This window comes from Phasianus colchicus, chromosome 8, assembly GCF_987193195.1.
Source record: "Phasianus colchicus chromosome 8, bPhaCol1.hap1.1, whole genome shotgun sequence".
Taxonomy (NCBI): Eukaryota; Metazoa; Chordata; class Aves; order Galliformes; family Phasianidae; genus Phasianus; species Phasianus colchicus.
In genome coordinates, this window is record NC_143443.1 from 828,098 (window position 1) to 938,774 (window position 110,677).

The window sequence follows — 110,677 nt, forward strand, 5'->3', positions numbered from 1 at the left end:
ATGTATTGGAACAGAGCAGTGCTCCCAAGCAACACCAGAGCAAAAAAGAGAAAAAAAAAAACAATACACAGGCGGAAGACCTAGGACCAGAAGCACTTTCATGCTCATCTCTCCCAAGCACCGTTACAGTTCCAGAATAGCTCGTGCCTTCTGACCGCATAAATTTGTGATTGCAGTAGGAAGAGAAGGATCATGACGTTAAACAGCTTGCATGACAGACAGAACTTGGACCCTTCCAACTAACTTTGGCAAGGAACCTGTTTATACTGAGCCTGATGGCCCCGGGGGAGCTGAAGTGGCAAAAACACAAAGCGCCTTCAGAAAGGGTAATTTTGGCTTCCCAAGCTCTGCTGGTAGATGAAAGGCATTCCTCCTTCACCCGAAATGCTTAGCTCCCTTGTCACGCTGCGTAAGGCTGAAGCGATCTGGTTGATAGCAGTTCTGTTTCTTCCTCAGGCCGATGCTCGTGAGAGGTCTCGTTGCCATTGCTGGTGAAGACTTGCAGAAGAATCAGGCCATGCGCAGGCGCTGTACATATTCTCCCCTTCCCGAAGCTCATGGCCCCCGCTTGGTAGGACTTTGCGCGTGGAGCACTGCAGAAGGGAGCACACAAGCGTCTTGCACTGACGGGCTCAGCCTGACCCTGAGCAAGAGCGGTGCCGGCAGGCTACGGAGGAGCTCAGAGCACAGGCAAGCGTCTGCACAGGAGACTCAGATGCCCGGCTGAGAGTGGAGGGTGATGTTCAGCCCAGCCCCCCCTGATCTGGAGAGAAACTTCATTGCACGTATGCAGGGAGGGAGACAGCGAGAGTGCAGCTGGAGTGGGTCAGGCCGCTCCATGGTGAGTCTCTGCTCCCTCCCCTCCGGCCGTGATGACGCACACGCTTTCCTGACCTGCAAAGGCTTCCAGCTGTTTCCCTTATTCGGGCAAGGTCAGAGTGTTTTCTGTGGGCAGGGCACGGGCTGTGCCTTACCAAACTGGATTTACTCATTGAACGCCTGAGGAGAGGCTGGAGCGCCAGAAGGCCCTGCTGAATGAGGGAGGCTGCTGAGTCATGCCTGGAAGTGGGCCGCCACCAAGTGGGACTGCTTCAGCATTCCCTTGCCAGACCACATCGGCCTTTGGCCCTTTCCCTAGTCGCTTGTTTTTCCGGCCGTGCACCCAGAGAACCTGGCTTCCTCTCTCTTGGCAATGGTCAGAGAAGCGCAGGTAGTGCCTTTGAATTGCAAGGTGGCTCTAGCAGGCCACTTGTGACTGACCAGGAGGTGCTGAGCCACTGTAAGGAGCTTCTGCTCCACCTTGCTCTGAGTCATCCGTCCACACGCTGGCATCAGGGATACTGAGGGAAAAGAACTGAGACATGCTAAGGGCTCTAGGCACAACCTCACGTCCTCGTTCCTGCAGAAATGCAGCTTTTTGCACAGTGTTGTCACAGCCATTGGCATCTTGCCCGACCACTTGGCAGTGCCTTGAAATGCTGTCATGCTCCTCTTGGTGAAAGAGCAGTCAAAGGAGTTCGGCAGCAACGGGCCCTGATGCCCGTCCTCCCATCTCACGCAGAATGTTTAGGAAGGAAGGTGGTTTGAGAGTAGTTGGCTTCTGTTCCCATGGTGGGTTGCTCTCCTTCCAAGCTAGTCTTCCCCTTGTATCAGTATCAAACGCTTTGCTGAAGTGCGGCTGAACAACCTCCACAGCCTTTTCCTCGCCCACCGTGCTGGCCTTCTAGGAGAACTGGAAGGAGCTCAGGTTAGTGAAGCAGGAGCTGCCGTGCGTGGAAAGGGGTGCTGAGTGGGTGTGATCATTGGGTTGTCCTCGACGTGCCGTGTGATGGCACTCGAGACAATGTGCTCCACGACCTTCCCTTGTAGCAAAGTCAGACGGAGAAGCCTGGACTTAATTCATCAGTGAGTGATAGGATCATAGAATCATTTGAGTTGGAAGGGACCTTGAAAGGTCATCTAGTCCAAGTCCACTGCAATCAACAGGGACATCCAAAGCTCGATGGGGTGCTCAGAGCCCCGTCCAGCCTGACCTTTATCTGACATTCTTTTACCGTCAGTAGTACATTTGTTCTCTCTCCTTCTCTTTGTTGGGTAGAGTCTTCCACCTGCTTCTTTGTGCCAGTTGGGTGGCCGATCACAGTGTCCTGTCACAATTTTGGCCACGTTGGCCTTTTGCCTGACTCCTGCGCTGCGACGCTTGGCCCCTTTCATCACGACAACTAAGTTGCATCCAGTCAAGCCCTTCTGTAACACAGAGGGCTCCCTTGCCTCCTCTCCTTCCCTGCCTGTGTCTGCACTCGGGTCATGAAAGCCATCCCATCACGTCTCGCGGAGGCCTACGATCTCGTAGTCCTGAGCGTGGGCTAAAAATTTCCATTCCCCCCTGCTTATTTCTTCTGAGCCGTGCATTTGTAGCGAGGCATTTAAGTTGGTCCCTTAATGAAATGGAGCTGTGTCGCAGCCGAGCGATAGTTGCGGACGTCCATCTCAACACCAAAAGCCACTGCTTTAAAGTGAGGGTGGCCAAAGAATGGGAAGGATGGCCGCGAGAAGTTGTGGAGTTGTCATCCTTTGAGATACTGAAACCTGACTGGACTACGTCCCCACCGACCAGCTCAAGTTGATCTTGCTTCAGCAGGTGCCTTGGACTGACAAGTCTCAAGAGGTCCCTTCAAGCCTCCACAGTTCTGCGACTCTGTGTTACTTCTGTTACTCTTTCTGCTCCGCTTGGTTGATTTTTCTCCTGCACAACACACACACACACACACAGGAACACAAAACAAAACAAAACAAACGGAGCAATCCAGAGGCCGTGGAGCAGGGAGCAGAAGCACTTTCATGCTCATCTCTCCCAGGCACCGTTCCACCGATCCTGTTCCAGCCACGCTCTTGCCTTCTCAACCGTAGGCTTGCGATTGTCCTGGGAAGAGCTGGATGTTACTCGGCTTGGATGCGAAAGAGAATTTGGTCCTTTCCAACTAGCTTTGTCAAGCTCAGGCGTTTCTTCCTTGGTCCAATTCTCCTCTTTGTGAAGGAGACGCTAAACAGACTCAGTGTCTTTCTCCCTCCCAGAATGGAGTGCGGGAGATAGCCTGTTTCACGCCTCCCGGCTTTCCGTGTGTGTCACGGGACAGCTGGCTTGGGCCCTTGTGGGGAAGGAGTTGGAAAGCTGACTGTCTTGTGCATGGGTGATATTCCTTGAGTTGACTTTCTGGCTTGCTAGAGAAACGTTTCCTACCCAAGTAGCCTGAGCCAGCATCGGTTCTTACTAACCCAGGAGGTTCTGATGTCCCTGCAGCAGTTAAAGCAGCCCAGGAACATTTCACAGAAAATGCGCTCTCCCCTCACACTTTGCTGCGTGGCTCCTGAGTGACGCCAGTGAGCGCTGATTGTCCTTCCCAGACAGCTCTCCGCATGAAATGATCTTGTGTCCCGTGCGAGGAGTGGAAGACAGTGCACTATCAAAGCCCAGAACTACAGAGTCCCCCAGAGTGTTGCCAGAGGACAAAGTGTGTTGCATACTGGGCTGTCGGGGGTTGGGGAAGGAGGAAGAATGAGAGGAGACTCGTTTCCAAAGCGGATGCTCAATGTCTTTAATGAGAAAAGGAGAGGAACGTGCAACAGCTGAGAGCTTCAGCAATGCCCTTTGGACATTCTGTAAAGCTCAGTGCTAGCAGAAGACCACGGATAGTAAGCAGGGGAAAGAGGGCGGGCGATGAGGAGGAGAAGTTGGTGGGAACTCGGCTCCTCTGCAGACCGTGGCCGTGCCCTCAGGGCCGGCTCCGGGGCTGCCTTCAAGGCCCGCGGTGCTCATGCACAGGCAGGTGATCCACAGGCTTTAGCAGAAGAGATTGCCACGTCCCAGAGTGCCACAGAGCCCACGGCCCAGCCCTGACCATCCAAAGCCCCCCAGGCCAAGGGGGCCCCCAGCACCGATGGGCACGCTGCCAGCGCTGAGAGAGCTCCCCACGGCAGCGGACGCTGTGGATCCCACGGCTGTGCTCTGAGGGAAGGAGCTGAGGATTGGGCCCGGCAGCGTCACCACGACTGGTGGGGGCTGGATCGCAACGCTGGAGTCGGCACAACGAAGAACACACGGCTCGTTGCAGCTGTTGGCAAGCGGGGCTGGGCCGCAGGCGGCTGTCTGGCACGGGCTGTAGCACGACATGTCTGGCGGAGGAGGAGGTGACTCTGCAAGATGGAGGCGAGAGAGAGCTGAGGGCTCGAGCTGTCTCTCAGCGCGCTCGGGTGTCACGAGCCAAGAGTCAAAGGCCCTGCCGCGGCTGCTGAGGGGCTGTCTGTGAGTATTTGGGTAGGCTTGGGGTGGGTATTTGTGGGTAATTTAGGGATGATGCCAGAGAGGGAAGCTCCTCCTGTCCAAGTGAAGCTCCTGTCCAGCCGGTCTTCTCCCTCCCCCAGCATGCCCAGTGCAGGCCCTCTCCAAGCCGCGCTTGCTCCGTGACCAAGGGTCCGTGTCCAGAGCGCAAGGACGTTTCCCTCACAACCCACAACCATCGTTCTAGTCAGCCTTGAAGGCTGGCCTGGAATGTTCAGCTGTGAGATGAGATGAGATGAGATGAGATGAGATGAGATGAGATGAGATGAGATGAGATGAGATGAGATGAGATGAGATGAGATGAGATGAGATGAGATGAGATGAGGCTCCTCATCTCAGCACATCCTGAGGTAGGTATGATGAAGAGGATGCCAACTCTTTCAGGGGGGGATGAGTTTAGCCTTGCTGCTATTGCCTCAGTCGGGGAAAGAAAGATGTTCTAGGGTACAACAGAAAAGCATCACTCTCAGCATCCATCTGTGCAGGTCCTGCTCGTGAGCCCTTCTTCCCTGCTGGTGGTTACTTATTCTTCCAGAGGCAAGAGCTCAACTTGTTCCCTCAACGGCTTTTCCCTCTAAAAAGAGCTCTCCTTCTCCTCCGACAGCTCTGCCCTTCTGCCCCCCTCACTCCCCCTGCTTCTTTCCGAAGGAGACAAGTGCAAGCAAAGCGCAGCAAAGCTACTGAAGACAGAAGCCACGTCGTACTAAGACGTCTCCGGTGGGACGAGCTCTCGTGAGGGAATTCCAAGCCGTGCTACTAATGCAAAAGGTGCATCGCTGCCTCAAGGATGGTGGAAGAAGAGGCCAAGGCACCGGTTAGAAATTTCTGGCCGCACAGCCAGGGCCGCGAATGGCTTTCAAAGGAACCCTCCAATGCCCCGTTTCAGGTGAAAAAGCCACGCTGCCCCGTTCCCCTCCCCGAATACCGACACGCATGGTTGACAGTCCCAGACCGCTTGCGGAGGACAAGGCAGGAAAAATGCACGCAGCCCCCTCCTCGGGAGGCGTTCTGACCAGTGAGCAGACGGAAGGCAAAGCAAACGCAGACTTACTGGCTTCACAGAGGAGAGCAAGGCCCAAGCAGGGAATAGAGTAGCTGGGAAACGAGGCACCTATTTATACTGAGCCCGATGGCCCCGGGGGAGCTGAAGTGGCAAAAACACAAAGCGCCTTCAGAAAGGGTAATTTTGGCTTCCCAAGCTCTGCTGGTAGATGAAAGGCATTCCTCCTTCACCCGAAATGCTTAGCTCCCTTGTCACGCTGCGTAAGGCTGAAGCGATCTGGTTGATAGCACTTCTGTTTCTTCCTCAGGCCGATGCTCGTGAGAGGTCTCGTTGCCATTGCTGGTGAAGACTTGCAGAAGAATCAGGCCGTGCGCAGGCGCTGTACATATTCTCCCCTTCCCGAAGCTCATGGCCCCCGCTTGGTAGGACTTTGCGCGTGGAGCACTGCAGAAGGGAGCACACAAGTGTCTTGCACTGACGGGCTCAGCCTGACCCTGAGCAAGAGCGGTGCCGGCAGGCTACGGAGGAGCTCAGAGCACAGGCAAGCGTCTGCACAGGAGACTCAGATGCCCGGCTGAGAGTGGAGGGTGATGTTCAGCCCAGCCCCCCCGTGATCTGGAGAGAAACTTCATTGCACGTATGCAGGGAGGGAGACAGCGAGAGTGCAGCTGGAGTGGGTCAGGCCGCTCCATGGCGAGTCTCTGCTCCCTCCCCTCCGGCCGTGATGACGCACACGCTTTCCTGACCTGCAAAGGCTTCCAGCTGTTTCCCTTATTCGGGCAAGGTCAGAGTGTTTTCTGTGGGCAGGGCACGGGCTGTGCCTTACCAAACTGGATTTACTCATTGAACGCCTGAGGAGAGGCTGGAGCGCCAGAAGGCCCTGCTGAATGAGGGAGGCTGCTGAGTCATGCCTGGAAGTGGGCCGCCACCAAGTGGGACTGCTTCAGCATTCCCTTGCCAGACCACATCGGCCTTTGGCCCTTTCCCTAGTCGCTTGTTTTTCCGGCCGTGCACCCAGAGAACCTGGCTTCCTCTCTCTTGGCAATGGTCAGAGAAGCGCAGGTAGTGCCTTTGAATTGCAAGGTGGCTCTAGCAGGCCACTTGTGACTGACCAGGAGGTGCTGAGCCACTGTAAGGAGCTTCTGCTCCACCTCGCTCTGAGTCATCCGTCCACACGCTGGCATCAGGGATACTGAGGGAAAAGAACTGAGACATGCTAAGGGCTCTAGGCACAACCTCACGTCCTCGTTCCTGCAGAAATGCAGCTTTTTGCACAGTGTTGTCACAGCCATTGGCATCTTGCCCGACCACTTGGCAGTGCCTTGAAATGCTGTCATGCTCCTCTTGGTGAAAGAGCAGTCAGAGGAGTTCGGCAGCAACGGGCCCTGATGCCCGTCCTCCCATCTCACGCAGAATGTTTAGGAAGGAAGGTGGTTTGAGAGTAGTTGGCTTCTGTTCCCATGGTGGGTTGCTCTCCTTCCAAGCTAGTCTTCCCCTTGTATCAGTGTCAAACGCTTTGCTGAAGTGCGGCTAAACAACCTCCACAGCCTTTTCCTCGCCCACCGTGCTGGCCTTCTAGGAGAACTGGAAGGAGCTCAGGTTAGTGAAGCAGGAGCTGCCGTGCGTGGAAAGGGGTGCTGAGTGGGTGTGATCATTGGGTTGTCCTCGACGTGCCGTGTGATGGCACTCGAGACAATGTGCTCCACGACCTTCCCTTGTAGCAAAGTCAGACGGAGAAGCCTGGACTTAATTCATCAGTGAGTGATAGGATCATAGAATCATTTGAGTTGGAAGGGACCTTGAAAGGTCATCTAGTCCAAGTCCACTGCAATCAACAGGGACATCCAAAGCTCGATGGGGTGCTCAGAGCCCCGTCCAGCCTGACCTTTATCTGACATTCTTTTACCGTCAGTAGTACATTTGTTCTCTCTCCTTCTCTTTGTTGGGTAGAGTCTTCCACCTGCTTCTTTGTGCCAGTTGGGTGGCCGATCACAGTGTCCTGTCACAATTTTGGCCACGTTGGCCTTTTGCCTGACTCCTGCGCTGCGACGCTTGGCCCCTTTCATCACGACAACTAAGTTGCATCCAGTCAAGCCCTTCTGTAACACAGAGGGCTCCCTTGCCTCCTCTCCTTCCCTGCCTGTGTCTGCACTCGGGTCATGAAAGCCATCCCATCACGTCTCGCGGAGGCCTACGATCTCGTAGTCCTGAGCGTGGGCTAAAAATTTCCATTCCCCCCTGCTTATTTCTTCTGAGCCGTGCATTTGTAGCGAGGCATTTAAGTTGGTCCCTTAATGAAATGGAGCTGTGTCGCAGCCGAGCGATAGTTGCGGACGTCCATCTCAACACCAAAAGCCACTGCTTTAAAGTGAGGGTGGCCAAAGAATGGGAAGGATGGCCGCGAGAAGTTGTGGAGTTGTCATCCTTTGAGATACTGAAACCTGACTGGACTACGTCCCCACCGACCAGCTCAAGTTGATCTTGCTTCAGCAGGTGCCTTGGACTGACAAGTCTCAAGAGGTCCCTTCAAGCCTCCACAGTTCTGCGACTCTGTGTTACTTCTGTTACTCTTTCTGCTCCGCTTGGTTGATTTTTCTCCTGCACAACACACACACACACACACAGGAACACAAAACAAAACAAAACAAACGGAGCAATCCAGAGGCCGTGGAGCAGGGAGCAGAAGCACTTTCATGCTCATCTCTCCCAGGCACCGTTCCACCGATCCTGTTCCAGCCACGCTCTTGCCTTCTCAACCGTAGGCTTGCGATTGTCCTGGGAAGAGCTGGATGTTACTCGGCTTGGATGCAAAAGAGAATTTGGTCCTTTCCAACTAGCTTTGTCAAGCTCAGGCGTTTCTTCCTTGGTCCAATTCTCCTCTTTGTGAAGGAGACGCTAAACAGACTCAGTGTCTTTCTCCCTCCCAGAATGGAGTGCGGGAGATAGCCTGTTTCACGCCTCCCGGCTTTCCGTGTGTGTCACGGGACAGCTGGCTTGGGCCCTTGTGGGGAAGGAGTTGGAAAGCTGACTGTCTTGTGCATGGGTGATATTCCTTGAGTTGACTTTCTGGCTTGCTAGAGAAACGTTTCCTACCCAAGTAGCCTGAGCCAGCATCGGTTCTTACTAACCCAGGAGGTTCTGATGTCCCTGCAGCAGTTAAAGCAGCCCAGGAACATTTCACAGAAAATGCGCTCTCCCCTCACACTTTGCTGCGTGGCTCCTGAGTGACGCCAGTGAGCGCTGATTGTCCTTCCCAGACAGCTCTCCGCATGAAATGATCTTGTGTCCCGTGCGAGGAGTGGAAGACAGTGCACTATCAAAGCCCAGAACTACAGAGTCCCCCAGAGTGTTGCCAGAGGACAAAGTGTGTTGCATACTGGGCTGTCGGGGGTTGGGGAAGGAGGAAGAATGAGAGGAGACTCGTTTCCAAAGCGGATGCTCAATGTCTTTAATGAGAAAAGGAGAGGAACGTGCAACAGCTGAGAGCTTCAGCAATGCCCTTTGGACATTCTGTAAAGCTCAGTGCTAGCAGAAGACCACGGATAGTAAGCAGGGGAAAGAGGGCGGGCGATGAGGAGGAGAAGTTGGTGGGAACTCGGCTCCTCTGCAGACCGTGGCCGTGCACTCAGGGCCGGCTCCGGGGCTGCCTTCAAGGCCCGCGGTGCTCATGCACAGGCAGGTGATCCACAGGCTTTAGCAGAAGAGATTGCCACGTCCCAGAGTGCCACAGAGCCCACGGCCCAGCCCTGACCATCCAAAGCCCCCCAGGCCCAGGGAGCCCCCAGCACCGATGGGCACGCTGCCAGCGCTGAGAGAGCTCCCCACGGCAGCGGACGCTGTGGATCCCACGGCTGTGCTCTGAGGGAAGGAGCTGAGGATTGGGCCCGGCAGCGTCACCACGACTGGTGGGGGCTGGATCGCAACGCTGGAGTCGGCACAACGAAGAACACACGGCTCGTTGCAGCTGTTGGCAAGCGGGGCTGGGCCGCAGGCGGCTGTCTGGCACGGGCTGTAGCACGACATGTCTGGCGGAGGAGGAGGAGGTGACTCTGCAAGATGGAGGCGAGAGAGAGCTGAGGGCTCGAGCTGTCTCTCAGCGCGCTCGGGTGTCACGAGCCAAGAGTCAAAGGCCCTGCCGCGGCTGCTGAGGGGCTGTCTGTGAGTATTTGGGTAGGCTTGGGGTGGGTATTTGTGGGTAATTTAGGGATGATGCCAGAGAGGGAAGCTCCTCCTGTCCAAGTGAAGCTCCTGTCCAGCCGGTCTTCTCCCTCCCCCAGCATGCCCAGTGCAGGCCCTCTCCAAGCCGCGCTTGCTCCGTGACCAAGGGTCCGTGTCCAGAGCGCAAGGACGTTTCCCTCACAACCCACAACCATCGTTCTAGTCAGCCTTGAAGGCTGGCCTGGAATGTTCAGCTGTGAGATGAGATGAGATGAGGCTCCTCATCCCAGCACATCCTGAGGTAGGTATGATGAAGAGGATGCCGACTCTTTCAGGGGGGGATGAGTTTAGCCTTGCTGCTATTGCCTCAGTCGGGGAAAGAAAGATGTTCTAGGGTACAACAGAAAAGCATCACTCTCAGCATCCATCTGTGCAGGTCCTGCTCGTGAGCCCTTCTTCCCTGCTGGTGGTTACTTATTCTTCCAGAGGCAAGAGCTCAACTTGTTCCCTCAACGGCTTTTCCCTCTAAAAAGAGCTCTCCTTCTCCTCCGACAGCTCTGCCCTTCTGCCCCCCTCACTCCCCCTGCTTCTTTCCGAAGGAGACAAGTGCAAGCAAAGCGCAGCAAGGCTACTGAAGACAGAAGCCACGTCGTACTAAGACGTCTCCGGTGGGACGAGCTCTCGTGAGGGAATTCCAAGCCGTGCTACTAATGCAAAAGGTGCATCGCTGCCTCAAGGATGGTGGAAGAAGAGGCCAAGGCACCGGTTAGAAATTTGTGGCCGCACAGCCAGGGCCGCAAATGGCTTTCAAAGGAACCCTCCAATGCCCCGTTTCAGGTGAAAAAGCCACGCTGCCCCGTTCCCCTCCCCGAATACCGACACGCATGGTTGACAGTCCCAGACCGCTTGCGGAGGACAAGGCAGGAAAAATGCACGCAGCCCCCTCCTCGGGAGGCGTTCTGACCAGTGAGCAGACGGAAGGCAAAGCAAACGCAGACTTACTGGCTTCACAGAGGAGAGCAAGGCCCAAGCAGGGAATAGAGTAGCTAGGAAACGAGGCACCTATTTATACTGAGCCCGATGGCCCCGGGGGAGCTGAAGTGGCAAAAACACAAAGCGCCTTCAGAAAGGGTAATTTTGGCTTCCCAAGCTCTGCTGGTAGATGAAAGGCATTCCTCCTTCACCCGAAATGCTTAGCTCCCTTGTCACGCTGCGTAAGGCTGAAGCGATCTGGTTGATAGCACTTCTGTTTCTTCCTCAGGCCGATGCTCGTGAGAGGTCTCGTTGCCATTGCTGGTGAAGACTTGCAGAAGAATCAGGCCGTGCGCAGGCGCTGTACATATTCTCCCCTTCCCGAAGCTCATGGCCCCCGCTTGGTAGGACTTTGCGCGTGGAGCACTGCAGAAGGGAGCACACAAGCGTCTTGCACTGACGGGCTCAGCCTGACCCTGAGCAAGAGCGGTGCCGGCAGGCTACGGAGGAGCTCAGAGCACAGGCAAGCGTCTGCACAGGAGACTCAGATGCCCGGCTGAGAGTGGAGGGTGTTGTTCAGCCCAGCCCCCCCGTGATCTGGAGAGAAACTTCATTGCACGTATGCAGGGAGGGAGACAGCGAGAGTGCAGCTGGAGTGGGTCAGGCCGCTCCATGGCGAGTCTCTGCTCCCTCCCCTCCGGCCGTGATGACGCACACGCTTTCCTGACCTGCAAAGGCTTCCAGCTGTTTCCCTTATTCGGGCAAGGTCAGAGTGTTTTCTGTGGGCAGGGCACGGGCTGTGCCTTACCAAACTGGATTTACTCATTGAACGCCTGAGGAGAGGCTGGAGCGCCAGAAGGCCCTGCTGAATGAGGGAGGCTGCTGAGTCATGCCTGGAAGTGGGCCGCCACCAAGTGGGACTGCTTCAGCATTCCCTTGCCAGACCACATCGGCCTTTGGCCCTTTCCCTAGTCGCTTGTTTTTCCGGCCGTGCACCCAGAGAACCTGGCTTCCTCTCTCTTGGCAATGGTCAGAGAAGCGCAGGTAGTGCCTTTGAATTGCAAGGTGGCTCTAGCAGGCCACTTGTGACTGACCAGGAGGTGCTGAGCCACTGTAAGGAGCTTCTGCTCCACCTCGCTCTGAGTCATCCGTCCACACGCTGGCATCAGGGATACTGAGGGAAAAGAACTGAGACATGCTAAGGGCTCTAGGCACAACCTCACGTCCTCGTTCCTGCAGAAATGCAGCTTTTTGCACAGTGTTGTCACAGCCATTGGCATCTTGCCCGACCACTTGGCAGTGCCTTGAAATGCTGTCATGCTCCTCTTGGTGAAAGAGCAGTCAGAGGAGTTCGGCAGCAACGGGCCCTGATGCCCGTCCTCCCATCTCACGCAGAATGTTTAGGAAGGAAGGTGGTTTGAGAGTAGTTGGCTTCTGTTCCCATGGTGGGTTGCTCTCCTTCCAAGCTAGTCTTCCCCTTGTATCAGTGTCAAACGCTTTGCTGAAGTGCGGCTAAACAACCTCCACAGCCTTTTCCTCGCCCACCGTGCTGGCCTTCTAGGAGAACTGGAAGGAGCTCAGGTTAGTGAAGCAGGAGCTGCCGTGCGTGGAAAGGGGTGCTGAGTGGGTGTGATCATTGGGTTGTCCTCGACGTGCCGTGTGATGGCACTCGAGACAATGTGCTCCACGACCTTCCCTTGTAGCAAAGTCAGACGGAGAAGCCTGGACTTAATTCATCAGTGAGTGATAGGATCATAGAATCATTTGAGTTGGAAGGGACCTTGAAAGGTCATCTAGTCCAAGTCCACTGCAATCAACAGGGACATCCAAAGCTCGATGGGGTGCTCAGAGCCCCGTCCAGCCTGACCTTTATCTGACATTCTTTTACCGTCAGTAGTACATTTATTCTCTCTCCTTCTCTTTGTTGGGTAGAGTCTTCCACCTGCTTCTTTGTGCCAGTTGGGTGGCCGATCACAGTGTCCTGTCACAATTTTGGCCACGTTGGCCTTTTGCCTGACTCCTGCGCTGCGACGCTTGGCCCCTTTCATCACGACAACTAAGTTGCATCCAGTCAAGCCCTTCTGTAACACAGAGGGCTCCCTTGCCTCCTCTCCTTCCCTGCCTGTGTCTGCACTCGGGTCATGAAAGCCATCCCATCACGTCTCGCGGAGGCCTACGATCTCGTAGTCCTGAGCGTGGGCTAAAAATTTCCATTCCCCCCTGCTTATTTCTTCTGAGCCGTGCATTTGTAGCGAGGCATTTAAGTTGGTCCCTTAATGAAATGGAGCTGTGTCGCAGCCGAGCGATAGTTGCGGACGTCCATCTCAACACCAAAAGCCACTGCTTTAAAGTGAGGGTGGCCAAAGAATGGGAAGGATGGCCGCGAGAAGTTGTGGAGTTGTCATCCTTTGAGATACTGAAACCTGACTGGACTACGTCCCCACCGACCAGCTCAAGTTGATCTTGCTTCAGCAGGTGCCTTGGACTGACAAGTCTCAAGAGGTCCCTTCAAGCCTCCACAGTTCTGCGACTCTGTGTTACTTCTGTTACTCTTTCTGCTCCGCTTGGTTGATTTTTCTCCTGCACAACACACACACACACACACAGGAACACAAAACAAAACAAAACAAACGGAGCAATCCAGAGGCCGTGGAGCAGGGAGCAGAAGCACTTTCATGCTCATCTCTCCCAGGCACCGTTCCACCGATCCTGTTCCAGCCACGCTCTTGCCTTCTCAACCGTAGGCTTGCGATTGTCCTGGGAAGAGCTGGATGTTACTCGGCTTGGATGCGAAAGAGAATTTGGTCCTTTCCAACTAGCTTTGTCAAGCTCAGGCGTTTCTTCCTTGGTCCAATTCTCCTCTTTGTGAAGGAGACGCTAAACAGACTCAGTGTCTTTCTCCCTCCCAGAATGGAGTGCGGGAGATAGCCTGTTTCACGCCTCCCGGCTTTCCGTGTGTGTCACGGGACAGCTGGCTTGGGCCCTTGTGGGGAAGGAGTTGGAAAGCTGACTGTCTTGTGCATGGGTGATATTCCTTGAGTTGACTTTCTGGCTTGCTAGAGAAACGTTTCCTACCCAAGTAGCCTGAGCCAGCATCGGTTCTTACTAACCCAGGAGGTTCTGATGTCCCTGCAGCAGTTAAAGCAGCCCAGGAACATTTCACAGAAAATGCGCTCTCCCCTCACACTTTGCTGCGTGGCTCCTGAGTGACGCCAGTGAGCGCTGATTGTCCTTCCCAGACAGCTCTCCGCATGAAATGATCTTGTGTCCCGTGCGAGGAGTGGAAGACAGTGCACTATCAAAGCCCAGAACTACAGAGTCCCCCAGAGTGTTGCCAGAGGACAAAGTGTGTTGCATACTGGGCTGTCGGGGGTTGGGGAAGGAGGAAGAATGAGAGGAGACTCGTTTCCAAAGCGGATGCTCAATGTCTTTAATGAGAAAAGGAGAGGAACGTGCAACAGCTGAGAGCTTCAGCAATGCCCTTTGGACATTCTGTAAAGCTCAGTGCTAGCAGAAGACCACGGATAGTAAGCAGGGGAAAGAGGGCGGGCGATGAGGAGGAGAAGTTGGTGGGAACTCGGCTCCTCTGCAGACCGTGGCCGTGCCCTCAGGGCCGGCTCCGGGGCTGCCTTCAAGGCCCGCGGTGCTCATGCACAGGCAGGTGATCCACAGGCTTTAGCAGAAGAGATTGCCACGTCCCAGAGTGCCACAGAGCCCACGGCCCAGCCCTGACCATCCAAAGCCCCCCAGGCCCAGGGAGCCCCCAGCACCGATGGGCACGCTGCCAGCGCTGAGAGAGCTCCCCACGGCAGCGGACGCTGTGGATCCCACGGCTGTGCTCTGAGGGAAGGAGCTGAGGATTGGGCCCGGCAGCGTCACCACGACTGGTGGGGGCTGGATCGCAACGCTGGAGTCGGCACAACGAAGAACACACGGTTCGTTGCAGCTGTTGGCAAGCGGGGCAGGGCCGCAGGCGGCTGTCTGGCACGGGCTGTAGCACGACATGTCTGGCGGAGGAGGAGGAGGTGACTCTGCAAGATGGAGGCGAGAGAGAGCTGAGGGCTCGAGCTGTCTCTCAGCGCGTTCGGGTGTCACGAGCCAAGAGTCAAAGGCCCTGCCGCGGCTGCTGAGGGGCTGTCTGTGAGTATTTGGGTAGGCTTGGGGTGGGTATTTGTGGGTAATTTAGGGATGATGCCAGAGAGGGAAGCTCCTCCTGTCCAAGTGAAGCTCCTGTCCAGCCGGTCTTCTCCCTCCCCCAGCATGCCCAGTGCAGGCCCTCTCCAAGCCGCGCTTGCTCCGTGACCAAGGGTCCGTGTCCAGAGCGCAAGGACGTTTCCCTCACAACCCACAACCATCGTTCTAGTCAGCCTTGAAGGCTGGCCTGGAATGTTCAGCTGTGAGATGAGATGAGATGAGGCTCCTCATCCCAGCACATCCTGAGGTAGGTATGATGAAGAGGATGCCGACTCTTTCAGGGGGGGATGAGTTTAGCCTTGCTGCTATTGCCTCAGTCGGGGAAAGAAAGATGTTCTAGGGTACAACAGAAAAGCATCACTCTCAGCATCCATCTGTGCAGGTCCTGCTTGTGAGCCCTTCTTCCCTGCTGGTGGTTACTTATTCTTCCAGAGGCAAGAGCTCAACTTGTTCCCTCAACGGCTTTTCCCTCTAAAAAGAGCTCTCCTTCTCCTCCGACAGCTCTGCCCTTCTGCCCCCCTCACTCCCCCTGCTTCTTTCCGAAGGAGACAAGTGCAAGCAAAGCGCAGCAAGGCTACTGAAGACAGAAGCCACGTCGTACTAAGACGTCTCCGGTGGGACGAGCTCTCGTGAGGGAATTCCAAGCCGTGCTACTAATGCAAAAGGTGCATCGCTGCCTCAAGGATGGTGGAAGAAGAGGCCAAGGCACCGGTTAGAAATTTGTGGCCGCACAGCCAGGGCCGCAAATGGCTTTCAAAGGAACCCTCCAATGCCCCGTTTCAGGTGAAAAAGCCACGCTGCCCCGTTCCCCTCCCCGAATACCGACACGCATGGTTGACAGTCCCAGACCGCTTGCGGAGGACAAGGCAGGAAAAATGCACGCAGCCCCCTCCTCGGGAGGCGTTCTGACCAGTGAGCAGACGGAAGGCAAAGCAAACGCAGACTTACTGGCTTCACAGAGGAGAGCAAGGCCCAAGCAGGGAATAGAGTAGCTGGGAAACGAGGCACCTATTTATACTGAGCCCGATGGCCCCGGGGGAGCTGAAGTGGCAAAAACACAAAGCGCCTTCAGAAAGGGTAATTTTGGCTTCCCAAGCTCTGCTGGTAGATGAAAGGCATTCCTCCTTCACCCGAAATGCTTAGCTCCCTTGTCACGCTGCGTAAGGCTGAAGCGATCTGGTTGATAGCACTTCTGTTTCTTCCTCAGGCCGATGCTCGTGAGAGGTCTCGTTGCCATTGCTGGTGAAGACTTGCAGAAGAATCAGGCCGTGCGCAGGCGCTGTACATATTCTCCCCTTCCCGAAGCTCATGGCCCCCGCTTGGTAGGACTTTGCGCGTGGAGCACTGCAGAAGGGAGCACACAAGCGTCTTGCACTGACGGGCTCAGCCTGACCCTGAGCAAGAGCGGTGCCGGCAGGCTACGGAGGAGCTCAGAGCACAGGCAAGCGTCTGCACAGGAGACTCAGATGCCCGGCTGAGAGTGGAGGGTGTTGTTCAGCCCAGCCCCCCCGTGATCTGGAGAGAAACTTCATTGCACGTATGCAGGGAGGGAGACAGCGAGAGTGCAGCTGGAGTGGGTCAGGCCGCTCCATGGCGAGTCTCTGCTCCCTCCCCTCCGGCCGTGATGACGCACACGCTTTCCTGACCTGCAAAGGCTTCCAGCTGTTTCCCTTATTCGGGCAAGGTCAGAGTGTTTTCTGTGGGCAGGGCACGGGCTGTGCCTTACCAAACTGGATTTACTCATTGAACGCCTGAGGAGAGGCTGGAGCGCCAGAAGGCCCTGCTGAATGAGGGAGGCTGCTGAGTCATGCCTGGAAGTGGGCCGCCACCAAGTGGGACTGCTTCAGCATTCCCTTGCCAGACCACATCGGCCTTTGGCCCTTTCCCTAGTCGCTTGTTTTTCCGGCCGTGCACCCAGAGAACCTGGCTTCCTCTCTCTTGGCAATGGTCAGAGAAGCGCAGGTAGTGCCTTTGAATTGCAAGGTGGCTCTAGCAGGCCACTTGTGACTGACCAGGAGGTGCTGAGCCACTGTAAGGAGCTTCTGCTCCACCTCGCTCTGAGTCATCCGTCCACACGCTGGCATCAGGGATACTGAGGGAAAAGAACTGAGACATGCTAAGGGCTCTAGGCACAACCTCACGTCCTCGTTCCTGCAGAAATGCAGCTTTTTGCACAGTGTTGTCACAGCCATTGGCATCTTGCCCGACCACTTGGCAGTGCCTTGAAATGCTGTCATGCTCCTCTTGGTGAAAGAGCAGTCAGAGGAGTTCGGCAGCAACGGGCCCTGATGCCCGTCCTCCCATCTCACGCAGAATGTTTAGGAAGGAAGGTGGTTTGAGAGTAGTTGGCTTCTGTTCCCATGGTGGGTTGCTCTCCTTCCAAGCTAGTCTTCCCCTTGTATCAGTGTCAAACGCTTTGCTGAAGTGCGGCTAAACAACCTCCACAGCCTTTTCCTCGCCCACCGTGCTGGCCTTCTAGGAGAACTGGAAGGAGCTCAGGTTAGTGAAGCAGGAGCTGCCGTGCGTGGAAAGGGGTGCTGAGTGGGTGTGATCATTGGGTTGTCCTCGACGTGCCGTGTGATGGCACTTGAGACAATGTGCTCCACGACCTTCCCTTGTAGCAAAGTCAGACGGAGAAGCCTGGACTTAATTCATCAGTGAGTGATAGGATCATAGAATCATTTGAGTTGGAAGGGACCTTGAAAGGTCATCTAGTCCAAGTCCACTGCAATCAACAGGGACATCCAAAGCTCGATGGGGTGCTCAGAGCCCCGTCCAGCCTGACCTTTATCTGACATTCTTTTACCGTCAGTAGTACATTTATTCTCTCTCCTTCTCTTTGTTGGGTAGAGTCTTCCACCTGCTTCTTTGTGCCAGTTGGGTGGCCGATCACAGTGTCCTGTCACAATTTTGGCCACGTTGGCCTTTTGCCTGACTCCTGCGCTGCGACGCTTGGCCCCTTTCATCACGACAACTAAGTTGCATCCAGTCAAGCCCTTCTGTAACACAGAGGGCTCCCTTGCCTCCTCTCCTTCCCTGCCTGTGTCTGCACTCGGGTCATGAAAGCCATCCCATCACGTCTCGCGGAGGCCTACGATCTCGTAGTCCTGAGCGTGGGCTAAAAATTTCCATTCCCCCCTGCTTATTTCTTCTGACCCGTGCATTTGTAGCGAGGCATTTAAGTTGGTCCCTTAATGAAATGGAGCTGTGTCGCAGCCGAGCGATAGTTGCGGACGTCCATCTCAACACCAAAAGCCACTGCTTTAAAGTGAGGGTGGCCAAAGAATGGGAAGGATGGCCGCGAGAAGTTGTGGAGTTGTCATCCTTTGAGATACTGAAACCTGACTGGACTACGTCCCCACCGACCAGCTCAAGTTGATCTTGCTTCAGCAGGTGCCTTGGACTGACAAGTCTCAAGAGGTCCCTTCAAGCCTCCACAGTTCTGCGACTCTGTGTTACTTCTGTTACTCTTTCTGCTCCGCTTGGTTGATTTTTCTCCTGCACAACACACACACACACACACAGGAACACAAAACAAAACAAAACAAACGGAGCAATCCAGAGGCCGTGGAGCAGGGAGCAGAAGCACTTTCATGCTCATCTCTCCCAGGCACCGTTCCACCGATCCTGTTCCAGCCACGCTCTTGCCTTCTCAACCGTAGGCTTGCGATTGTCCTGGGAAGAGCTGGATGTTACTCGGCTTGGATGCGAAAGAGAATTTGGTCCTTTCCAACTAGCTTTGTCAAGCTCAGGCGTTTCTTCCTTGGTCCAATTCTCCTCTTTGTGAAGGAGACGCTAAACAGACTCAGTGTCTTTCTCCCTCCCAGAATGGAGTGCGGGAGATAGCCTGTTTCACGCCTCCCGGCTTTCCGTGTGTGTCACGGGACAGCTGGCTTGGGCCCTTGTGGGGAAGGAGTTGGAAAGCTGACTGTCTTGTGCATGGGTGATATTCCTTGAGTTGACTTTCTGGCTTGCTAGAGAAACGTTTCCTACCCAAGTAGCCTGAGCCAGCATCGGTTCTTACTAACCCAGGAGGTTCTGATGTCCCTGCAGCAGTTAAAGCAGCCCAGGAACATTTCACAGAAAATGCGCTCTCCCCTCACACTTTGCTGCGTGGCTCCTGAGTGACGCCAGTGAGCGCTGATTGTCCTTCCCAGACAGCTCTCCGCATGAAATGATCTTGTGTCCCGTGCGAGGAGTGGAAGACAGTGCACTATCAAAGCCCAGAACTACAGAGTCCCCCAGAGTGTTGCCAGAGGACAAAGTGTGTTGCATACTGGGCTGTCGGGGGTTGGGGAAGGAGGAAGAATGAGAGGAGACTCGTTTCCAAAGCGGATGCTCAATGTCTTTAATGAGAAAAGGAGAGGAACGTGCAACAGCTGAGAGCTTCAGCAATGCCCTTTGGACATTCTGTAAAGCTCAGTGCTAGCAGAAGACCACGGATAGTAAGCAGGGGAAAGAGGGCGGGCGATGAGGAGGAGAAGTTGGTGGGAACTCGGCTCCTCTGCAGACCGTGGCCGTGCCCTCAGGGCCGGCTCCGGGGCTGCCTTCAAGGCCCGCGGTGCTCATGCACAGGCAGGTGATCCACAGGCTTTAGCAGAAGAGATTGCCACGTCCCAGAGTGCCACAGAGCCCACGGCCCAGCCCTGACCATCCAAAGCCCCCCAGGCCCAGGGAGCCCCCAGCACCGATGGGCACGCTGCCAGCGCTGAGAGAGCTCCCCACGGCAGCGGACGCTGTGGATCCCACGGCTGTGCTCTGAGGGAAGGAGCTGAGGATTGGGCCCGGCAGCGTCACCACGACTGGTGGGGGCTGGATCGCAACGCTGGAGTCGGCACAACGAAGAACACACGGTTCGTTGCAGCTGTTGGCAAGCGGGGCTGGGCCGCAGGCGGCTGTCTGGCACGGGCTGTAGCACGACATGTCTGGCGGAGGAGGAGGAGGTGACTCTGCAAGATGGAGGCGAGAGAGAGCTGAGGGCTCGAGCTGTCTCTCAGCGCGTTCGGGTGTCACGAGCCAAGAGTCAAAGGCCCTGCCGCGGCTGCTGAGGGGCTGTCTGTGAGTATTTGGGTAGGCTTGGGGTGGGTATTTGTGGGTAATTTAGGGATGATGCCAGAGAGGGAAGCTCCTCCTGTCCAAGTGAAGCTCCTGTCCAGCCGGTCTTCTCCCTCCCCCAGCATGCCCAGTGCAGGCCCTCTCCAAGCCGCGCTTGCTCCGTGACCAAGGGTCCGTGTCCAGAGCGCAAGGACGTTTCCCTCACAACCCACAACCATCGTTCTAGTCAGCCTTGAAGGCTGGCCTGGAATGTTCAGCTGTGAGATGAGATGAGATGAGGCTCCTCATCCCAGCACATCCTGAGGTAGGTATGATGAAGAGGATGCCGACTCTTTCAGGGGGGGATGAGTTTAGCCTTGCTGCTATTGCCTCAGTCGGGGAAAGAAAGATGTTCTAGGGTACAACAGAAAAGCATCACTCTCAGCATCCATCTGTGCAGGTCCTGCTTGTGAGCCCTTCTTCCCTGCTGGTGGTTACTTATTCTTCCAGAGGCAAGAGCTCAACTTGTTCCCTCAACGGCTTTTCCCTCTAAAAAGAGCTCTCCTTCTCCTCCGACAGCTCTGCCCTTCTGCCCCCCTCACTCCCCCTGCTTCTTTCCGAAGGAGACAAGTGCAAGCAAAGCGCAGCAAGGCTACTGAAGACAGAAGCCACGTCGTACTAAGACGTCTCCGGTGGGACGAGCTCTCGTGAGGGAATTCCAAGCCGTGCTACTAATGCAAAAGGTGCATCGCTGCCTCAAGGATGGTGGAAGAAGAGGCCAAGGCACCGGTTAGAAATTTCTGGCCGCACAGCCAGGGCCGCAAATGGCTTTCAAAGGAACCCTCCAATGCCCCGTTTCAGGTGAAAAAGCCACGCTGCCCCGTTCCCCTCCCCGAATACCGACACGCATGGTTGACAGTCCCAGACCGCTTGCGGAGGACAAGGCAGGAAAAATGCACGCAGCCCCCTCCTCGGGAGGCGTTCTGACCAGTGAGCAGACGGAAGGCAAAGCAAACGCAGACTTACTGGCTTCACAGAGGAGAGCAAGGCCCAAGCAGGGAATAGAGTAGCTGGGAAACGAGGCACCTATTTATACTGAGGCCGATGGCCCCGGGGGAGCTGAAGTGGCAAAAACACAAAGCGCCTTCAGAAAGGGTAATTTTGGCTTCCCAAGCTCTGCTGGTAGATGAAAGGCATTCCTCCTTCACCCGAAATGCTTAGCTCCCTTGTCACGCTGCGTAAGGCTGAAGCGATCTGGTTGATAGCACTTCTGTTTCTTCCTCAGGCCGATGCTCGTGAGAGGTCTCGTTGCCATTGCTGGTGAAGACTTGCAGAAGAATCAGGCCGTGCGCAGGCGCTGTACATATTCTCCCCTTCCCGAAGCTCATGGCCCCCGCTTGGTAGGACTTTGCGCGTGGAGCACTGCAGAAGGGAGCACACAAGCGTCTTGCACTGACGGGCTCAGCCTGACCCTGAGCAAGAGCGGTGCCGGCAGGCTACGGAGGAGCTCAGAGCACAGGCAAGCGTCTGCACAGGAGACTCAGATGCCCGGCTGAGAGTGGAGGGTGATGTTCAGCCCAGCCCCCCCGTGATCTGGAGAGAAACTTCATTGCGCGTATGCAGGGAGGGAGACAGCGAGAGTGCAGCTGGAGTGGGTCAGGCCGCTCCATGGCGAGTCTCTGCTCCCTCCCCTCCGGCCGTGATGACGCACACGCTTTCCTGACCTGCAAAGGCTTCCAGCTGTTTCCCTTATTCGGGCAAGGTCAGAGTGTTTTCTGTGGGCAGGGCACGGGCTGTGCCTTACCAAACTGGATTTACTCATTGAACGCCTGAGGAGAGGCTGGAGCGCCAGAAGGCCCTGCTGAATGAGGGAGGCTGCTGAGTCATGCCTGGAAGTGGGCCGCCACCAAGTGGGACTGCTTCAGCATTCCCTTGCCAGACCACATCGGCCTTTGGCCCTTTCCCTAGTCGCTTGTTTTTCCGGCCGTGCACCCAGAGAACCTGGCTTCCTCTCTCTTGGCAATGGTCAGAGAAGCGCAGGTAGTGCCTTTGAATTGCAAGGTGGCTCTAGCAGGCCACTTGTGACTGACCAGGAGGTGCTGAGCCACTGTAAGGAGCTTCTGCTCCACCTCGCTCTGAGTCATCCGTCCACACGCTGGCATCAGGGATACTGAGGGAAAAGAACTGAGACATGCTAAGGGCTCTAGGCACAACCTCACGTCCTCGTTCCTGCAGAAATGCAGCTTTTTGCACAGTGTTGTCACAGCCATTGGCATCTTGCCCGACCACTTGGCAGTGCCTTGAAATGCTGTCATGCTCCTCTTGGTGAAAGAGCAGTCAGAGGAGTTCGGCAGCAACGGGCCCTGATGCCCGTCCTCCCATCTCACGCAGAATGTTTAGGAAGGAAGGTGGTTTGAGAGTAGTTGGCTTCTGTTCCCATGGTGGGTTGCTCTCCTTCCAAGCTAGTCTTCCCCTTGTATCAGTGTCAAACGCTTTGCTGAAGTGCGGCTAAACAACCTCCACAGCCTTTTCCTCGCCCACCGTGCTGGCCTTCTAGGAGAACTGGAAGGAGCTCAGGTTAGTGAAGCAGGAGCTGCCGTGCGTGGAAAGGGGTGCTGAGTGGGTGTGATCATTGGGTTGTCCTCGACGTGCCGTGTGATGGCACTCGAGACAATGTGCTCCACGACCTTCCCTTGTAGCAAAGTCAGACGGAGAAGCCTGGACTTAATTCATCAGTGAGTGATAGGATCATAGAATCATTTGAGTTGGAAGGGACCTTGAAAGGTCATCTAGTCCAAGTCCACTGCAATCAACAGGGACATCCAAAGCTCGATGGGGTGCTCAGAGCCCCGTCCAGCCTGACCTTTATCTGACATTCTTTTACCGTCAGTAGTACATTTGTTCTCTCTCCTTCTCTTTGTTGGGTAGACTCTTCCACCTGCTTCTTTGTGCCAGTTGGGTGGCCGATCACAGTGTCCTGTCACAATTTTGGCCACGTTGGCCTTTTGCCTGACTCCTGCGCTGCGACGCTTGGCCCCTTTCATCACGACAACTAAGTTGCATCCAGTCAAGCCCTTCTGTAACACAGAGGGCTCCCTTGCCTCCTCTCCTTCCCTGCCTGTGTCTGCACTCGGGTCATGAAAGACATCCCATCACATCTCGCGGAGGCCTACGATCTCGTAGTCCTGAGCGTGGGCTAAAAATTTCCATTCCCCCCTGCTTATTTCTTCTGAGCCGTGCATTTGTAGCGAGGCATTTAAGTTGGTCCCTTAATGAAATGGAGCTGTGTCGCAGCCGAGCGATAGTTGCGGACGTCCATCTCAACACCAAAAGCCACTGCTTTAAAGTGAGGGTGGCCAAAGAATGGGAAGGATGGCCGCGAGAAGTTGTGGAGTTGTCATCCTTTGAGATACTGAAACCTGACTGGACTACGTCCCCACCGACCAGCTCAAGTTGATCTTGCTTCAGCAGGTGCCTTGGACTGACAAGTCTCAAGAGGTCCCTTCAAGCCTCCACAGTTCTGCGACTCTGTGTTACTTCTGTTACTCTTTCTGCTCCGCTTGGTTGATTTTTCTCCTGCACAACACACACACACACACACAGGAACACAAAACAAAACAAAACAAACGGAGCAATCCAGAGGCCGTGGAGCAGGGAGCAGAAGCACTTTCATGCTCATCTCTCCCAGGCACCGTTCCACCGATCCTGTTCCAGCCACGCTCTTGCCTTCTCAACCGTAGGCTTGCGATTGTCCTGGGAAGAGCTGGATGTTACTCGGCTTGGATGCGAAAGAGAATTTGGTCCTTTCCAACTAGCTTTGTCAAGCTCAGGCGTTTCTTCCTTGGTCCAATTCTCCTCTTTGTGAAGGAGACGCTAAACAGACTCAGTGTCTTTCTCCCTCCCAGAATGGAGTGCGGGAGATAGCCTGTTTCACGCCTCCCGGCTTTCCGTGTGTGTCACGGGACAGCTGGCTTGGGCCCTTGTGGGGAAGGAGTTGGAAAGCTGACTGTCTTGTGCATGGGTGATATTCCTTGAGTTGACTTTCTGGCTTGCTAGAGAAACGTTTCCTACCCAAGTAGCCTGAGCCAGCATCGGTTCTTACTAACCCAGGAGGTTCTGATGTCCCTGCAGCAGTTAAAGCAGCCCAGGAACATTTCACAGAAAATGCGCTCTCCCCTCACACTTTGCTGCGTGGCTCCTGAGTGACGCCAGTGAGCGCTGATTGTCCTTCCCAGACAGCTCTCCGCATGAAATGATCTTGTGTCCCGTGCGAGGAGTGGAAGACAGTGCACTATCAAAGCCCAGAACTACAGAGTCCCCCAGAGTGTTGCCAGAGGACAAAGTGTGTTGCATACTGGGCTGTCGGGGGTTGGGGAAGGAGGAAGAATGAGAGGAGACTCGTTTCCAAAGCGGATGCTCAATGTCTTTAATGAGAAAAGGAGAGGAACGTGCAACAGCTGAGAGCTTCAGCAATGCCCTTTGGACATTCTGTAAAGCTCAGTGCTAGCAGAAGACCACGGATAGTAAGCAGGGGAAAGAGGGCGGGCGATGAGGAGGAGAAGTTGGTGGGAACTCGGCTCCTCTGCAGACCGTGGCCGTGCCCTCAGGGCCGGCTCCGGGGCTGCCTTCAAGGCCCGCGGTGCTCATGCACAGGCAGGTGATCCACAGGCTTTAGCAGAAGAGATTGCCACGTCCCAGAGTGCCACAGAGCCCACGGCCCAGCCCTGACCATCCAAAGCCCCCCAGGCCCAGGGAGCCCCCAGCACCGATGGGCACGCTGCCAGCGCTGAGAGAGCTCCCCACGGCAGCGGACGCTGTGGATCCCACGGCTGTGCTCTGAGGGAAGGAGCTGAGGATTGGGCCCGGCAGCGTCACCACGACTGGTGGGGGCTGGATCGCAACGCTGGAGTCGGCACAACGAAGAACACACGGCTCGTTGCAGCTGTTGGCAAGCGGGGCTGGGCCGCAGGCGGCTGTCTGGCACGGGCTGTAGCACGACATGTCTGGCGGAGGAGGAGGAGGTGACTCTGCAAGATGGAGGCGAGAGAGAGCTGAGGGCTCGAGCTGTCTCTCAGCGCGCTCGGGTGTCACGAGCCAAGAGTCAAAGGCCCTGCCGCGGCTGCTGAGGGGCTGTCTGTGAGTATTTGGGTAGGCTTGGGGTGGGTATTTGTGGGTAATTTAGGGATGATGCCAGAGAGGGAAGCTCCTCCTGTCCAAGTGAAGCTCCTGTCCAGCCGGTCTTCTCCCTCCCCCAGCATGCCCAGTGCAGGCCCTCTCCAAGCCGCGCTTGCTCCGTGACCAAGGGTCCGTGTCCAGAGCGCAAGGACGTTTCCCTCACAACCCACAACCATCGTTCTAGTCAGCCTTGAAGGCTGGCCTGGAATGTTCAGCTGTGAGATGAGATGAGATGAGGCTCCTCATCCCAGCACATCCTGAGGTAGGTATGATGAAGAGGATGCCGACTCTTTCAGGGGGGGATGAGTTTAGCCTTGCTGCTATTGCCTCAGTCGGGGAAAGAAAGATGTTCTAGGGTACAACAGAAAAGCATCACTCTCAGCATCCATCTGTGCAGGTCCTGCTCGTGAGCCCTTCTTCCCTGCTGGTGGTTACTTATTCTTCCAGAGGCAAGAGCTCAACTTGTTCCCTCAACGGCTTTTCCCTCTAAAAAGAGCTCTCCTTCTCCTCCGACAGCTCTGCCCTTCTGCCCCCCTCACTCCCCCTGCTTCTTTCCGAAGGAGACAAGTGCAAGCAAAGCGCAGCAAGGCTACTGAAGACAGAAGCCACGTCGTACTAAGACGTCTCCGGTGGGACGAGCTCTCGTGAGGGAATTCCAAGCCGTGCTACTAATGCAAAAGGTGCATCGCTGCCTCAAGGATGGTGGAAGAAGAGGCCAAGGCACCGGTTAGAAATTTGTGGCCGCACAGCCAGGGCCGCAAATGGCTTTCAAAGGAACCCTCCAATGCCCCGTTTCAGGTGAAAAAGCCACGCTGCCCCGTTCCCCTCCCCGAATACCGACACGCATGGTTGACAGTCCCAGACCGCTTGCGGAGGACAAGGCAGGAAAAATGCACGCAGCCCCCTCCTCGGGAGGCGTTCTGACCAGTGAGCAGACGGAAGGCAAAGCAAACGCAGACTTACTGGCTTCACAGAGGAGAGCAAGGCCCAAGCAGGGAATAGAGTAGCTGGGAAACGAGGCACCTATTTATACTGAGCCCGATGGCCCCGGGGGAGCTGAAGTGGCAAAAACACAAAGCGCCTTCAGAAAGGGTAATTTTGGCTTCCCAAGCTCTGCTGGTAGATGAAAGGCATTCCTCCTTCACCCGAAATGCTTAGCTCCCTTGTCACGCTGCGTAAGGCTGAAGCGATCTGGTTGATAGCACTTCTGTTTCTTCCTCAGGCCGATGCTCGTGAGAGGTCTCGTTGCCATTGCTGGTGAAGACTTGCAGAAGAATCAGGCCGTGCGCAGGCGCTGTACATATTCTCCCCTTCCCGAAGCTCATGGCCCCCGCTTGGTAGGACTTTGCGCGTGGAGCACTGCAGAAGGGAGCACACAAGCGTCTTGCACTGACGGGCTCAGCCTGACCCTGAGCAAGAGCGGTGCCGGCAGGCTACGGAGGAGCTCAGAGCACAGGCAAGCGTCTGCACAGGAGACTCAGATGCCCGGCTGAGAGTGGAGGGTGATGTTCAGCCCAGCCCCCCCGTGATCTGGAGAGAAACTTCATTGCGCGTATGCAGGGAGGGAGACAGCGAGAGTGCAGCTGGAGTGGGTCAGGCCGCTCCATGGCGAGTCTCTGCTCCCTCCCCTCCGGCCGTGATGACGCACACGCTTTCCTGACCTGCAAAGGCTTCCAGCTGTTTCCCTTATTCGGGCAAGGTCAGAGTGTTTTCTGTGGGCAGGGCACGGGCTGTGCCTTACCAAACTGGATTTACTCATTGAACGCCTGAGGAGAGGCTGGAGCGCCAGAAGGCCCTGCTGAATGAGGGAGGCTGCTGAGTCATGCCTGGAAGTGGGCCGCCACCAAGTGGGACTGCTTCAGCATTCCCTTGCCAGACCACATCGGCCTTTGGCCCTTTCCCTAGTCGCTTGTTTTTCCGGCCGTGCACCCAGAGAACCTGGCTTCCTCTCTCTTGGCAATGGTCAGAGAAGCGCAGGTAGTGCCTTTGAATTGCAAGGTGGCTCTAGCAGGCCACTTGTGACTGACCAGGAGGTGCTGAGCCACTGTAAGGAGCTTCTGCTCCACCTCGCTCTGAGTCATCCGTCCACACGCTGGCATCAGGGATACTGAGGGAAAAGAACTGAGACATGCTAAGGGCTCTAGGCACAACCTCACGTCCTCGTTCCTGCAGAAATGCAGCTTTTTGCACAGTGTTGTCACAGCCATTGGCATCTTGCCCGACCACTTGGCAGTGCCTTGAAATGCTGTCATGCTCCTCTTGGTGAAAGAGCAGTCAGAGGAGTTCGGCAGCAACGGGCCCTGATGCCCGTCCTCCCATCTCACGCAGAATGTTTAGGAAGGAAGGTGGTTTGAGAGTAGTTGGCTTCTGTTCCCATGGTGGGTTGCTCTCCTTCCAAGCTAGTCTTCCCCTTGTATCAGTGTCAAACGCTTTGCTGAAGTGCGGCTAAACAACCTCCACAGCCTTTTCCTCGCCCACCGTGCTGGCCTTCTAGGAGAACTGGAAGGAGCTCAGGTTAGTGAAGCAGGAGCTGCCGTGCGTGGAAAGGGGTGCTGAGTGGGTGTGATCATTGGGTTGTCCTCGACGTGCCGTGTGATGGCACTCGAGACAATGTGCTCCACGACCTTCCCTTGTAGCAAAGTCAGACGGAGAAGCCTGGACTTAATTCATCAGTGAGTGATAGGATCATAGAATCATTTGAGTTGGAAGGGACCTTGAAAGGTCATCTAGTCCAAGTCCACTGCAATCAACAGGGACATCCAAAGCTCGATGGGGTGCTCAGAGCCCCGTCCAGCCTGACCTTTATCTGACATTCTTTTACCGTCAGTAGTACATTTGTTCTCTCTCCTTCTCTTTGTTGGGTAGACTCTTCCACCTGCTTCTTTGTGCCAGTTGGGTGGCCGATCACAGTGTCCTGTCACAATTTTGGCCACATTGGCCTTTTGCCTGACTCCTGCGCTGCGACGCTTGGCCCCTTTCATCACGACAACTAAGTTGCATCCAGTCAAGCCCTTCTGTAACACAGAGGGCTCCCTTGCCTCCTCTCCTTCCCTGCCTGTGTCTGCACTCGGGTCATGAAAGCCATCCCATCACGTCTCGCGGAGGCCTACGATCTCGTAGTCCTGAGCGTGGGCTAAAAATTTCCATTCCCCCCTGCTTATTTCTTCTGAGCCGTGCATTTGTAGCGAGGCATTTAAGTTGGTCCCTTAATGAAATGGAGCTGTGTCGCAGCCGAGCGATAGTTGCGGACGTCCATCTCAACACCAAAAGCCACTGCTTTAAAGTGAGGGTGGCCAAAGAATGGGAAGGATGGCCGCGAGAAGTTGTGGAGTTGTCATCCTTTGAGATACTGAAACCTGACTGGACTACGTCCCCACCGACCAGCTCAAGTTGATCTTGCTTCAGCAGGTGCCTTGGACTGACAAGTCTCAAGAGGTCCCTTCAAGCCTCCACAGTTCTGCGACTCTGTGTTACTTCTGTTACTCTTTCTGCTCCGCTTGGTTGATTTTTCTCCTGCACAACACACACACACACACACAGGAACACAAAACAAAACAAAACAAACGGAGCAATCCAGAGGCCGTGGAGCAGGGAGCAGAAGCACTTTCATGCTCATCTCTCCCAGGCACCGTTCCACCGATCCTGTTCCAGCCACGCTCTTGCCTTCTCAACCGTAGGCTTGCGATTGTCCTGGGAAGAGCTGGATGTTACTCGGCTTGGATGCGAAAGAGAATTTGGTCCTTTCCAACTAGCTTTGTCAAGCTCAGGCGTTTCTTCCTTGGTCCAATTCTCCTCTTTGTGAAGGAGACGCTAAACAGACTCAGTGTCTTTCTCCCTCCCAGAATGGAGTGCGGGAGATAGCCTGTTTCACGCCTCCCGGCTTTCCGTGTGTGTCACGGGACAGCTGGCTTGGGCCCTTGTGGGGAAGGAGTTGGAAAGCTGACTGTCTTGTGCATGGGTGATATTCCTTGAGTTGACTTTCTGGCTTGCTAGAGAAACGTTTCCTACCCAAGTAGCCTGAGCCAGCATCGGTTCTTACTAACCCAGGAGGTTCTGATGTCCCTGCAGCAGTTAAAGCAGCCCAGGAACATTTCACAGAAAATGCGCTCTCCCCTCACACTTTGCTGCGTGGCTCCTGAGTGACGCCAGTGAGCGCTGATTGTCCTTCCCAGACAGCTCTCCGCATGAAATGATCTTGTGTCCCGTGCGAGGAGTGGAAGACAGTGCACTATCAAAGCCCAGAACTACAGAGTCCCCCAGAGTGTTGCCAGAGGACAAAGTGTGTTGCATACTGGGCTGTCGGGGGTTGGGGAAGGAGGAAGAATGAGAGGAGACTCGTTTCCAAAGCGGATGCTCAATGTCTTTAATGAGAAAAGGAGAGGAACGTGCAACAGCTGAGAGCTTCAGCAATGCCCTTTGGACATTCTGTAAAGCTCAGTGCTAGCAGAAGACCACGGATAGTAAGCAGGGGAAAGAGGGCGGGCGATGAGGAGGAGAAGTTGGTGGGAACTCGGCTCCTCTGCAGACCGTGGCCGTGCCCTCAGGGCCGGCTCCGGGGCTGCCTTCAAGGCCCGCGGTGCTCATGCACAGGCAGGTGATCCACAGGCTTTAGCAGAAGAGATTGCCACGTCCCAGAGTGCCACAGAGCCCACGGCCCAGCCCTGACCATCCAAAGCCCCCCAGGCCCAGGGAGCCCCCAGCACCGATGGGCACGCTGCCAGCGCTGAGAGAGCTCCCCACGGCAGCGGACGCTGTGGATCCCACGGCTGTGCTCTGAGGGAAGGAGCTGAGGATTGGGCCCGGCAGCGTCACCACGACTGGTGGGGGCTGGATCGCAACGCTGGAGTCGGCACAACGAAGAACACACGGCTCGTTGCAGCTGTTGGCAAGCGGGGCTGGGCCGCAGGCGGCTGTCTGGCACGGGCTGTAGCACGACATGTCTGGCGGAGGAGGAGGAGGTGACTCTGCAAGATGGAGGCGAGAGAGAGCTGAGGGCTCGAGCTGTCTCTCAGCGCGCTCGGGTGTCACGAGCCAAGAGTCAAAGGCCCTGCCGCGGCTGCTGAGGGGCTGTCTGTGAGTATTTGGGTAGGCTTGGGGTGGGTATTTGTGGGTAATTTAGGGATGATGCCAGAGAGGGAAGCTCCTCCTGTCCAAGTGAAGCTCCTGTCCAGCCGGTCTTCTCCCTCCCCCAGCATGCCCAGTGCAGGCCCTCTCCAAGCCGCGCTTGCTCCGTGACCAAGGGTCCGTGTCCAGAGCGCAAGGACGTTTCCCTCACAACCCACAACCATCGTTCTAGTCAGCCTTGAAGGCTGGCCTGGAATGTTCAGCTGTGAGATGAGATGAGATGAGGCTCCTCATCCCAGCACATCCTGAGGTAGGTATGATGAAGAGGATGCCGACTCTTTCAGGGGGGGATGAGTTTAGCCTTGCTGCTATTGCCTCAGTCGGGGAAAGAAAGATGTTCTAGGGTACAACAGAAAAGCATCACTCTCAGCATCCATCTGTGCAGGTCCTGCTCGTGAGCCCTTCTTCCCTGCTGGTGGTTACTTATTCTTCCAGAGGCAAGAGCTCAACTTGTTCCCTCAACGGCTTTTCCCTCTAAAAAGAGCTCTCCTTCTCCTCCGACAGCTCTGCCCTTCTGCCCCCCTCACTCCCCCTGCTTCTTTCCGAAGGAGACAAGTGCAAGCAAAGCGCAGCAAGGCTACTGAAGACAGAAGCCACGTCGTACTAAGACGTCTCCGGTGGGACGAGCTCTCGTGAGGGAATTCCAAGCCGTGCTACTAATGCAAAAGGTGCATCGCTGCCTCAAGGATGGTGGAAGAAGAGGCCAAGGCACCGGTTAGAAATTTGTGGCCGCACAGCCAGGGCCGCAAATGGCTTTCAAAGGAACCCTCCAATGCCCCGTTTCAGGTGAAAAAGCCACGCTGCCCCGTTCCCCTCCCCGAATACCGACACGCATGGTTGACAGTCCCAGACCGCTTGCGGAGGACAAGGCAGGAAAAATGCACGCAGCCCCCTCCTCGGGAGGCGTTCTGACCAGTGAGCAGACGGAAGGCAAAGCAAACGCAGACTTACTGGCTTCACAGAGGAGAGCAAGGCCCAAGCAGGGAATAGAGTAGCTGGGAAACGAGGCACCTATTTATACTGAGCCCGATGGCCCCGGGGGAGCTGAAGTGGCAAAAACACAAAGCGCCTTCAGAAAGGGTAATTTTGGCTTCCCAAGCTCTGCTGGTAGATGAAAGGCATTCCTCCTTCACCCGAAATGCTTAGCTCCCTTGTCACGCTGCGTAAGGCTGAAGCGATCTGGTTGATAGCACTTCTGTTTCTTCCTCAGGCCGATGCTCGTGAGAGGTCTCGTTGCCATTGCTGGTGAAGACTTGCAGAAGAATCAGGCCGTGCGCAGGCGCTGTACATATTCTCCCCTTCCCGAAGCTCATGGCCCCCGCTTGGTAGGACTTTGCGCGTGGAGCACTGCAGAAGGGAGCACACAAGCGTCTTGCACTGACGGGCTCAGCCTGACCCTGAGCAAGAGCGGTGCCGGCAGGCTACGGAGGAGCTCAGAGCACAGGCAAGCGTCTGCACAGGAGACTCAGATGCCCGGCTGAGAGTGGAGGGTGATGTTCAGCCCAGCCCCCCCGTGATCTGGAGAGAAACTTCATTGCGCGTATGCAGGGAGGGAGACAGCGAGAGTGCAGCTGGAGTGGGTCAGGCCGCTCCATGGCGAGTCTCTGCTCCCTCCCCTCCGGCCGTGATGACGCACACGCTTTCCTGACCTGCAAAGGCTTCCAGCTGTTTCCCTTATTCGGGCAAGGTCAGAGTGTTTTCTGTGGGCAGGGCACGGGCTGTGCCTTACCAAACTGGATTTACTCATTGAACGCCTGAGGAGAGGCTGGAGCGCCAGAAGGCCCTGCTGAATGAGGGAGGCTGCTGAGTCATGCCTGGAAGTGGGCCGCCACCAAGTGGGACTGCTTCAGCATTCCCTTGCCAGACCACATCGGCCTTTGGCCCTTTCCCTAGTCGCTTGTTTTTCCGGCCGTGCACCCAGAGAACCTGGCTTCCTCTCTCTTGGCAATGGTCAGAGAAGCGCAGGTAGTGCCTTTGAATTGCAAGGTGGCTCTAGCAGGCCACTTGTGACTGACCAGGAGGTGCTGAGCCACTGTAAGGAGCTTCTGCTCCACCTCGCTCTGAGTCATCCGTCCACACGCTGGCATCAGGGATACTGAGGGAAAAGAACTGAGACATGCTAAGGGCTCTAGGCACAACCTCACGTCCTCGTTCCTGCAGAAATGCAGCTTTTTGCACAGTGTTGTCACAGCCATTGGCATCTTGCCCGACCACTTGGCAGTGCCTTGAAATGCTGTCATGCTCCTCTTGGTGAAAGAGCAGTCAGAGGAGTTCGGCAGCAACGGGCCCTGATGCCCGTCCTCCCATCTCACGCAGAATGTTTAGGAAGGAAGGTGGTTTGAGAGTAGTTGGCTTCTGTTCCCATGGTGGGTTGCTCTCCTTCCAAGCTAGTCTTCCCCTTGTATCAGTGTCAAACGCTTTGCTGAAGTGCGGCTAAACAACCTCCACAGCCTTTTCCTCGCCCACCGTGCTGGCCTTCTAGGAGAACTGGAAGGAGCTCAGGTTAGTGAAGCAGGAGCTGCCGTGCGTGGAAAGGGGTGCTGAGTGGGTGTGATCATTGGGTTGTCCTCGACGTGCCGTGTGATGGCACTCGAGACAATGTGCTCCACGACCTTCCCTTGTAGCAAAGTCAGACGGAGAAGCCTGGACTTAATTCATCAGTGAGTGATAGGATCATAGAATCATTTGAGTTGGAAGGGACCTTGAAAGGTCATCTAGTCCAAGTCCACTGCAATCAACAGGGACATCCAAAGCTCGATGGGGTGCTCAGAGCCCCGTCCAGCCTGACCTTTATCTGACATTCTTTTACCGTCAGTAGTACATTTGTTCTCTCTCCTTCTCTTTGTTGGGTAGACTCTTCCACCTGCTTCTTTGTGCCAGTTGGGTGGCCGATCACAGTGTCCTGTCACAATTTTGGCCACATTGGCCTTTTGCCTGACTCCTGCGCTGCGACGCTTGGCCCCTTTCATCACGACAACTAAGTTGCATCCAGTCAAGCCCTTCTGTAACACAGAGGGCTCCCTTGCCTCCTCTCCTTCCCTGCCTGTGTCTGCACTCGGGTCATGAAAGACATCCCATCACATCTCGCGGAGGCCTACGATCTCGTAGTCCTGAGCGTGGGCTAAAAATTTCCATTCCCCCCTGCTTATTTCTTCTGAGCCGTGCATTTGTAGCGAGGCATTTAAGTTGGTCCCTTAATGAAATGGAGCTGTGTCGCAGCCGAGCGATAGTTGCGGACGTCCATCTCAACACCAAAAGCCACTGCTTTAAAGTGAGGGTGGCCAAAGAATGGGAAGGATGGCCGCGAGAAGTTGTGGAGTTGTCATCCTTTGAGATACTGAAACCTGACTGGACTACGTCCCCACCGACCAGCTCAAGTTGATCTTGCTTCAGCAGGTGCCTTGGACTGACAAGTCTCAAGAGGTCCCTTCAAGCCTCCACAGTTCTGCGACTCTGTGTTACTTCTGTTACTCTTTCTGCTCCGCTTGGTTGATTTTTCTCCTGCACAACACACACACACACACACAGGAACACAAAACAAAACAAAACAAACGGAGCAATCCAGAGGCCGTGGAGCAGGGAGCAGAAGCACTTTCATGCTCATCTCTCCCAGGCACCGTTCCACCGATCCTGTTCCAGCCACGCTCTTGCCTTCTCAACCGTAGGCTTGCGATTGTCCTGGGAAGAGCTGGATGTTACTCGGCTTGGATGCGAAAGAGAATTTGGTCCTTTCCAACTAGCTTTGTCAAGCTCAGGCGTTTCTTCCTTGGTCCAATTCTCCTCTTTGTGAAGGAGACGCTAAACAGACTCAGTGTCTTTCTCCCTCCCAGAATGGAGTGCGGGAGATAGCCTGTTTCACGCCTCCCGGCTTTCCGTGTGTGTCACGGGACAGCTGGCTTGGGCCCTTGTGGGGAAGGAGTTGGAAAGCTGACTGTCTTGTGCATGGGTGATATTCCTTGAGTTGACTTTCTGGCTTGCTAGAGAAACGTTTCCTACCCAAGTAGCCTGAGCCAGCATCGGTTCTTACTAACCCAGGAGGTTCTGATGTCCCTGCAGCAGTTAAAGCAGCCCAGGAACATTTCACAGAAAATGCGCTCTCCCCTCACACTTTGCTGCGTGGCTCCTGAGTGACGCCAGTGAGCGCTGATTGTCCTTCCCAGACAGCTCTCCGCATGAAATGATCTTGTGTCCCGTGCGAGGAGTGGAAGACAGTGCACTATCAAAGCCCAGAACTACAGAGTCCCCCAGAGTGTTGCCAGAGGACAAAGTGTGTTGCATACTGGGCTGTCGGGGGTTGGGGAAGGAGGAAGAATGAGAGGAGACTCGTTTCCAAAGCGGATGCTCAATGTCTTTAATGAGAAAAGGAGAGGAACGTGCAACAGCTGAGAGCTTCAGCAATGCCCTTTGGACATTCTGTAAAGCTCAGTGCTAGCAGAAGACCACGGATAGTAAGCAGGGGAAAGAGGGCGGGCGATGAGGAGGAGAAGTTGGTGGGAACTCGGCTCCTCTGCAGACCGTGGCCGTGCCCTCAGGGCCGGCTCCGGGGCTGCCTTCAAGGCCCGCGGTGCTCATGCACAGGCAGGTGATCCACAGGCTTTAGCAGAAGAGATTGCCACGTCCCAGAGTGCCACAGAGCCCACGGCCCAGCCCTGACCATCCAAAGCCCCCCAGGCCCAGGGAGCCCCCAGCACCGATGGGCACGCTGCCAGCGCTGAGAGAGCTCCCCACGGCAGCGGACGCTGTGGATCCCACGGCTGTGCTCTGAGGGAAGGAGCTGAGGATTGGGCCCGGCAGCGTCACCACGACTGGTGGGGGCTGGATCGCAACGCTGGAGTCGGCACAACGAAGAACACACGGCTCGTTGCAGCTGTTGGCAAGCGGGGCTGGGCCGCAGGCGGCTGTCTGGCACGGGCTGTAGCACGACATGTCTGGCGGAGGAGGAGGAGGTGACTCTGCAAGATGGAGGCGAGAGAGAGCTGAGGGCTCGAGCTGTCTCTCAGCGCGCTCGGGTGTCACGAGCCAAGAGTCAAAGGCCCTGCCGCGGCTGCTGAGGGGCTGTCTGTGAGTATTTGGGTAGGCTTGGGGTGGGTATTTGTGGGTAATTTAGGGATGATGCCAGAGAGGGAAGCTCCTCCTGTCCAAGTGAAGCTCCTGTCCAGCCGGTCTTCTCCCTCCCCCAGCATGCCCAGTGCAGGCCCTCTCCAAGCCGCGCTTGCTCCGTGACCAAGGGTCCGTGTCCAGAGCGCAAGGACGTTTCCCTCACAACCCACAACCATCGTTCTAGTCAGCCTTGAAGGCTGGCCTGGAATGTTCAGCTGTGAGATGAGATGAGATGAGGCTCCTCATCCCAGCACATCCTGAGGTAGGTATGATGAAGAGGATGCCGACTCTTTCAGGGGGGGATGAGTTTAGCCTTGCTGCTATTGCCTCAGTCGGGGAAAGAAAGATGTTCTAGGGTACAACAGAAAAGCATCACTCTCAGCATCCATCTGTGCAGGTCCTGCTCGTGAGCCCTTCTTCCCTGCTGGTGGTTACTTATTCTTCCAGAGGCAAGAGCTCAACTTGTTCCCTCAACGGCTTTTCCCTCTAAAAAGAGCTCTCCTTCTCCTCCGACAGCTCTGCCCTTCTGCCCCCCTCACTCCCCCTGCTTCTTTCCGAAGGAGACAAGTGCAAGCAAAGCGCAGCAAGGCTACTGAAGACAGAAGCCACGTCGTACTAAGACGTCTCCGGTGGGACGAGCTCTCGTGAGGGAATTCCAAGCCGTGCTACTAATGCAAAAGGTGCATCGCTGCCTCAAGGATGGTGGAAGAAGAGGCCAAGGCACCGGTTAGAAATTTCTGGCCGCACAGCCAGGGCCGCAAATGGCTTTCAAAGGAACCCTCCAATGCCCCGTTTCAGGTGAAAAAGCCACGCTGCCCCGTTCCCCTCCCCGAATACCGACACGCATGGTTGACAGTCCCAGACCGCTTGCGGAGGACAAGGCAGGAAAAATGCACGCAGCCCCCTCCTCGGGAGGCGTTCTGACCAGTGAGCAGACGGAAGGCAAAGCAAACGCAGACTTACTGGCTTCACAGAGGAGAGCAAGGCCCAAGCAGGGAATAGAGTAGCTGGGAAACGAGGCACCTATTTATACTGAGCCCGATGGCCCCGGGGGAGCTGAAGTGGCAAAAACACAAAGCGCCTTCAGAAAGGGTAATTTTGGCTTCCCAAGCTCTGCTGGTAGATGAAAGGCATTCCTCCTTCACCCGAAATGCTTAGCTCCCTTGTCACGCTGCGTAAGGCTGAAGCGATCTGGTTGATAGCACTTCTGTTTCTTCCTCAGGCCGATGCTCGTGAGAGGTCTCGTTGCCATTGCTGGTGAAGACTTGCAGAAGAATCAGGCCGTGCGCAGGCGCTGTACATATTCTCCCCTTCCCGAAGCTCATGGCCCCCGCTTGGTAGGACTTTGCGCGTGGAGCACTGCAGAAGGGAGCACACAAGCGTCTTGCACTGACGGGCTCAGCCTGACCCTGAGCAAGAGCGGTGCCGGCAGGCTACGGAGGAGCTCAGAGCACAGGCAAGCGTCTGCACAGGAGACTCAGATGCCCGGCTGAGAGTGGAGGGTGATGTTCAGCCCAGCCCCCCCGTGATCTGGAGAGAAACTTCATTGCGCGTATGCAGGGAGGGAGACAGCGAGAGTGCAGCTGGAGTGGGTCAGGCCGCTCCATGGCGAGTCTCTGCTCCCTCCCCTCCGGCCGTGATGACGCACACGCTTTCCTGACCTGCAAAGGCTTCCAGCTGTTTCCCTTATTCGGGCAAGGTCAGAGTGTTTTCTGTGGGCAGGGCACGGGCTGTGCCTTACCAAACTGGATTTACTCATTGAACGCCTGAGGAGAGGCTGGAGCACCAGAAGGCCCTGCTGAATGAGGGAGGCTGCTGAGTCATGCCTGGAAGTGGGCCGCCACCAAGTGGGACTGCTTCAGCATTCCCTTGCCAGACCACATCGGCCTTTGGCCCTTTCCCTAGTCGCTTGTTTTTCCGGCCGTGCACCCAGAGAACCTGGCTTCCTCTCTCTTGGCAATGGTCAGAGAAGCGCAGGTAGTGCCTTTGAATTGCAAGGTGGCTCTAGCAGGCCACTTGTGACTGACCAGGAGGTGCTGAGCCACTGTAAGGAGCTTCTGCTCCACCTCGCTCTGAGTCATCCGTCCACACGCTGGCATCAGGGATACTGAGGGAAAAGAACTGAGACATGCTAAGGGCTCTAGGCACAACCTCACGTCCTCGTTCCTGCAGAAATGCAGCTTTTTGCACAGTGTTGTCACAGCCATTGGCATCTTGCCCGACCACTTGGCAGTGCCTTGAAATGCTGTCATGCTCCTCTTGGTGAAAGAGCAGTCAGAGGAGTTCGGCAGCAACGGGCCCTGATGCCCGTCCTCCCATCTCACGCAGAATGTTTAGGAAGGAAGGTGGTTTGAGAGTAGTTGGCTTCTGTTCCCATGGTGGGTTGCTCTCCTTCCAAGCTAGTCTTCCCCTTGTATCAGTGTCAAACGCTTTGCTGAAGTGCGGCTAAACAACCTCCACAGCCTTTTCCTCGCCCACCGTGCTGGCCTTCTAGGAGAACTGGAAGGAGCTCAGGTTAGTGAAGCAGGAGCTGCCGTGCGTGGAAAGGGGTGCTGAGTGGGTGTGATCATTGGGTTGTCCTCGACGTGCCGTGTGATGGCACTCGAGACAATGTGCTCCACGACCTTCCCTTGTAGCAAAGTCAGACGGAGAAGCCTGGACTTAATTCATCAGTGAGTGATAGGATCATAGAATCATTTGAGTTGGAAGGGACCTTGAAAGGTCATCTAGTCCAAGTCCACTGCAATCAACAGGGACATCCAAAGCTCGATGGGGTGCTCAGAGCCCCGTCCAGCCTGACCTTTATCTGACATTCTTTTACCGTCAGTAGTACATTTGTTCTCTCTCCTTCTCTTTGTTGGGTAGACTCTTCCACCTGCTTCTTTGTGCCAGTTGGGTGGCCGATCACAGTGTCCTGTCACAATTTTGGCCACGTTGGCCTTTTGCCTGACTCCTGCGCTGCGACGCTTGGCCCCTTTCATCACGACAACTAAGTTGCATCCAGTCAAGCCCTTCTGTAACACAGAGGGCTCCCTTGCCTCCTCTCCTTCCCTGCCTGTGTCTGCACTCGGGTCATGAAAGACATCCCATCACGTCTCGCGGAGGCCTACGATCTCGTAGTCCTGAGCGTGGGCTAAAAATTTCCATTCCCCCCTGCTTATTTCTTCTGACCCGTGCATTTGTAGCGAGGCATTTAAGTTGGTCCCTTAATGAAATGGAGCTGTGTCGCAGCCGAGCGATAGTTGCGGACGTCCATCTCAACACCAAAAGCCACTGCTTTAAAGTGAGGGTGGCCAAAGAATGGGAAGGATGGCCGCGAGAAGTTGTGGAGTTGTCATCCTTTGAGATACTGAAACCTGACTGGACTACGTCCCCACCGACCAGCTCAAGTTGATCTTGCTTCAGCAGGTGCCTTGGACTGACAAGTCTCAAGAGGTCCCTTCAAGCCTCCACAGTTCTGCGACTCTGTGTTACTTCTGTTACTCTTTCTGCTCCGCTTGGTTGATTTTTCTCCTGCACAACACACACACACACACACAGGAACACAAAACAAAACAAAACAAACGGAGCAATCCAGAGGCCGTGGAGCAGGGAGCAGAAGCACTTTCATGCTCATCTCTCCCAGGCACCGTTCCACCGATCCTGTTCCAGCCACGCTCTTGCCTTCTCAACCGTAGGCTTGCGATTGTCCTGGGAAGAGCTGGATGTTACTCGGCTTGGATGCGAAAGAGAATTTGGTCCTTTCCAACTAGCTTTGTCAAGCTCAGGCGTTTCTTCCTTGGTCCAATTCTCCTCTTTGTGAAGGAGACGCTAAACAGACTCAGTGTCTTTCTCCCTCCCAGAATGGAGTGCGGGAGATAGCCTGTTTCACGCCTCCCGGCTTTCCGTGTGTGTCACGGGACAGCTGGCTTGGGCCCTTGTGGGGAAGGAGTTGGAAAGCTGACTGTCTTGTGCATGGGTGATATTCCTTGAGTTGACTTTCTGGCTTGCTAGAGAAACGTTTCCTACCCAAGTAGCCTGAGCCAGCATCGGTTCTTACTAACCCAGGAGGTTCTGATGTCCCTGCAGCAGTTAAAGCAGCCCAGGAACATTTCACAGAAAATGCGCTCTCCCCTCACACTTTGCTGCGTGGCTCCTGAGTGACGCCAGTGAGCGCTGATTGTCCTTCCCAGACAGCTCTCCGCATGAAATGATCTTGTGTCCCGTGCGAGGAGTGGAAGACAGTGCACTATCAAAGCCCAGAACTACAGAGTCCCCCAGAGTGTTGCCAGAGGACAAAGTGTGTTGCATACTGGGCTGTCGGGGGTTGGGGAAGGAGGAAGAATGAGAGGAGACTCGTTTCCAAAGCGGATGCTCAATGTCTTTAATGAGAAAAGGAGAGGAACGTGCAACAGCTGAGAGCTTCAGCAATGCCCTTTGGACATTCTGTAAAGCTCAGTGCTAGCAGAAGACCACGGATAGTAAGCAGGGGAAAGAGGGCGGGCGATGAGGAGGAGAAGTTGGTGGGAACTCGACTCCTCTGCAGACCGTGGCCTTGCCCTCAGGGCCGGCTCCGGGGCTGCCTTCAAGGCCCGCGGTGCTCATGCACAGGCAGGTGATCCACAGGCTTTAGCAGAAGAGATTGCCACGTCCCAGAGTGCCACAGAGCCCACGGCCCAGCCCTGACCATCCAAAGCCCCCCAGGCCCAGGGAGCCCCCAGCACCGATGGGCACGCTGCCAGCGCTGAGAGAGCTCCCCACGGCAGCGGACGCTGTGGATCCCACGGCTGTGCTCTGAGGGAAGGAGCTGAGGATTGGGCCCGGCAGCGTCACCACGACTGGTGGGGGCTGGATCGCAACGCTGGAGTCGGCACAACGAAGAACACACGGCTCGTTGCAGCTGTTGGCAAGCGGGGCTGGGCCGCAGGCGGCTGTCTGGCACGGGCTGTAGCACGACATGTCTGGCGGAGGAGGAGGTGACTCTGCAAGATGGAGGCGAGAGAGAGCTGAGGGCTCGAGCTGTCTCTCAGCGCGCTCGGGTGTCACGAGCCAAGAGTCAAAGGCCCTGCCGCGGCTGCTGAGGGGCTGTCTGTGAGTATTTGGGTAGGCTTGGGGTGGGTATTTGTGGGTAATTTAGGGATGATGCCAGAGAGGGAAGCTCCTCCTGTCCAAGTGAAGCTCCTGTCCAGCCGGTCTTCTCCCTCCCCCAGCATGCCCAGTGCAGGCCCTCTCCAAGCCGCGCTTGCTCCGTGACCAAGGGTCCGTGTCCAGAGCGCAAGGACGTTTCCCTCACAACCCACAACCATCGTTCTAGTCAGCCTTGAAGGCTGGCCTGGAATGTTCAGCTGTGAGATGAGATGAGATGAGGCTCCTCATCCCAGCACATCCTGAGGTAGGTATGATGAAGAGGATGCCGACTCTTTCAGGGGGGGATGAGTTTAGCCTTGCTGCTATTGCCTCAGTCGGGGAAAGAAAGATGTTCTAGGGTACAACAGAAAAGCATCACTCTCAGCATCCATCTGTGCAGGTCCTGCTCGTGAGCCCTTCTTCCCTGCTGGTGGTTACTTATTCTTCCAGAGGCAAGAGCTCAACTTGTTCCCTCAACGGCTTTTCCCTCTAAAAAGAGCTCTCCTTCTCCTCCGACAGCTCTGCCCTTCTGCCCCCCTCACTCCCCCTGCTTCTTTCCGAAGGAGACAAGTGCAAGCAAAGCGCAGCAAGGCTACTGAAGACAGAAGCCACGTCGTACTAAGACGTCTCCGGTGGGACGAGCTCTCGTGAGGGAATTCCAAGCCGTGCTACTAATGCAAAAGGTGCATCGCTGCCTCAAGGATGGTGGAAGAAGAGGCCAAGGCACCGGTTAGAAATTTGTGGCCGCACAGCCAGGGCCGCAAATGGCTTTCAAAGGAACCCTCCAATGCCCCGTTTCAGGTGAAAAAGCCACGCTGCCCCGTTCCCCTCCCCGAATACCGACACGCATGGTTGACAGTCCCAGACCGCTTGCGGAGGACAAGGCAGGAAAAATGCACGCAGCCCCCTCCTCGGGAGGCGTTCTGACCAGTGAGCAGACGGAAGGCAAAGCAAACGCAGACTTACTGGCTTCACAGAGGAGAGCAAGGCCCAAGCAGGGAATAGAGTAGCTGGGAAACGAGGCACCTATTTATACTGAGGCCGATGGCCCCGGGGGAGCTGAAGTGGCAAAAACACAAAGCGCCTTCAGAAAGGGTAATTTTGGCTTCCCAAGCTCTGCTGGTAGATGAAAGGCATTCCTCCTTCACCCGAAATGCTTAGCTCCCTTGTCACGCTGCGTAAGGCTGAAGCGATCTGGTTGATAGCACTTCTGTTTCTTCCTCAGGCCGATGCTCGTGAGAGGTCTCGTTGCCATTGCTGGTGAAGACTTGCAGAAGAATCAGGCCATGCGCAGGCGCTGTACATATTCTCCCCTTCCCGAAGCTCATGGCCCCCGCTTGGTAGGACTTTGCGCGTGGAGCACTGCAGAAGGGAGCACACAAGCGTCTTGCACTGACGGGCTCAGCCTGACCCTGAGCAAGAGCGGTGCCGGCAGGCTACGGAGGAGCTCAGAGCACAGGCAAGCGTCTGCACAGGAGACTCAGATGCCCGGCTGAGAGTGGAGGGTGATGTTCAGCCCAGCCTCCCCGTGATCTGGAGAGAAACTTCATTGCGCGTATGCAGGGAGGGAGACAGCGAGAGTGCAGCTGGAGTGGGTCAGGCCGCTCCATGGCGAGTCTCTGCTCCCTCCCCTCCGGCCGTGATGACGCACACGCTTTCCTGACCTGCAAAGGCTTCCAGCTGTTTCCCTTATTCGGGCAAGGTCAGAGTGTTTTCTGTGGGCAGGGCACAGGCTGTGCCTTACCAAACTGGATTTACTCATTGAACGCCTGAGGAGAGGCTGGAGCGCCAGAAGGCCCTGCTGAATGAGGGAGGCTGCTGAGTCATGCCTGGAAGTGGGCCGCCACCAAGTGGGACTGCTTCAGCATTCCCTTGCCAGACCACATCGGCCTTTGGCCCTTTCCCTAGTCGCTTGTTTTTCCGGCCGTGCACCCAGAGAACCTGGCTTCCTCTCTCTTGGCAATGGTCAGAGAAGCGCAGGTAGTGCCTTTGAATTGCAAGGTGGCTCTAGCAGGCCACTTGTGACTGACCAGGAGGTGCTGAGCCACTGTAAGGAGCTTCTGCTCCACCTCGCTCTGAGTCATCCGTCCACACGCTGGCATCAGGGATACTGAGGGAAAAGAACTGAGACATGCTAAGGGCTCTAGGCACAACCTCACGTCCTCGTTCCTGCAGAAATGCAGCTTTTTGCACAGTGTTGTCACAGCCATTGGCATCTTGCCCGACCACTTGGCAGTGCCTTGAAATGCTGTCATGCTCCTCTTGGTGAAAGAGCAGTCAGAGGAGTTCGGCAGCAACGGGCCCTGATGCCCGTCCTCCCATCTCACGCAGAATGTTTAGGAAGGAAGGTGGTTTGAGAGTAGTTGGCTTCTGTTCCCATGGTGGGTTGCTCTCCTTCCAAGCTAGTCTTCCCCTTGTATCAGTGTCAAACGCTTTGCTGAAGTGCGGCTAAACAACCTCCACAGCCTTTTCCTCGCCCACCGTGCTGGCCTTCTAGGAGAACTGGAAGGAGCTCAGGTTAGTGAAGCAGGAGCTGCCGTGCGTGGAAAGGGGTGCTGAGTGGGTGTGATCATTGGGTTGTCCTCCACGTGCCGTGTGATGGCACTCGAGACAATGTGCTCCACGACCTTCCCTTGTAGCAAAGTCAGACGGAGAAGCCTGGACTTAATTCATCAGTGAGTGATAGGATCATAGAATCATTTGAGTTGGAAGGGACCTTGAAAGGTCATCTAGTCCAAGTCCACTGCAATCAACAGGGACATCCAAAGCTCGATGGGGTGCTCAGAGCCCCGTCCAGCCTGACCTTTATCTGACATTCTTTTACCGTCAGTAGTACATTTGTTCTCTCTCCTTCTCTTTGTTGGGTAGACTCTTCCACCTGCTTCTTTGTGCCAGTTGGGTGGCCAATCACAGTGTCCTGTCACAATTTTGGCCACGTTGGCCTTTTGCCTGACTCCTGCGCTGCGACGCTTGGCCCCTTTCATCACGACAACTAAGTTGCATCCAGTCAAGCCCTTCTGTAACACAGAGGGCTCCCTTGCCTCCTCTCCTTCCCTGCCTGTGTCTGCACTCGGGTCATGAAAGACATCCCATCACGTCTCGCGGAGGCCTACGATCTCGTAGTCCTGAGCGTGGGCTAAAAATTTCCATTCCCCCCTGCTTATTTCTTCTGAGCCGTGCATTTGTAGCGAGGCATTTAAGTTGGTCCCTTAATGAAATGGAGCTGTGTCGCAGCCGAGCGATAGTTGCGGACGTCCATCTCAACACCAAAAGCCACTGCTTTAAAGTGAGGGTGGCCAAAGAATGGGAAGGATGGCCGCGAGAAGTTGTGGAGTTGTCATCCTTTGAGATACTGAAACCTGACTGGACTACGTCCCCACCGACCAGCTCAAGTTGATCTTGCTTCAGCAGGTGCCTTGGACTAACAAGTCTCAAGAGGTCCCTTCAAGCCTCCACAGTTCTGCGACTCTGTGTTACTTCTGTTACTCTTTCTGCTCCGCTTGGTTGATTTTTCTCCTGCACAACACACACACACACACACAGGAACACAAAACAAAACAAAACAAACGGAGCAATCCAGAGGCCGTGGAGCAGGGAGCAGAAGCACTTTCATGCTCATCTCTCCCAGGCACCGTTCCACCGATCCTGTTCCAGCCACGCTCTTGCCTTCTCAACCGTAGGCTTGCGATTGTCCTGGGAAGAGCTGGATGTTACTCGGCTTGGATGCGAAAGAGAATTTGGTCCTTTCCAACTAGCTTTGTCAAGCTCAGGCGTTTCTTCCTTGGTCCAATTCTCCTCTTTGTGAAGGAGACGCTAAACAGACTCAGTGTCTTTCTCCCTCCCAGAATGGAGTGCGGGAGATAGCCTGTTTCACGCCTCCCGGCTTTCCGTGTGTGTCACGGGACAGCTGGCTTGGGCCCTTGTGGGGAAGGAGTTGGAAAGCTGACTGTCTTGTGCATGGGTGATATTCCTTGAGTTGACTTTCTGGCTTGCTAGAGAAACGTTTCCTACCCAAGTAGCCTGAGCCAGCATCGGTTCTTACTAACCCAGGAGGTTCTGATGTCCCTGCAGCAGTTAAAGCAGCCCAGGAACATTTCACAGAAAATGCGCTCTCCCCTCACACTTTGCTGCGTGGCTCCTGAGTGACGCCAGTGAGCGCTGATTGTCCTTCCCAGACAGCTCTCCGCATGAAATGATCTTGTGTCCCGTGCGAGGAGTGGAAGACAGTGCACTATCAAAGCCCAGAACTACAGAGTCCCCCAGAGTGTTGCCAGAGGACAAAGTGTGTTGCATACTGGGCTGTCGGGGGTTGGGGAAGGAGGAAGAATGAGAGGAGACTCGTTTCCAAAGCGGATGCTCAATGTCTTTAATGAGAAAAGGAGAGGAACGTGCAACAGCTGAGAGCTTCAGCAATGCCCTTTGGACATTCTGTAAAGCTCAGTGCTAGCAGAAGACCACGGATAGTAAGCAGGGGAAAGAGGGCGGGCGATGAGGAGGAGAAGTTGGTGGGAACTCGGCTCCTCTGCAGACCGTGGCCGTGCCCTCAGGGCCGGCTCCGGGGCTGCCTTCAAGGCCCGCGGTGCTCATGCACAGGCAGGTGATCCACAGGCTTTAGCAGAAGAGATTGCCACGTCCCAGAGTGCCACAGAGCCCACGGCCCAGCCCTGACCATCCAAAGCCCCCCAGGCCCAGGGAGCCCCCAGCACCGATGGGCACGCTGCCAGCGCTGAGAGAGCTCCCCACGGCAGCGGACGCTGTGGATCCCACGGCTGTGCTCTGAGGGAAGGAGCTGAGGATTGGGCCCGGCAGCGTCACCACGACTGGTGGGGGCTGGATCGCAACGCTGGAGTCGGCACAACGAAGAACACACGGCTCGTTGCAGCTGTTGGCAAGCGGGGCTGGGCCGCAGGCGGCTGTCTGGCACGGGCTGTAGCACGACATGTCTGGCGGAGGAGGAGGTGACTCTGCAAGATGGAGGCGAGAGAGAGCTGAGGGCTCGAGCTGTCTCTCAGCGCGCTCGGGTGTCACGAGCCAAGAGTCAAAGGCCCTGCCGCGGCTGCTGAGGGGCTGTCTGTGAGTATTTGGGTAGGCTTGGGGTGGGTATTTGTGGGTAATTTAGGGATGATGCCAGAGAGGGAAGCTCCTCCTGTCCAAGTGAAGCTCCTGTCCAGCCGGTCTTCTCCCTCCCCCAGCATGCCCAGTGCAGGCCCTCTCCAAGCCGCGCTTGCTCCGTGACCAAGGGTCCGTGTCCAGAGCGCAAGGACGTTTCCCTCACAACCCACAACCATCGTTCTAGTCAGCCTTGAAGGCTGGCCTGGAATGTTCAGCTGTGAGATGAGATGAGATGAGGCTCCTCATCCCAGCACATCCTGAGGTAGGTATGATGAAGAGGATGCCGACTCTTTCAGGGGGGGATGAGTTTAGCCTTGCTGCTATTGCCTCAGTCGGGGAAAGAAAGATGTTCTAGGGTACAACAGAAAAGCATCACTCTCAGCATCCATCTGTGCAGGTCCTGCTCGTGAGCCCTTCTTCCCTGCTGGTGGTTACTTATTCTTCCAGAGGCAAGAGCTCAACTTGTTCCCTCAACGGCTTTTCCCTCTAAAAAGAGCTCTCCTTCTCCTCCGACAGCTCTGCCCTTCTGCCCCCCTCACTCCCCCTGCTTCTTTCCGAAGGAGACAAGTGCAAGCAAAGCGCAGCAAGGCTACTGAAGACAGAAGCCACGTCGTACTAAGACGTCTCCGGTGGGACGAGCTCTCGTGAGGGAATTCCAAGCCGTGCTACTAATGCAAAAGGTGCATCGCTGCCTCAAGGATGGTGGAAGAAGAGGCCAAGGCACCGGTTAGAAATTTGTGGCCGCACAGCCAGGGCCGCAAATGGCTTTCAAAGGAACCCTCCAATGCCCCGTTTCAGGTGAAAAAGCCACGCTGCCCCGTTCCCCTCCCCGAATACCGACACGCATGGTTGACAGTCCCAGACCGCTTGCGGAGGACAAGGCAGGAAAAATGCACGCAGCCCCCTCCTCGGGAGGCGTTCTGACCAGTGAGCAGACGGAAGGCAAAGCAAACGCAGACTTACTGGCTTCACAGAGGAGAGCAAGGCCCAAGCAGGGAATAGAGTAGCTGGGAAACGAGGCACCTATTTATACTGAGCCCGATGGCCCCGGGGGAGCTGAAGTGGCAAAAACACAAAGCGCCTTCAGAAAGGGTAATTTTGGCTTCCCAAGCTCTGCTGGTAGATGAAAGGCATTCCTCCTTCACCCGAAATGCTTAGCTCCCTTGTCACGCTGCGTAAGGCTGAAGCGATCTGGTTGATAGCACTTCTGTTTCTTCCTCAGGCCGATGCTCGTGAGAGGTCTCGTTGCCATTGCTGGTGAAGACTTGCAGAAGAATCAGGCCGTGCGCAGGCGCTGTACATATTCTCCCCTTCCCGAAGCTCATGGCCCCCGCTTGGTAGGACTTTGCGCGTGGAGCACTGCAGAAGGGAGCACACAAGCGTCTTGCACTGACGGGCTCAGCCTGACCCTGAGCAAGAGCGGTGCCGGCAGGCTACGGAGGAGCTCAGAGCACAGGCAAGCGTCTGCACAGGAGACTCAGATGCCCGGCTGAGAGTGGAGGGTGATGTTCAGCCCAGCCCCCCCGTGATCTGGAGAGAAACTTCATTGCACGTATGCAGGGAGGGAGACAGCGAGAGTGCAGCTGGAGTGGGTCAGGCCGCTCCATGGCGAGTCTCTGCTCCCTCCCCTCCGGCCGTGATGACGCACACGCTTTCCTGACCTGCAAAGGCTTCCAGCTGTTTCCCTTATTCGGGCAAGGTCAGAGTGTTTTCTGTGGGCAGGGCACGGGCTGTGCCTTACCAAACTGGATTTACTCATTGAACGCCTGAGGAGAGGCTGGAGCGCCAGAAGGCCCTGCTGAATGAGGGAGGCTGCTGAGTCATGCCTGGAAGTGGGCCGCCACCAAGTGGGACTGCTTCAGCATTCCCTTGCCAGACCACATCGGCCTTTGGCCCTTTCCCTAGTCGCTTGTTTTTCCGGCCGTGCACCCAGAGAACCTGGCTTCCTCTCTCTTGGCAATGGTCAGAGAAGCGCAGGTAGTGCCTTTGAATTGCAAGGTGGCTCTAGCAGGCCACTTGTGACTGACCAGGAGGTGCTGAGCCACTGTAAGGAGCTTCTGCTCCACCTCGCTCTGAGTCATCCGTCCACACGCTGGCATCAGGGATACTGAGGGAAAAGAACTGAGACATGCTAAGGGCTCTAGGCACAACCTCACGTCCTCGTTCCTGCAGAAATGCAGCTTTTTGCACAGTGTTGTCACAGCCATTGGCATCTTGCCCGACCACTTGGCAGTGCCTTGAAATGCTGTCATGCTCCTCTTGGTGAAAGAGCAGTCAGAGGAGTTCGGCAGCAACGGGCCCTGATGCCCGTCCTCCCATCTCACGCAGAATGTTTAGGAAGGAAGGTGGTTTGAGAGTAGTTGGCTTCTGTTCCCATGGTGGGTTGCTCTCCTTCCAAGCTAGTCTTCCCCTTGTATCAGTGTCAAACGCTTTGCTGAAGTGCGGCTAAACAACCTCCACAGCCTTTTCCTCGCCCACCGTGCTGGCCTTCTAGGAGAACTGGAAGGAGCTCAGGTTAGTGAAGCAGGAGCTGCCGTGCGTGGAAAGGGGTGCTGAGTGGGTGTGATCATTGGGTTGTCCTCCACGTGCCGTGTGATGGCACTCGAGACAATGTGCTCCACGACCTTCCCTTGTAGCAAAGTCAGACGGAGAAGCCTGGACTTAATTCATCAGTGAGTGATAGGATCATAGAATCATTTGAGTTGGAAGGGACCTTGAAAGGTCATCTAGTCCAAGTCCACTGCAATCAACAGGGACATCCAAAGCTCGATGGGGTGCTCAGAGCCCCGTCCAGCCTGACCTTTATCTGACATTCTTTTACCGTCAGTAGTACATTTGTTCTCTCTCCTTCTCTTTGTTGGGTAGACTCTTCCACCTGCTTCTTTGTGCCAGTTGGGTGGCCGATCACAGTGTCCTGTCACAATTTTGGCCACGTTGGCCTTTTGCCTGACTCCTGCGCTGCGACGCTTGGCCCCTTTCATCACGACAACTAAGTTGCATCCAGTCAAGCCCTTCTGTAACACAGAGGGCTCCCTTGCCTCCTCTCCTTCCCTGCCTGTGTCTGCACTCGGGTCATGAAAGACATCCCATCACGTCTCGCGGAGGCCTACGATCTCGTAGTCCTGAGCGTGGGCTAAAAATTTCCATTCCCCCCTGCTTATTTCTTCTGAGCCGTGCATTTGTAGCGAGGCATTTAAGTTGGTCCCTTAATGAAATGGAGCTGTGTCGCAGCCGAGCGATAGTTGCGGACGTCCATCTCAACACCAAAAGCCACTGCTTTAAAGTGAGGGTGGCCAAAGAATGGGAAGGATGGCCGCGAGAAGTTGTGGAGTTGTCATCCTTTGAGATACTGAAACCTGACTGGACTACGTCCCCACCGACCAGCTCAAGTTGATCTTGCTTCAGCAGGTGCCTTGGACTGACAAGTCTCAAGAGGTCCCTTCAAGCCTCCACAGTTCTGCGACTCTGTGTTACTTCTGTTACTCTTTCTGCTCCGCTTGGTTGATTTTTCTCCTGCACAACACACACACACACACACAGGAACACAAAACAAAACAAAACAAACGGAGCAATCCAGAGGCCGTGGAGCAGGGAGCAGAAGCACTTTCATGCTCATCTCTCCCAGGCACCGTTCCACCGATCCTGTTCCAGCCACGCTCTTGCCTTCTCAACCGTAGGCTTGCGATTGTCCTGGGAAGAGCTGGATGTTACTCGGCTTGGATGCGAAAGAGAATTTGGTCCTTTCCAACTAGCTTTGTCAAGCTCAGGCGTTTCTTCCTTGGTCCAATTCTCCTCTTTGTGAAGGAGACGCTAAACAGACTCAGTGTCTTTCTCCCTCCCAGAATGGAGTGCGGGAGATAGCCTGTTTCACGCCTCCCGGCTTTCCGTGTGTGTCACGGGACAGCTGGCTTGGGCCCTTGTGGGGAAGGAGTTGGAAAGCTGACTGTCTTGTGCATGGGTGATATTCCTTGAGTTGACTTTCTGGCTTGCTAGAGAAACGTTTCCTACCCAAGTAGCCTGAGCCAGCATCGGTTCTTACTAACCCAGGAGGTTCTGATGTCCCTGCAGCAGTTAAAGCAGCCCAGGAACATTTCACAGAAAATGCGCTCTCCCCTCACACTTTGCTGCGTGGCTCCTGAGTGACGCCAGTGAGCGCTGATTGTCCTTCCCAGACAGCTCTCCGCATGAAATGATCTTGTGTCCCGTGCGAGGAGTGGAAGACAGTGCACTATCAAAGCCCAGAACTACAGAGTCCCCCAGAGTGTTGCCAGAGGACAAAGTGTGTTGCATACTGGGCTGTCGGGGGTTGGGGAAGGAGGAAGAATGAGAGGAGACTCGTTTCCAAAGCGGATGCTCAATGTCTTTAATGAGAAAAGGAGAGGAACGTGCAACAGCTGAGAGCTTCAGCAATGCCCTTTGGACATTCTGTAAAGCTCAGTGCTAGCAGAAGACCACGGATAGTAAGCAGGGGAAAGAGGGCGGGCGATGAGGAGGAGAAGTTGGTGGGAACTCGGCTCCTCTGCAGACCGTGGCCGTGCCCTCAGGGCCGGCTCCGGGGCTGCCTTCAAGGCCCGCGGTGCTCATGCACAGGCAGGTGATCCACAGGCTTTAGCAGAAGAGATTGCCACGTCCCAGAGTGCCACAGAGCCCACGGCCCAGCCCTGACCATCCAAAGCCCCCCAGGCCCAGGGAGCCCCCAGCACCGATGGGCACGCTGCCAGCGCTGAGAGAGCTCCCCACGGCAGCGGACGCTGTGGATCCCACGGCTGTGCTCTGAGGGAAGGAGCTGAGGATTGGGCCCGGCAGCGTCACCACGACTGGTGGGGGCTGGATCGCAACGCTGGAGTCGGCACAACGAAGAACACACGGCTCGTTGCAGCTGTTGGCAAGCGGGGCTGGGCCGCAGGCGGCTGTCTGGCACGGGCTGTAGCACGACATGTCTGGCGGAGGAGGAGGTGACTCTGCAAGATGGAGGCGAGAGAGAGCTGAGGGCTCGAGCTGTCTCTCAGCGCGCTCGGGTGTCACGAGCCAAGAGTCAAAGGCCCTGCCGCGGCTGCTGAGGGGCTGTCTGTGAGTATTTGGGTAGGCTTGGGGTGGGTATTTGTGGGTAATTTAGGGATGATGCCAGAGAGGGAAGCTCCTCCTGTCCAAGTGAAGCTCCTGTCCAGCCGGTCTTCTCCCTCCCCCAGCATGCCCAGTGCAGGCCCTCTCCAAGCCGCGCTTGCTCCGTGACCAAGGGTCCGTGTCCAGAGCGCAAGGACGTTTCCCTCACAACCCACAACCATCGTTCTAGTCAGCCTTGAAGGCTGGCCTGGAATGTTCAGCTGTGAGATGAGATGAGATGAGGCTCCTCATCCCAGCACATCCTGAGGTAGGTATGATGAAGAGGATGCCGACTCTTTCAGGGGGGGATGAGTTTAGCCTTGCTGCTATTGCCTCAGTCGGGGAAAGAAAGATGTTCTAGGGTACAACAGAAAAGCATCACTCTCAGCATCCATCTGTGCAGGTCCTGCTCGTGAGCCCTTCTTCCCTGCTGGTGGTTACTTATTCTTCCAGAGGCAAGAGCTCAACTTGTTCCCTCAACGGCTTTTCCCTCTAAAAAGAGCTCTCCTTCTCCTCCGACAGCTCTGCCCTTCTGCCCCCCTCACTCCCCCTGCTTCTTTCCGAAGGAGACAAGTGCAAGCAAAGCGCAGCAAGGCTACTGAAGACAGAAGCCACGTCGTACTAAGACGTCTCCGGTGGGACGAGCTCTCGTGAGGGAATTCCAAGCCGTGCTACTAATGCAAAAGGTGCATCGCTGCCTCAAGGATGGTGGAAGAAGAGGCCAAGGCACCGGTTAGAAATTTGTGGCCGCACAGCCAGGGCCGCAAATGGCTTTCAAAGGAACCCTCCAATGCCCCGTTTCAGGTGAAAAAGCCACGCTGCCCCGTTCCCCTCCCCGAATACCGACACGCATGGTTGACAGTCCCAGACCGCTTGCGGAGGACAAGGCAGGAAAAATGCACGCAGCCCCCTCCTCGGGAGGCGTTCTGACCAGTGAGCAGACGGAAGGCAAAGCAAACGCAGACTTACTGGCTTCACAGAGGAGAGCAAGGCCCAAGCAGGGAATAGAGTAGCTGGGAAACGATGCACCTATTTATACTGAGCCCGATGGCCCCGGGGGAGCTGAAGTGGCAAAAACACAAAGCGCCTTCAGAAAGGGTAATTTTGGCTTCCCAAGCTCTGCTGGTAGATGAAAGGCATTCCTCCTTCACCCGAAATGCTTAGCTCCCTTGTCACGCTGCGTAAGGCTGAAGCGATCTGGTTGATAGCACTTCTGTTTCTTCCTCAGGCCGATGCTCGTGAGAGGTCTCGTTGCCATTGCTGGTGAAGACTTGCAGAAGAATCAGGCCGTGCGCAGGCGCTGTACATATTCTCCCCTTCCCGAAGCTCATGGCCCCCGCTTGGTAGGACTTTGCGCGTGGAGCACTGCAGAAGGGAGCACACAAGCGTCTTGCACTGACGGGCTCAGCCTGACCCTGAGCAAGAGCGGTGCCGGCAGGCTACGGAGGAGCTCAGAGCACAGGCAAGCGTCTGCACAGGAGACTCAGATGCCCGGCTGAGAGTGGAGGGTGATGTTCAGCCCAGCCCCCCCGTGATCTGGAGAGAAACTTCATTGCACGTATGCAGGGAGGGAGACAGCGAGAGTGCAGCTGGAGTGGGTCAGGCCGCTCCATGGCGAGTCTCTGCTCCCTCCCCTCCGGCCGTGATGACGCACACGCTTTCCTGACCTGCAAAGGCTTCCAGCTGTTTCCCTTATTCGGGCAAGGTCAGAGTGTTTTCTGTGGGCAGGGCACGGGCTGTGCCTTACCAAACTGGATTTACTCATTGAACGCCTGAGGAGAGGCTGGAGCGCCAGAAGGCCCTGCTGAATGAGGGAGGCTGCTGAGTCATGCCTGGAAGTGGGCCGCCACCAAGTGGGACTGCTTCAGCATTCCCTTGCCAGACCACATCGGCCTTTGGCCCTTTCCCTAGTCGCTTGTTTTTCCGGCCGTGCACCCAGAGAACCTGGCTTCCTCTCTCTTGGCAATGGTCAGAGAAGCGCAGGTAGTGCCTTTGAATTGCAAGGTGGCTCTAGCAGGCCACTTGTGACTGACCAGGAGGTGCTGAGCCACTGTAAGGAGCTTCTGCTCCACCTCGCTCTGAGTCATCCGTCCACACGCTGGCATCAGGGATACTGAGGGAAAAGAACTGAGACATGCTAAGGGCTCTAGGCACAACCTCACGTCCTCGTTCCTGCAGAAATGCAGCTTTTTGCACAGTGTTGTCACAGCCATTGGCATCTTGCCCGACCACTTGGCAGTGCCTTGAAATGCTGTCATGCTCCTCTTGGTGAAAGAGCAGTCAGAGGAGTTCGGCAGCAACGGGCCCTGATGCCCGTCCTCCCATCTCACGCAGAATGTTTAGGAAGGAAGGTGGTTTGAGAGTAGTTGGCTTCTGTTCCCATGGTGGGTTGCTCTCCTTCCAAGCTAGTCTTCCCCTTGTATCAGTGTCAAACGCTTTGCTGAAGTGCGGCTAAACAACCTCCACAGCCTTTTCCTCGCCCACCGTGCTGGCCTTCTAGGAGAACTGGAAGGAGCTCAGGTTAGTGAAGCAGGAGCTGCCGTGCGTGGAAAGGGGTGCTGAGTGGGTGTGATCATTGGGTTGTCCTCGACGTGCCGTGTGATGGCACTCGAGACAATGTGCTCCACGACCTTCCCTTGTAGCAAAGTCAGACGGAGAAGCCTGGACTTAATTCATCAGTGAGTGATAGGATCATAGAATCATTTGAGTTGGAAGGGACCTTGAAAGGTCATCTAGTCCAAGTCCACTGCAATCAACAGGGACATCCAAAGCTCGATGGGGTGCTCAGAGCCCCGTCCAGCCTGACCTTTATCTGACATTCTTTTACCGTCAGTAGTACATTTGTTCTCTCTCCTTCTCTTTGTTGGGTAGAGTCTTCCACCTGCTTCTTTGTGCCAGTTGGGTGGCCGATCACAGTGTCCTGTCACAATTTTGGCCACGTTGGCCTTTTGCCTGACTCCTGCGCTGCGACGCTTGGCCCCTTTCATCACGACAACTAAGTTGCATCCAGTCAAGCCCTTCTGTAACACAGAGGGCTCCCTTGCCTCCTCTCCTTCCCTGCCTGTGTCTGCACTCGGGTCATGAAAGCCATCCCATCACGTCTCGCGGAGGCCTACGATCTCGTAGTCCTGAGCGTGGGCTAAAAATTTCCATTCCCCCCTGCTTATTTCTTCTGACCCGTGCATTTGTAGCGAGGCATTTAAGTTGGTCCCTTAATGAAATGGAGCTGTGTCGCAGCCGAGCGATAGTTGCGGACGTCCATCTCAACACCAAAAGCCACTGCTTTAAAGTGAGGGTGGCCAAAGAATGGGAAGGATGGCCGCGAGAAGTTGTGGAGTTGTCATCCTTTGAGATACTGAAACCTGACTGGACTACGTCCCCACCGACCAGCTCAAGTTGATCTTGCTTCAGCAGGTGCCTTGGACTGACAAGTCTCAAGAGGTCCCTTCAAGCCTCCACAGTTCTGCGACTCTGTGTTACTTCTGTTACTCTTTCTGCTCCGCTTGGTTGATTTTTCTCCTGCACAACACACACACACACACACAGGAACACAAAACAAAACAAAACAAACGGAGCAATCCAGAGGCCGTGGAGCAGGGAGCAGAAGCACTTTCATGCTCATCTCTCCCAGGCACCGTTCCACCGATCCTGTTCCAGCCACGCTCTTGCCTTCTCAACCGTAGGCTTGCGATTGTCCTGGGAAGAGCTGGATGTTACTCGGCTTGGATGCGAAAGAGAATTTGGTCCTTTCCAACTAGCTTTGTCAAGCTCAGGCGTTTCTTCCTTGGTCCAATTCTCCTCTTTGTGAAGGAGACGCTAAACAGACTCAGTGTCTTTCTCCCTCCCAGAATGGAGTGCGGGAGATAGCCTGTTTCACGCCTCCCGGCTTTCCGTGTGTGTCACGGGACAGCTGGCTTGGGCCCTTGTGGGGAAGGAGTTGGAAAGCTGACTGTCTTGTGCATGGGTGATATTCCTTGAGTTGACTTTCTGGCTTGCTAGAGAAACGTTTCCTACCCAAGTAGCCTGAGCCAGCATCGGTTCTTACTAACCCAGGAGGTTCTGATGTCCCTGCAGCAGTTAAAGCAGCCCAGGAACATTTCACAGAAAATGCGCTCTCCCCTCACACTTTGCTGCGTGGCTCCTGAGTGACGCCAGTGAGCGCTGATTGTCCTTCCCAGACAGCTCTCCGCATGAAATGATCTTGTGTCCCGTGCGAGGAGTGGAAGACAGTGCACTATCAAAGCCCAGAACTACAGAGTCCCCCAGAGTGTTGCCAGAGGACAAAGTGTGTTGCATACTGGGCTGTCGGGGGTTGGGGAAGGAGGAAGAATGAGAGGAGACTCGTTTCCAAAGCGGATGCTCAATGTCTTTAATGAGAAAAGGAGAGGAACGTGCAACAGCTGAGAGCTTCAGCAATGCCCTTTGGACATTCTGTAAAGCTCAGTGCTAGCAGAAGACCACGGATAGTAAGCAGGGGAAAGAGGGCGGGCGATGAGGAGGAGAAGTTGGTGGGAACTCGGCTCCTCTGCAGACCGTGGCCGTGCCCTCAGGGCCGGCTCCGGGGCTGCCTTCAAGGCCCGCGGTGCTCATGCACAGGCAGGTGATCCACAGGCTTTAGCAGAAGAGATTGCCACGTCCCAGAGTGCCACAGAGCCCACGGCCCAGCCCTGACCATCCAAAGCCCCCCAGGCCCAGGGAGCCCCCAGCACCGATGGGCACGCTGCCAGCGCTGAGAGAGCTCCCCACAGCAGCGGACGCTGTGGATCCCACGGCTGTGCTCTGAGGGAAGGAGCTGAGGATTGGGCCCGGCAGCGTCACCACGACTGGTGGGGGCTGGATCGCAACGCTGGAGTCGGCACAACGAAGAACACACGGCTCGTTGCAGCTGTTGGCAAGCGGGGCTGGGCCGCAGGCGGCTGTCTGGCACGGGCTGTAGCACGACATGTCTGGCGGAGGAGGAGGAGGTGACTCTGCAAGATGGAGGCGAGAGAGAGCTGAGGGCTCGAGCTGTCTCTCAGCGCGCTCGGGTGTCACGAGCCAAGAGTCAAAGGCCCTGCCGCGGCTGCTGAGGGGCTGTCTGTGAGTATTTGGGTAGGCTTGGGGTGGGTATTTGTGGGTAATTTAGGGATGATGCCAGAGAGGGAAGCTCCTCCTGTCCAAGTGAAGCTCCTGTCCAGCCGGTCTTCTCCCTCCCCCAGCACGCCCAGTGCAGGCCCTCTCCAAGCCGCGCTTGCTCCGTGACCAAGGGTCCGTGTCCAGAGCGCAAGGACGTTTCCCTCACAACCCACAACCATCGTTCTAGTCAGCCTTGAAGGCTGGCCTGGAATGTTCAGCTGTGAGATGAGATGAGATGAGGCTCCTCATCCCAGCACATCCTGAGGTAGGTATGATGAAGAGGATGCCGACTCTTTCAGGGGGGGATGAGTTTAGCCTTGCTGCTATTGCCTCAGTCGGGGAAAGAAAGATGTTCTAGGGTACAACAGAAAAGCATCACTCTCAGCATCCATCTGTGCAGGTCCTGCTCGTGAGCCCTTCTTCCCTGCTGGTGGTTACTTATTCTTCCAGAGGCAAGAGCTCAACTTGTTCCCTCAACGGCTTTTCCCTCTAAAAAGAGCTCTCCTTCTCCTCCGACAGCTCTGCCCTTCTGCCCCCCTCACTCCCCCTGCTTCTTTCCGAAGGAGACAAGTGCAAGCAAAGCGCAGCAAGGCTACTGAAGACAGAAGCCACGTCGTACTAAGACGTCTCCGGTGGGACGAGCTCTCGTGAGGGAATTCCAAGCCGTGCTACTAATGCAAAAGGTGCATCGCTGCCTCAAGGATGGTGGAAGAAGAGGCCAAGGCACCGGTTAGAAATTTCTGGCCGCACAGCCAGGGCCGCAAATGGCTTTCAAAGGAACCCTCCAATGCCCCGTTTCAGGTGAAAAAGCCACGCTGCCCCGTTCCCCTCCCCGAATACCGACACGCATGGTTGACAGTCCCAGACCGCTTGCGGAGGACAAGGCAGGAAAAATGCACGCAGCCCCCTCCTCGGGAGGCGTTCTGACCAGTGAGCAGACGGAAGGCAAAGCAAACGCAGACTTACTGGCTTCACAGAGGAGAGCAAGGCCCAAGCAGGGAATAGAGTAGCTGGGAAACGAGGCACCTATTTATACTGAGCCCGATGGCCCCGGGGGAGCTGAAGTGGCAAAAACACAAAGCGCCTTCAGAAAGGGTAATTTTGGCTTCCCAAGCTCTGCTGGTAGATGAAAGGCATTCCTCCTTCACCCGAAATGCTTAGCTCCCTTGTCACGCTGCGTAAGGCTGAAGCGATCTGGTTGATAGCACTTCTGTTTCTTCCTCAGGCCGATGCTCGTGAGAGGTCTCGTTGCCATTGCTGGTGAAGACTTGCAGAAGAATCAGGCCGTGCGCAGGCGCTGTACATATTCTCCCCTTCCCGAAGCTCATGGCCCCCGCTTGGTAGGACTTTGCGCGTGGAGCACTGCAGAAGGGAGCACACAAGCGTCTTGCACTGACGGGCTCAGCCTGACCCTGAGCAAGAGCGGTGCCGGCAGGCTACGGAGGAGCTCAGAGCACAGGCAAGCGTCTGCACAGGAGACTCAGATGCCCGGCTGAGAGTGGAGGGTGATGTTCAGCCCAGCCCCCCCGTGATCTGGAGAGAAACTTCATTGCACGTATGCAGGGAGGGAGACAGCGAGAGTGCAGCTGGAGTGGGTCAGGCCGCTCCATGGCGAGTCTCTGCTCCCTCCCCTCCGGCCGTGATGACGCACACGCTTTCCTGACCTGCAAAGGCTTCCAGCTGTTTCCCTTATTCGGGCAAGGTCAGAGTGTTTTCTGTGGGCAGGGCACGGGCTGTGCCTTACCAAACTGGATTTACTCATTGAACGCCTGAGGAGAGGCTGGAGCGCCAGAAGGCCCTGCTGAATGAGGGAGGCTGCTGAGTCATGCCTGGAAGTGGGCCGCCACCAAGTGGGACTGCTTCAGCATTCCCTTGCCAGACCACATCGGCCTTTGGCCCTTTCCCTAGTCGCTTGTTTTTCCGGCCGTGCACCCAGAGAACCTGGCTTCCTCTCTCTTGGCAATGGTCAGAGAAGCGCAGGTAGTGCCTTTGAATTGCAAGGTGGCTCTAGCAGGCCACTTGTGACTGACCAGGAGGTGCTGAGCCACTGTAAGGAGCTTCTGCTCCACCTCGCTCTGAGTCATCCGTCCACACGCTGGCATCAGGGATACTGAGGGAAAAGAACTGAGACATGCTAAGGGCTCTAGGCACAACCTCACGTCCTCGTTCCTGCAGAAATGCAGCTTTTTGCACAGTGTTGTCACAGCCATTGGCATCTTGCCCGACCACTTGGCAGTGCCTTGAAATGCTGTCATGCTCCTCTTGGTGAAAGAGCAGTCAGAGGAGTTCGGCAGCAACGGGCCCTGATGCCCGTCCTCCCATCTCACGCAGAATGTTTAGGAAGGAAGGTGGTTTGAGAGTAGTTGGCTTCTGTTCCCATGGTGGGTTGCTCTCCTTCCAAGCTAGTCTTCCCCTTGTATCAGTGTCAAACGCTTTGCTGAAGTGCGGCTAAACAACCTCCACAGCCTTTTCCTCGCCCACCGTGCTGGCCTTCTAGGAGAACTGGAAGGAGCTCAGGTTAGTGAAGCAGGAGCTGCCGTGCGTGGAAAGGGGTGCTGAGTGGGTGTGATCATTGGGTTGTCCTCCACGTGCCGTGTGATGGCACTCGAGACAATGTGCTCCACGACCTTCCCTTGTAGCAAAGTCAGACGGAGAAGCCTGGACTTAATTCATCAGTGAGTGATAGGATCATAGAATCATTTGAGTTGGAAGGGACCTTGAAAGGTCATCTAGTCCAAGTCCACTGCAATCAACAGGGACATCCAAAGCTCGATGGGGTGCTCAGAGCCCTGTCCAGCCTGACCTTTATCTGACATTCTTTTACCGTCAGTAGTACATCTGTTCTCTCTCCTTCTCTTTGTTGGGTAGACTCTTCCACCTGCTTCTTTGTGCCAGTTGGGTGGCCGATCACAGTGTCCTGTCACAATTTTGGCCACGTTGGCCTTTTGCCTGACTCCTGCGCTGCGACGCTTGGCCCCTTTCATCACGACAACTAAGTTGCATCCAGTCAAGCCCTTCTGTAACACAGAGGGCTCCCTTGCCTCCTCTCCTTCCCTGCCTGTGTCTGCACTCGGGTCATGAAAGCCATCCCATCACGTCTCGCGGAGGCCTACGATCTCGTAGTCCTGAGCGTGGGCTAAAAATTTCCATTCCCCCCTGCTTATTTCTTCTGAGCCGTGCATTTGTAGCGAGGCATTTAAGTTGGTCCCTTAATGAAATGGAGCTGTGTCGCAGCCGAGCGATAGTTGCGGACGTCCATCTCAACACCAAAAGCCACTGCTTTAAAGTGAGGGTGGCCAAAGAATGGGAAGGATGGCCGCGAGAAGTTGTGGAGTTGTCATCCTTTGAGATACTGAAACCTGACTGGACTACGTCCCCACCGACCAGCTCAAGTTGATCTTGCTTCAGCAGGTGCCTTGGACTGACAAGTCTCAAGAGGTCCCTTCAAGCCTCCACAGTTCTGCGACTCTGTGTTACTTCTGTTACTCTTTCTGCTCCGCTTGGTTGATTTTTCTCCTGCACAACACACACACACACACACAGGAACACAAAACAAAACAAAACAAACGGAGCAATCCAGAGGCCGTGGAGCAGGGAGCAGAAGCACTTTCATGCTCATCTCTCCCAGGCACCGTTCCACCGATCCTGTTCCAGCCACGCTCTTGCCTTCTCAACCGTAGGCTTGCGATTGTCCTGGGAAGAGCTGGATGTTACTCGGCTTGGATGCGAAAGAGAATTTGGTCCTTTCCAACTAGCTTTGTCAAGCTCAGGCGTTTCTTCCTTGGTCCAATTCTCCTCTTTGTGAAGGAGACGCTAAACAGACTCAGTGTCTTTCTCCCTCCCAGAATGGAGTGCGGGAGATAGCCTGTTTCACGCCTCCCGGCTTTCCGTGTGTGTCACGGGACAGCTGGCTTGGGCCCTTGTGGGGAAGGAGTTGGAAAGCTGACTGTCTTGTGCATGGGTGATATTCCTTGAGTTGACTTTCTGGCTTGCTAGAGAAACGTTTCCTACCCAAGTAGCCTGAGCCAGCATCGGTTCTTACTAACCCAGGAGGTTCTGATGTCCCTGCAGCAGTTAAAGCAGCCCAGGAACATTTCACAGAAAATGCGCTCTCCCCTCACACTTTGCTGCGTGGCTCCTGAGTGACGCCAGTGAGCGCTGATTGTCCTTCCCAGACAGCTCTCCGCATGAAATGATCTTGTGTCCCGTGCGAGGAGTGGAAGACAGTGCACTATCAAAGCCCAGAACTACAGAGTCCCCCAGAGTGTTGCCAGAGGACAAAGTGTGTTGCATACTGGGCTGTCGGGGGTTGGGGAAGGAGGAAGAATGAGAGGAGACTCGTTTCCAAAGCGGATGCTCAATGTCTTTAATGAGAAAAGGAGAGGAACGTGCAACAGCTGAGAGCTTCAGCAATGCCCTTTGGACATTCTGTAAAGCTCAGTGCTAGCAGAAGACCACGGATAGTAAGCAGGGGAAAGAGGGCGGGCGATGAGGAGGAGAAGTTGGTGGGAACTCGGCTCCTCTGCAGACCGTGGCCGTGCCCTCAGGGCCGGCTCCGGGGCTGCCTTCAAGGCCCGCGGTGCTCATGCACAGGCAGGTGATCCACAGGCTTTAGCAGAAGAGATTGCCACGTCCCAGAGTGCCACAGAGCCCACGGCCCAGCCCTGACCATCCAAAGCCCCCCAGGCCCAGGGAGCCCCCAGCACCGATGGGCACGCTGCCAGCGCTGAGAGAGCTCCCCACGGCAGCGGACGCTGTGGATCCCACGGCTGTGCTCTGAGGGAAGGAGCTGAGGATTGGGCCCGGCAGCGTCACCACGACTGGTGGGGGCTGGATCGCAACGCTGGAGTCGGCACAACGAAGAACACACGGCTCGTTGCAGCTGTTGGCAAGCGGGGCTGGGCCGCAGGCGGCTGTCTGGCACGGGCTGTAGCACGACATGTCTGGCGGAGGAGGAGGAGGTGACTCTGCAAGATGGAGGCGAGAGAGAGCTGAGGGCTCGAGCTGTCTCTCAGCGCGCTCGGGTGTCACGAGCCAAGAGTCAAAGGCCCTGCCGCGGCTGCTGAGGGGCTGTCTGTGAGTATTTGGGTAGGCTTGGGGTGGGTATTTGTGGGTAATTTAGGGATGATGCCAGAGAGGGAAGCTCCTCCTGTCCAAGTGAAGCTCCTGTCCAGCCGGTCTTCTCCCTCCCCCAGCACGCCCAGTGCAGGCCCTCTCCAAGCCGCGCTTGCTCCGTGACCAAGGGTCCGTGTCCAGAGCGCAAGGACGTTTCCCTCACAACCCACAACCATCGTTCTAGTCAGCCTTGAAGGCTGGCCTGGAATGTTCAGCTGTGAGATGAGATGAGATGAGGCTCCTCATCCCAGCACATCCTGAGGTAGGTATGATGAAGAGGATGCCGACTCTTTCAGGGGGGGATGAGTTTAGCCTTGCTGCTATTGCCTCAGTCGGGGAAAGAAAGATGTTCTAGGGTACAACAGAAAAGCATCACTCTCAGCATCCATCTGTGCAGGTCCTGCTCGTGAGCCCTTCTTCCCTGCTGGTGGTTACTTATTCTTCCAGAGGCAAGAGCTCAACTTGTTCCCTCAACGGCTTTTCCCTCTAAAAAGAGCTCTCCTTCTCCTCCGACAGCTCTGCCCTTCTGCCCCCCTCACTCCCCCTGCTTCTTTCCGAAGGAGACAAGTGCAAGCAAAGCGCAGCAAGGCTACTGAAGACAGAAGCCACGTCGTACTAAGACGTCTCCGGTGGGACGAGCTCTCGTGAGGGAATTCCAAGCCGTGCTACTAATGCAAAAGGTGCATCGCTGCCTCAAGGATGGTGGAAGAAGAGGCCAAGGCACCGGTTAGAAATTTGTGGCCGCACAGCCAGGGCCGCAAATGGCTTTCAAAGGAACCCTCCAATGCCCCGTTTCAGGTGAAAAAGCCACGCTGCCCCGTTCCCCTCCCCGAATACCGACACGCATGGTTGACAGTCCCAGACCGCTTGCGGAGGACAAGGCAGGAAAAATGCACGCAGCCCCCTCCTCGGGAGGCGTTCTGACCAGTGAGCAGACGGAAGGCAAAGCAAACGCAGACTTACTGGCTTCACAGAGGAGAGCAAGGCCCAAGCAGGGAATAGAGTAGCTGGGAAACGAGGCACCTATTTATACTGAGCCCGATGGCCCCGGGGGAGCTGAAGTGGCAAAAACACAAAGCGCCTTCAGAAAGGGTAATTTTGGCTTCCCAAGCTCTGCTGGTAGATGAAAGGCATTCCTCCTTCACCCGAAATGCTTAGCTCCCTTGTCACGCTGCGTAAGGCTGAAGCGATCTGGTTGATAGCACTTCTGTTTCTTCCTCAGGCCGATGCTCGTGAGAGGTCTCGTTGCCATTGCTGGTGAAGACTTGCAGAAGAATCAGGCCGTGCGCAGGCACTGTACATATTCTCCCCTTCCCGAAGCTCATGGCCCCCGCTTGGTAGGACTTTGCGCGTGGAGCACTGCAGAAGGGAGCACACAAGCGTCTTGCACTGACGGGCTCAGCCTGACCCTGAGCAAGAGCGGTGCCGGCAGGCTACGGAGGAGCTCAGAGCACAGGCAAGCGTCTGCACAGGAGACTCAGATGCCCGGCTGAGAGTGGAGGGTGATGTTCAGCCCAGCCCCCCCGTGATCTGGAGAGAAACTTCATTGCACGTATGCAGGGAGGGAGACAGCGAGAGTGCAGCTGGAGTGGGTCAGGCCGCTCCATGGCGAGTCTCTGCTCCCTCCCCTCCGGCCGTGATGACGCACACGCTTTCCTGACCTGCAAAGGCTTCCAGCTGTTTCCCTTATTCGGGCAAGGTCAGAGTGTTTTCTGTGGGCAGGGCACGGGCTGTGCCTTACCAAACTGGATTTACTCATTGAACGCCTGAGGAGAGGCTGGAGCGCCAGAAGGCCCTGCTGAATGAGGGAGGCTGCTGAGTCATGCCTGGAAGTGGGCCGCCACCAAGTGGGACTGCTTCAGCATTCCCTTGCCAGACCACATCGGCCTTTGGCCCTTTCCCTAGTCGCTTGTTTTTCCGGCCGTGCACCCAGAGAACCTGGCTTCCTCTCTCTTGGCAATGGTCAGAGAAGCGCAGGTAGTGCCTTTGAATTGCAAGGTGGCTCTAGCAGGCCACTTGTGACTGACCAGGAGGTGCTGAGCCACTGTAAGGAGCTTCTGCTCCACCTCGCTCTGAGTCATCCGTCCACACGCTGGCATCAGGGATACTGAGGGAAAAGAACTGAGACATGCTAAGGGCTCTAGGCACAACCTCACGTCCTCGTTCCTGCAGAAATGCAGCTTTTTGCACAGTGTTGTCACAGCCATTGGCATCTTGCCCGACCACTTGGCAGTGCCTTGAAATGCTGTCATGCTCCTCTTGGTGAAAGAGCAGTCAGAGGAGTTCGGCAGCAACGGGCCCTGATGCCCGTCCTCCCATCTCACGCAGAATGTTTAGGAAGGAAGGTGGTTTGAGAGTAGTTGGCTTCTGTTCCCATGGTGGGTTGCTCTCCTTCCAAGCTAGTCTTCCCCTTGTATCAGTGTCAAACGCTTTGCTGAAGTGCGGCTAAACAACCTCCACAGCCTTTTCCTCGCCCACCGTGCTGGCCTTCTAGGAGAACTGGAAGGAGCTCAGGTTAGTGAAGCAGGAGCTGCCGTGCGTGGAAAGGGGTGCTGAGTGGGTGTGATCATTGGGTTGTCCTCCACGTGCCGTGTGATGGCACTCGAGACAATGTGCTCCACGACCTTCCCTTGTAGCAAAGTCAGACGGAGAAGCCTGGACTTAATTCATCAGTGAGTGATAGGATCATAGAATCATTTGAGTTGGAAGGGACCTTGAAAGGTCATCTAGTCCAAGTCCACTGCAATCAACAGGGACATCCAAAGCTCGATGGGGTGCTCAGAGCCCTGTCCAGCCTGACCTTTATCTGACATTCTTTTACCGTCAGTAGTACATCTGTTCTCTCTCCTTCTCTTTGTTGGGTAGACTCTTCCACCTGCTTCTTTGTGCCAGTTGGGTGGCCGATCACAGTGTCCTGTCACAATTTTGGCCACGTTGGCCTTTTGCCTGACTCCTGCGCTGCGACGCTTGGCCCCTTTCATCACGACAACTAAGTTGCATCCAGTCAAGCCCTTCTGTAACACAGAGGGCTCCCTTGCCTCCTCTCCTTCCCTGCCTGTGTCTGCACTCGGGTCATGAAAGCCATCCCATCACGTCTCGCGGAGGCCTACGATCTCGTAGTCCTGAGCGTGGGCTAAAAATTTCCATTCCCCCCTGCTTATTTCTTCTGAGCCGTGCATTTGTAGCGAGGCATTTAAGTTGGTCCCTTAATGAAATGGAGCTGTGTCGCAGCCGAGCGATAGTTGCGGACGTCCATCTCAACACCAAAAGCCACTGCTTTAAAGTGAGGGTGGCCAAAGAATGGGAAGGATGGCCGCGAGAAGTTGTGGAGTTGTCATCCTTTGAGATACTGAAACCTGACTGGACTACGTCCCCACCGACCAGCTCAAGTTGATCTTGCTTCAGCAGGTGCCTTGGACTGACAAGTCTCAAGAGGTCCCTTCAAGCCTCCACAGTTCTGCGACTCTGTGTTACTTCTGTTACTCTTTCTGCTCCGCTTGGTTGATTTTTCTCCTGCACAACACACACACACACACACAGGAACACAAAACAAAACAAAACAAACGGAGCAATCCAGAGGCCGTGGAGCAGGGAGCAGAAGCACTTTCATGCTCATCTCTCCCAGGCACCGTTCCACCGATCCTGTTCCAGCCACGCTCTTGCCTTCTCAACCGTAGGCTTGCGATTGTCCTGGGAAGAGCTGGATGTTACTCGGCTTGGATGCGAAAGAGAATTTGGTCCTTTCCAACTAGCTTTGTCAAGCTCAGGCGTTTCTTCCTTGGTCCAATTCTCCTCTTTGTGAAGGAGACGCTAAACAGACTCAGTGTCTTTCTCCCTCCCAGAATGGAGTGCGGGAGATAGCCTGTTTCACGCCTCCCGGCTTTCCGTGTGTGTCACGGGACAGCTGGCTTGGGCCCTTGTGGGGAAGGAGTTGGAAAGCTGACTGTCTTGTGCATGGGTGATATTCCTTGAGTTGATTTTCTGGCTTGCTAGAGAAACGTTTCCTACCCAAGTAGCCTGAGCCAGCATCGGTTCTTACTAACCCAGGAGGTTCTGATGTCCCTGCAGCAGTTAAAGCAGCCCAGGAACATTTCACAGAAAATGCGCTCTCCCCTCACACTTTGCTGCGTGGCTCCTGAGTGACGCCAGTGAGCGCTGATTGTCCTTCCCAGACAGCTCTCCGCATGAAATGATCTTGTGTCCCGTGCGAGGAGTGGAAGACAGTGCACTATCAAAGCCCAGAACTACAGAGTCCCCCAGAGTGTTGCCAGAGGACAAAGTGTGTTGCATACTGGGCTGTCGGGGGTTGGGGAAGGAGGAAGAATGAGAGGAGACTCGTTTCCAAAGCGGATGCTCAATGTCTTTAATGAGAAAAGGAGAGGAACGTGCAACAGCTGAGAGCTTCAGCAATGCCCTTTGGACATTCTGTAAAGCTCAGTGCTAGCAGAAGACCACGGATAGTAAGCAGGGGAAAGAGGGCGGGCGATGAGGAGGAGAAGTTGGTGGGAACTCGACTCCTCTGCAGACCGTGGCCGTGCCCTCAGGGCCGGCTCCGGGGCTGCCTTCAAGGCCCGCGGTGCTCATGCACAGGCAGGTGATCCACAGGCTTTAGCAGAAGAGATTGCCACGTCCCAGAGTGCCACAGAGCCCACGGCCCAGCCCTGACCATCCAAAGCCCCCCAGGCCCAGGGAGCCCCCAGCACCGATGGGCACGCTGCCAGCGCTGAGAGAGCTCCCCACGGCAGCGGACGCTGTGGATCCCACGGCTGTGCTCTGAGGGAAGGAGCTGAGGATTGGGCCCGGCAGCGTCACCACGACTGGTGGGGGCTGGATCGCAACGCTGGAGTCGGCACAACGAAGAACACACGGCTCGTTGCAGCTGTTGGCAAGCGGGGCTGGGCCGCAGGCGGCTGTCTGGCACGGGCTGTAGCACGACATGTCTGGCGGAGGAGGAGGTGACTCTGCAAGATGGAGGCGAGAGAGAGCTGAGGGCTCGAGCTGTATCTCAGCGCGCTCGGGTGTCACGAGCCAAGAGTCAAAGGCCCTGCCGCGGCTGCTGAGGGGCTGTCTGTGAGTATTTGGGTAGGCTTGGGGTGGGTATTTGTGGGTAATTTAGGGATGATGCCAGAGAGGGAAGCTCCTCCTGTCCAAGTGAAGCTCCTGTCCAGCCGGTCTTCTCCCTCCCCCAGCATGCCCAGTGCAGGCCCTCTCCAAGCCGCGCTTGCTCCGTGACCAAGGGTCCGTGTCCAGAGCGCAAGGACGTTTCCCTCACAACCCACAACCATCGTTCTAGTCAGCCTTGAAGGCTGGCCTGGAATGTTCAGCTGTGAGATGAGATGAGATGAGGCTCCTCATCCCAGCACATCCTGAGGTAGGTATGATGAAGAGGATGCCGACTCTTTCAGGGGGGGATGAGTTTAGCCTTGCTGCTATTGCCTCAGTCGGGGAAAGAAAGATGTTCTAGGGTACAACAGAAAAGCATCACTCTCAGCATCCATCTGTGCAGGTCCTGCTCGTGAGCCCTTCTTCCCTGCTGGTGGTTACTTATTCTTCCAGAGGCAAGAGCTCAACTTGTTCCCTCAACGGCTTTTCCCTCTAAAAAGAGCTCTCCTTCTCCTCCGACAGCTCTGCCCTTCTGCCCCCCTCACTCCCCCTGCTTCTTTCCGAAGGAGACAAGTGCAAGCAAAGCGCAGCAAGGCTACTGAAGACAGAAGCCACGTCGTACTAAGACGTCTCCGGTGGGACGAGCTCTCGTGAGGGAATTCCAAGCCGTGCTACTAATGCAAAAGGTGCATCGCTGCCTCAAGGATGGTGGAAGAAGAGGCCAAGGCACCGGTTAGAAATTTCTGGCCGCACAGCCAGGGCCGCAAATGGCTTTCAAAGGAACCCTCCAATGCCCCGTTTCAGGTGAAAAAGCCACGCTGCCCCGTTCCCCTCCCCGAATACCGACACGCATGGTTGACAGTCCCAGACCGCTTGCGGAGGACAAGGCAGGAAAAATGCACGCAGCCCCCTCCTCGGGAGGCGTTCTGACCAGTGAGCAGACGGAAGGCAAAGCAAACGCAGACTTACTGGCTTCACAGAGGAGAGCAAGGCCCAAGCAGGGAATAGAGTAGCTGGGAAACGAGGCACCTATTTATACTGAGGCCGATGGCCCCGGGGGAGCTGAAGTGGCAAAAACACAAAGCGCCTTCAGAAAGGGTAATTTTGGCTTCCCAAGCTCTGCTGGTAGATGAAAGGCATTCCTCCTTCACCCGAAATGCTTAGCTCCCTTGTCACGCTGCGTAAGGCTGAAGCGATCTGGTTGATAGCACTTCTGTTTCTTCCTCAGGCCGATGCTCGTGAGAGGTCTCGTTGCCATTGCTGGTGAAGACTTGCAGAAGAATCAGGCCGTGCGCAGGCGCTGTACATATTCTCCCCTTCCCGAAGCTCATGGCCCCCGCTTGGTAGGACTTTGCGCGTGGAGCACTGCAGAAGGGAGCACACAAGCGTCTTGCACTGACGGGCTCAGCCTGACCCTGAGCAAGAGCGGTGCCGGCAGGCTACGGAGGAGCTCAGAGCACAGGCAAGCGTCTGCACAGGAGACTCAGATGCCCGGCTGAGAGTGGAGGGTGATGTTCAGCCCAGCCCCCCCGTGATCTGGAGAGAAACTTCATTGCGCGTATGCAGGGAGGGAGACAGCGAGAGTGCAGCTGGAGTGGGTCAGGCCGCTCCATGGCGAGTCTCTGCTCCCTCCCCTCCGGCCGTGATGACGCACACGCTTTCCTGACCTGCAAAGGCTTCCAGCTGTTTCCCTTATTCGGGCAAGGTCAGAGTGTTTTCTGTGGGCAGGGCACGGGCTGTGCCTTACCAAACTGGATTTACTCATTGAACGCCTGAGGAGAGGCTGGAGCGCCAGAAGGCCCTGCTGAATGAGGGAGGCTGCTGAGTCATGCCTGGAAGTGGGCCGCCACCAAGTGGGACTGCTTCAGCATTCCCTTGCCAGACCACATCGGCCTTTGGCCCTTTCCCTAGTCGCTTGTTTTTCCGGCCGTGCACCCAGAGAACCTGGCTTCCTCTCTCTTGGCAATGGTCAGAGAAGCGCAGGTAGTGCCTTTGAATTGCAAGGTGGCTCTAGCAGGCCACTTGTGACTGACCAGGAGGTGCTGAGCCACTGTAAGGAGCTTCTGCTCCACCTCGCTCTGAGTCATCCGTCCACACGCTGGCATCAGGGATACTGAGGGAAAAGAACTGAGACATGCTAAGGGCTCTAGGCACAACCTCACGTCCTCGTTCCTGCAGAAATGCAGCTTTTTGCACAGTGTTGTCACAGCCATTGGCATCTTGCCCGACCACTTGGCAGTGCCTTGAAATGCTGTCATGCTCCTCTTGGTGAAAGAGCAGTCAGAGGAGTTCGGCAGCAACGGGCCCTGATGCCCGTCCTCCCATCTCACGCAGAATGTTTAGGAAGGAAGGTGGTTTGAGAGTAGTTGGCTTCTGTTCCCATGGTGGGTTGCTCTCCTTCCAAGCTAGTCTTCCCCTTGTATCAGTGTCAAACGCTTTGCTGAAGTGCGGCTAAACAACCTCCACAGCCTTTTCCTCGCCCACCGTGCTGGCCTTCTAGGAGAACTGGAAGGAGCTCAGGTTAGTGAAGCAGGAGCTGCCGTGCGTGGAAAGGGGTGCTGAGTGGGTGTGATCATTGGGTTGTCCTCGACGTGCCGTGTGATGGCACTCGAGACAATGTGCTCCACGACCTTCCCTTGTAGCAAAGTCAGACGGAGAAGCCTGGACTTAATTCATCAGTGAGTGATAGGATCATAGAATCATTTGAGTTGGAAGGGACCTTGAAAGGTCATCTAGTCCAAGTCCACTGCAATCAACAGGGACATCCAAAGCTCGATGGGGTGCTCAGAGCCCTGTCCAGCCTGACCTTTATCTGACATTCTTTTACCGTCAGTAGTACATTTATTCTCTCTCCTTCTCTTTGTTGGGTAGACTCTTCCACCTGCTTCTTTGTGCCAGTTGGGTGGCCGATCACAGTGTCCTGTCACAATTTTGGCCACATTGGCCTTTTGCCTGACTCCTGCGCTGCGACGCTTGGCCCCTTTCATCACGACAACTAAGTTGCATCCAGTCAAGCCCTTCTGTAACACAGAGGGCTCCCTTGCCTCCTCTCCTTCCCTGCCTGTGTCTGCACTCGGGTCATGAAAGCCATCCCATCACGTCTCGCGGAGGCCTACGATCTCGTAGTCCTGAGCGTGGGCTAAAAATTTCCATTCCCCCCTGCTTATTTCTTCTGAGCCGTGCATTTGTAGCGAGGCATTTAAGTTGGTCCCTTAATGAAATGGAGCTGTGTCGCAGCCGAGCGATAGTTGCGGACGTCCATCTCAACACCAAAAGCCACTGCTTTAAAGTGAGGGTGGCCAAAGAATGGGAAGGATGGCCGCGAGAAGTTGTGGAGTTGTCATCCTTTGAGATACTGAAACCTGACTGGACTACGTCCCCACCGACCAGCTCAAGTTGATCTTGCTTCAGCAGGTGCCTTGGACTGACAAGTCTCAAGAGGTCCCTTCAAGCCTCCACAGTTCTGCGACTCTGTGTTACTTCTGTTACTCTTTCTGCTCCGCTTGGTTGATTTTTCTCCTGCACAACACACACACACACACACAGGAACACAAAACAAAACAAAACAAACGGAGCAATCCAGAGGCCGTGGAGCAGGGAGCAGAAGCACTTTCATGCTCATCTCTCCCAGGCACCGTTCCACCGATCCTGTTCCAGCCACGCTCTTGCCTTCTCAACCGTAGGCTTGCGATTGTCCTGGGAAGAGCTGGATGTTACTCGGCTTGGATGCGAAAGAGAATTTGGTCCTTTCCAACTAGCTTTGTCAAGCTCAGGCGTTTCTTCCTTGGTCCAATTCTCCTCTTTGTGAAGGAGACGCTAAACAGACTCAGTGTCTTTCTCCCTCCCAGAATGGAGTGCGGGAGATAGCCTGTTTCACGCCTCCCGGCTTTCCGTGTGTGTCACGGGACAGCTGGCTTGGGCCCTTGTGGGGAAGGAGTTGGAAAGCTGACTGTCTTGTGCATGGGTGATATTCCTTGAGTTGACTTTCTGGCTTGCTAGAGAAACGTTTCCTACCCAAGTAGCCTGAGCCAGCATCGGTTCTTACTAACCCAGGAGGTTCTGATGTCCCTGCAGCAGTTAAAGCAGCCCAGGAACATTTCACAGAAAATGCGCTCTCCCCTCACACTTTGCTGCGTGGCTCCTGAGTGACGCCAGTGAGCGCTGATTGTCCTTCCCAGACAGCTCTCCGCATGAAATGATCTTGTGTCCCGTGCGAGGAGTGGAAGACAGTGCACTATCAAAGCCCAGAACTACAGAGTCCCCCAGAGTGTTGCCAGAGGACAAAGTGTGTTGCATACTGGGCTGTCGGGGGTTGGGGAAGGAGGAAGAATGAGAGGAGACTCGTTTCCAAAGCGGATGCTCAATGTCTTTAATGAGAAAAGGAGAGGAACGTGCAACAGCTGAGAGCTTCAGCAATGCCCTTTGGACATTCTGTAAAGCTCAGTGCTAGCAGAAGACCACGGATAGTAAGCAGGGGAAAGAGGGCGGGCGATGAGGAGGAGAAGTTGGTGGGAACTCGGCTCCTCTGCAGACCGTGGCCGTGCCCTCAGGGCCGGCTCCGGGGCTGCCTTCAAGGCCCGCGGTGCTCATGCACAGGCAGGTGATCCACAGGCTTTAGCAGAAGAGATTGCCACGTCCCAGAGTGCCACAGAGCCCACGGCCCAGCCCTGACCATCCAAAGCCCCCCAGGCCCAGGGAGCCCCCAGCACCGATGGGCACGCTGCCAGCGCTGAGAGAGCTCCCCACGGCAGCGGACGCTGTGGATCCCACGGCTGTGCTCTGAGGGAAGGAGCTGAGGATTGGGCCCGGCAGCGTCACCACGACTGGTGGGGGCTGGATCGCAACGCTGGAGTCGGCACAACGAAGAACACACGGCTCGTTGCAGCTGTTGGCAAGCGGGGCTGGGCCGCAGGCGGCTGTCTGGCACGGGCTGTAGCACGACATGTCTGGCGGAGGAGGAGGTGACTCTGCAAGATGGAGGCGAGAGAGAGCTGAGGGCTCGAGCTGTCTCTCAGCGCGCTCGGGTGTCACGAGCCAAGAGTCAAAGGCCCTGCCGCGGCTGCTGAGGGGCTGTCTGTGAGTATTTGGGTAGGCTTGGGGTGGGTATTTGTGGGTAATTTAGGGATGATGCCAGAGAGGGAAGCTCCTCCTGTCCAAGTGAAGCTCCTGTCCAGCCGGTCTTCTCCCTCCCCCAGCATGCCCAGTGCAGGCCCTCTCCAAGCCGCGCTTGCTCCGTGACCAAGGGTCCGTGTCCAGAGCGCAAGGACGTTTCCCTCACAACCCACAACCATCGTTCTAGTCAGCCTTGAAGGCTGGCCTGGAATGTTCAGCTGTGAGATGAGATGAGATGAGGCTCCTCATCCCAGCACATCCTGAGGTAGGTATGATGAAGAGGATGCCGACTCTTTCAGGGGGGGATGAGTTTAGCCTTGCTGCTATTGCCTCAGTCGGGGAAAGAAAGATGTTCTAGGGTACAACAGAAAAGCATCACTCTCAGCATCCATCTGTGCAGGTCCTGCTCGTGAGCCCTTCTTCCCTGCTGGTGGTTACTTATTCTTCCAGAGGCAAGAGCTCAACTTGTTCCCTCAACGGCTTTTCCCTCTAAAAAGAGCTCTCCTTCTCCTCCGACAGCTCTGCCCTTCTGCCCCCCTCACTCCCCCTGCTTCTTTCCGAAGGAGACAAGTGCAAGCAAAGCGCAGCAAGGCTACTGAAGACAGAAGCCACGTCGTACTAAGACGTCTCCGGTGGGACGAGCTCTCGTGAGGGAATTCCAAGCCGTGCTACTAATGCAAAAGGTGCATCGCTGCCTCAAGGATGGTGGAAGAAGAGGCCAAGGCACCGGTTAGAAATTTGTGGCCGCACAGCCAGGGCCGCAAATGGCTTTCAAAGGAACCCTCCAATGCCCCGTTTCAGGTGAAAAAGCCACGCTGCCCCGTTCCCCTCCCCGAATACCGACACGCATGGTTGACAGTCCCAGACCGCTTGCGGAGGACAAGGCAGGAAAAATGCACGCAGCCCCCTCCTCGGGAGGCGTTCTGACCAGTGAGCAGACGGAAGGCAAAGCAAACGCAGACTTACTGGCTTCACAGAGGAGAGCAAGGCCCAAGCAGGGAATAGAGTAGCTGGGAAACGAGGCACCTATTTATACTGAGCCCGATGGCCCCGGGGGAGCTGAAGTGGCAAAAACACAAAGCGCCTTCAGAAAGGGTAATTTTGGCTTCCCAAGCTCTGCTGGTAGATGAAAGGCATTCCTCCTTCACCCGAAATGCTTAGCTCCCTTGTCACGCTGCGTAAGGCTGAAGCGATCTGGTTGATAGCAGTTCTGTTTCTTCCTCAGGCCGATGCTCGTGAGAGGTCTCGTTGCCATTGCTGGTGAAGACTTGCAGAAGAATCAGGCCGTGCGCAGGCGCTGTACATATTCTCCCCTTCCCGAAGCTCATGGCCCCCGCTTGGTAGGACTTTGCGCGTGGAGCACTGCAGAAGGGAGCACACAAGCGTCTTGCACTGACGGGCTCAGCCTGACCCTGAGCAAGAGCGGTGCCGGCAGGCTACGGAGGAGCTCAGAGCACAGGCAAGCGTCTGCACAGGAGACTCAGATGCCCGGCTGAGAGTGGAGGGTGATGTTCAGCCCAGCCCCCCCGTGATCTGGAGAGAAACTTCATTGCGCGTATGCAGGGAGGGAGACAGCGAGAGTGCAGCTGGAGTGGGTCAGGCCGCTCCATGGCGAGTCTCTGCTCCCTCCCCTCCGGCCGTGATGACGCACACGCTTTCCTGACCTGCAAAGGCTTCCAGCTGTTTCCCTTATTCGGGCAAGGTCAGAGTGTTTTCTGTGGGCAGGGCACGGGCTGTGCCTTACCAAACTGGATTTACTCATTGAACGCCTGAGGAGAGGCTGGAGCGCCAGAAGGCCCTGCTGAATGAGGGAGGCTGCTGAGTCATGCCTGGAAGTGGGCTGCCACCAAGTGGGACTGCTTCAGCATTCCCTTGCCAGACCACATCGGCCTTTGGCCCTTTCCCTAGTCGCTTGTTTTTCCGGCCGTGCACCCAGAGAACCTGGCTTCCTCTCTCTTGGCAATGGTCAGAGAAGCGCAGGTAGTGCCTTTGAATTGCAAGGTGGCTCTAGCAGGCCACTTGTGACTGACCAGGAGGTGCTGAGCCACTGTAAGGAGCTTCTGCTCCACCTCGCTCTGAGTCATCCGTCCACACGCTGGCATCAGGGATACTGAGGGAAAAGAACTGAGACATGCTAAGGGCTCTAGGCACAACCTCACGTCCTCGTTCCTGCAGAAATGCAGCTTTTTGCACAGTGTTGTCACAGCCATTGGCATCTTGCCCGACCACTTGGCAGTGCCTTGAAATGCTGTCATGCTCCTCTTGGTGAAAGAGCAGTCAGAGGAGTTCGGCAGCAACGGGCCCTGATGCCCGTCCTCCCATCTCACGCAGAATGTTTAGGAAGGAAGGTGGTTTGAGAGTAGTTGGCTTCTGTTCCCATGGTGGGTTGCTCTCCTTCCAAGCTAGTCTTCCCCTTGTATCAGCGTCAAACGCTTTGCTGAAGTGCGGCTAAACAACCTCCACAGCCTTTTCCTCGCCCACCGTGCTGGCCTTCTAGGAGAACTGGAAGGAGCTCAGGTTAGTGAAGCAGGAGCTGCCGTGCGTGGAAAGGGGTGCTGAGTGGGTGTGATCATTGGGTTGTCCTCGACGTGCCGTGTGATGGCACTCGAGACAATGTGCTCCACGACCTTCCCTTGTAGCAAAGTCAGACGGAGAAGCCTGGACTTAATTCATCAGTGAGTGATAGGATCATAGAATCATTTGAGTTGGAAGGGACCTTGAAAGGTCATCTAGTCCAAGTCCACTGCAATCAACAGGGACATCCAAAGCTCGATGGGGTGCTCAGAGCCCTGTCCAGCCTGACCTTTATCTGACATTCTTTTACCGTCAGTAGTACATCTGTTCTCTCTCCTTCTCTTTGTTGGGTAGAGTCTTCCACCTGCTTCTTTGTGCCAGTTGGGTGGCCGATCACAGTGTCCTGTCACAATTTTGGCCACGTTGGCCTTTTGCCTGACTCCTGCGCTGCGACACTTGGCCCCTTTCATCACGACAACTAAGTTGCATCCAGTCAAGCCCTTCTGTAACACAGAGGGCTCCCTTGCCTCCTCTCCTTCCCTGCCTGTGTCTGCACTCGGGTCATGAAAGACATCCCATCACGTCTCGCGGAGGCCTACGATCTCGTAGTCCTGAGCGTGGGCTAAAAATTTCCATTCCCCCCTGCTTATTTCTTCTGAGCCGTGCATTTGTAGCGAGGCATTTAAGTTGGTCCCTTAATGAAATGGAGCTGTGTCGCAGCCGAGCGATAGTTGCGGACGTCCATCTCAACACCAAAAGCCACTGCTTTAAAGTGAGGGTGGCCAAAGAATGGGAAGGATGGCCGCGAGAAGTTGTGGAGTTGTCATCCTTTGAGATACTGAAACCTGACTGGACTACGTCCCCACCGACCAGCTCAAGTTGATCTTGCTTCAGCAGGTGCCTTGGACTGACAAGTCTCAAGAGGTCCCTTCAAGCCTCCACAGTTCTGCGACTCTGTGTTACTTCTGTTACTCTTTCTGCTCCGCTTGGTTGATTTTTCTCCTGCACAACACACACACACACACACAGGAACACAAAACAAAACAAAACAAACGGAGCAATCCAGAGGCCGTGGAGCAGGGAGCAGAAGCACTTTCATGCTCATCTCTCCCAGGCACCGTTCCACCGATCCTGTTCCAGCCACGCTCTTGCCTTCTCAACCGTAGGCTTGCGATTGTCCTGGGAAGAGCTGGATGTTACTCGGCTTGGATGCGAAAGAGAATTTGGTCCTTTCCAACTAGCTTTGTCAAGCTCAGGCGTTTCTTCCTTGGTCCAATTCTCCTCTTTGTGAAGGAGACGCTAAACAGACTCAGTGTCTTTCTCCCTCCCAGAATGGAGTGCGGGAGATAGCCTGTTTCACGCCTCCCGGCTTTCCGTGTGTGTCACGGGACAGCTGGCTTGGGCCCTTGTGGGGAAGGAGTTGGAAAGCTGACTGTCTTGTGCATGGGTGATATTCCTTGAGTTGACTTTCTGGCTTGCTAGAGAAACGTTTCCTACCCAAGTAGCCTGAGCCAGCATCGGTTCTTACTAACCCAGGAGGTTCTGATGTCCCTGCAGCAGTTAAAGCAGCCCAGGAACATTTCACAGAAAATGCGCTCTCCCCTCACACTTTGCTGCGTGGCTCCTGAGTGACGCCAGTGAGCGCTGATTGTCCTTCCCAGACAGCTCTCCGCATGAAATGATCTTGTGTCCCGTGCGAGGAGTGGAAGACAGTGCACTATCAAAGCCCAGAACTACAGAGTCCCCCAGAGTGTTGCCAGAGGACAAAGTGTGTTGCATACTGGGCTGTCGGGGGTTGGGGAAGGAGGAAGAATGAGAGGAGACTCGTTTCCAAAGCGGATGCTCAATGTCTTTAATGAGAAAAGGAGAGGAACGTGCAACAGCTGAGAGCTTCAGCAATGCCCTTTGGACATTCTGTAAAGCTCAGTGCTAGCAGAAGACCACGGATAGTAAGCAGGGGAAAGAGGGCGGGCGATGAGGAGGAGAAGTTGGTGGGAACTCGACTCCTCTGCAGACCGTGGCCTTGCCCTCAGGGCCGGCTCCGGGGCTGCCTTCAAGGCCCGCGGTGCTCATGCACAGGCAGGTGATCCACAGGCTTTAGCAGAAGAGATTGCCACGTCCCAGAGTGCCACAGAGCCCACGGCCCAGCCCTGACCATCCAAAGCCCCCCAGGCCCAGGGAGCCCCCAGCACCAATGGGCACGCTGCCAGCGCTGAGAGAGCTCCCCACGGCAGCGGACGCTGTGGATCCCACGGCTGTGCTCTGAGGGAAGGAGCTGAGGATTGGGCCCGGCAGCGTCACCACGACTGGTGGGGGCTGGATCGCAACGCTGGAGTCGGCACAACGAAGAACACACGGCTCGTTGCAGCTGTTGGCAAGCGGGGCTGGGCCGCAGGCGGCTGTCTGGCACGGGCTGTAGCACGACATGTCTGGCGGAGGAGGAGGTGACTCTGCAAGATGGAGGCGAGAGAGAGCTGAGGGCTCGAGCTGTCTCTCAGCGCGCTCGGGTGTCACGAGCCAAGAGTCAAAGGCCCTGCCGCGGCTGCTGAGAGGCTGTCTGTGAGTATTTGGGTAGGCTTGGGGTGGGTATTTGTGGGTAATTTAGGGATGATGCCAGAGAGGGAAGCTCCTCCTGTCCAAGTGAAGCTCCTGTCCAGCCGGTCTTCTCCCTCCCCCAGCATGCCCAGTGCAGGCCCTCTCCAAGCCGCGCTTGCTCCGTGACCAAGGGTCCGTGTCCAGAGCGCAAGGACGTTTCCCTCACAACCCACAACCATCGTTCTAGTCAGCCTTGAAGGCTGGCCTGGAATGTTCAGCTGTGAGATGAGATGAGATGAGGCTCCTCATCCCAGCACATCCTGAGGTAGGTATGATGAAGAGGATGCCGACTCTTTCAGGGGGGGATGAGTTTAGCCTTGCTGCTATTGCCTCAGTCGGGGAAAGAAAGATGTTCTAGGGTACAACAGAAAAGCATCACTCTCAGCATCCATCTGTGCAGGTCCTGCTCGTGAGCCCTTCTTCCCTGCTGGTGGTTACTTATTCTTCCAGAGGCAAGAGCTCAACTTGTTCCCTCAACGGCTTTTCCCTCTAAAAAGAGCTCTCCTTCTCCTCCGACAGCTCTGCCCTTCTGCCCCCCTCACTCCCCCTGCTTCTTTCCGAAGGAGACAAGTGCAAGCAAAGCGCAGCAAGGCTACTGAAGACAGAAGCCACGTCGTACTAAGACGTCTCCGGTGGGACGAGCTCTCGTGAGGGAATTCCAAGCCGTGCTACTAATGCAAAAGGTGCATCGCTGCCTCAAGGATGGTGGAAGAAGAGGCCAAGGCACCGGTTAGAAATTTCTGGCCGCACAGCCAGGGCCGCAAATGGCTTTCAAAGGAACCCTCCAATGCCCCGTTTCAGGTGAAAAAGCCACGCTGCCCCGTTCCCCTCCCCGAATACCGACACGCATGGTTGACAGTCCCAGACCGCTTGCGGAGGACAAGGCAGGAAAAATGCACGCAGCCCCCTCCTCGGGAGGCGTTCTGACCAGTGAGCAGACGGAAGGCAAAGCAAACGCAGACTTACTGGCTTCACAGAGGAGAGCAAGGCCCAAGCAGGGAATAGAGTAGCTGGGAAACGAGGCACCTATTTATACTGAGCCCGATGGCCCCGGGGGAGCTGAAGTGGCAAAAACACAAAGCGCCTTCAGAAAGGGTAATTTTGGCTTCCCAAGCTCTGCTGGTAGATGAAAGGCATTCCTCCTTCACCCGAAATGCTTAGCTCCCTTGTCACGCTGCGTAAGGCTGAAGCGATCTGGTTGATAGCACTTCTGTTTCTTCCTCAGGCCGATGCTCGTGAGAGGTCTCGTTGCCATTGCTGGTGAAGACTTGCAGAAGAATCAGGCCGTGCGCAGGCGCTGTACATATTCTCCCCTTCCCGAAGCTCATGGCCCCCGCTTGGTAGGACTTTGCGCGTGGAGCACTGCAGAAGGGAGCACACAAGCGTCTTGCACTGACGGGCTCAGCCTGACCCTGAGCAAGAGCGGTGCCGGCAGGCTACGGAGGAGCTCAGAGCACAGGCAAGCGTCTGCACAGGAGACTCAGATGCCCGGCTGAGAGTGGAGGGTGATGTTCAGCCCAGCCCCCCCGTGATCTGGAGAGAAACTTCATTGCGCGTATGCAGGGAGGGAGACAGCGAGAGTGCAGCTGGAGTGGGTCAGGCCGCTCCATGGCGAGTCTCTGCTCCCTCCCCTCCGGCCGTGATGACGCACACGCTTTCCTGACCTGCAAAGGCTTCCAGCTGTTTCCCTTATTCGGGCAAGGTCAGAGGCGGGTTCTGTGGGCAGGGCACGGGCTGTGCCTTACCAAACTGGATTTACTCATTGAACGCCTGAGGAGAGGCTGGAGCGCCAGAAGGCCCTGCTGAATGAGGGAGGCTGCTGAGTCATGCCTGGAAGTGGGCCGCCACCAAGTGGGACTGCTTCAGCATTCCCTTGCCAGACCACATCGGCCTTTGGCCCTTTCCCTAGTCGCTTGTTTTTCCGGCCGTGCACCCGGAGAACCTGGACTCCTCTCTCTTGGCAATGGTCAGAGAAGCGCAGGTAGTGCCTTTGAATTGCAAGGTAGCTCTAGCAGGCCACTTGTGACTGACCAGGAGGTGCTGAGCCACTGTAAGGAGCTTCTGCTCCACCTCGCTCTGAGTCATCCGTCCACACGCTGGCATCAGGGATACTGAGGGAAAAGAACTGAGACATGCTAAGGGCTCTAGGCACAACCTCACGTCCTCGTTCCTGCAGAAATGCAGCTTTTTGCACAGTGTTGTCACAGCCATTGGCATCTTGCCCGACCACTTGGCAGTGCCTTGAAATGCTGTCATGCTCCTCTTGGTGAAAGAGCAGTCAGAGGAGTTCGGCAGCAACGGGCCCTGATGCCCGTCCTCCCATCTCACGCAGAATGTTTAGGAAGGAAGGTGGTTTGAGAGTAGTTGGCTTCTGTTCCCATGGTGGGTTGCTCTCCTTCCAAGCTAGTCTTCCCCTTGTATCAGCGTCAAACGCTTTGCTGAAGTGCGGCTAAACAACCTCCACAGCCTTTTCCTCGCCCACCGTGCTGGCCTTCTAGGAGAACTGGAAGGAGCTCAGGTTAGTGAAGCAGGAGCTGCCGTGCGTGGAAAGGGGTGCTGAGTGGGTGTGATCATTGGGTTGTCCTCGACGTGCCGTGTGATGGCACTCGAGACAATGTGCTCCACGACCTTCCCTTGTAGCAAAGTCAGACGGAGAAGCCTGGACTTAATTCATCAGTGAGTGATAGGATCATAGAATCATTTGAGTTGGAAGGGACCTTGAAAGGTCATCTAGTCCAAGTCCACTGCAATCAACAGGGACATCCAAAGCTCGATGGGGTGCTCAGAGCCCTGTCCAGCCTGACCTTTATCTGACATTCTTTTACCGTCAGTAGTACATTTGTTCTCTCTCCTTCTCTTTGTTGGGTAGAGTCTTCCACCTGCTTCTTTGTGCCAGTTGGGTGGCCGATCACAGTGTCCTGTCACAATTTTGGCCACGTTGGCCTTTTGCCTGACTCCTGCGCTGCGACGCTTGGCCCCTTTCATCACGACAACTAAGTTGCATCCAGTCAAGCCCTTCTGTAACACAGAGGGCTCCCTTGCCTCCTCTCCTTCCCTGCCTGTGTCTGCACTCGGGTCATGAAAGCCATCCCATCACGTCTCGCGGAGGCCTACGATCTCGTAGTCCTGAGCGTGGGCTAAAAATTTCCATTCCCCCCTGCTTATTTCTTCTGAGCCGTGCATTTGTAGCGAGGCATTTAAGTTGGTCCCTTAATGAAATGGAGCTGTGTCGCAGCCGAGCGATAGTTGCGGACGTCCATCTCAACACCAAAAGCCACTGCTTTAAAGTGAGGGTGGCCAAAGAATGGGAAGGATGGCCGCGAGAAGTTGTGGAGTTGTCATCCTTTGAGATACTGAAACCTGACTGGACTACGTCCCCACCGACCAGCTCAAGTTGATCTTGCTTCAGCAGGTGCCTTGGACTGACAAGTCTCAAGAGGTCCCTTCAAGCCTCCACAGTTCTGCGACTCTGTGTTACTTCTGTTACTCTTTCTGCTCCGCTTGGTTGATTTTTCTCCTGCACAACACACACACACACACACAGGAACACAAAACAAAACAAAACAAACGGAGCAATCCAGAGGCCGTGGAGCAGGGAGCAGAAGCACTTTCATGCTCATCTCTCCCAGGCACCGTTCCACCGATCCTGTTCCAGCCACGCTCTTGCCTTCTCAACCGTAGGCTTGCGATTGTCCTGGGAAGAGCTGGATGTTACTCGGCTTGGATGCGAAAGAGAATTTGGTCCTTTCCAACTAGCTTTGTCAAGCTCAGGCGTTTCTTCCTTGGTCCAATTCTCCTCTTTGTGAAGGAGACGCTAAACAGACTCAGTGTCTTTCTCCCTCCCAGAATGGAGTGCGGGAGATAGCCTGTTTCACGCCTCCCGGCTTTCCGTGTGTGTCACGGGACAGCTGGCTTGGGCCCTTGTGGGGAAGGAGTTGGAAAGCTGACTGTCTTGTGCATGGGTGATATTCCTTGAGTTGACTTTCTGGCTTGCTAGAGAAACGTTTCCTACCCAAGTAGCCTGAGCCAGCATCGGTTCTTACTAACCCAGGAGGTTCTGATGTCCCTGCAGCAGTTAAAGCAGCCCAGGAACATTTCACAGAAAATGCGCTCTCCCCTCACACTTTGCTGCGTGGCTCCTGAGTGACGCCAGTGAGCGCTGATTGTCCTTCCCAGACAGCTCTCCGCATGAAATGATCTTGTGTCCCGTGCGAGGAGTGGAAGACAGTGCACTATCAAAGCCCAGAACTACAGAGTCCCCCAGAGTGTTGCCAGAGGACAAAGTGTGTTGCATACTGGGCTGTCGGGGGTTGGGGAAGGAGGAAGAATGAGAGGAGACTCGTTTCCAAAGCGGATGCTCAATGTCTTTAATGAGAAAAGGAGAGGAACGTGCAACAGCTGAGAGCTTCAGCAATGCCCTTTGGACATTCTGTAAAGCTCAGTGCTAGCAGAAGACCACGGATAGTAAGCAGGGGAAAGAGGGCGGGCGATGAGGAGGAGAAGTTGGTGGGAACTCGGCTCCTCTGCAGACCGTGGCCGTGCCCTCAGGGCCGGCTCCGGGGCTGCCTTCAAGGCCCGCGGTGCTCATGCACAGGCAGGTGATCCACAGGCTTTAGCAGAAGAGATTGCCACGTCCCAGAGTGCCACAGAGCCCACGGCCCAGCCCTGACCATCCAAAGCCCCCCAGGCCCAGGGAGCCCCCAGCACCGATGGGCACGCTGCCAGCGCTGAGAGAGCTCCCCACGGCAGCAGACGCTGTGGATCCCACGGCTGTGCTCTGAGGGAAGGAGCTGAGGATTGGGCCCGGCAGCGTCACCACGACTGGTGGGGGCTGGATCGCAACGCTGGAGTCGGCACAACGAAGAACACACGGCTCGTTGCAGCTGTTGGCAAGCGGGGCTGGGCCGCAGGCGGCTGTCTGGCACGGGCTGTAGCACGACATGTCTGGCGGAGGAGGAGGTGACTCTGCAAGATGGAGGCGAGAGAGAGCTGAGGGCTCGAGCTGTCTCTCAGCGCGCTCGGGTGTCACGAGCCAAGAGTCAAAGGCCCTGCCGCGGCTGCTGAGGGGCTGTCTGTGAGTATTTGGGTAGGCTTGGGGTGGGTATTTGTGGGTAATTTAGGGATGATGCCAGAGAGGGAAGCTCCTCCTGTCCAAGTGAAGCTCCTGTCCAGCCGGTCTTCTCCCTCCCCCAGCATGCCCAGTGCAGGCCCTCTCCAAGCCGCGCTTGCTCCGTGACCAAGGGTCCGTGTCCAGAGCGCAAGGACGTTTCCCTCACAACCCACAACCATCGTTCTAGTCAGCCTTGAAGGCTGGCCTGGAATGTTCAGCTGTGAGATGAGATGAGATGAGGCTCCTCATCCCAGCACATCCTGAGGTAGGTATGATGAAGAGGATGCCGACTCTTTCAGGGGGGGATGAGTTTAGCCTTGCTGCTATTGCCTCAGTCGGGGAAAGAAAGATGTTCTAGGGTACAACAGAAAAGCATCACTCTCAGCATCCATCTGTGCAGGTCCTGCTCGTGAGCCCTTCTTCCCTGCTGGTGGTTACTTATTCTTCCAGAGGCAAGAGCTCAACTTGTTCCCTCAACGGCTTTTCCCTCTAAAAAGAGCTCTCCTTCTCCTCCGACAGCTCTGCCCTTCTGCCCCCCTCACTCCCCCTGCTTCTTTCCGAAGGAGACAAGTGCAAGCAAAGCGCAGCAAGGCTACTGAAGACAGAAGCCACGTCGTACTAAGACGTCTCCGGTGGGACGAGCTCTCGTGAGGGAATTCCAAGCCGTGCTACTAATGCAAAAGGTGCATCGCTGCCTCAAGGATGGTGGAAGAAGAGGCCAAGGCACCGGTTAGAAATTTCTGGCCGCACAGCCAGGGCCGCAAATGGCTTTCAAAGGAACCCTCCAATGCCCCGTTTCAGGTGAAAAAGCCACGCTGCCCCGTTCCCCTCCCCGAATACCGACACTCATGGTTGACAGTCCCAGACCGCTTGCGGAGGACAAGGCAGGAAAAATGCACGCAGCCCCCTCCTCGGGAGGCGTTCTGACCAGTGAGCAGACGGAAGGCAAAGCAAACGCAGACTTACTGGCTTCACAGAGGAGAGCAAGGCCCAAGCAGGGAATAGAGTAGCTGGGAAACGAGGCACCTATTTATACTGAGCCCGATGGCCCCGGGGGAGCTGAAGTGGCAAAAACACAAAGCGCCTTCAGAAAGGGTAATTTTGGCTTCCCAAGCTCTGCTGGTAGATGAAAGGCATTCCTCCTTCACCCGAAATGCTTAGCTCCCTTGTCACGCTGCGTAAGGCTGAAGCGATCTGGTTGAAAGCACTTCTGTTTCTTCCTCAGGCCGATGCTCGTGAGAGGTCTCGTTGCCATTGCTGGTGAAGACTTGCAGAAGAATCAGGCCGTGCGCAGGCGCTGTACATATTCTCCCCTTCCCGAAGCTCATGGCCCCCGCTTGGTAGGACTTTGCGCGTGGAGCACTGCAGAAGGGAGCACACAAGCGTCTTGCACTGACGGGCTCAGCCTGACCCTGAGCAAGAGCGGTGCCGGCAGGCTACAGAGGAGCTCAGAGCACAGGCAAGCGTCTGCACAGGAGACTCAGATGCCCGGCTGAGAGTGGAGGGTGATGTTCAGCCCAGCCCCCCCGTGATCTGGAGAGAAACTTCATTGCGCGTATGCAGGGAGGGAGACAGCGAGAGTGCAGCTGGAGTGGGTCAGGCCGCTCCATGGCGAGTCTCTGCTCCCTCCCCTCCGGCCGTGATGACGCACACGCTTTCCTGACCTGCAAAGGCTTCCAGCTGTTTCCCTTATTCGGGCAAGGTCAGAGTGTTTTCTGTGGGCAGGGCACGGGCTGTGCCTTACCAAACTGGATTTACTCATTGAACGCCTGAGGAGAGGCTGGAGCGCCAGAAGGCCCTGCTGAATGAGGGAGGCTGCTGAGTCATGCCTGGAAGTGGGCCGCCACCAAGTGGGACTGCTTCAGCATTCCCTTGCCAGACCACATCGGCCTTTGGCCCTTTCCCTAGTCGCTTGTTTTTCCGGCCGTGCACCCAGAGAACCTGGCTTCCTCTCTCTTGGCAATGGTCAGAGAAGCGCAGGTAGTGCCTTTGAATTGCAAGGTGGCTCTAGCAGGCCACTTGTGACTGACCAGGAGGTGCTGAGCCACTGTAAGGAGCTTCTGCTCCACCTCGCTCTGAGTCATCCGTCCACACGCTGGCATCAGGGATACTGAGGGAAAAGAACTGAGACATGCTAAGGGCTCTAGGCACAACCTCACGTCCTCGTTCCTGCAGAAATGCAGCTTTTTGCACAGTGTTGTCACAGCCATTGGCATCTTGCCCGACCACTTGGCAGTGCCTTGAAATGCTGTCATGCTCCTCTTGGTGAAAGAGCAGTCAGAGGAGTTCGGCAGCAACGGGCCCTGATGCCCGTCCTCCCATCTCACGCAGAATGTTTAGGAAGGAAGGTGGTTTGAGAGTAGTTGGCTTCTGTTCCCATGGTGGGTTGCTCTCCTTCCAAGCTAGTCTTCCCCTTGTATCAGCGTCAAACGCTTTGCTGAAGTGCGGCTAAACAACCTCCACAGCCTTTTCCTCCCCCACCGTGCTGGCCTTCTAGGAGAACTGGAAGGAGCTCAGGTTAGTGAAGCAGGAGCTGCCGTGCGTGGAAAGGGGTGCTGAGTGGGTGTGATCATTGGGTTGTCCTCGACGTGCCGTGTGATGGCACTCGAGACAATGTGCTCCACGACCTTCCCTTGTAGCAAAGTCAGACGGAGAAGCCTGGACTTAATTCATCAGTGAGTGATAGGATCATAGAATCATTTGAGTTGGAAGGGACCTTGAAAGGTCATCTAGTCCAAGTCCACTGCAATCAACAGGGACATCCAAAGCTCGATGGGGTGCTCAGAGCCCTGTCCAGCCTGACCTTTATCTGACATTCTTTTACCGTCAGTAGTACATTTGTTCTCTCTCCTTCTCTTTGTTGGGTAGACTCTTCCACCTGCTTCTTTGTGCCAGTTGGGTGGCCGATCACAGTGTCCTGTCACAATTTTGGCCACGTTGGCCTTTTGCCTGACTCCTGCGCTGCGACGCTTGGCCCCTTTCATCACGACAACTAAGTTGCATCCAGTCAAGCCCTTCTGTAACACAGAGGGCTCCCTTGCCTCCTCTCCTTCCCTGCCTGTGTCTGCACTCGGGTCATGAAAGCCATCCCATCACGTCTCGCGGAGGCCTACGATCTCGTAGTCCTGAGCGTGGGCTAAAAATTTCCATTCCCCCCTGCTTATTTCTTCTGAGCCGTGCATTTGTAGCGAGGCATTTAAGTTGGTCCCTTAATGAAATGGAGCTGTGTCGCAGCCGAGCGATAGTTGCGGACGTCCATCTCAACACCAAAAGCCACTGCTTTAAAGTGAGGGTGGCCAAAGAATGGGAAGGATGGCCGCGAGAAGTTGTGGAGTTGTCATCCTTTGAGATACTGAAACCTGACTGGACTACGTCCCCACCGACCAGCTCAAGTTGATCTTGCTTCAGCAGGTGCCTTGGACTGACAAGTCTCAAGAGGTCCCTTCAAGCCTCCACAGTTCTGCGACTCTGTGTTACTTCTGTTACTCTTTCTGCTCCGCTTGGTTGATTTTTCTCCTGCACAACACACACACACACACACAGGAACACAAAACAAAACAAAACAAACGGAGCAATCCAGAGGCCGTGGAGCAGGGAGCAGAAGCACTTTCATGCTCATCTCTCCCAGGCACCGTTCCACCGATCCTGTTCCAGCCACGCTCTTGCCTTCTCAACCGTAGGCTTGCGATTGTCCTGGGAAGAGCTGGATGTTACTCGGCTTGGATGCGAAAGAGAATTTGGTCCTTTCCAACTAGCTTTGTCAAGCTCAGGCGTTTCTTCCTTGGTCCAATTCTCCTCTTTGTGAAGGAGACGCTAAACAGACTCAGTGTCTTTCTCCCTCCCAGAATGGAGTGCGGGAGATAGCCTGTTTCACGCCTCCCGGCTTTCCGTGTGTGTCACGGGACAGCTGGCTTGGGCCCTTGTGGGGAAGGAGTTGGAAAGCTGACTGTCTTGTGCATGGGTGATATTCCTTGAGTTGACTTTCTGGCTTGCTAGAGAAACGTTTCCTACCCAAGTAGCCTGAGCCAGCATCGGTTCTTACTAACCCAGGAGGTTCTGATGTCCCTGCAGCAGTTAAAGCAGCCCAGGAACATTTCACAGAAAATGCGCTCTCCCCTCACACTTTGCTGCGTGGCTCCTGAGTGACGCCAGTGAGCGCTGATTGTCCTTCCCAGACAGCTCTCCGCATGAAATGATCTTGTGTCCCGTGCGAGGAGTGGAAGACAGTGCACTATCAAAGCCCAGAACTACAGAGTCCCCCAGAGTGTTGCCAGAGGACAAAGTGTGTTGCATACTGGGCTGTCGGGGGTTGGGGAAGGAGGAAGAATGAGAGGAGACTCGTTTCCAAAGCGGATGCTCAATGTCTTTAATGAGAAAAGGAGAGGAACGTGCAACAGCTGAGAGCTTCAGCAATGCCCTTTGGACATTCTGTAAAGCTCAGTGCTAGCAGAAGACCACGGATAGTAAGCAGGGGAAAGAGGGCGGGCGATGAGGAGGAGAAGTTGGTGGGAACTCGGCTCCTCTGCAGACCGTGGCCGTGCCCTCAGGGCCGGCTCCGGGGCTGCCTTCAAGGCCCGCGGTGCTCATGCACAGGCAGGTGATCCACAGGCTTTAGCAGAAGAGATTGCCACGTCCCAGAGTGCCACAGAGCCCACGGCCCAGCCCTGACCATCCAAAGCCCCCCAGGCCCAGGGAGCCCCCAGCACCGATGGGCACGCTGCCAGCGCTGAGAGAGCTCCCCACGGCAGCGGACGCTGTGGATCCCACGGCTGTGCTCTGAGGGAAGGAGCTGAGGATTGGGCCCGGCAGCGTCACCACGACTGGTGGGGGCTGGATCGCAACGCTGGAGTCGGCACAACGAAGAACACACGGCTCGTTGCAGCTGTTGGCAAGCGGGGCTGGGCCGCAGGCGGCTGTCTGGCACGGGCTGTAGCACGACATGTCTGGCGGAGGAGGAGGTGACTCTGCAAGATGGAGGCGAGAGAGAGCTGAGGGCTCGAGCTGTCTCTCAGCGCGCTCGGGTGTCACGAGCCAAGAGTCAAAGGCCCTGCCGCGGCTGCTGAGGGGCTGTCTGTGAGTATTTGGGTAGGCTTGGGGTGGGTATTTGTGGGTAATTTAGGGATGATGCCAGAGAGGGAAGCTCCTCCTGTCCAAGTGAAGCTCCTGTCCAGCCGGTCTTCTCCCTCCCCCAGCATGCCCAGTGCAGGCCCTCTCCAAGCCGCGCTTGCTCCGTGACCAAGGGTCCGTGTCCAGAGCGCAAGGACGTTTCCCTCACAACCCACAACCATCGTTCTAGTCAGCCTTGAAGGCTGGCCTGGAATGTTCAGCTGTGAGATGAGATGAGATGAGGCTCCTCATCCCAGCACATCCTGAGGTAGGTATGATGAAGAGGATGCCGACTCTTTCAGGGGGGGATGAGTTTAGCCTTGCTGCTATTGCCTCAGTCGGGGAAAGAAAGATGTTCTAGGGTACAACAGAAAAGCATCACTCTCAGCATCCATCTGTGCAGGTCCTGCTCGTGAGCCCTTCTTCCCTGCTGGTGGTTACTTATTCTTCCAGAGGCAAGAGCTCAACTTGTTCCCTCAACGGCTTTTCCCTCTAAAAAGAGCTCTCCTTCTCCTCCGACAGCTCTGCCCTTCTGCCCCCCTCACTCCCCCTGCTTCTTTCCGAAGGAGACAAGTGCAAGCAAAGCGCAGCAAGGCTACTGAAGACAGAAGCCACGTCGTACTAAGACGTCTCCGGTGGGACGAGCTCTCGTGAGGGAATTCCAAGCCGTGCTACTAATGCAAAAGGTGCATCGCTGCCTCAAGGATGGTGGAAGAAGAGGCCAAGGCACCGGTTAGAAATTTCTGGCCGCACAGCCAGGGCCGCAAATGGCTTTCAAAGGAACCCTCCAATGCCCCGTTTCAGGTGAAAAAGCCACGCTGCCCCGTTCCCCTCCCCGAATACCGACACGCATGGTTGACAGTCCCAGACCGCTTGCGGAGGACAAGGCAGGAAAAATGCACGCAGCCCCCTCCTCGGGAGGCGTTCTGACCAGTGAGCAGACGGAAGGCAAAGCAAACGCAGACTTACTGGCTTCACAGAGGAGAGCAAGGCCCAAGCAGGGAATAGAGTAGCTGGGAAACGAGGCACCTATTTATACTGAGCCCGATGGCCCCGGGGGAGCTGAAGTGGCAAAAACACAAAGCGCCTTCAGAAAGGGTAATTTTGGCTTCCCAAGCTCTGCTGGTAGATGAAAGGCATTCCTCCTTCACCCGAAATGCTTAGCTCCCTTGTCACGCTGCGTAAGGCTGAAGCGATCTGGTTGATAGCAGTTCTGTTTCTTTCTCAGGCCGATGCTCGTGAGAGGTCTCGTTGCCATTGCTGGTGAAGACTTGCAGAAGAATCAGGCCGTGCGCAGGCGCTGTACATATTCTCCCCTTCCCGAAGCTCATGGCCCCCGCTTGGTAGGACTTTGCGCGTGGAGCACTGCAGAAGGGAGCACACAAGCGTCTTGCACTGACGGGCTCAGCCTGACCCTGAGCAAGAGCGGTGCCGGCAGGCTACGGAGGAGCTCAGAGCACAGGCAAGCGTCTGCACAGGAGACTCAGATGCCCGGCTGAGAGTGGAGGGTGATGTTCAGCCCAGCCCCCCCGTGATCTGGAGAGAAACTTCATTGCGCGTATGCAGGGAGGGAGACAGCGAGAGTGCAGCTGGAGTGGGTCAGGCCGCTCCATGGCGAGTCTCTGCTCCCTCCCCTCCGGCCGTGATGACGCACACGCTTTCCTGACCTGCAAAGGCTTCCAGCTGTTTCCCTTATTCGGGCAAGGTCAGAGTGTTTTCTGTGGGCAGGGCACGGGCTGTGCCTTACCAAACTGGATTTACTCATTGAACGCCTGAGGAGAGGCTGGAGCGCCAGAAGGCCCTGCTGAATGAGGGAGGCTGCTGAGTCATGCCTGGAAGTGGGCCGCCACCAAGTGGGACTGCTTCAGCATTCCCTTGCCAGACCACATCGGCCTTTGGCCCTTTCCCTAGTCGCTTGTTTTTCCGGCCGTGCACCCAGAGAACCTGGCTTCCTCTCTCTTGGCAATGGTCAGAGAAGCGCAGGTAGTGCCTTTGAATTGCAAGGTGGCTCTAGCAGGCCACTTGTGACTGACCAGGAGGTGCTGAGCCACTGTAAGGAGCTTCTGCTCCACCTCGCTCTGAGTCATCCGTCCACACGCTGGCATCAGGGATACTGAGGGAAAAGAACTGAGACATGCTAAGGGCTCTAGGCACAACCTCACGTCCTCGTTCCTGCAGAAATGCAGCTTTTTGCACAGTGTTGTCACAGCCATTGGCATCTTGCCCGACCACTTGGCAGTGCCTTGAAATGCTGTCATGCTCCTCTTGGTGAAAGAGCAGTCAGAGGAGTTCGGCAGCAACGGGCCCTGATGCCCGTCCTCCCATCTCACGCAGAATGTTTAGGAAGGAAGGTGGTTTGAGAGTAGTTGGCTTCTGTTCCCATGGTGGGTTGCTCTCCTTCCAAGCTAGTCTTCCCCTTGTATCAGCGTCAAACGCTTTGCTGAAGTGCGGCTAAACAACCTCCACAGCCTTTTCCTCGCCCACCGTGCTGGCCTTCTAGGAGAACTGGAAGGAGCTCAGGTTAGTGAAGCAGGAGCTGCCGTGCGTGGAAAGGGGTGCTGAGTGGGTGTGATCATTGGGTTGTCCTCGACGTGCCGTGTGATGGCACTCGAGACAATGTGCTCCACGACCTTCCCTTGTAGCAAAGTCAGACGGAGAAGCCTGGACTTAATTCATCAGTGAGTGATAGGATCATAGAATCATTTGAGTTGGAAGGGACCTTGAAAGGTCATCTAGTCCAAGTCCACTGCAATCAACAGGGACATCCAAAGCTCGATGGGGTGCTCAGAGCCCTGTCCAGCCTGACCTTTATCTGACATTCTTTTACCGTCAGTAGTACATTTGTTCTCTCTCCTTCTCTTTGTTGGGTAGAGTCTTCCACCTGCTTCTTTGTGCCAGTTGGGTGGCCGATCACAGTGTCCTGTCACAATTTTGGCCACGTTGGCCTTTTGCCTGACTCCTGCGCTGCGACGCTTGGCCCCTTTCATCACGACAACTAAGTTGCATCCAGTCAAGCCCTTCTGTAACACAGAGGGCTCCCTTGCCTCCTCTCCTTCCCTGCCTGTGTCTGCACTCGGGTCATGAAAGCCATCCCATCACGTCTCGCGGAGGCCTACGATCTCGTAGTCCTGAGCGTGGGCTAAAAATTTCCATTCCCCCCTGCTTATTTCTTCTGAGCCGTGCATTTGTAGCGAGGCATTTAAGTTGGTCCCTTAATGAAATGGAGCTGTGTCGCAGCCGAGCGATAGTTGCGGACGTCCATCTCAACACCAAAAGCCACTGCTTTAAAGTGAGGGTGGCCAAAGAATGGGAAGGATGGCCGCGAGAAGTTGTGGAGTTGTCATCCTTTGAGATACTGAAACCTGACTGGACTACGTCCCCACTGACCAGCTCAAGTTGATCTTGCTTCAGCAGGTGCCTTGGACTGACAAGTCTCAAGAGGTCCCTTCAAGCCTCCACAGTTCTGCGACTCTGTGTTACTTCTGTTACTCTTTCTGCTCCGCTTGGTTGATTTTTCTCCTGCACAACACACACACACACACACAGGAACACAAAACAAAACAAAACAAACGGAGCAATCCAGAGGCCGTGGAGCAGGGAGCAGAAGCACTTTCATGCTCATCTCTCCCAGGCACCGTTCCACCGATCCTGTTCCAGCCACGCTCTTGCCTTCTCAACCGTAGGCTTGCGATTGTCCTGGGAAGAGCTGGATGTTACTCGGCTTGGATGCGAAAGAGAATTTGGTCCTTTCCAACTAGCTTTGTCAAGCTCAGGCGTTTCTTCCTTGGTCCAATTCTCCTCTTTGTGAAGGAGACGCTAAACAGACTCAGTGTCTTTCTCCCTCCCAGAATGGAGTGCGGGAGATAGCCTGTTTCACGCCTCCCGGCTTTCCGTGTGTGTCACGGGACAGCTGGCTTGGGCCCTTGTGGGGAAGGAGTTGGAAAGCTGACTGTCTTGTGCATGGGTGATATTCCTTGAGTTGACTTTCTGGCTTGCTAGAGAAACGTTTCCTACCCAAGTAGCCTGAGCCAGCATCGGTTCTTACTAACCCAGGAGGTTCTGATGTCCCTGCAGCAGTTAAAGCAGCCCAGGAACATTTCACAGAAAATGCGCTCTCCCCTCACACTTTGCTGCGTGGCTCCTGAGTGACGCCAGTGAGCGCTGATTGTCCTTCCCAGACAGCTCTCCGCATGAAATGATCTTGTGTCCCGTGCGAGGAGTGGAAGACAGTGCACTATCAAAGCCCAGAACTACAGAGTCCCCCAGAGTGTTGCCAGAGGACAAAGTGTGTTGCATACTGGGCTGTCGGGGGTTGGGGAAGGAGGAAGAATGAGAGGAGACTCGTTTCCAAAGCGGATGCTCAATGTCTTTAATGAGAAAAGGAGAGGAACGTGCAACAGCTGAGAGCTTCAGCAATGCCCTTTGGACATTCTGTAAAGCTCAGTGCTAGCAGAAGACCACGGATAGTAAGCAGGGGAAAGAGGGCGGGCGATGAGGAGGAGAAGTTGGTGGGAACTCGGCTCCTCTGCAGACCGTGGCCGTGCCCTCAGGGCCGGCTCCGGGGCTGCCTTCAAGGCCCGCGGTGCTCATGCACAGGCAGGTGATCCACAGGCTTTAGCAGAAGAGATTGCCACGTCCCAGAGTGCCACAGAGCCCACGGCCCAGCCCTGACCATCCAAAGCCCCCCAGGCCCAGGGAGCCCCCAGCACCGATGGGCACGCTGCCAGCGCTGAGAGAGCTCCCCACGGCAGCGGACGCTGTGGATCCCACGGCTGTGCTCTGAGGGAAGGAGCTGAGGATTGGGCCCGGCAGCGTCACCACGACTGGTGGGGGCTGGATCGCAACGCTGGAGTCGGCACAACGAAGAACACACGGCTCGTTGCAGCTGTTGGCAAGCGGGGCTGGGCCGCAGGTGGCTGTCTGGCACGGGCTGTAGCACGACATGTCTGGCGGAGGAGGAGGTGACTCTGCAAGATGGAGGCGAGAGAGAGCTGAGGGCTCGAGCTGTCTCTCAGCGCGCTCGGGTGTCACGAGCCAAGAGTCAAAGGCCCTGCCGCGGCTGCTGAGGGGCTGTCTGTGAGTATTTGGGTAGGCTTGGGGTGGGTATTTGTGGGTAATTTAGGGATGATGCCAGAGAGGGAAGCTCCTCCTGTCCAAGTGAAGCTCCTGTCCAGCCGGTCTTCTCCCTCCCCCAGCATGCCCAGTGCAGGCCCTCTCCAAGCCGCGCTTGCTCCGTGACCAAGGGTCCGTGTCCAGAGCGCAAGGACGTTTCCCTCACAACCCACAACCATCGTTCTAGTCAGCCTTGAAGGCTGGCCTGGAATGTTCAGCTGTGAGATGAGATGAGATGAGGCTCCTCATCCCAGCACATCCTGAGGTAGGTATGATGAAGAGGATGCCGACTCTTTCAGGGGGGGATGAGTTTAGCCTTGCTGCTATTGCCTCAGTCGGGGAAAGAAAGATGTTCTAGGGTACAACAGAAAAGCATCACTCTCAGCATCCATCTGTGCAGGTCCTGCTCGTGAGCCCTTCTTCCCTGCTGGTGGTTACTTATTCTTCCAGAGGCAAGAGCTCAACTTGTTCCCTCAACGGCTTTTCCCTCTAAAAAGAGCTCTCCTTCTCCTCCGACAGCTCTGCCCTTCTGCCCCCCTCACTCCCCCTGCTTCTTTCCGAAGGAGACAAGTGCAAGCAAAGCGCAGCAAGGCTACTGAAGACAGAAGCCACGTCGTACTAAGACGTCTCCGGTGGGACGAGCTCTCGTGAGGGAATTCCAAGCCGTGCTACTAATGCAAAAGGTGCATCGCTGCCTCAAGGATGGTGGAAGAAGAGGCCAAGGCACCGGTTAGAAATTTCTGGCCGCACAGCCAGGGCCGCAAATGGCTTTCAAAGGAACCCTCCAATGCCCCGTTTCAGGTGAAAAAGCCACGCTGCCCCGTTCCCCTCCCCGAATACCGACACGCATGGTTGACAGTCCCAGACCGCTTGCGGAGGACAAGGCAGGAAAAATGCACGCAGCCCCCTCCTCGGGAGGCGTTCTGACCAGTGAGCAGACGGAAGGCAAAGCAAACGCAGACTTACTGGCTTCACAGAGGAGAGCAAGGCCCAAGCAGGGAATAGAGTAGCTGGGAAACGAGGCACCTATTTATACTGAGCCCGATGGCCCCGGGGGAGCTGAAGTGGCAAAAACACAAAGCGCCTTCAGAAAGGGTAATTTTGGCTTCCCAAGCTCTGCTGGTAGATGAAAGGCATTCCTCCTTCACCCGAAATGCTTAGCTCCCTTGTCACGCTGCGTAAGGCTGAAGCGATCTGGTTGATAGCAGTTCTGTTTCTTTCTCAGGCCGATGCTCGTGAGAGGTCTCGTTGCCATTGCTGGTGAAGACTTGCAGAAGAATCAGGCCGTGCGCAGGCGCTGTACATATTCTCCCCTTCCCGAAGCTCATGGCCCCCGCTTGGTAGGACTTTGCGCGTGGAGCACTGCAGAAGGGAGCACACAAGCGTCTTGCACTGACGGGCTCAGCCTGACCCTGAGCAAGAGCGGTGCCGGCAGGCTACGGAGGAGCTCAGAGCACAGGCAAGCGTCTGCACAGGAGACTCAGATGCCCGGCTGAGAGTGGAGGGTGATGTTCAGCCCAGCCCCCCCGTGATCTGGAGAGAAACTTCATTGCGCGTATGCAGGGAGGGAGACAGCGAGAGTGCAGCTGGAGTGGGTCAGGCCGCTCCATGGCGAGTCTCTGCTCCCTCCCCTCCGGCCGTGATGACGCACACGCTTTCCTGACCTGCAAAGGCTTCCAGCTGTTTCCCTTATTCGGGCAAGGTCAGAGTGTTTTCTGTGGGCAGGGCACGGGCTGTGCCTTACCAAACTGGATTTACTCATTGAACGCCTGAGGAGAGGCTGGAGCGCCAGAAGGCCCTGCTGAATGAGGGAGGCTGCTGAGTCATGCCTGGAAGTGGGCCGCCACCAAGTGGGACTGCTTCAGCATTCCCTTGCCAGACCACATCGGCCTTTGGCCCTTTCCCTAGTCGCTTGTTTTTCCGGCCGTGCACCCAGAGAACCTGGCTTCCTCTCTCTTGGCAATGGTCAGAGAAGCGCAGGTAGTGCCTTTGAATTGCAAGGTGGCTCTAGCAGGCCACTTGTGACTGACCAGGAGGTGCTGAGCCACTGTAAGGAGCTTCTGCTCCACCTCGCTCTGAGTCATCCGTCCACACGCTGGCATCAGGGATACTGAGGGAAAAGAACTGAGACATGCTAAGGGCTCTAGGCACAACCTCACGTCCTCGTTCCTGCAGAAATGCAGCTTTTTGCACAGTGTTGTCACAGCCATTGGCATCTTGCCCGACCACTTGGCAGTGCCTTGAAATGCTGTCATGCTCCTCTTGGTGAAAGAGCAGTCAGAGGAGTTCGGCAGCAACGGGCCCTGATGCCCGTCCTCCCATCTCACGCAGAATGTTTAGGAAGGAAGGTGGTTTGAGAGTAGTTGGCTTCTGTTCCCATGGTGGGTTGCTCTCCTTCCAAGCTAGTCTTCCCCTTGTATCAGCGTCAAACGCTTTGCTGAAGTGCGGCTAAACAACCTCCACAGCCTTTTCCTCCCCCACCGTGCTGGCCTTCTAGGAGAACTGGAAGGAGCTCAGGTTAGTGAAGCAGGAGCTGCCGTGCGTGGAAAGGGGTGCTGAGTGGGTGTGATCATTGGGTTGTCCTCGACGTGCCGTGTGATGGCACTCGAGACAATGTGCTCCACGACCTTCCCTTGTAGCAAAGTCAGACGGAGAAGCCTGGACTTAATTCATCAGTGAGTGATAGGATCATAGAATCATTTGAGTTGGAAGGGACCTTGAAAGGTCATCTAGTCCAAGTCCACTGCAATCAACAGGGACATCCAAAGCTCGATGGGGTGCTCAGAGCCCTGTCCAGCCTGACCTTTATCTGACATTCTTTTACCGTCAGTAGTACATTTGTTCTCTCTCCTTCTCTTTGTTGGGTAGAGTCTTCCACCTGCTTCTTTGTGCCAGTTGGGTGGCCGATCACAGTGTCCTGTCACAATTTTGGCCACGTTGGCCTTTTGCCTGACTCCTGCGCTGCGACGCTTGGCCCCTTTCATCACGACAACTAAGTTGCATCCAGTCAAGCCCTTCTGTAACACAGAGGGCTCCCTTGCCTCCTCTCCTTCCCTGCCTGTGTCTGCACTCGGGTCATGAAAGACATCCCATCACGTCTCGCGGAGGCCTACGATCTCGTAGTCCTGAGCGTGGGCTAAAAATTTCCATTCCCCCCTGCTTATTTCTTCTGAGCCGTGCATTTGTAGCGAGGCATTTAAGTTGGTCCCTTAATGAAATGGAGCTGTGTCGCAGCCGAGCGATAGTTGCGGACGTCCATCTCAACACCAAAAGCCACTGCTTTAAAGTGAGGGTGGCCAAAGAATGGGAAGGATGGCCGCGAGAAGTTGTGGAGTTGTCATCCTTTGAGATACTGAAACCTGACTGGACTACGTCCCCACCGACCAGCTCAAGTTGATCTTGCTTCAGCAGGTGCCTTGGACTGACAAGTCTCAAGAGGTCCCTTCAAGCCTCCACAGTTCTGCGACTCTGTGTTACTTCTGTTACTCTTTCTGCTCCGCTTGGTTGATTTTTCTCCTGCACAACACACACACACACACACAGGAACACAAAACAAAACAAAACAAACGGAGCAATCCAGAGGCCGTGGAGCAGGGAGCAGAAGCACTTTCATGCTCATCTCTCCCAGGCACCGTTCCACCGATCCTGTTCCAGCCACGCTCTTGCCTTCTCAACCGTAGGCTTGCGATTGTCCTGGGAAGAGCTGGATGTTACTCGGCTTGGATGCGAAAGAGAATTTGGTCCTTTCCAACTAGCTTTGTCAAGCTCAGGCGTTTCTTCCTTGGTCCAATTCTCCTCTTTGTGAAGGAGACGCTAAACAGACTCAGTGTCTTTCTCCCTCCCAGAATGGAGTGCGGGAGATAGCCTGTTTCACGCCTCCCGGCTTTCCGTGTGTGTCACGGGACAGCTGGCTTGGGCCCTTGTGGGGAAGGAGTTGGAAAGCTGACTGTCTTGTGCATGGGTGATATTCCTTGAGTTGACTTTCTGGCTTGCTAGAGAAACGTTTCCTACCCAAGTAGCCTGAGCCAGCATCGGTTCTTACTAACCCAGGAGGTTCTGATGTCCCTGCAGCAGTTAAAGCAGCCCAGGAACATTTCACAGAAAATGCGCTCTCCCCTCACACTTTGCTGCGTGGCTCCTGAGTGACGCCAGTGAGCGCTGATTGTCCTTCCCAGACAGCTCTCCGCATGAAATGATCTTGTGTCCCGTGCGAGGAGTGGAAGACAGTGCACTATCAAAGCCCAGAACTACAGAGTCCCCCAGAGTGTTGCCAGAGGACAAAGTGCGTTGCATACTGGGCTGTCGGGGGTTGGGGAAGGAGGAAGAATGAGAGGAGACTCGTTTCCAAAGCGGATGCTCAATGTCTTTAATGAGAAAAGGAGAGGAACGTGCAACAGCTGAGAGCTTCAGCAATGCCCTTTGGACATTCTGTAAAGCTCAGTGCTAGCAGAAGACCACGGATAGTAAGCAGGGGAAAGAGGGCGGGCGATGAGGAGGAGAAGTTGGTGGGAACTCGACTCCTCTGCAGACCGTGGCCTTGCCCTCAGGGCCGGCTCCGGGGCTGCCTTCAAGGCCCGCGGTGCTCATGCACAGGCAGGTGATCCACAGGCTTTAGCAGAAGAGATTGCCACGTCCCAGAGTGCCACAGAGCCCACGGCCCAGCCCTGACCATCCAAAGCCCCCCAGGCCCAGGGAGCCCCCAGCACCGATGGGCACGCTGCCAGCGCTGAGAGAGCTCCCCACGGCAGCGGACGCTGTGGATCCCACGGCTGTGCTCTGAGGGAAGGAGCTGAGGATTGGGCCCGGCAGCGTCACCACGACTGGTGGGGGCTGGATCGCAACGCTGGAGTCGGCACAACGAAGAACACACGGCTCGTTGCAGCTGTTGGCAAGCGGGGCTGGGCCGCAGGCGGCTGTCTGGCACGGGCTGTAGCACGACATGTCTGGCGGAGGAGGAGGTGACTCTGCAAGATGGAGGCGAGAGAGAGCTGAGGGCTCGAGCTGTCTCTCAGCGCGCTCGGGTGTCACGAGCCAAGAGTCAAAGGCCCTGCCGCGGCTGCTGAGGGGCTGTCTGTGAGTATTTGGGTAGGCTTGGGGTGGGTATTTGTGGGTAATTTAGGGATGATGCCAGAGAGGGAAGCTCCTCCTGTCCAAGTGAAGCTCCTGTCCAGCCGGTCTTCTCCCTCCCCCAGCATGCCCAGTGCAGGCCCTCTCCAAGCCGCGCTTGCTCCGTGACCAAGGGTCCGTGTCCAGAGCGCAAGGACGTTTCCCTCACAACCCACAACCATCGTTCTAGTCAGCCTTGAAGGCTGGCCTGGAATGTTCAGCTGTGAGATGAGATGAGATGAGATGAGATGAGATGAGATGAGATGAGATGAGATGAGATGAGATGAGATGAGATGAGATGAGATGAGATGAGGCTCCTCATCCCAGCACATCCTGAGGTAGGTATGATGAAGAGGATGCCGACTCTTTCAGGGGGGGATGAGTTTAGCCTTGCTGCTATTGCCTCAGTCGGGGAAAGAAAGATGTTCTAGGGTACAACAGAAAAGCATCACTCTCAGCATCCATCTGTGCAGGTCCTGCTCGTGAGCCCTTCTTCCCTGCTGGTGGTTACTTATTCTTCCAGAGGCAAGAGCTCAACTTGTTCCCTCAACGGCTTTTCCCTCTAAAAAGAGCTCTCCTTCTCCTCCGACAGCTCTGCCCTTCTGCCCCCCTCACTCCCCCTGCTTCTTTCCGAAGGAGACAAGTGCAAGCAAAGCGCAGCAAGGCTACTGAAGACAGAAGCCACGTCGTACTAAGACGTCTCCGGTGGGACGAGCTCTCATGAGGGAATTCCAAGCCGTGCTACTAATGCAAAAGGTGCATCGCTGCCTCAAGGATGGTGGAAGAAGAGGCCAAGGCACCGGTTAGAAATTTGTGGCCGCACAGCCAGGGCCGCAAATGGCTTTCAAAGGAACCCTCCAATGCCCCGTTTCAGGTGAAAAAGCCACGCTGCCCCGTTCCCCTCCCCGAATACCGACACGCATGGTTGACAGTCCCAGACCTCTTGCGGAGGACAAGGCAGGAAAAATGCACGCAGCCCCCTCCTCGGGAGGCGTTCTGACCAGTGAGCAGACGGAAGGCAAAGCAAACGCAGACTTACTGGCTTCACAGAGGAGAGCAAGGCCCAAGCAGGGAATAGAGTAGCTGGGAAACGAGGCACCTATTTATACTGAGCCCGATGGCCCCGGGGGAGCTGAAGTGGCAAAAACACAAAGCGCCTTCAGAAAGGGTAATTTTGGCTTCCCAAGCTCTGCTGGTAGATGAAAGGCATTCCTCCTTCACCCGAAATGCTTAGCTCCCTTGTCACGCTGCGTAAGGCTGAAGCGATCTGGTTGATAGCACTTCTGTTTCTTCCTCAGGCCGATGCTCGTGAGAGGTCTCGTTGCCATTGCTGGTGAAGACTTGCAGAAGAATCAGGCCCTGCGCAGGCGCTGTACATATTCTCCCCTTCCCGAAGCTCATGGCCCCCGCTTGGTAGGACTTTGCGCGTGGAGCACTGCAGAAGGGAGCACACAAGCGTCTTGCACTGACGGGCTCAGCCTGACCCTGAGCAAGAGCGGTGCCGGCAGGCTACGGAGGAGCTCAGAGCACAGGCAAGCGTCTGCACAGGAGACTCAGATGCCCGGCTGAGAGTGGAGGGTGATGTTCAGCCCAGCCCCCCCGTGATCTGGAGAGAAACTTCATTGCGCGTATGCAGGGAGGGAGACAGCGAGAGTGCAGCTGGAGTGGGTCAGGCCGCTCCATGGCGAGTCTCTGCTCCCTCCCCTCCGGCCGTGATGACGCACACGCTTTCCTGACCTGCAAAGGCTTCCAGCTGTTTCCCTTATTCGGGCAAGGTCAGAGTGTTTTCTGTGGGCAGGGCACGGGCTGTGCCTTACCAAACTGGATTTACTCATTGAACGCCTGAGGAGAGGCTGGAGCGCCAGAAGGCCCTGCTGAATGAGGGAGGCTGCTGAGTCATGCCTGGAAGTGGGCCGCCACCAAGTGGGACTGCTTCAGCATTCCCTTGCCAGACCACATCGGCCTTTGGCCCTTTCCCTAGTCGCTTGTTTTTCCGGCCGTGCACCCAGAGAACCTGGCTTCCTCTCTCTTGGCAATGGTCAGAGAAGCGCAGGTAGTGCCTTTGAATTGCAAGGTGGCTCTAGCAGGCCACTTGTGACTGACCAGGAGGTGCTGAGCCACTGTAAGGAGCTTCTGCTCCACCTCGCTCTGAGTCATCCGTCCACACGCTGGCATCAGGGATACTGAGGGAAAAGAACTGAGACATGCTAAGGGCTCTAGGCACAACCTCACGTCCTCGTTCCTGCAGAAATGCAGCTTTTTGCACAGTGTTGTCACAGCCATTGGCATCTTGCCCGACCACTTGGCAGTGCCTTGAAATGCTGTCATGCTCCTCTTGGTGAAAGAGCAGTCAGAGGAGTTCGGCAGCAACGGGCCCTGATGCCCGTCCTCCCATCTCACGCAGAATGTTTAGGAAGGAAGGTGGTTTGAGAGTAGTTGGCTTCTGTTCCCATGGTGGGTTGCTCTCCTTCCAAGCTAGTCTTCCCCTTGTATCAGCGTCAAACGCTTTGCTGAAGTGCGGCTAAACAACCTCCACAGCCTTTTCCTCGCCCACCGTGCTGGCCTTCTAGGAGAACTGGAAGGAGCTCAGGTTAGTGAAGCAGGAGCTGCCGTGCGTGGAAAGGGGTGCTGAGTGGGTGTGATCATTGGGTTGTCCTCGACGTGCCGTGTGATGGCACTCGAGACAATGTGCTCCACGACCTTCCCTTGTAGCAAAGTCAGACAGAGAAGCCTGGACTTAATTCATCAGTGAGTGATAGGATCATAGAATCATTTGAGTTGGAAGGGACCTTGAAAGGTCATCTAGTCCAAGTCCACTGCAATCAACAGGGACATCCAAAGCTCGATGGGGTGCTCAGAGCCCTGTCCAGCCTGACCTTTATCTGACATTCTTTTACCGTCAGTAGTACATTTGTTCTCTCTCCTTCTCTTTGTTGGGTAGACTCTTCCACCTGCTTCTTTGTGCCAGTTGGGTGGCCGATCACAGTGTCCTGTCACAATTTTGGCCACGTTGGCCTTTTGCCTGACTCCTGCGCTGCGACGCTTGGCCCCTTTCATCACGACAACTAAGTTGCATCCAGTCAAGCCCTTCTGTAACACAGAGGGCTCCCTTGCCTCCTCTCCTTCCCTGCCTGTGTCTGCACTCGGGTCATGAAAGCCATCCCATCACGTCTCGCGGAGGCCTACGATCTCGTAGTCCTGAGCGTGGGCTAAAAATTTCCATTCCCCCCTGCTTATTTCTTCTGAGCCGTGCATTTGTAGCGAGGCATTTAAGTTGGTCCCTTAATGAAATGGAGCTGTGTCGCAGCCGAGCGATAGTTGCGGACGTCCATCTCAACACCAAAAGCCACTGCTTTAAAGTGAGGGTGGCCAAAGAATGGGAAGGATGGCCGCGAGAAGTTGTGGAGTTGTCATCCTTTGAGATACTGAAACCTGACTGGACTACGTCCCCACCGACCAGCTCAAGTTGATCTTGCTTCAGCAGGTGCCTTGGACTGACAAGTCTCAAGAGGTCCCTTCAAGCCTCCACAGTTCTGCGACTCTGTGTTACTTCTGTTACTCTTTCTGCTCCGCTTGGTTGATTTTTCTCCTGCACAACACACACACACACACACAGGAACACAAAACAAAACAAAACAAACGGAGCAATCCAGAGGCCGTGGAGCAGGGAGCAGAAGCACTTTCATGCTCATCTCTCCCAGGCACCGTTCCACCGATCCTGTTCCAGCCACGCTCTTGCCTTCTCAACCGTAGGCTTGCGATTGTCCTGGGAAGAGCTGGATGTTACTCGGCTTGGATGCGAAAGAGAATTTGGTCCTTTCCAACTAGCTTTGTCAAGCTCAGGCGTTTCTTCCTTGGTCCAATTCTCCTCTTTGTGAAGGAGACGCTAAACAGACTCAGTGTCTTTCTCCCTCCCAGAATGGAGTGCGGGAGATAGCCTGTTTCACGCCTCCCGGCTTTCCGTGTGTGTCACGGGACAGCTGGCTTGGGCCCTTGTGGGGAAGGAGTTGGAAAGCTGACTGTCTTGTGCATGGGTGATATTCCTTGAGTTGACTTTCTGGCTTGCTAGAGAAACGTTTCCTACCCAAGTAGCCTGAGCCAGCATCGGTTCTTACTAACCCAGGAGGTTCTGATGTCCCTGCAGCAGTTAAAGCAGCCCAGGAACATTTCACAGAAAATGCGCTCTCCCCTCACACTTTGCTGCGTGGCTCCTGAGTGACGCCAGTGAGCGCTGATTGTCCTTCCCAGACAGCTCTCCGCATGAAATGATCTTGTGTCCCGTGCGAGGAGTGGAAGACAGTGCACTATCAAAGCCCAGAACTACAGAGTCCCCCAGAGTGTTGCCAGAGGACAAAGTGTGTTGCATACTGGGCTGTCGGGGGTTGGGGAAGGAGGAAGAATGAGAGGAGACTCGTTTCCAAAGCGGATGCTCAATGTCTTTAATGAGAAAAGGAGAGGAACGTGCAACAGCTGAGAGCTTCAGCAATGCCCTTTGGACATTCTGTAAAGCTCAGTGCTAGCAGAAGACCACGGATAGTAAGCAGGGGAAAGAGGGCGGGCGATGAGGAGGAGAAGTTGGTGGGAACTCGGCTCCTCTGCAGACCGTGGCCGTGCCCTCAGGGCCGGCTCCGGGGCTGCCTTCAAGGCCCGCGGTGCTCATGCACAGGCAGGTGATCCACAGGCTTTAGCAGAAGAGATTGCCACGTCCCAGAGTGCCACAGAGCCCACGGCCCAGCCCTGACCATCCAAAGCCCCCCAGGCCCAGGGAGCCCCCAGCACCGATGGGCACGCTGCCAGCGCCGAGAGAGCTCCCCACGGCAGCGGACGCTGTGGATCCCACGGCTGTGCTCTGAGGGAAGGAGCTGAGGATTGGGCCCGGCAGCGTCACCACGACTGGTGGGGGCTGGATCGCAACGCTGGAGTCGGCACAACGAAGAACACACGGCTCGTTGCAGCTGTTGGCAAGCGGGGCTGGGCCGCAGGCGGCTGTCTGGCACGGGCTGTAGCACGACATGTCTGGCGGAGGAGGAGGTGACTCTGCAAGATGGAGGCGAGAGAGAGCTGAGGGCTCGAGCTGTCTCTCAGCGCGCTCGGGTGTCACGAGCCAAGAGTCAAAGGCCCTGCCGCGGCTGCTGAGGGGCTGTCTGTGAGTATTTGGGTAGGCTTGGGGTGGGTATTTGTGGGTAATTTAGGGATGATGCCAGAGAGGGAAGCTCCTCCTGTCCAAGTGAAGCTCCTGTCCAGCCGGTCTTCTCCCTCCCCCAGCATGCCCAGTGCAGGCCCTCTCCAAGCCGCGCTTGCTCCGTGACCAAGGGTCCGTGTCCAGAGCGCAAGGACGTTTCCCTCACAACCCACAACCATCGTTCTAGTCAGCCTTGAAGGCTGACCTGGAATGTTCAGCTGTGAGATGAGATGAGATGAGGCTCCTCATCCCAGCACATCCTGAGGTAGGTATGATGAAGAGGATGCCGACTCTTTCAGGGGGGGATGAGTTTAGCCTTGCTGCTATTGCCTCAGTCGGGGAAAGAAAGATGTTCTAGGGTACAACAGAAAAGCATCACTCTCAGCATCCATCTGTGCAGGTCCTGCTCGTGAGCCCTTCTTCCCTGCTGGTGGTTACTTATTCTTCCAGAGGCAAGAGCTCAACTTGTTCCCTCAACGGCTTTTCCCTCTAAAAAGAGCTCTCCTTCTCCTCCGACAGCTCTGCCCTTCTGCCCCCCTCACTCCCCCTGCTTCTTTCCGAAGGAGACAAGTGCAAGCAAAGCGCAGCAAGGCTACTGAAGACAGAAGCCACGTCGTACTAAGACGTCTCCGGTGGGACGAGCTCTCGTGAGGGAATTCCAAGCCGTGCTACTAATGCAAAAGGTGCATCGCTGCCTCAAGGATGGTGGAAGAAGAGGCCAAGGCACCGGTTAGAAATTTCTGGCCGCACAGCCAGGGCCGCAAATGGCTTTCAAAGGAACCCTCCAATGCCCCGTTTCAGGTGAAAAAGCCACGCTGCCCCGTTCCCCTCCCCGAATACCGACACGCATGGTTGACAGTCCCAGACCGCTTGCGGAGGACAAGGCAGGAAAAATGCACGCAGCCCCCTCCTCGGGAGGCGTTCTGACCAGTGAGCAGACGGAAGGCAAAGCAAACGCAGACTTACTGGCTTCACAGAGGAGAGCAAGGCCCAAGCAGGGAATAGAGTAGCTGGGAAACGAGGCACCTATTTATACTGAGCCCGATGGCCCCGGGGGAGCTGAAGTGGCAAAAACACAAAGCGCCTTCAGAAAGGGTAATTTTGGCTTCCCAAGCTCTGCTGGTAGATGAAAGGCATTCCTCCTTCACCCGAAATGCTTAGCTCCCTTGTCACGCTGCGTAAGGCTGAAGCGATCTGGTTGATAGCACTTCTGTTTCTTCCTCAGGCCGATGCTCGTGAGAGGTCTCGTTGCCATTGCTGGTGAAGACTTGCAGAAGAATCAGGCCGTGCGCAGGCGCTGTACATATTCTCCCCTTCCCGAAGCTCATGGCCCCCGCTTGGTAGGACTTTGCGCGTGGAGCACTGCAGAAGGGAGCACACAAGCGTCTTGCACTGACGGGCTCAGCCTGACCCTGAGCAAGAGCGGTGCCGGCAGGCTACGGAGGAGCTCAGAGCACAGGCAAGCGTCTGCACAGGAGACTCAGATGCCCGGCTGAGAGTGGAGGGTGATGTTCAGCCCAGCCCCCCCGTGATCTGGAGAGAAACTTCATTGCGCATATGCAGGGAGGGAGACAGCGAGAGTGCAGCTGGAGTGGGTCAGGCCGCTCCATGGCGAGTCTCTGCTCCCTCCCCTCCGGCCGTGATGACGCACACGCTTTCCTGACCTGCAAAGGCTTCCAGCTGTTTCCCTTATTCGGGCAAGGTCAGAGTGTTTTCTGTGGGCAGGGCACGGGCTGTGCCTTACCAAACTGGATTTACTCATTGAACGCCTGAGGAGAGGCTGGAGCACCAGAAGGCCCTGCTGAATGAGGGAGGCTGCTGAGTCATGCCTGGAAGTGGGCCGCCACCAAGTGGGACTGCTTCAGCATTCCCTTGCCAGACCACATCGGCCTTTGGCCCTTTCCCTAGTCGCTTGTTTTTCCGGCCGTGCACCCAGAGAACCTGGCTTCCTCTCTCTTGGCAATGGTCAGAGAAGCGCAGGTAGTGCCTTTGAATTGCAAGGTGGCTCTAGCAGGCCACTTGTGACTGACCAGGAGGTGCTGAGCCACTGTAAGGAGCTTCTGCTCCACCTCGCTCTGAGTCATCCGTCCACACGCTGGCATCAGGGATACTGAGGGAAAAGAACTGAGACATGCTAAGGGCTCTAGGCACAACCTCACGTCCTCGTTCCTGCAGAAATGCAGCTTTTTGCACAGTGTTGTCACAGCCATTGGCATCTTGCCCGACCACTTGGCAGTGCCTTGAAATGCTGTCATGCTCCTCTTGGTGAAAGAGCAGTCAGAGGAGTTCGGCAGCAACGGGCCCTGATGCCCGTCCTCCCATCTCACGCAGAATGTTTAGGAAGGAAGGTGGTTTGAGAGTAGTTGGCTTCTGTTCCCATGGTGGGTTGCTCTCCTTCCAAGCTAGTCTTCCCCTTGTATCAGCGTCAAACGCTTTGCTGAAGTGCGGCTAAACAACCTCCACAGCCTTTTCCTCGCCCACCGTGCTGGCCTTCTAGGAGAACTGGAAGGAGCTCAGGTTAGTGAAGCAGGAGCTGCCGTGCGTGGAAAGGGGTGCTGAGTGGGTGTGATCATTGGGTTGTCCTCGACGTGCCGTGTGATGGCACTCGAGACAATGTGCTCCACGACCTTCCCTTGTAGCAAAGTCAGACGGAGAAGCCTGGACTTAATTCATCAGTGAGTGATAGGATCATAGAATCATTTGAGTTGGAAGGGACCTTGAAAGGTCATCTAGTCCAAGTCCACTGCAATCAACAGGGACATCCAAAGCTCGATGGGGTGCTCAGAGCCCTGTCCAGCCTGACCTTTATCTGACATTCTTTTACCGTCAGTAGTACATTTGTTCTCTCTCCTTCTCTTTGTTGGGTAGACTCTTCCACCTGCTTCTTTGTGCCAGTTGGGTGGCCGATCACAGTGTCCTGTCACAATTTTGGCCACGTTGGCCTTTTGCCTGACTCCTGCGCTGCGACGCTTGGCCCCTTTCATCACGACAACTAAGTTGCATCCAGTCAAGCCCTTCTGTAACACAGAGGGCTCCCTTGCCTCCTCTCCTTCCCTGCCTGTGTCTGCACTCGGGTCATGAAAGCCATCCCATCACGTCTCGCGGAGGCCTACGATCTCGTAGTCCTGAGCGTGGGCTAAAAATTTCCATTCCCCCCTGCTTATTTCTTCTGAGCCGTGCATTTGTAGCGAGGCATTTAAGTTGGTCCCTTAATGAAATGGAGCTGTGTCGCAGCCGAGCGATAGTTGCGGACGTCCATCTCAACACCAAAAGCCACTGCTTTAAAGTGAGGGTGGCCAAAGAATGGGAAGGATGGCCGCGAGATGTTGTGGAGTTGTCATCCTTTGAGATACTGAAACCTGACTGGACTACGTCCCCACCGACCAGCTCAAGTTGATCTTGCTTCAGCAGGTGCCTTGGACTGACAAGTCTCAAGAGGTCCCTTCAAGCCTCCACAGTTCTGCGACTCTGTGTTACTTCTGTTACTCTTTCTGCTCCGCTTGGTTGATTTTTCTCCTGCACAACACACACACACACACACAGGAACACAAAACAAAACAAAACAAACGGAGCAATCCAGAGGCCGTGGAGCAGGGAGCAGAAGCACTTTCATGCTCATCTCTCCCAGGCACCGTTCCACCGATCCTGTTCCAGCCACGCTCTTGCCTTCTCAACCGTAGGCTTGCGATTGTCCTGGGAAGAGCTGGATGTTACTCGGCTTGGATGCGAAAGAGAATTTGGTCCTTTCCAACTAGCTTTGTCAAGCTCAGGCGTTTCTTCCTTGGTCCAATTCTCCTCTTTGTGAAGGAGACGCTAAACAGACTCAGTGTCTTTCTCCCTCCCAGAATGGAGTGCGGGAGATAGCCTGTTTCACGCCTCCCGGCTTTCCGTGTGTGTCACGGGACAGCTGGCTTGGGCCCTTGTGGGGAAGGAGTTGGAAAGCTGACTGTCTTGTGCATGGGTGATATTCCTTGAGTTGACTTTCTGGCTTGCTAGAGAAACGTTTCCTACCCAAGTAGCCTGAGCCAGCATCGGTTCTTACTAACCCAGGAGGTTCTGATGTCCCTGCAGCAGTTAAAGCAGCCCAGGAACATTTCACAGAAAATGCGCTCTCCCCTCACACTTTGCTGCGTGGCTCCTGAGTGACGCCAGTGAGCGCTGATTGTCCTTCCCAGACAGCTCTCCGCATGAAATGATCTTGTGTCCCGTGCGAGGAGTGGAAGACAGTGCACTATCAAAGCCCAGAACTACAGAGTCCCCCAGAGTGTTGCCAGAGGACAAAGTGTGTTGCATACTGGGCTGTCGGGGGTTGGGGAAGGAGGAAGAATGAGAGGAGACTCGTTTCCAAAGCGGATGCTCAATGTCTTTAATGAGAAAAGGAGAGGAACGTGCAACAGCTGAGAGCTTCAGCAATGCCCTTTGGACATTCTGTAAAGCTCAGTGCTAGCAGAAGACCACGGATAGTAAGCAGGGGAAAGAGGGCGGGCGATGAGGAGGAGAAGTTGGTGGGAACTCGGCTCCTCTGCAGACCGTGGCCGTGCCCTCAGGGCCGGCTCCGGGGCTGCCTTCAAGGCCCGCGGTGCTCATGCACAGGCAGGTGATCCACAGGCTTTAGCAGAAGAGATTGCCACGTCCCAGAGTGCCACAGAGCCCACGGCCCAGCCCTGACCATCCAAAGCCCCCCAGGCCCAGGGAGCCCCCAGCACCGATGGGCACGCTGCCAGCGCTGAGAGAGCTCCCCACGGCAGCGGACGCTGTGGATCCCACGGCTGTGCTCTGAGGGAAGGAGCTGAGGATTGGGCCCGGCAGCGTCACCACGACTGGTGGGGGCTGGATCGCAACGCTGGAGTCGGCACAACGAAGAACACACGGCTCGTTGCAGCTGTTGGCAAGCGGGGCTGGGCCGCAGGCGGCTGTCTGGCACGGGCTGTAGCACGACATGTCTGGCGGAGGAGGAGGTGACTCTGCAAGATGGAGGCGAGAGAGAGCTGAGGGCTCGAGCTGTCTCTCAGCGCGCTCGGGTGTCACGAGCCAAGAGTCAAAGGCCCTGCCGCGGCTGCTGAGGGGCTGTCTGTGAGTATTTGGGTAGGCTTGGGGTGGGTATTTGTGGGTAATTTAGGGATGATGCCAGAGAGGGAAGCTCCTCCTGTCCAAGTGAAGCTCCTGTCCAGCCGGTCTTCTCCCTCCCCCAGCATGCCCAGTGCAGGCCCTCTCCAAGCCGCGCTTGCTCCGTGACCAAGGGTCCGTGTCCAGAGCGCAAGGACATTTCCCTCACAACCCACAACCATCGTTCTAGTCAGCCTTGAAGGCTGGCCTGGAATGTTCAGCTGTGAGATGAGATGAGATGAGGCTCCTCATCCCAGCACATCCTGAGGTAGGTATGATGAAGAGGATGCCGACTCTTTCAGGGGGGGATGAGTTTAGCCTTGCTGCTATTGCCTCAGTCGGGGAAAGAAAGATGTTCTAGGGTACAACAGAAAAGCATCACTCTCAGCATCCATCTGTGCAGGTCCTGCTCGTGAGCCCTTCTTCCCTGCTGGTGGTTACTTATTCTTCCAGAGGCAAGAGCTCAACTTGTTCCCTCAACGGCTTTTCCCTCTAAAAAGAGCTCTCCTTCTCCTCCGACAGCTCTGCCCTTCTGCCCCCCTCACTCCCCCTGCTTCTTTCCGAAGGAGACAAGTGCAAGCAAAGCGCAGCAAGGCTACTGAAGACAGAAGCCACGTCGTACTAAGACGTCTCCGGTGGGACGAGCTCTCGTGAGGGAATTCCAAGCCGTGCTACTAATGCAAAAGGTGCATCGCTGCCTCAAGGATGGTGGAAGAAGAGGCCAAGGCACCGGTTAGAAATTTCTGGCCGCACAGCCAGGGCCGCAAATGGCTTTCAAAGGAACCCTCCAATGCCCCGTTTCAGGTGAAAAAGCCACGCTGCCCCGTTCCCCTCCCCGAATACCGACACGCATGGTTGACAGTCCCAGACCGCTTGCGGAGGACAAGGCAGGAAAAATGCACGCAGCCCCCTCCTCGGGAGGCGTTCTGACCAGTGAGCAGACGGAAGGCAAAGCAAACGCAGACTTACTGGCTTCACAGAGGAGAGCAAGGCCCAAGCAGGGAATAGAGTAGCTGGGAAACGAGGCACCTATTTATACTGAGCCCGATGGCCCCGGGGGAGCTGAAGTGGCAAAAACACAAAGCGCCTTCAGAAAGGGTAATTTTGGCTTCCCAAGCTCTGCTGGTAGATGAAAGGCATTCCTCCTTCACCCGAAATGCTTAGCTCCCTTGTCACGCTGCGTAAGGCTGAAGCGATCTGGTTGATAGCACTTCTGTTTCTTCCTCAGGCCGATGCTCGTGAGAGGTCTCGTTGCCATTGCTGGTGAAGACTTGCAGAAGAATCAGGCCGTGCGCAGGCGCTGTACATATTCTCCCCTTCCCGAAGCTCATGGCCCCCGCTTGGTAGGACTTTGCGCGTGGAGCACTGCAGAAGGGAGCACACAAGCGTCTTGCACTGACGGGCTCAGCCTGACCCTGAGCAAGAGCGGTGCCGGCAGGCTACGGAGGAGCTCAGAGCACAGGCAAGCGTCTGCACAGGAGACTCAGATGCCCGGCTGAGAGTGGAGGGTGATGTTCAGCCCAGCCCCCCCGTGATCTGGAGAGAAACTTCATTGCGCGTATGCAGGGAGGGAGACAGCGAGAGTGCAGCTGGAGTGGGTCAGGCCGCTCCATGGCGAGTCTCTGCTCCCTCCCCTCCGGCCGTGATGACGCACACGCTTTCCTGACCTGCAAAGGCTTCCAGCTGTTTCCCTTATTCGGGCAAGGTCAGAGTGTTTTCTGTGGGCAGGGCACGGGCTGTGCCTTACCAAACTGGATTTACTCATTGAACGCCTGAGGAGAGGCTGGAGCGCCAGAAGGCCCTGCTGAATGAGGGAGGCTGCTGAGTCATGCCTGGAAGTGGGCCGCCACCAAGTGGGACTGCTTCAGCATTCCCTTGCCAGACCACATCGGCCTTTGGCCCTTTCCCTAGTCGCTTGTTTTTCCGGCCGTGCACCCAGAGAACCTGGCTTCCTCTCTCTTGGCAATGGTCAGAGAAGCGCAGGTAGTGCCTTTGAATTGCAAGGTGGCTCTAGCAGGCCACTTGTGACTGACCAGGAGGTGCTGAGCCACTGTAAGGAGCTTCTGCTCCACCTCGCTCTGAGTCATCCGTCCACACGCTGGCATCAGGGATACTGAGGGAAAAGAACTGAGACATGCTAAGGGCTCTAGGCACAACCTCACGTCCTCGTTCCTGCAGAAATGCAGCTTTTTGCACAGTGTTGTCACAGCCATTGGCATCTTGCCCGACCACTTGGCAGTGCCTTGAAATGCTGTCATGCTCCTCTTGGTGAAAGAGCAGTCAGAGGAGTTCGGCAGCAACGGGCCCTGATGCCCGTCCTCCCATCTCACGCAGAATGTTTAGGAAGGAAGGTGGTTTGAGAGTAGTTGGCTTCTGTTCCCATGGTGGGTTGCTCTCCTTCCAAGCTAGTCTTCCCCTTGTATCAGCGTCAAACGCTTTGCTGAAGTGCGGCTAAACAACCTCCACAGCCTTTTCCTCGCCCACCGTGCTGGCCTTCTAGGAGAACTGGAAGGAGCTCAGGTTAGTGAAGCAGGAGCTGCCGTGCGTGGAAAGGGGTGCTGAGTGGGTGTGATCATTGGGTTGTCCTCGACGTGCCGTGTGATGGCACTCGAGACAATGTGCTCCACGACCTTCCCTTGTAGCAAAGTCAGACGGAGAAGCCTGGACTTAATTCATCAGTGAGTGATAGGATCATAGAATCATTTGAGTTGGAAGGGACCTTGAAAGGTCATCTAGTCCAAGTCCACTGCAATCAACAGGGACATCCAAAGCTCGATGGGGTGCTCAGAGCCCTGTCCAGCCTGACCTTTATCTGACATTCTTTTACCGTCAGTAGTACATTTGTTCTCTCTCCTTCTCTTTGTTGGGTAGACTCTTCCACCTGCTTCTTTGTGCCAGTTGGGTGGCCGATCACAGTGTCCTGTCACAATTTTGGCCACGTTGGCCTTTTGCCTGACTCCTGCGCTGCGACGCTTGGCCCCTTTCATCACGACAACTAAGTTGCATCCAGTCAAGCCCTTCTGTAACACAGAGGGCTCCCTTGCCTCCTCTCCTTCCCTGCCTGTGTCTGCACTCGGGTCATGAAAGCCATCCCATCACGTCTCGCGGAGGCCTACGATCTCGTAGTCCTGAGCGTGGGCTAAAAATTTCCATTCCCCCCTGCTTATTTCTTCTGACCCGTGCATTTGTAGCGAGGCATTTAAGTTGGTCCCTTAATGAAATGGAGCTGTGTCGCAGCCGAGCGATAGTTGCGGACGTCCATCTCAACACCAAAAGCCACTGCTTTAAAGTGAGGGTGGCCAAAGAATGGGAAGGATGGCCGCGAGAAGTTGTGGAGTTGTCATCCTTTGAGATACTGAAACCTGACTGGACTACGTCCCCACCGACCAGCTCAAGTTGATCTTGCTTCAGCAGGTGCCTTGGACTGACAAGTCTCAAGAGGTCCCTTCAAGCCTCCACAGTTCTGCGACTCTGTGTTACTTCTGTTACTCTTTCTGCTCCGCTTGGTTGATTTTTCTCCTGCACAACACACACACACACACACAGGAACACAAAACAAAACAAAACAAACGGAGCAATCCAGAGGCCGTGGAGCAGGGAGCAGAAGCACTTTCATGCTCATCTCTCCCAGGCACCGTTCCACCGATCCTGTTCCAGCCACGCTCTTGCCTTCTCAACCGTAGGCTTGCGATTGTCCTGGGAAGAGCTGGATGTTACTCGGCTTGGATGCGAAAGAGAATTTGGTCCTTTCCAACTAGCTTTGTCAAGCTCAGGCATTTCTTCCTTGGTCCAATTCTCCTCTTTGTGAAGGAGACGCTAAACAGACTCAGTGTCTTTCTCCCTCCCAGAATGGAGTGCGGGAGATAGCCTGTTTCACGCCTCCCGGCTTTCCGTGTGTGTCACGGGACAGCTGGCTTGGGCCCTTGTGGGGAAGGAGTTGGAAAGCTGACTGTCTTGTGCATGGGTGATATTCCTTGAGTT

At 55.7% G+C, this 110,677-nt stretch overlaps 21 protein-coding genes across 21 annotated transcripts; all 21 read right to left on the bottom strand.

The window, feature by feature from the left end:
- Positions 1-3,841: 3,841 nt before the first annotated feature.
- Positions 3,842-4,171, bottom strand: LOC149916940 (beta-keratin-related protein-like). The gene has a single exon (XM_090144634.1). It carries the CDS (start codon positions 4,169-4,171, stop codon positions 3,842-3,844), a length of 330 nt encoding a protein of 109 aa, XP_090000760.1.
- A 4,864-nt stretch (positions 4,172-9,035) lies between these two features.
- On the bottom strand, positions 9,036-9,365 carry LOC149916941 (beta-keratin-related protein). The gene has a single exon (XM_090144662.1). The coding sequence runs from the start codon at positions 9,363-9,365 to the stop codon at positions 9,036-9,038; it is 330 nt and encodes a 109-aa protein (XP_090000788.1).
- Positions 9,366-14,147: 4,782 nt separating this feature from the next.
- LOC149916942 (beta-keratin-related protein) lies at positions 14,148-14,477 on the bottom strand. Its single transcript, XM_090144663.1, has one exon. It carries the CDS (start codon positions 14,475-14,477, stop codon positions 14,148-14,150), a length of 330 nt encoding a protein of 109 aa, XP_090000789.1.
- A 4,782-nt stretch (positions 14,478-19,259) lies between these two features.
- Positions 19,260-19,589, bottom strand: LOC149916943 (beta-keratin-related protein). Its single transcript, XM_090144664.1, has one exon. It carries the CDS (start codon positions 19,587-19,589, stop codon positions 19,260-19,262), a length of 330 nt encoding a protein of 109 aa, XP_090000790.1.
- Positions 19,590-24,371: 4,782 nt separating this feature from the next.
- Positions 24,372-24,701, bottom strand: LOC149916944 (beta-keratin-related protein). The gene has a single exon (XM_090144665.1). It carries the CDS (start codon positions 24,699-24,701, stop codon positions 24,372-24,374), a length of 330 nt encoding a protein of 109 aa, XP_090000791.1.
- Positions 24,702-29,483: 4,782 nt separating this feature from the next.
- Positions 29,484-29,813, bottom strand: LOC149916945 (beta-keratin-related protein). The gene has a single exon (XM_090144666.1). It carries the CDS (start codon positions 29,811-29,813, stop codon positions 29,484-29,486), a length of 330 nt encoding a protein of 109 aa, XP_090000792.1.
- Positions 29,814-34,595: 4,782 nt separating this feature from the next.
- On the bottom strand, positions 34,596-34,925 carry LOC149916946 (beta-keratin-related protein). The gene has a single exon (XM_090144667.1). The coding sequence runs from the start codon at positions 34,923-34,925 to the stop codon at positions 34,596-34,598; it is 330 nt and encodes a 109-aa protein (XP_090000793.1).
- Positions 34,926-39,707: 4,782 nt separating this feature from the next.
- LOC149916947 (beta-keratin-related protein) lies at positions 39,708-40,037 on the bottom strand. The gene has a single exon (XM_090144668.1). The coding sequence runs from the start codon at positions 40,035-40,037 to the stop codon at positions 39,708-39,710; it is 330 nt and encodes a 109-aa protein (XP_090000794.1).
- Positions 40,038-44,816: 4,779 nt separating this feature from the next.
- LOC149916948 (beta-keratin-related protein) lies at positions 44,817-45,146 on the bottom strand. The gene has a single exon (XM_090144669.1). It carries the CDS (start codon positions 45,144-45,146, stop codon positions 44,817-44,819), a length of 330 nt encoding a protein of 109 aa, XP_090000795.1.
- Positions 45,147-49,925: 4,779 nt separating this feature from the next.
- Positions 49,926-50,255, bottom strand: LOC149916949 (beta-keratin-related protein). The gene has a single exon (XM_090144670.1). The coding sequence runs from the start codon at positions 50,253-50,255 to the stop codon at positions 49,926-49,928; it is 330 nt and encodes a 109-aa protein (XP_090000796.1).
- A 4,779-nt stretch (positions 50,256-55,034) lies between these two features.
- On the bottom strand, positions 55,035-55,364 carry LOC149916950 (beta-keratin-related protein). Its single transcript, XM_090144671.1, has one exon. It carries the CDS (start codon positions 55,362-55,364, stop codon positions 55,035-55,037), a length of 330 nt encoding a protein of 109 aa, XP_090000797.1.
- Positions 55,365-60,146: 4,782 nt separating this feature from the next.
- LOC149916951 (beta-keratin-related protein) lies at positions 60,147-60,476 on the bottom strand. Its single transcript, XM_090144672.1, has one exon. The coding sequence runs from the start codon at positions 60,474-60,476 to the stop codon at positions 60,147-60,149; it is 330 nt and encodes a 109-aa protein (XP_090000798.1).
- Positions 60,477-65,258: 4,782 nt separating this feature from the next.
- LOC149916952 (beta-keratin-related protein) lies at positions 65,259-65,588 on the bottom strand. The gene has a single exon (XM_090144673.1). It carries the CDS (start codon positions 65,586-65,588, stop codon positions 65,259-65,261), a length of 330 nt encoding a protein of 109 aa, XP_090000799.1.
- A 4,779-nt stretch (positions 65,589-70,367) lies between these two features.
- On the bottom strand, positions 70,368-70,697 carry LOC149916953 (beta-keratin-related protein). Its single transcript, XM_090144674.1, has one exon. It carries the CDS (start codon positions 70,695-70,697, stop codon positions 70,368-70,370), a length of 330 nt encoding a protein of 109 aa, XP_090000800.1.
- Positions 70,698-75,476: 4,779 nt separating this feature from the next.
- LOC149916954 (beta-keratin-related protein) lies at positions 75,477-75,806 on the bottom strand. Its single transcript, XM_090144676.1, has one exon. It carries the CDS (start codon positions 75,804-75,806, stop codon positions 75,477-75,479), a length of 330 nt encoding a protein of 109 aa, XP_090000802.1.
- Positions 75,807-80,586: 4,780 nt separating this feature from the next.
- Positions 80,587-80,916, bottom strand: LOC149916955 (beta-keratin-related protein). Its single transcript, XM_090144677.1, has one exon. The coding sequence runs from the start codon at positions 80,914-80,916 to the stop codon at positions 80,587-80,589; it is 330 nt and encodes a 109-aa protein (XP_090000803.1).
- Positions 80,917-85,695: 4,779 nt separating this feature from the next.
- LOC149916956 (beta-keratin-related protein) lies at positions 85,696-86,025 on the bottom strand. Its single transcript, XM_090144678.1, has one exon. It carries the CDS (start codon positions 86,023-86,025, stop codon positions 85,696-85,698), a length of 330 nt encoding a protein of 109 aa, XP_090000804.1.
- A 4,779-nt stretch (positions 86,026-90,804) lies between these two features.
- LOC149916957 (beta-keratin-related protein-like) lies at positions 90,805-91,134 on the bottom strand. Its single transcript, XM_090144636.1, has one exon. The coding sequence runs from the start codon at positions 91,132-91,134 to the stop codon at positions 90,805-90,807; it is 330 nt and encodes a 109-aa protein (XP_090000762.1).
- Positions 91,135-95,913: 4,779 nt separating this feature from the next.
- Positions 95,914-96,243, bottom strand: LOC149916958 (beta-keratin-related protein). The gene has a single exon (XM_090144679.1). It carries the CDS (start codon positions 96,241-96,243, stop codon positions 95,914-95,916), a length of 330 nt encoding a protein of 109 aa, XP_090000805.1.
- Positions 96,244-101,092: 4,849 nt separating this feature from the next.
- LOC149916959 (beta-keratin-related protein-like) lies at positions 101,093-101,422 on the bottom strand. Its single transcript, XM_090144637.1, has one exon. The coding sequence runs from the start codon at positions 101,420-101,422 to the stop codon at positions 101,093-101,095; it is 330 nt and encodes a 109-aa protein (XP_090000763.1).
- A 4,779-nt stretch (positions 101,423-106,201) lies between these two features.
- On the bottom strand, positions 106,202-106,531 carry LOC149916960 (beta-keratin-related protein). The gene has a single exon (XM_090144680.1). It carries the CDS (start codon positions 106,529-106,531, stop codon positions 106,202-106,204), a length of 330 nt encoding a protein of 109 aa, XP_090000806.1.
- Between the last annotated feature and the right edge of the window lie 4,146 nt (positions 106,532-110,677).

Coding starts and splice junctions, on each gene's coding strand:
- LOC149916940 (XM_090144634.1), bottom strand. CDS start 4,171: ATGTCGTGCTACAGCCCGTGCCAGACAGCCGCCTGCGGCCCAGCCCCG.
- LOC149916941 (XM_090144662.1), bottom strand. CDS start 9,365: ATGTCGTGCTACAGCCCGTGCCAGACAGCCGCCTGCGGCCCAGCCCCG.
- LOC149916942 (XM_090144663.1), bottom strand. CDS start 14,477: ATGTCGTGCTACAGCCCGTGCCAGACAGCCGCCTGCGGCCCTGCCCCG.
- LOC149916943 (XM_090144664.1), bottom strand. CDS start 19,589: ATGTCGTGCTACAGCCCGTGCCAGACAGCCGCCTGCGGCCCAGCCCCG.
- LOC149916944 (XM_090144665.1), bottom strand. CDS start 24,701: ATGTCGTGCTACAGCCCGTGCCAGACAGCCGCCTGCGGCCCAGCCCCG.
- LOC149916945 (XM_090144666.1), bottom strand. CDS start 29,813: ATGTCGTGCTACAGCCCGTGCCAGACAGCCGCCTGCGGCCCAGCCCCG.
- LOC149916946 (XM_090144667.1), bottom strand. CDS start 34,925: ATGTCGTGCTACAGCCCGTGCCAGACAGCCGCCTGCGGCCCAGCCCCG.
- LOC149916947 (XM_090144668.1), bottom strand. CDS start 40,037: ATGTCGTGCTACAGCCCGTGCCAGACAGCCGCCTGCGGCCCAGCCCCG.
- LOC149916948 (XM_090144669.1), bottom strand. CDS start 45,146: ATGTCGTGCTACAGCCCGTGCCAGACAGCCGCCTGCGGCCCAGCCCCG.
- LOC149916949 (XM_090144670.1), bottom strand. CDS start 50,255: ATGTCGTGCTACAGCCCGTGCCAGACAGCCGCCTGCGGCCCAGCCCCG.
- LOC149916950 (XM_090144671.1), bottom strand. CDS start 55,364: ATGTCGTGCTACAGCCCGTGCCAGACAGCCGCCTGCGGCCCAGCCCCG.
- LOC149916951 (XM_090144672.1), bottom strand. CDS start 60,476: ATGTCGTGCTACAGCCCGTGCCAGACAGCCGCCTGCGGCCCAGCCCCG.
- LOC149916952 (XM_090144673.1), bottom strand. CDS start 65,588: ATGTCGTGCTACAGCCCGTGCCAGACAGCCGCCTGCGGCCCAGCCCCG.
- LOC149916953 (XM_090144674.1), bottom strand. CDS start 70,697: ATGTCGTGCTACAGCCCGTGCCAGACAGCCGCCTGCGGCCCAGCCCCG.
- LOC149916954 (XM_090144676.1), bottom strand. CDS start 75,806: ATGTCGTGCTACAGCCCGTGCCAGACAGCCGCCTGCGGCCCAGCCCCG.
- LOC149916955 (XM_090144677.1), bottom strand. CDS start 80,916: ATGTCGTGCTACAGCCCGTGCCAGACAGCCGCCTGCGGCCCAGCCCCG.
- LOC149916956 (XM_090144678.1), bottom strand. CDS start 86,025: ATGTCGTGCTACAGCCCGTGCCAGACAGCCGCCTGCGGCCCAGCCCCG.
- LOC149916957 (XM_090144636.1), bottom strand. CDS start 91,134: ATGTCGTGCTACAGCCCGTGCCAGACAGCCACCTGCGGCCCAGCCCCG.
- LOC149916958 (XM_090144679.1), bottom strand. CDS start 96,243: ATGTCGTGCTACAGCCCGTGCCAGACAGCCGCCTGCGGCCCAGCCCCG.
- LOC149916959 (XM_090144637.1), bottom strand. CDS start 101,422: ATGTCGTGCTACAGCCCGTGCCAGACAGCCGCCTGCGGCCCAGCCCCG.
- LOC149916960 (XM_090144680.1), bottom strand. CDS start 106,531: ATGTCGTGCTACAGCCCGTGCCAGACAGCCGCCTGCGGCCCAGCCCCG.